General features: G+C 44.2%; 1 protein-coding gene across 1 annotated transcript; it reads right to left on the bottom strand.

The window, feature by feature from the left end:
* Positions 1 to 43,205: 43,205 nt before the first annotated feature.
* ECHS1 (enoyl-CoA hydratase, short chain 1) lies at positions 43,206 to 113,295 on the bottom strand. The gene is made up of 8 exons (XM_077454847.1): positions 113,152 to 113,295; positions 78,364 to 78,561; positions 62,880 to 63,007; positions 52,151 to 52,250; positions 46,338 to 46,442; positions 45,441 to 45,560; positions 43,665 to 43,732; positions 43,206 to 43,580 (listed from the first exon to the last, which is right to left on the bottom strand). The coding sequence occupies exons 1-8, from the start codon at positions 113,249 to 113,251 to the stop codon at positions 43,515 to 43,517; spliced, it is 885 nt and encodes a 294-aa protein (XP_077310973.1). The 5' UTR covers positions 113,252 to 113,295; the 3' UTR covers positions 43,206 to 43,514.
* Between the last annotated feature and the right edge of the window lie 30,884 nt (positions 113,296 to 144,179).

Raw genomic sequence — 144,179 nt, 5'->3', positions numbered from 1 at the left:
AGTCACGCATTGCAAATATAATAATCTCGTTTGTTCAAATAAGCAAAATTGTTTTCCTTGGTTAAGTATTGAATTGTTTTTAGTAAATGTTCTTTGCAGTGAAACTGTCAATGGGGAACTAAGCTTTCAGGACGGAAATGGGTTGATTGACAGCTTTAGCGGTTCTCAGCTCTTGTTCCAACTTTCACAGCAATCAAGAGTTTTCTGTTTTCCTCACACTAATCGCTTATTAGTCTTCACAGAAAGAGGTGACAAATGCAAATAAAACAGCCTTATAAGAGGTTATAATGGGCACCGCATGGACCCATTTGTCTCTTGAAGCTTTTAAAAGAGCTGTTAAAAGACCAGGCTTAAACACCCAGTAAAGAGAATAAGAACTTTTCAAGGCTGTTTGTGAGGGATAGGAGGTTCGCTGTGAGGGTGAAAAAAAAAAAGCCAGTACTCATTTGGTCCACAGAATCTCAATAAATAAAAGTCTTCTACGCTGAAGGAAAATACCTTAGCCTAACTAAAGGCAAAACTTTTTTTTTTTGTTTTGGATAGAGCAGAGATGGGTTACATAGTTAGTCAGGTTGAAAAAAAAAAAAAAAAGACACAAGTCCATCCAGTTCAACCTTAAACCTCTGTCTGGGTTAAAACCTCTGTCAGTTTTTATTGCTGTCTGTGCCCCTTGTTAGAGACATTCACCCTCTCTATTTGTCCTGCTTAGACTTCATGTACACTGCTGCTGGTAAACAGGCATTTAGGAGTAGCTGGGCATTTTTTTTCAGCTGCCCCTGAACTCTCTCCTCTATGTTATCGTATCAGTACATATACACAGGGTGGTTTATAGTCATTTCTAGGCAGTTGAGTTCAGAAGCATTATTTGTAATACAAAAACGCGTTCAAGACGGATGTTCACAGGCATTTGAAAAGCCAAATATAACGGCCTGTAAACGCTGCTAAACACGGTAACTGCCATTTAGCAGCGCTTCATTTACAGACGTTTTTCATTTTAACAAGAAAAAAATAAAAAATAAATGTTTAAAAGACGCTTCTGGACACAAACGCGGCAGGTAAATGCAGCTAAACTGACGTTTTTAGACATTGGTTTCTAGGTGTCAAGTTCGGGAGACGTTTAACAATGTCCCGTGTACACGAAGCCTAAGGCCGCGTACACACGCGCGGACTGTTCGCCCAACTTTGTCCGTCCAACAGTTTCGGCAAACAGTCCGCTCAAACTTAGCATGGACGGACATGGCCACACACGACGGACGAACAGTTTGCTGAAACCGTGCGCGATGACGTGAACGGCACGTACGACGGGACGAAAAATACGACGTCCTATACACTGCATTATAGCTTTCGGCGTGAAAATCCTTTCTGAGCATGCAGGCAACTTTGTTTGACGAACAAGCCTACACACGAGCGGACTGTTCGCTGAAACAAGGTTTCAGCGGACAGTTTTACGGAATTTCCTGAAAAACCTTGTCCGTCAAACTGTCCGCTGAAACTGTCCGCTGAAAGCCCACACACGAGCGGACTGTCCGCCCAAACACTGTTCAGCGGACAAAGTTGGGCGAACAGTCCGCCCGTGTGTACGCGGCCTTAGTATTATCACTGAAAGTGAAAAAAAAATATCTTAAATTTTAGGTTGTCCTCAGAAAAGTAACAGAGGAAAAATCTTACAAAGGGGACACTAGGTCTGGTGACCTGGGGGTCCCCAAGGAATTTCCTTAATTTGCAGGGATTTCCTCTCACTTACTGCAGGGATTTCCTCTCACTTGGGACAGGAAGTGAAGGGAAATCTCCCCCCTGGGTTACAGATGGTGAAAAAAGAATAGGGTTATAATCTTCCCTTACCCTATCCAACATAACACAAAATATATATTTAACAAAAGTAGATGGTCAGTAAGCACTCTCTGTTGGCTGGAAAGGGCTGAGTATTGGTGCAGAAGTAGACCTTAATTTAAACATTTGTGAAGATCCATGTCAGTCCAAGCATACCAAATCCACATTGCTGTAGTGTATGTTTAATGCTTTTCTAAACATATGCAGGTTATCAGTTCTGATATTTTTTGTCACATATTCTTGTATGTGGTCCCTTTATAACCACTAAGCATTTGAAATGTTTAGAAATATAGTAATGGGTAGGAGACTTTAAAGACTTTTTTCGTTTCATGCCTATCTATCGGCAGTCATTAAAGCTGAACTCCAGGTAAATTGAAGAAAATCAATCAGTACAGACTAGCGCTGTCACAATCAGAAGGCAAGATCACCTGGGACCGTAGCTAAAGTTATAGCAGCCAGTGTAATGACTAACCAGGTGTACCCAAGTACAGGTCCTCACAGATGCAGGAGCAGTGTGACCACAACGGTGGTGTGCCAGAGACGCAGGATCTAAGCAGCCACCCGGTCTTCTCCAGAGCCACTGGTGTTATGGCTGTTGCGCTGCGTGGCAGCCCCAAGGTTGCTATCACACCCGTGCGAGCATAAGTGCCTCAGGTGCCTTGGTAGTGGAAGTGATGGTTTAGCCCCCACAGAGCCCTGATCTCAACATAACTGGGACTACCTGGAATTACATGAAGAGACAGAAGGATTTGAGGCAGCCTACATCCACAGATTTGTGGTTAGTTCTTCAAGATGCTTGGAACAACCTACCTGCTGAGTTCCTTCAAAAATTGTGTGCATAAGCCAGAGGCATAACTAGAACCATCAGGGCCCCGGTGCAAGAAACCATGAAACCCCTGGTAGGGGCCCTTTCCTGTGAGCCCGAGGCCTTCAATCTCCATCTCTGTAGCCTCAGCTGCACAGAACGAATGGACAAGAATAGTGCTGTACACATGAAAAGGAAAAAATTGCGCTAATTCTAGTCCAAAAAAATGATGTATATAATTAATCCAGTACTTTAACAGATGGAGAAAAGTTCAAACATACAGTGGTGTGAAAAATTGTTTGCCCCCTTCCTCATTTCCTGTTCCTTTGCATGTTTGTCACACTTAAGTGTTTCGGAACATCAAACCAATTTAAACAATAGTCAAGGACAACACAAGTAAACACAAAATGCAATTTGTAAATTAAGGTGTTTATTATTAAAGGTGAAAAAAAATCCAAACCATCATGGCCCTGTGTGAAAAAGTGATTGCCCCCTAAACCCAATAACTGGTTGGGCCACCCTTAGCAGCAACAACTGCAACCAAGCGTTTGCGATAACGTGCAATGAGGCTTTTACAGCGTCCTGGAGGAATTTTGGCCCACTCATCTTTGCAGAATTGTCCTAATTCAGTTACATTAGAGGGTTTTCGAGCATGAACGGCCTTTTTAAGGTCATACCACAACATCTCAATAGGATTCAGGTCAGGACTTTGGCTAGGCCACTCCAAAGTCTTCATTTTGTTTTTCTTCAGCCATTCGGTGGTGGACTTGCTGGTGTGTTTAGGATCATTGTCTTGCTGCAGAACCCAAGTTCGTTTCAGCTTGAGTACACGAACAGATGGTCGGACATTCTCCTTCAGGATCTCTTGGTTGACAGCAGAATTCATAGTTCCTTTTATCACGACAAGTCTTCCAGGTCCTGAAGCAGCAAAACAGCCCCAGACCATCACACTACCACCACCATATTTTACTGTTGGTATAATGTTCTTTTTATGAAATGCAGTGTTTCTTCTACGCCAGATATACTTGGACACACACCTTCCAAAGAGTTCCACTTTTGTCTCATCGGTCCACAGAATGTTGTCCCAAAAGTCTTGGGGATCATCAAGATGTGTTGTGGAGAAATTGAGACGAGCTTTGATGTTCTTTTTGCTCAGCAGTGGTTTTCTCCTTGGAACTCTGCCATGCAGGCCATTTTTGCCCAGTCTTTTCCTGATGGTGGAGGCATGAACGCTGACCTTAACTGAGGCAAGTGAGGCCTGCAGTTCCTTGGACGTTGTTGTGGGGTCTTTTGTGACCTCTTGGATGAGTCGTCGCTGCGCTCTTGGGGTAATTTTGGGCGGCCGGCCACTCCTGGGAAGGTTCACCACTGTTCCATGTCTTCGCCATTTGTGGATAATGGCTCTCACTGTGGTTCGCTGGATTCCCAAAGCTTTGGAAATGGCTTTATAACCCTTTCCAGACTGATAGATATCAATTACTTTCTTTCTCAATTGTTCCTGAATTTCTTTGGGTCTCGGCATGATGTGTAGCTTTTAAGGATCTTCTGGTGGACCTTACTGTGTCAAGCAGCTCCTATTTAAGTGATGCCTTGATTGTGAACAGGTGTGGCAATAATCAGGCCTGGGTGTGGCTAGAGAAATTGAACTCAGGTGTGGACAACCACAGTTATAGTATGTTTTAACAAGGGGGGCAATCACTTTTTCACACAGGGCCATGATGGTTTGGATTTTTTTTCACCTTTAATAATAAACAGCTTCATTTACAAATTGCATTTTGTGTTTACTTGTGTTGTCCTTGACTATTGTTTAAATTGGTTTGATGTTCCGAAACACTTAAGTGTGACAAACATGCAAAGGAACAGGAAATGAGGAAGGGGGCAAACACTTTTTCACACCACTGTACACCCGGTGACTGAATCACAGGAAAGTGCACCATCACCTTGTGGAAAACCTGCTTACCAGATTGTAAGCCAAATGAGCAGATGGCTTTAACCCAGGCCAGGCCTTCTGTTTTGAAAGAAGACGCAATAATGCAATGTAATCTTTGCAAGCCTCTTAGCACAGGTTAGCGTTGATTCCACAAATCGTGATTTTATATCAACCCAAAAGGAAAAAAATATATACAGGTATACCATAGCGTAATAAAATGTACAATATATGCAATTGCATTTACAGTGTAAAAACGAGAAACACGTAGACAAAAACTACCCAGTGGATGAATCACAATCAAGTGCACTGCCACCACACAGAGAGCCTCCTTACCAAATTGTCAAGCCAAGAATGCAGATATTCCCTTAGACAGATAAATCCGCAGCTGGAAACAGGCATGGAGCTAGTGGATGGTTGGAAAGAAACTCCCAGCAGAGAATCAAGTGCTCTGTATGACCCGTGGGTATTAGTTGGTATCTTTCCTCCTGCATTCTTGGCTACTATAGTGCTGTACACAGCTTCCCATTCATTCACAAACTAAATCATAGTAAACACAGTTTACTGTGCTTCAATTATGAATAGACCATTCAGAAAAGAAAGTGGTCAGAGGGGGGGGGCACTGCGAAAGGAGGGGGGCAGTGTAACAATAAAGGGGCAGCATGATGGGGGCAGTGTAACAGGAGGGGCTAGTGTTATAAGAGGTGTGCAGTATAACCGGGGGGGGGGGGGAGAGTGACAGGGTTGGGGTGAAGGGGGCAGTGTAACAAGAGGAGAGCAGTGTGACAGTCGGAGGCAGTGTGATAGGAGGAAAAGGTATGACGGGGGTGTTGTGAAAAGAGAGGGGCAGCGTAATGGAAGTGCAGTATGACTGGGGGGGTGTGACAGGAGAGCAACAGTATAATGGGGGTATTGCGACAGGAGGGGGCAATGTGACAAATGGGGGGTAGTGTGACAGGATAAGAGTACCTGGAAAGTGTGACAAGAGGGGGGCAGTGTGGCAAATTAGATAATACTTTACTAAGGTTTTTTACCTTCCCCTATATCAACTGTGGATATAGGATTGTGCATATGGGATTGTAGGATTATTATCCTAGATTGTAAGCTCTAACGAGCAGGGCCCTCCGATTCCCCCTGTCTTGAATTTTATTGTATTGTAATGTCTACCCTAATGTTGAAAATTGCTGCGTAAACTGTCGGCGCTGTATAATAATTATGTCTTCTTTTTTTCCCTTTTATTGGTTGAACTAGATGGACTTACGTCTTTTTTCATCCTAACTATGCAACTATAAGCATGTGTTTACCTAGAAGAATTTATGCTGATTGGATATCAAAGGGTAGTTACACCAAATATTCATTTGGTTTAGATTTTTCTTCTGTTTTAATCAATTTACAAAATGCAAAGTGATCAATAAACAATTAAAATACTGTATATATTTCAGAAGGTATTCATATTTTACAGCATTTATTCACTGCCTAAAACTTTTGCACAGTACTGTATGCCGAATTTGAATTGCCCAGATCAGCGACACGCTTACTTCAGGATAACCGACTCTATGACATCTAATGTGGACCAAGAGGTACAAAATCTGTCTGACATGCCTGCATAATATAAGTATCCAGTGAGGCATTTGCTTTGCATGCCCAAAACGAATGGCTTGCTGTCTGATTGCTTTACTGCATTCTGAAAGCTTGCAGTGTAAAAAACCCTTTATCAAGTAGTAGTACCCAGTTAATATTTTTTCACTTAGGAATTCATGGTCAGAGAAATGTACAAACTATGCAAAACACCAGGCTTTTTATAATTAGATTTTTTTTTGCTTTCCATGACTTGTTAAATAGAACGCATAGAAGGAATACAATTGCAAACCTGAACGATCAGGATTCTGATTTCATTTAGAACATTCTTGTTTGAACAATTTTTTTTTCCAGCAAAAAAAATAAAAAATCTTGCTTGGTAATTATTGAAATAACAAAAATCTGGACCTACACTGTATCAGCATATTTTCTAATGTATACCAAGGGTAATTTTTGTAAATTTTAAAATAGAAAACTTTTTAGGTGCAACTTTGAAACAAATTTCTTACAAGGCAATAGTTCCCCCTGCTGGGGCCTTTTAGAAAAAAGCTGTCAAAAGACGTGTTATTTCTGTCAAGGAATCAAGAAATTTAAAATTGAACATCTAATTACTGTGATGCAATAAGATACTATAAAAATACATGTAAAAATAAAAAATTTGCATATATTGTCCAAACTAAATTCAATCATTTTTACCAGATTTTTGGGGCATATTTATTAATCGGCAAATATGACATTTACCATACAGGAGATTAATTATTTCCTGTAATTTAAAACACATGCACCAAGAAGATTCACATGTGTCAATGTTTAATAAATGTCACATTTACTGGTTTATAAATATGCCTCTATATCTTTAGCATTAGTAATCTTAATCTAAAGCTCCATACACACGATCGGACTTTGTACAAACTTTCCCTAAAGCTGGCCATACACCATACAATTTTTTTATTCAAGTTCCTTTAGATATACCTTCAACTGTGTAGTACAAGGGCCTGCCTGATTACACACAAACAAAAAGTGTTCAGATTTGATCTCATATTATATGGTTTTGGTAAATCTAAAGGAAATCTATAGAAGAAAATTGTATAATGTATGGCCAGCCTTAGACTTTTGTACAGAGGGCGTTGGCCGTAAGTTTGTATTGCATACACACGATCTGACTTTTTAGGCAACAAACACGAATGTAGTGACGTTTCAACGTACTGACGACACTTCAAAAGAGGACATTCAATTACTCCAGCGCCACCCTTGGTCAACTTCTATGTTGTTGTCTGATCTTTTGCATTGGTTCTATGAATGCGTGTTTGTACTTTGTACAAAAGTCCGATGGTTTTGTGTACACACGATCGGACTTTGCTCCATCGGACTCATGTTGTCAAAAAGTTTGTCCGTTCGCACAGCTAACAAAAGTCAGATGAAAACCGAAAAACTTGTCCAGTGGAGCGTACACACGGTCGGATGTTGCCTCAAAACAGCTAATTTGCATGTTTGTTGTCAAAAAGTCTGATCGTGTGTACAGGCATTTAGTAAGCTATTATGCTATTGTGATGGTATCAGTGCATTTCAGTGTGAGTTCGAACTGTAAGCCACCGTTCACATGCGATTTGGCATGTTAAATCGCAGCCCTTTGCCTGCGACGCCACTGTCCCAATCAGTGTGACGTCGCACAGGTTTCCAAAAGTAGTTCCTGCACTACTTTTGGCGACTTTGGGGGCAATTTGAATAGACATCTGTGCATGAACCCGCACAGATGTCTTTTTAAACCACCCCCAAACTCGCACTGAAATGCGGGTTTAAAATCATGCGAGTTCAGCTGACCTTGTACGATTTCAGCTCTACTCGCACAATTTTAAACCTGCTTTTAGTGCAAACGTACCCTCAAGTATTATTTTGATTAACAGATCTATGTAATCCTTAAAAATAAAAGAAATAAAATGCCAAAGAGCAAAATGAAGAATTAGACAATAATTGCAGATAATAAAAAAGAGGGGTGATAGGGAATAAGGTATGGAACATCCAACTGCAAAACAGGAGACATAATTAGCAGAGAAATGTTTCCAAACAAAATTGGAATATGTATCTGCATCCAAACAGGCCTATGTTTGATAAGAAGTACTGTATGTTGTCCGATTTGGGGCAAGTACAGATCATAACTGTACATGTCAGAAAGACCTAGTTCAATACCAGCCTTGTCCTTGGACCCCTTGCATGCAGAGAATTTTCAAATGGTCAGAGTACCAAGTGAACCTGTACAGTGTATGTGCACAGTGTTGATGGCCTACACCCAGTGACGGCTGGTGAAGTTTTAGGATGGGGGGGTGCAAGAAAAAAAAAGCAGATAAATCATGCCTATCTTGTGTATAAGCAAATCAGCTACCTTTTCTGCAACCTGTAAATCGCACATAACTGCATTCTGCAACCTGTAAATTGCCCACATCTGCATTCTGTAAATTGCACATCTGCATTCTGTAAATTGCACATATCTAGAACATGCAAATCGCACATATCTAGAACATGCAAATCGCACATATCTACAACATGCAAATCGCACATATCTACAACATGCAAATCATGCAAATATCTACAACATGCAAATCATGCAAATCGCACATATCTACAACCTGCAAATCGCACATATCTACAACCTGCAAATCGCACATATCTACAACCTGCAAATCGCACATATCTACAACATGCAAATCGCACATATCTACAACCTGTAAATCTTGTTGGGGGGTATGCTGCCAAACACCGATAATAAGTTATTATCGGTGGTCCTCAGCGTACCCACCCCAAACAAGATTTTTTTTAAAAAGCTTTAATATCGGTGGTCGGCAGCATTAACCCACCACCCCTGCTAAACAAGATTTTAAAAATAAGGGCTATTATCGGTGGTCGGCAGCATACCCCCCCCCCCCCCTTAGACAAGATTTTAAAAAAAAAAAGGTTATTTTTAAATAACCCCTTTTTTTTGGGGGGGGCGGGGTGTATGCTGCCGGCCACCGATAACACGTTTTCTTTAAATCTTGTTTCTTGTTTAGCAGGGGGGTGGGGGGGGGGCTGGGGTATGCTGCCGAGTGCGACCACCATAGTAACCCTGTGGATGTGGAGGGGGTACCGGCGGCTGGGCTGAATAAAGAATGAAGAATTTCTAAGCTGCCATGCGACCACCCCTTACCTGATCCTCTCAGGCAGGCAGAACAGAGCAGTGCTGTGCCAACGTCACTTCCTTGAGTGACGTCGGAAGCACCACCCACTGCTCACTCACGTGCAAGTCTATGCACTTGCTCGGCCAGTCAATCGCGCCGGAAGTTGTGGCGCGATCGGCTGCGCCACAGAGCGCTCTTTTTTTGGCCAAATGAAGCGCCTCGTCTGCAATCTTGTGATTGCATAGACGTGGCACTTCCTATATTGCACTGCGCCAGGCACCAGTGCACATAGGGAGGGAAATTTTAAAAAAAAATTCTTAAAGGGACATGTTTAAAAAAAAAAAATTTTTTTTTGTCTTTTTTTTTTGACTACATGGGAGGTGGGGCGGCACCCGGGCGCCCCCTATGGACGGGCCTCCACTGCCTACACCACTGCTGCTTCTACAGCTAATGTACGGCCACATCCACAAGCTGGGAAAGGGAGAGGAATCTTTCCCTGCATGGCTATCTTTCTCTATAAGCAAGGCCAAACATAGTTTGCTTTACCGTATACAAGAAGCCATTACTTTAACCACTTAAGCCCCGGAAGCATTTTCCCACTTCCTGGCCAGGCCATTTTTTGTGATGCAGCACTGCGTCGCTTTAACTGACAATTGCGCGGTCATGCAAAGTTGTACACAAAAAAAGTTATTTTTTTCCCACAAATAGAGCTTTCTTTTGGTGGTATATAATCACTTCTGCATTTTTTATTTTTTGCGCTATAAACAAAATAATAGCGACAATTTAAAAAAAAAAATCATATTTTTTACTTTTTGCTATAATATTCCCCCCCAAAAATTTTTTAAAAATTCTTCATCGGTTTAGGCTAATATGTATTCATCTACATATTTTTGGTAAAAAAAAAAAATCTGAATAAGCGTACCGTATATTGATTGGTTTGTGCAAAAATTATAGTGTCTACAAAATAAGGGATATACAGTTGCAAAAAAAGTATGTGAACCCTTTTGGAATGATATGGATTTCTGCACAAATTGGTCATAAAATGTGATCTGATTTTCATCTAAGTCACAATAGACATTCACAGTCTGCTTAAACTAATAACACACAAAGAATTAAATGTTACCATGTTTTTATTGAACACACCATGTAAACATTCACAGTGCAGATGGAAAAAGTATGTGAATCCTTGGATTTAATAAGTAGTTAAACCTCCTTTGGCAGCAATAACTTCAACCAAACATTTCCTGTAGTTGCTGATCAAATGTGCACAACGGTCAGGAGTAATCCTTGACCATTCCTCTTTACGCTTCAAAATTGCACCCGCTCGTGGAATGGCGTCAAACTTTTAGCCTCAAAAATCTCCATAAGCGACATTTAAAAAATTCTACAGGTTGCATTTTTTACATTATAGAGGAGGTCTAGGGCTGGAATTATTGCTCTCGCTCTCTCGATCGCGGTGATACCTCACATGTGTGGTTTGACTACTACTTTTCAGATGCGTACGCTACTCACGTATGCGCTCCCTTCTGCCCACGAGCTCGTCAGGACGGGGTGTTTTTAAAAACCTTTTTTTTATTTTTTCATATTTTAATTGATTTTATTTATTTTTACACTGTTTAAAAAAAAAAATGGATCACTTTTATTCCTATTACAAGGAATGTAAACATCTCTTGTAATAGAAAAAAGCATGACAGTGTATCTCTCCTATCTTTTAGCCCTTGTACACACGGTCGGAAATTCCGACGGAAAATGTCCGATCGGACCGTGTTGTCGGATAAACCAACCGTGTGTGGGCTTCATCAGACTTTTTCCGTCGGAATGTCCAACCAACAGTTTGAGGACTGGATATAAAATTTTCCGACAACATGATCCGATCGGACTTTGTCTGACCGTTTGTAGAGAAATCCGATTGGACAAAGTGCCGCGCATGCTCAGATCAAATTACGAGACCAAAGCTATTGGCTACTAGCCTGAACGTAGTCCCGTCGTAACCAACTAACGTCATCACGTTCCGAACAGTCGGATTTTCTGACAACTTTGTCTGGCCGTGTGTATGCCACCAGTTTCAGACAAAATTCGATGGAAAAAATCAGACGGATTTTGTTGTCGGAATGTCCGACCGTGTGTACAAGGGCTTAGAGCAGTGGTCATCAACCCTGTCCTCAGGGCCCACTAACACACCAGGTTTTATATATTACCTTGGAGAGATGCAGACTAGAATACTGCAATCACTGAGCAGCAAACGATATCACCTGTGATGCAAACCTGGCCTGTTAGTGGGCCCTAAGGAAAGGGTTGATGATCACTGTTTTAGAGCAAAGGAATGAACTTCTATCTGTAAATAAGGTCAGTTTAACCACGTAAAGCCAAACAGTTTTCTGACATTCATTGCTTACAAGCTAAAATCAGTATTTTCTGCTAGAAAATAACTTCGAACCCCAAAACATATATATATATATATATATATATATATATATATATATATATATATATACACATACACTACCGTTCAAAAGTTTGGGGTCACATTGAAATGTCCTTATTTTTGAAGGAAAAGCACTGTACTTTTCAATGAAGCTAACTTTAAACAAATATACTCTATACATTGCTAATGTGGTAAATGACTATTCTAACTGCAAATGTCTAGTTTTTGGTGCAATATCTACATAGGTGTATAGAGGCCCATTTCCAGCAACTATCACTCCAATGTTTCTATTGGTACAATGTGTTTGCTCATTGGCTCAGAAGGCTAATTGATGATTAGCAAACCCTTGTGCAATCATGTTCACACATCTAAAAACAGTCTAGCTCCTTCCAGAAGCTACAAAACTGACCTTCCTGTGAGCAGATTGAGTTTCTGGAGCATCACATTTGTGGGGTCAATTAAACGCTCAAAATGGCCAGAAAAAGAGAACTTTCATCTGAAACTCGACAGTCTATTCTTGTTCTTAGAAATGAAGGCTATTCCATGCGAGAAATTGCAAAGAAATTGAAGATTTCCTACAACGGTGTGTACTACTCCCTTCAGAGGACAGCACAAACAGGCTCTAACCAGAGTAGAAAAAGAAGTGGGAGGCCGCGTTGCACAACTAAGCAAGAAGATAAGCACATTAGAGTCTCTAGTTTGAGAAACAGACGCCTCACAGGTCCCCAACTGGCATCTTCATTAAATAGTACCCGCAAAACACCAGTGTCAACATCTACAGTGAAGAGGTGGCTGCGGGATTTTGGGCTTCAGGGCAGAGTGGCAAAGAAAAAGCCATATCTGAGACTGGCCAATAAAAGAAAAAGATTAAGATAGGCAAAAGAACACAGACATTGGACAGAGGAAGACTGGAAAAAAGTGTTGTGGACGGATGAATCCAAGTTTGAGGTGTTTGGATCACAAAGAACGTTTGTGAGACGCAGAACAAATGAAAAGATGCTCCAAGAATGCCTGACGCCATCTGTTAAGCATGGTGGAGGTAATGTGATGGTCTGGGGTTGCTTTGGTGCTGGTAAGGTGGGAGCTTTGTACAGGGTAAAAGGGATTCTGAATAAGGAAGGCTATCTCTCCATTTTGCAACGCCATGCCATACCCAGTGGACAGCGCTTGATTGGAGCCAATTTCATCCTACAACAGGACAATGACCCTAAACACACCTCCAAATTGTGCAAGAACTATTTACAGCAGAAGCAGGCAGCTGGTATTCAATCGGTAATGGAGTGGCCAGCACAGTCACCAGATCTGAACCCCATTGAGCTGTTGTGGGAGCAGCTTGACCGTATGGTACGCCAGAAGTGCCCATCCAACCAATCCAACTTGTGGGAGCTGCTTCTAGAAGCGTGGGGTGCAATTTCTCCAGCTTACCTCAATAAATTAACAGCTAGAATGCCAAAGGTGTGCAATGCTGTAATTGCTGCAAAAGGAGGATTCTTTGACGAAAGCAAAGTTTGATGTAAAAACAATGTTATTTCAAATACAAATCATTATTTCTAACCTTGTCAATGTCTTGACTCTATTTTCTATTCATTTCACAACGTATGGTGGTGAATAAGTGTGACTTTTCATGGAAAACACAAAATTGTTTGGGTGACCCCAAACTTTTGAACGGTAGTGTATATTTATTTTTAACAGAGACCCCAGAGAATAAAATGTTGGTTGTTGTAATATTTTATGTCACACTATATTTGTGCAGCAGTCTTTCAAATGCATTTTTTGAGGAAAAAAATACACGTCAATTCATTTTTATTTTTAAAAACCGTAAAATCAGCCCTTTTTTGTAGAATATGAAAGATGATGTTACGCCACGAGAATCATGATCTTTATTCCAAGAAAAAAAATTGTGATTCTCATTAGAGCCAGAATCATGCAGCTCTACTATGTAGTTTGCAAGGATTTGAGCAAGCTCTTTTTTCTGCATGAATTCTTACTTTTCCCTGTCCTGAAGGCATGCTTACATTTCTGAATGGGACAGCCAAAATTCTTTACCACTAGAGGATCAATTATAGTGTAAATTAAAAAGGTGCCATGCCTGCATCCCTCACAAAGCCTCACAAAAGTACTGCAGGAAGCATGAAACTCCTATTGCAGCAGGGAGTGCATGTAGTTTGACTAGCTGAATTTAAAGTAGAACTAAGCAAAACATCTTTTCCCATTTTGGACAGAGTAAGGGAGGGTTATCACCCTTGTCAGGTTTTACTTTGTCATCTGTGTCCTATTGGGGAAATTTCCCTTCACATCCTGTTCCACAGCCACACCAGAAAGTGAGAGGAAGAACTAGCATCCCCATTTTAGGATGTCCCCCTATTACTGTTCTGGGAATAACCCAAAATGTGGAATTTGTTTTCACTTTTGAGCAATATTGATCATACACGACATTGCAAATCTCCCTGGATGGGGCACAGGCAGCAATAAAAAGTGTTCTAATGCCTTTCCACTCTATACAAAACGAAAGCCCAAAAAAAAAAAAAAAAAAAATGCCTTCAGTTATACTTTAACCACTTAAGCCCCGGACCAATTTACAGCCAAAGGACCAGGCCCCTTTTTGCGATTCGGCACTGCGCCGTTTTAACTGACAATTGCGCGGTCATGCGACGTGGCTCCCAAACAAAATTGGCGTCCTTTTTTTCCCCACAAATAGAGCTTTATTTTGGTGGTATTTGATCACCTTTGCGGTTTTCATTTTTTGCACTATAAACAAAAATAGAGCAACAATTTTGAAAAAAATGCAATATTTTTTACTTTTTGCTATAATAAATATTCCCAAAAAATATATAAAAAATGTTTTCTTTCCTCAGTTTAGGCCGATACATATTCTTCTACATATTTTTGGCTAAAAAAATAAAAAAAATAAAAAAAAAATCACAACTAGCGATTACTGATTGGTTTGCGCAAAAGTTATAGCATTTACAAGATAGGGGATAGTTTTATAGCATTTTTATTAATATTTTTTTTTACTAGTAATGGCAGCGATCAGCAATTTTTATTGTGACTGCGACATTATGGCGGACACATCGGAAATTTTTGGGACCATTGTCATTTATGCAGCAATAATTGCTATTTAAATGCACCAATTCCTGTGTAAATGACACTGGCAGTGAAGGAGTTAACCACTAGGGGGCAGTGTAGGTGTTATGCATGACGTTATGTTTTTTTTACTGTCGAGGGGGGGCGTGGCCTGGCATGTGATGTCACTGATCGTCTTTCCTTATAAAAGGGAACAGACGATCAGTGACAGGCTCAGTAGGAAGCAGAGAGGTTTGTTTACACAGACCTCTCCTCGTTCTTCAGCTCTGTGACCCAATTGCAGGACACCAGCGGTGATCGGGTCCGCTGATCCCGCGCCAATGGTCACTGAGCTCAGGACTGGGTCAGGAGCACGCGGTACCAGTACGTGCTTGTGCCAAGCCGTGTCATTCTGCTGACGTATATATGCAGGACGCGGTCCTTAAGTGGTTAAACTCCTGTGAAAAGCAGTGATCCATTCACACATGTAGGGGGAAATCTGTACAATACAGCATACAGAACCCACAGGTTTCAATAATGCAAAAAATGCAAAAAGGGGACATTTGAGATTTTAAACAGTTCTTAGAAATGGTAAAGCAGCATGTTGATGTTAAAAAGGTACATTTTAAAAAAATATATAAATTTTTTGGCTTGTGTGGCACTTACATATATTGTTATTTTAGTGGGGTTCAGTGCAATTCAGTGCAGTGTGAATTTAGCCCATTCAATTTAATGGGCTGAAATTGCACTGGATTGGACCAAAAGTAGTGCACGCGCTACTTTTCAAAACGGAACTGCACCAGTACTGTGGTACCATGCGATCTGGTTCAGACGATCAAACTGCATTTGTGATCTTCAATCTGGTGTGTCATTAGGATTATATTGACACCCACAGCAGATCGCAACCAGTGAGTTTTGGATGCGGTGTGGGAAACACGTGGAATGTGGGTTTCCTTTACCGCGTTCTGGTGTGACGGAACTCTAATGCCCTGTACACACGGTCGGACTTTCCGACGGAAAATGTGCTATCGGATCTTGTTGTCAGAAAATCCAATTGTGTGTGGGCTCCATCAGACTTTTTCTGTCTGAATTTCAGTTAAAGTTTGAGAGCTGGATCTAAAATTTTCCAACAAAATCCGACTGTTTAAATTCCGATCGTGTGTAGACAATTCCGACAGACAAAGTGCCACGCATGCTCAGAATAAATTATGAGATGAAAGCTATTGGCTACTGGCCCGTTTACAGTCCCGCCGTACGTGTTCTAAGTCACGGCGTTCAGAACGATCAACAACTTTGTGCTACCGTGTGTATGCTAGACAAGTTTGGGAAAAAATCTCATGGATTTTGTCATCCGAAAGTCCAACCATGTGGGCATAAAGGTATATTCTAGTGTTTTCCAAAATGCTGTCTTCTAGTTTAGCATTAAACCTCTAATTTGCCAACAAATTCTCTCTTTAAACCACGCACTGTTCTTCGTATAATTTTTTCTGTTTGTATTTACAGTTCTAATTGGTTCTATTGGAATAGCTTTTCTTCTCCTGTTTAAAATATATGAACCTTGCTTTTATATGCTGCTATTACACACACCTCTCATGTATGTTCTTTTTAGGGTTGAAACAATGAATTGATTAATCAACAACTAATCGATTATGAAATGAATCGATTATTTTCATAATCGATTAATGGGCCAGTAACATAATGGGTTTAACCACTTGAGATCCGCGCTATAGTCAAATGACTGCTACAGCGCGGATCTCCTTTTCCGGGACTACATCTATTGACGTCGTCCCGTGCACGAGCGGCCTGCGCGCCCCCTGAGGGGCGCGCGCGGCGCGCTCTGTGATCGGTGAGTCTACGAGACTCGCCTGATCACCGATCCATACAAGGGGTCGATCCCGACCCCTTATCACGTGATCAGCTGTCAGCCAATGACAGCTGATCATGTGATATAACGGAGCCGGTAATCGGCTATTATTCCTCCTCGCGCTGACATCGCGAGGAGAAAAAAAAAAGCCCATCACGGCCAGCCCTGCTAGTGCCCACCTACCCCCTGCCAGTGCCCACCTGCCCCCTGCAAGTGCCACATTAAAAAAAGTAAGTGCCCCCTGTCAGTGCCACCCAGCAGTGCCCACAGTGCCACCCAGCAGTGCCCACAGTGCCACCCAGCAGTGCCCACAGTGCCACCCAGCAGTGCCCACAGTGCCACCCAGCAGTGCCCACAATCTGCCTTAACAAAGGTGCTGCACCCCAGTGCCACATATCCGTGCCCATCAGTGTCATCTACCAGTGCCCAGCAGTGCCACCTATCAGAGCCACCTATCAGTGCCCATCCGTGCCACCCATCCGTGCCACCCATATGTGCCACCCATCCGTGCCATCTTATGTGCCCATCTTTGCCCATCAGTGCCGCTTTATCTGTGCCCATCCGTGCTGCCTTATCTGTGCCTATTTGTGCCGCCTTAACTATGCCTATCAGTGCCCATCAGTGCAGCCCATCAGTGCCCACCAATGCAGCCCATCAGTGCCCACCAGTGCAGCCCATCAGTGCCCACCAGTGCAGCCTATCAGTGCCCACCAGTGCAGCCTATCAGTGCCGCCTCATCAGCGCACTTCAATGAAGGAGAAAAATGACCCGTTTGCAAAATTTTATAACAAACTATTAAACATGATTTTTATTTTTATTTTGCATCTTTTTTTGTTTGTTTAGCAAAAAATAAAACTCCCAGCTGTAATTAAATACCACCAAAAGAAAGCTCTATTTGTGGGAAAAAAATGATAAAAATTTCATTTGGGTACAGTGTTGTATGCCCGCGCAATTGTCATTCAAAGTGCATCAGCGCTGAAAGCTGAAAATTGGTCTGGGACTGAGGGGGGTTTAAGTGCCCAGTAAGCAAGTGGTTAAAAAAAAAATTAGCCCTTTATAGTACAAAAAGAGCAAATAATCGCCGCTGGAAATATTACTTTCACAGTTCTACAGTAAAAAATTGACCCCTTGCTTTTTTTTGTACTATAAAGGGCTAATTTTAGTTTTTTTTAACCCCATTATGTTACTGAGACCTGGTTCACATTTTTTTTTTGGTGCTTTTTGCAAAAACACACTAAAGTTCATTTACATGGTTTTTCTTATGGGACACATTCACATCTATGTTTTTTTTTTTTTTTTTTTTTTTTTTTTAGGAGCTGCCCATTTCAAAAGGGCCAGGGACTTTTATTTTATTTTTTTTAAGCAAAAAACTAGTTTGTTAGTTTGATATACTTCAATGGAGAAGCTGTAGAAATGCATGTAATGCGTTTTTTAATCTGCCCAACAAATTGGCCAAAAAAAATGCAAAAACGCAAATCGTAGCATAATCACGTGTGCAAAAATCAAAACGCACTGTAGAAACACATCAAAAGCAAACTGCATAGTTGTGTACTGAGCCTTATGCTGGCCACACTGATCAATTTTCAAAACGAGAATAGTCAGACTAAAAATCTTTGTACTTTCGCTGAACGAAAGAATATTGTTTGAAATTTTCACTTGTTTTTAACATGCTGTTTTTAAAATGAATGTAATTTCTGAACGAAAACCACAAAATTCCTTTGACCAAGAAGTTTTTTTTATTATTTCCAAATTTTACCATTACTGTGGTTGAAAATGAACGTCGATTTGACCCCACTAATGATTAGAAAATTGAATGAACGTTCTTAAAATTACATTTTTTTTGAAGGAAGACATTTTATTTAAAAAAACAAACAAAAATTTGACATCTGCGTCTGATGATATTTACCAGATTCACCATTTAATAGCACATACAGTATATCTCCTCTAATAGTACATACAGTATCTCTTCTGTCTGTTATTCTCAGAGTGGATTCGAGATTTTGCTCCCTAACCATATAGTTGGTTATTTATATTTACCACTGCATAGAGATATTTAAGAATAAATTGCTTTTTTTTTTTTAACTTTACATATTAACTAAATTATACACCAATTTTTTTAAGGTTATTAACAGATGAATCTGCTAACTAATCAATTATGAAAATAATCTTTAGTTGCAGCCCTTTTATGTGATATGGATAATTGTGCTATGTAACAATGAACTAGAATTTACCAATAAAAATTACCAATATATATAATAAAAATGAAATAATTCTGATCTTTAAAACAATTTAAGTTAAACCAACCTTAAGTGTTGAAGAAAAATAACTATATTCATAAACCTTTTTTTTTATTATTCACCATTAAACCCCTTATTAATCCTTAAATAAATTTAGCACCAATTAACTCATCCTTTCCCCTTACTGTAGCTATTGTTTTAATGATTTGTGATTATGATTTTTTTTATTGCAATTTTTTTTATCCATCAACACTTTTTCATCGCAATAGCACACGAGTTGCGGTGCCATTTATTTTCAATGGCACACCACCACACTGCATTGTAAAGTGTTGCCTTGCATTGCATTAAAAAAAAAAAAAGAAGGGTCGGGTGCATTTGTAAGAATGTTGGGGTTCATTGGCAGTCCATTCATTTTGAAAGAGAGAATAATGTGGTCCAAAAGCACCATAAGTAATTGACCTCCATCCCAAATTTGAACAAAAAAAAAAAAAAAGAGAAAGTTAGGTCGTTGGGACTTTGAATGAGGCCAATCACTATATAGAGTAAGCAGGTGGGATATAAAACACAGTATAGTTTTTATGGGTTCCAACAAAAAGTTTTTTTTGGGGGGGGACTTTGAATGAGAGATGTATACCAAAGAGCAGATTTTCCAACACCATCCAGCCCTTCCAGTGGCCCATGTTGTGCAGGACTTGTCTTTACCCTATGATATGCCAAGTACCATGACATCAATATTTATATGTGGTTTTTAGCATGCCCTGAATTTGATTCAAGGTATGCCTTTTTTTGTCATTCAGTATGCTGTACATGTTTTAACAAGGTATAATAAAATGTTCTTTGCCAAGACTGCTCTTTGGTATACATCTCTCATTCAAAGTCCCCCAAAAAATCCCCCCTTTTTGTTGTAACCCATAAAAGCAATACTATGTTTAATATCCCATATGCTTACTCTATACAGTATAGTGATTGGCCTCACTCAAAGTCCAACCGACCAAACTTTCGCTCTTTCATTCATTTCAAATGAGCTAAAGTGGGAACTGTACTCGCCTAGAATCCAGAATGCACCCTCCTCATAACTCATCGCCGTCCCTTGACATCTTCTGGCAGTCAGCTTCTGGGTCTCAATCGCCAGTTGTCATTAGCCGGCCTGAGATGACATCACTCCTGTGTATGCGCAAGAGATCTGTCAGATTCGGCATTGACAAATTGATGCAGTGAGCTGCGCTTGTGCAGCTTATTGTACAGGGGCGGACAGGCAGGTAGGTAACTTTAATACAGCATGTCTCTTTAGCATTAAAAAATCCTGACTGTCCGCCCATTTTCATTGTGGAGTCCAAGGTTCCACTGCTTTAGAAACGTTATTGTTTTAAAACTACTATTAATACGGAAAGGTTTCTTCACAGTAAGAGCTGTGAAAATGTGGAATAGACTCCCTGCAGAGATGGTTCTGGCCAGCTCAGTAGATTGCTTTAAGAAAGGCCTGGATTATTTCCTAAGTGTACATAATATAACTGGGTACTAACATTTATAGGCAAAGTTGAACCAGGGAAAATCCAATTGCCTCTCGGGGGATCAGGAAGGAATTTTTGGAAAATTGGATCATGCTCTGCTGGGATTTTTTGCCTTCCTCTGGATCTGTGGGTATAGAATTGGATATATGGGATTGTATGATATTTTTATTTTATTTTTTGTGGTTGAACTAGATGGACTTGTGTCTTTTTTCAACCTAACTACCGTATATACTCGAGTATAAGCCGAGATTTTCAGCCTCTTTTTTGAGGCTGAAAGTGCCCCCCTCGGCTTATACTCGAGTCATCGCTGTCTGCCCGCTCGATCAGCGTGTCGAGCAGACAGACAGCGGACATTCTACCATTCAAACGCTGCGCCTCCGCCTCCGCCTTCGCCTGTGATAGGCGGAACACTGAATTTCCCAGCAGCCTGTGTTCCGCCTATCACGGACATCGTCTCATCCTCGTACTACGGACGAGGATGAGACGATGTCCGTGATAGGCGGAACACAGGCTGCTGGGAAATTCAGTGTTCCGCCTATCACAGGCGAAGGCGGAGGCGGAGGCGCGGCGTTTGAATGGTAGAATGTCCGCCGAGGCGCCGACGAAGAGCGGCGATCCTGGCAAGGCACGGGACGGAGGCAAGGCAAGGCACGGCACGGGACGGGACGGAGGCAAGGCACGACACGGGACGGAGGCAAGGCACGGCACGGGACAGAGGCAAGGAGGCAAGGCACGGGACGGAGGCAAGGAGGCAAGGCACGGGACACAGGCTCGGGACACAGGTAGGCTGGACACACACACACACACACACACACACACACACACACACGGACACACACACACAGGGATGGATGGATACACACACACACACAGGGATGGATGGATGGATGGAGACACACACACACAGGGATGGATGGATGGAGACACACACACACACAGGGATGGATGGATGGATGGAGACACACACACACAGGGATGGATGGATGGATGGACACACACACACACAGGGATGGATGGATGGATGGACACACACACACACAGGGATGGATGGACGGACACACAGGGATGGACGGACACACACACAGGGATGGACGGACACACACACAGGGATGGACGGACACACACACAGGGATGGACGGACACACAGGGATGGACGGACACACAGGGATGGACGGACACACACACAGGGATGGACAGGCATGTCTCACCCTCGGCTTATACACGAGTCAATAAGTTTGCCAGTTTTTTTGGGGGTAAATTGGGGGCCTCGGCTTATATTCGGGTCGGCCTATACTCGAGTATATACGGTATATAACTACTGGTTGAACTAGAAAGAAAAAGAGCATTTTTGTTTCAGTTTGGTAACGTATATCAACTGCATATAAAAGAAAATATTTTTGCAAGACAATATTACTAAAACGCCTTTTTTTTTACAAAATAAAACGTGTTATTTCATTATTCTAAGTGATGACAAAATCAGTGAAAAGCTAAAATAAAATGCTTTGATCCATTAGGGGTATATAGATGTACACTGTAAAAAATCAAATACATAATTCTAGGCATTGAGAATACAGAATAACATACAAATAGACATAAAACATACATAATATGGGGTGGAGTCTAATAAACAGAGCAAATGGGGATAACACTGCCCTGGCGCCACAGGCACATTATGCCATTGACTCCTATCCCCATCACCATACAATAGATCTCCTATCATCTAACCACATGCACCGAAAGGAAATATACTCTTTTGTGAGAAATGAACACCTCTGACCAATTACAGCATTCAAATCAAGCACCAATTTGATATGAGCTCCAAGCCAGAGGGAGAATGTAGAATATGAGAGGCATTCACCAGTTACAATGTGTCTTCATGTTAAATACTTTCAGACAGAGTAACCAGAGCCCAGTAATTAATACCGATGAAAAGTGGAAAAGCACAAGAGTGAAAACAGACATTCAATAACAGGAGCTGTACAATGTGACTCAGTCATCATAGGCAGGGAGCTAACAGAGGGTTTTAGCTAATTGGGGTATGTGCTTCATAGCAGCTGAATACCGCTGTCACAAATATGTCTTGGCAGAAGTAAGCATTAGCTTCTGTGTTTCCATCCTGACTTACGATAATTCAAAGATCAGGTCTGGCTCATATTCAAGCTCTGCAGGACTTGTGCTGAAATCTGACAACAAATGCCGGTTTATGTTAAATTGTTCTCAATCTTTCTGAGTGCACATGTGGACAGATGGACCCACAGCCTCTCTGCAAATTATCGGCATTGAATAAAAATAGTGGCACCAAAAAATATCTTAGAGACCTTTCTGTATTATTTGTATAAATATGTCTAACTAGAAGTGGTGGCTGGTCACCACTATCCACCCTTTTTTTAAGCCTCGGGCTCTTATCACGTGCTTCTAAAAAATAAAAATTGGAATTCATTGCACCGTGCATGTAGATTAGGGGGTCAGGCACATGGATTAGGGGGGACGGCGCCCCTACGCCCCGTATGGACGGGCCACTGCTAGCTAGTTTATATAAAAGTGGAAGTAAATCCTCTCACTCAACATGATCTATGTTTAATCATTATGCTGCTAGCATTAGTAAACAGATAGGAACGTACTGTACGTTAAACTTTTTTTAAACTTTTTTTTTTTTACATTTCTTCAGTTGCTTCCTGGACGATGGCATTTTTTTTTTCTTTCGCCAACTGTCTGCATGCCTGAGGTAAGGGCAGGTGGATTCCTTGAAGTAATTGCTACATGAAGTATCTGCCCTTACTCAAGATGATCATGTCTAGAAATGCTAGAGGGTGTTTCTCAAAGTGATTTCTCAACAAAATAAAGCATGGAGACATTGCTTGATAAGCGAGTTTGCTTTGAATATTAAAAATGAATAAAACAGCCAGTGTTCAGTTGGCTGCAATTCAGCGGGAATTCCACCTGCCTATAAACCGCCTGATTTGTGACATGCCCGTCAACGAGTACCTGTGTGAGTATGGCACAAGGACAGGCTGGGGGCAGCTCTGCTTTTTTTTTCCCCCCCCACACCAATAGCTGCTGATAAAGAATGCATGCACTGTACTGTCCCCATTTGAGGAGGCGACAAGGATCCCTCTAGGGCTGCAACTAACGATTATTTTCAATCGATTAGTTGGTTGATGATTAATCGATTCATCGGTTAATAACCTTAAAATAAAAAAAAGTGAGTCAAATTGACGTTCATTTTCAACCACAGTGATGGGAAAATTTGGAAACAATAGAAAACTTCTTGGTCAAAGGAATTTTCAGACAGTTTATGTGGTTTTTGTTTAGAAATTAAGTGAAAATTTCAAACAAAATTCTTTCATTCAGCAAATGTACAAGGTTTTTCATCTGAATATTCTCACCTGAAAATTGATCCGTGAGGCCAGCATAAGGCTTGAACCGTTTCTGCAGTGCTTTTTGCTGTGCGTTTTGATTTTTGCGCACGTGATTTTATTGCAATTTGAGTTTTTTGCATTTTTTTGGGCAGATTAAAAAACACAAATTGCTGCAAAAACGCATTACATTCTTTTTTGCAGCTTCTCCATTGAAGTATATTGAATCAAAAAAGCACCATTTTGTGTTAAAAGTCCCTGACCCTTTCCAAATATGCAGCGGCTGGAAAAAGCACAAATATGAACGTGTCCCATAAGAAACCATGTAAATGAACTGTAGTGCGTTTCTGCAAAAATCAACAATGAACATATAGATGTGAACCAGGCCTAAGACGTTTAGTAACATAATGGGGTTAAAAATACTAAAATTAGCCCTTTATAGTACAAAAATGCAGATAATCACTACTGGAAGGGGTTAATTTTTTTTATTGTAGAACAGTGAAAGTAATATTTACAGTAGTGATTATATTGTTGTACTATAAAGGGCTCATAGTTTCTTTATTTTAATTTTTTTAACACCATTATGTTACTGGCCAATTAATCGATCATGAAAATGGTAATCGATTATGAAATTAATCGATTAGTTGTTTCAGCCCTAGATCCCTCTTGTGTTCCTGCTAAGCATACTCTGTGTGGCATTATGGACAGAGCACCCAAGGCAGACATCCTTTCCTTTCAAGGCCTGCTTTTATGCAGGCACCATTCTTGCGATGCCACATAACACACAAGAGAAGAGAGAGGAGGATTCTGGCAGTTTTGGAGGCACTGAAGCAGAGGAAAACATACGTTAAACCTTAAGAGATAGTTTTCAGTCCCTATAAACCAAGGGAGTAGTACGTGGCTGAGAGGAGGAAGTTCTAGATACTGTAATGCTGAGTGACCCTGAGTATTCATGCTTCTCATGCCTCTGAAAACTTGCGGTGCATGGGCTTATTCTTCAAAGCCTGAGAAAAGACCAAAAAATTTGTGGCATCAAGGAGAAGGCTCATTATTGATTGGCAACCCTCCTTGACCACTGTTAGACTCAGAGTCTTCTGGTCTGCCTTAAGCCGCGTACACACGGGCGGACTGTCTGGCCAACTTAGTCCGTCGAAACACATTTCAGCGGACAGTCCGCTCGTGTGTGGGCTTCAGCGGACTTTTTCAGCGTGCAGTCTGGCGGACTAAGTATTTCGGAATTTCCGTAATATTGTCCGTCATACTTTGGTTTCAGCGGACAATCCGCTCGTGAGTAGGCTAGTTCGACGGACTAAGTATGGCGCATGCTCAGAAAGGATTTACACAGCGAAAGGTTGCATTGCTGTGTATTGGACTTCCTATTTCTAGTCCCGTCGTACGTGCTGTACACGTCATCGCGCAAGCTTTCGACGGACTGTTTGTGCATCCGTGTGTGGTCAAGTCCGTTCATTCGAAAGTAGGACGGACTGTCCGTCGGATTGTCTGACGGACTAAGTTGGCCATACAGTCCGCCCGTGTGTACGCGGCTTTAGAAGAACATACAAACCTGGATACCTGTTTAAGAAACTGCACCACCAAATTGAGGACATGTGACAGGTATGGTACATGTGTCAACTTTCCCTGTCAAAGGGCAGACAGAAGGTTAGTGCCATTATCGCACACCACCACTATTCCTGGCTCAAGCTGGCATGGAGTGAACCACCTCTGGGCCTACCCCTAAAGAGCTGAATTTCTGCTCTGGTGTGGATTCTGTTCCCCTAGACAGACCAGCTAAAGCACTGCATGGCATGTTTTAGCCTTACTCGTTGACTAGCCCCTTGAACGCTTAGGGGGTACTGGTGGTTCATAAGACAATTCAGCAGAGGTGGGCATGGAGGAGGGGGTGAAGCTGACAGATCTTGCATCCTCACCACCAGCTGTATGAAGACGTGGTGGTAAAACAATAAGAAAAAAGGAGGGTAGGTGCGCTATGGACCCTAAATGTGAAATAAAATTAAATTACTATACCAAATGTGAACAACCTAAAAAAAACAAATTGGGACCCTAGTGGTAAGAAAAGGGGCTGCCACTACCATATAAATTCACCCAGAAGGTGAAAAGACGTGAATATGTGCCAGAAGTGGTAGTAACGGCGCTCACCTACTATTAATTACACCTACTGCAGGCTCACCTGCTATTAATTACATTTAGTTTTTTCAAAGATCTGTGTGAATATGTGAAAAAAATAAAAAATAAAAAAAATAAAATGCCTCATCTTGCTTTTAATGAGGAAATCTTTGGATTACCACTGGATATTAACCGGACCAGCTCTGCACAGCGACACAGGGGCTTACACTGTGGAGGCGCATTAACCCCTTAAGGCGAGAGGGAGCTGGTGAGTGCGGATTATTGTCTTTTTACACGAAAAATCGCACCGGTTGCAATCCAGGAATCCACTGAAAATTAAAGCACACAGTCACCTTTGTTATATAACTTTTATTGGAGCTGTATTGTCTTTTTTGCCGTTGGACTTTTATATCAACTAGAAAACCAAAAAACGCATGCTACAATTTAGCGACTTTATAAGCGCATAAGGACAGAAAATATATATACTATGGCACTTTAAGTAGCACGCAGCACTTTTTTACAGTAGTTATTGTCATCATTGTTAATAAGGCACTTTTTTGCATGTTTAGCACCAAAGCATATTTGCACCTTTAAAAAAAAAAATCGCAATAAGTGAATTTAACGTTTATATGTGAAGTAGGTCTTTTCACAATTTTTCTCTACGCATATGGCTAGGGATTTATATATGTAGAATATTTATTTGATTTCTTTCATACAATATTGGTTTCTTTTCATTTTTGTATATTATTTTATGAGAGACATTGTCACGTAGGCACTTTTCAGTTACACCTTTTATATTTTTTTCACATATTCACACAGATCTTTGAAAAAACTAAATGTAATTAATAGCAGGTGAGCCTGCAGTAGGTGTAATTAATAGTAGGTGAGCGCCGTTACTACCACCTCTGGCACATATTCACATGGTGGTAAAACAAGCTCCAGCACTGAGTCCTGTCCTGCATCCTTCCTAGCTGCAAGCAGAGTTACACAGTGTGCTATGAATGAAATATATAGTTCCTGACCATTCTTGCTGGACCATGTGTCAGCAGTAATGTGGTCCTTGCTGCTGACTGCCTTGCCCAATGTATTCCACACAATGGTAGAGCTGGAATGGCCTTACGTGAAAAGAAATATTGACTGGGAACCTGCCATTGTGGTGCAGCATATTTTGTAAATTCACAGAAGGGGGTGTGCTGGTGGTGTGCTGCTGGCAGACATGTTGCATGGACCTGTAAAATCCTTTCCTATACCATCATCCCTGTTAGTAGAGGCTGCTGAGGTGGTCACGACATATAGTGGGGGTAGACATTAAAAGGGGAGGAGTGAGGAGAAGAAGAAGAATTGTGTCCCTTGTGTGTAGCTTTCAGGGTCTCTTGTCAATGGGCAGAGTGGTGGGAGGTTAAATGCCTTGTCAAGCATGTGGCACCCAAATGTCTGGTGTTTTTGCTACGCTTGATCTGCTTGCAGCAGAGATTGCAAATTGCAACAGTGTGATCTGCTGCACATGTGCTAAAAACATCCCCACAGCTGTGCTGTGGGACGTGGGCCAGGAGATAACAGCTCCACAATCTGATGGAATAGGGTGACTGCTCTTTACTCTTCCATGCTGCCTGACCCTGGAGGACATCCTGCCCCGTTGGTGTTGTTTCTCCCCCTCACTTTCTTCCTCTGCTCCATCTAGCACCCAAATCACATTAATGACCTCATCATTATCATAATCCCCATCATCACTGGAGCCAACTTGGCAAAACGCTGTAGCTGGGGGAAGATGACTACCAATTAGTTGTTTATCAGTGTTCCCTCCTCTCTGTAGGCTCATATTACTCCCTTCCTCTACCTCAGCCAACAACAGAATCAAGTAATGTCTGTGCATCCCCAAGATGCAAGTGGGTGACATGTTCAAACAATTCAGCTGACTCCTCCATGCATGATGCTGGGGCTATGGCAGGAGTAGCTGTGGACAAGGAGGCAGAATAAGACACTCTGGCAGCTCCGGTGGACTGCACACTAGTGTCAGCTTGGGACATAGAAGAGGATGGTTTAGTAAGCCAGTCCACCACCACCTCTGCATGCTGTGGCTGGATAGCATGGGCAACATCACTAAACAGACAAATGTGCCCTGCCCAAGGACAAACTCTGCTGGCCCCCTCATAGTGGCATGGGAATGTCTCCCTCTCCTTGTTGGCCTCCCAGACATGAAGGGGGGGATCATTACCCAAATTTAATAGAAACTGGGAAATGTGTGATTGAATGCACTTTACTGAGTGAAAAAATAGGATTTTTGTACTCACCGACCGACACAGCTCCTCTCTGTAACAAAATGGGTTGTTAGCCCTATCACTGGAGATTACTAGGCAAAGTTGTAATACAACACTTCAGAACTTTTAGTTCCACCCAGGGGGCGTACCCTAGGCTACAATCCCCACGGTCTGCCCTAGTAGCCTCAGTACGTCAACAAGCAGTACAACTTAAAGTGAAAAAAAAAGGAGGGGCGGGTGCTGTGTCGGTCGGTGAATTACAGAGAAAAGGATTTTACGGTGAGTACAAAAATCCTATTTTCTCTTATATTCACCGATCGACAAAGCTCCTCTCTGTAACAAAATGGGACGTCCCCAAGCAGTGCCAAACGAGGGGTGGGAAAAACAGCATAAAAACTTCATCCACCATGGCAGGTGGGAACTAGTGAAACTAAACCCACAAAAAAAATAAAAAAATAAAAAATAAAACAGCAGTACGTGAAAAAACCACCACAAAACCACAGGGTATCCTTAACAGGAGTGATCCCCAAGACCGCAACCAACTGCGGAAGTAATGCAACAGCGCATTAAACATAACAGTACTGCATTTTTTCGAAAAACCAGGAAAAAATATCGGTTGCATATTCAATTGCAACTACACGGCCACCTTCAAAACTTTGCGGCCAGAACAGGCATCAGCCGATGCACTGACATCTACCTTGTAAAACTTGGTAAATGCAAGGACAGACGACCAGGTCGCCGCCTTACACACCCGACGAGCAACCGACGCTGGGTGTCGGAAGGCCCAAGACGTTCCGATTGCCCTTGGGGAGTGGGCTGTGACCTAAAAAGGGGGGCACCTGCCCCTTCAAGGTGTAGGCTTGTGCTACAATCTGTCTGATCCACCTGGAAATGGTGGCCGACGAGACCGCCGTGCCTTTCTTGGGACCAGCTACCGAAACAAACAGTGAGTCTGACTTCCGAAAGGGAGCCGTGGCAGACAAATACACCTTCAGAGCCCTAATCACATCCAAAGCGTGAAGGGCCACCTCTTTAGGGTGCTTCGGCTTAGGACATAGCGATGGTAATACAATGTCCTCATTGATATGAAAAGCCGAGACCACCTTCGGTAGAAAAGGACGGTTGCGGACGCAACACCACCTTATCCCCATGGATAACCAGATAGGGAGACTTGCAGGACAAGGCCACCAATTCCGGAACACTCCTGGCTGAGGTGATGGGCACTAGAAAGACCACTTTCTGGGAAAGTCAAAAGGGGAATCTCCCTGATATTCTCAAACTGCGTTTTTTGAAGTGGCGACAACACCAGGTTCAAATCCCATGGGGGTAACGGTGGACGTACTGGAGGGGATAACCGGGAGGACCCCCGGGCTGCAAACTCCCGAAGGCGACCTCCCACCCGAGACATGGGTGGGGGCAAACCTTCATACGGTAGCACTTTTATTCGCAGGCTTGTTAGGCTTGCGGTTCCAGGGACGTTTTTGACCGTCCGTGGCGTCCTGTCGGGCTGGGGACGTTTCGTCGAAGCTCCGAGCGGACGAAAAAGCCACTTGCGAGCGTAAAAGAGGGCCCTTGCCTATGGCATGGCTCCTTAGCCTTCCTGGCCTGTGGGAGTAGTGTACTCTTACCACCAGTGACATTTTTAATAATGTCATCCAACGAGGCTCCAAAGAGCCAATCGCCAAGGAAAGGAAGGTCCGTCAGGGCTTTTTTGGATGCCTGGTCAGCAAACCAGCATTTTAGCCAAATCAGGCGCCTCAGCACCACAGCGGATACTGAAGCCCTGGATAACAGAGGGAGAGTATCCAGGGCCGCATCACAGACGTACTTAAGGCCTTGCACTAGTTGGTCTGCTAGTTCCACGCAGACAGAGGAGGCCTGTTGCTCTCCCAATTCGCAGTGCAAAAGTTTTGCCCTCTCAGTCAGTGTCTGCCAGTACAGGCCGCACTGCTGACCCCACAACCGTAAACAAGGAACGAGCCACCGCCTCGGGCCTTCCTGTCCGTGGGATCCTTGAATGCAGGGGTCCCCTCCACCGGGATCGGGGTTACTTTATTTAACCTGGATACTGGGGGTCCACGATCGGAGGAGCCGACCATTTCTTGAGAAGGCTTTCCTCAAAGGGGTAACGCACAGCCATGTATTTGGGGACCAAAAAGGTCCGTTGTGGGCGACCCCATTCCTGGTAAATGAACTTGTCAAAAAAAAGTCAGATAAGGGAATACCTTAGGGGAACGTGCTGGCTTGCGGGACCCAAAAGGGACCGGTACATCAGCAGATGGATCCGCTGGCTCCTGAATCTTCAGAGTATCACGCACAGCTGTGATAAGTGCTCCAACAAGCACTTTGTCGCGCACGGACCCGGACGGGAACTCATCCTTACTGTCTGAACGGTCCTGGTCAGCGTCATCTGACAAGACAGAGCAGGGGTCACCAGCCTCAGCAGGACCCGAGTGTGCATCAGAGCTCTCCCCAGAGGAGGGGGGGGGCAGGGGCCGCTTTTTAGCACCTTTCTTCCCACGCACCGCCTCTATCTTGGCAACGAACAAATTGAGGGTTGCCGTCAGGGTGTCCATAGGGACCGCGCAGTCCTCAGGTGAACTGGTTGCAATTTCCTGGATTTCGGGGGAAGAAACATCAGTTTCTGAAGCCATGCTGACCTTACCCTGCCTGCCACCCGAAGGGGACTTAGGACAGTGACAGTCCCACCCTCCTTGCTGCCGCTGACTGAGTGGTTCTAACCCGCCAGACTCAGCACCCTGAGGAGTTTCGCGCTGTTTTACAGCAGTCCCTGTAGATCCCTAGCGCTCCCAGATGCAGAGGGACCAAAGCTGTGTCGTGGAAGTCCATCAGCACGATCAGTGAACGATTGCTGAGCAATCTGAAACACGACGTGTCCAGATTACACATAATGCCTCCCAGTGCTCTGTGATGACAAAACAGAAAGCTGAGGGCACAGGAGCTGCTGCTAGAGCACAAAAAACGTGGTCCGGCTTCAAGAAAATGGCTGCCAGTGTTCCGAATAGGGAATCACAGGGAAAATGGCCGCCTGAAGCCCAGAAGCATGCTGCCCCTTGCCCACACTGAAAATGGCCGCCAGCCAGCGCCATGAGAGGCAGAAAGAAAACATGTGGCAGACACAGCGCTGCACCAACACAGGACCCAGGCACCCCAGCACAGCCAGAACCCAGGTGAGAGCCCAGGGCACACACACACCGCTCAGTTCATGTACAGGTGCAGGGGACAGAGGACACTATGGGGGTACAGAGCACAATACAGTGTGAAGGGAGTGCAAGGGACAGATGACACTGCTTTGGGGGCACAGAAAACTTGCTATGAGGGCGCAGGGGACACTATGGGGTACAGAAGACACTGCAGTGGGGGGCGCAGGGGACAGAGGACACTATGGGGGTACAGAGCACAATACAGTGTGGGGGGGTACAGGGGACAGATGACACTGCTTTGGGGGCACAGGAAACTTGCTATGGGGGGAGGGGGGCACTATGGGAGTAATGTGACGGGGGACAGAGAACACTGCAATAGGGGGACCATGTCACCCCTGGGGACAGGGACCCCTTGTCCACTAGGGATGCCATCACCCCCTGGGGACAGGGACCATATCACCCCCTGGGGACAGGGACCATATCACCCCCTGGGGACAGGGAACCCATAACCCCTGGGAACAGAAACTCCACCTCCTGACCATGCTGGCTGGCAGGACTGGCGTTAGCCACCCTTGGGTGCCAGGATGGAGAATGGGGCAGTAAAAATCAAAATCCCCAGCCGCACGCTCCCTCAGGGTGAACTGGCCTTGCATTAGTGAAGCGCCTTAAAGTGATTTGATCTTCATTAGCAGCCCTCCAAGCATTCACATACATTAAATCCAGCCCTTAATTGGAAAAGGGTTGCACAGTGGAACCTCGGATTGCAAGCAACGTAGTAAATGAGCGTTTTGCAATACAAGCTATTTTTTTTTAAATCCTGACTCGGTTTGCGAGTGTTGTCTTGCAAAAAGAGCAGGATTCAAGCCTCTGCGATGTGCAGTACCGCATAAACCGTTCCTGAGCTTTTCCGTGTGCATCCAAGCGGTCCAAGTATTCGAGTCTCTCCGACGCCCCTCCCCCCCCACCTCTGGCCACATGCAGTATTGCATGCGCTTGAAGTCAATGTGGAACGAATTACCTTTGTTTCCATTGACCACAATGGGGAAATTCGCTTTGAGATGCGAGTGCTTTGGATTACAAGCATTCTCCTGGAATGGATTATGCTTGTAATCCACGGTCCCACTGTACCAACATGCTACACTCAGAGTCACAATAAGTGAACACACTAACTCACTAGTAGCAAACCAAGCCCTGCTCTATCTCCACTCCAGAAAAAAAAACCACTGCAAAAGCTTCCTGTGGGAAGGAACCTTGGGGTGGGACTTTGCCCAGTCAGGGCTCTGACAGTTCTTTGTGCCCCAATTGGCATAGCCTTGCACATGACAAGTGGTTAGGTGCATTGTTTCATCCAATTAGGGCCTAGAATACACTGTGAAGCCCACAGTGCATTGTGAGGCACTCGGCGGGTGAATATCCCACCGAGTACCCTGCAAAATTTGCCGAACGGGCAAACAGGCAATGTTTGGGACAAACGCTTTCTCGGCTTTGCCCAACTCTACTGTAGAATACATGAATCTGCTTTTGGTTATTAGAACATTGGACTTTGCCAGACCTGTGAGTGACTCCAAACCCCGCTTTCTTCCTTTTACCTTCCTCTCTCTTTCCTTCTGCTTCTTTCTCTAACTTTATCTTAGCTACTTTTGGCTAAATTTATACCCAAGGCTTGTCATCAATCACTACCAACGGAGACTTCTGGTAGATATTAAGCTGAAATTAGGGGAAACTATGCTGTTGTAATGTTTTAATGGGTTCAATGCAATTATCAAGATCTGTTGATCACCACTTGTACAAATTGTAACATTTTCATCTTGAAGCCTACGGAGTGTATTACTGTGCAATTTGTTTTGAGCTTTGTTCATGCCTGTACACCGATGTGTCGTTGTCAATAAAAAATGTTAACAGAAACAAATTGGAGAAGATGCCGCCCCTAATTAACATGAGGCCCTTGTGTTAATTAGGAGTGATCACTTCTCTTTTCTGCTGTGACTGTGATAAACACAGCACAGGAACTGGAGCTGCATGCTCCAATCTCTCTGCCTATCCCCACCCTTGCTCAGCATGAGTGGGAGGTTAACCCTATAGGCTCTGGTCATATAGTGTAGTCATTGCATTGGCAGAGAGAGGGATGTGCACTGTCTGCTGACAGTTCACATCCTACACGCAAGCTCTAAACTAGTGGGGATCTGCAGCTGTTTGATATAGAAAAATACATTCACTCTGAAATAAAAACAGGCGTGTCCCCTCTCCCCCTAATGTTGGCTACCAGGACGAAACACACAGGGCGGGGCTATTGAATGTGATGTTATCACGCACGGTGCAGTAGATAAAAAAAAAAATGGTTTGCCAAACAGATGCATGTATTGTCGCACTGCTAGATTTTAGGATACCATCTGTGAGTGCGCATTTTCTACTAAGTAAATTGGAGTTATTTTATTATATAGTACATATAAAAGGAGAATCTGAATATTTCCCAGGATTTGTTGGTGTTTCAGACTAGGAGGCTTAAATGTGCAATTTGACCATCAGTTAAATACAGCCATCACATGCCCCTCAAGTGGAGGGACCACAGTGGTTCCAGGCTTATCCCATCTACTCAGAGTAATGACATTAGGATGCTGGTATTGCTTTTAATCCCCACATCCTTGCATCTGCAGGTCAATGTCAATGCTGTTACTTTTACCCATAAAATGCATCAGTCTCATGCCCCACGGGTAAGTGGTGAGGCAATAGGCAGGTGATCACAGCAGTCCCAGGCTTGTCCCATCAGCTTAGAGTAATGATACTAGGAAGCTCAGTCTGACCGTTCTAATTAATCAACATATTAAATGCTATAAAATGATCCAACACTAGTGCCGGTGACTAATTATAGCCAGCATTAAAGTGGATGTAAACCAGAATTTTTTATTTTATTTTTTATGTCATTTTCTATCATTTGAGCCCAGTCTTGTCACAAACAGTTAATCCAGCTCCAAGCAATCCTCTTTTCTTGTTCAGTGAGATAAATCTTGACAAACAAAAGAAAAACGTTGTCAAATCCTCCCCCTTGCCGTGAGTGACAGGTGATTTCCAAATCTCGTGCACAAGAGACATGCATTATTTTTTTAATTCCTTTCTTCTGCTGCTCTGCAAGGATTGGCTGTTCTACACCTCAGCATGATTTGGCATGCTGAAGTCATGTGGGGACTTTTCTGCGTTTTGACTGGATGTTAGTGATCATAGTAGAAGTTCAGTGTAAGAAATACACAGGAGAAAATGTATGTTAAGGGGAGTGTAGAGGTAGGTGGGGAGTCTACTGACATCACGACTCCACCCACGAGCCCTGGAAAACAGACCCACCCACAAAATCTGCAGTTTTTAGGGTCTCATAGCAGACAGAGGGGAGACATTTGACAGATAAGTATACATGTAGGAGGCATGTATATCCTTCTAGATAACCAATATTGCAGTCGTTTAGAAAGGATGAGAGTGGGTTTACATCCACTTTAATGTCCGTGCCTGCAATAATAGCCCCCAGCATTGGTGTCGGTGGGCGCAATAAGAACCCTAAGAATTGATGTCAGTGGCCATAATAGCTCCCAACATTGATGGGAGTGACTGTGTCCATTACACCCACCCCCCTTCATTGGTGATCAAGGGCAGTGATGTTAACCCCCTTCTCCTTGCAATGCTAGTCAGTGGCCATGTTGTTACTTTTGTCCAACAACACCACCAGCCTCAGGCTCCAAGAAAAAGAGGTGAAGCAATGGGTAGCTGAAGTACCAGGCTTGTTCCAGCTGCTCGGTGTAATGACATTAGAAAGCCAAGTCTGACAGTTCTAGTCAATATACTAAATGTTGTATTATAAAGTAATGTGTACTTTGAATGAATACATGTTGATCCAGTGCAATGACTAGGTTAAACTCCTGCAGGTGGCGGTATAATCAAACCATGAAGAGATGCACTGAACTATTCACCTTAGATTCAGTTATTTCATCCAATGTCTGTTGATGAAGTTTCAATAGCAGAATAATTTATCATCATTACCATGCAGCTGTAGCCTCCTCCCATAAAAGACATCACATACCTCACATGGACATCATCTTCATAAAAACAACGTACATTACATAATACTTACCCCAAAAAGCCTCTAGCATTCAAAAACTATATAGACTGCAGAAAGAAACTGTTTCCCAGGCTGGTGGTATGAAAGGAAATACTCCTAAATCACCTGCCAGAGAGCAACACTGTAAACCAGGGGTCCTCAAACTTTTTAAACAGGGGGCCAGACTGTCCCTCAGACCATTAGAGGGCAGGACTGTAGTTTAACCACTTGCTTACTGGGCACTTAAACCCCCCTCAGTCCCAGACCAATTTTCAGCTTTCAGCGCTGATGCACTTTGAATGACAATTGCGCGGGCATACAACACTGTACCCAAATGAAATTTCTATCATTTTTTTCCCACAAATAGAGCTTTCTTTTGGTGGTATTTAGTTACAGCTCGGAGTTTTATTTTTTGCTAAACAAACAAAAAAAGATGCAAAAAAAAAAAAAAATCATGTTTTAATAGTTTGTTATAAAATTTTGCAAACGGGTCATTTTTCTCCTTCATTGAAGTGCGCTGATAAGGCGGCACTGATAGGCTGCATTGGTGGGCACTGATGGGCTGCATTGGTGGGCACTGATGGGCTGCATTGGTGGGCACTGATAGGCTGCACTTGTGGGCACTGATAGGCATAGTTAAGGCGGCACTAATAGGCACAGATAAGGCGGCACCGATGGGCACAGATAAGGCGGCACTGATGGGCAAAGATGGGCACAGATAAGATGGCACGGATGGGTGGCACGGATAAGTGGCACGGATGGGTGGCACGGATGGGCACTGATAGGTACCACAGATAGATGGGACTGATGGGCACTGATAGGTGGCACTGATAGGTGGCTCTGATAGGTGGCACTGCTGGGCACTGATGGGCGGCACTGCTGGGCACTGATGGGCGGCACTGCTGGGCACTGATGGGCGGCACTGGGGTGCAGCACCTTTGAGGCAGATTGGGTGGCACTGTGGGTGGCACTGTGGGTGGCACTGTGGGTGGCACTGTGGGGTGGCACTGTGGGCATTATGGGCACAGACGGGGGGCACTTACTTTTACTTTGTTATTTTTCAGGATGGCACTGCGGGAGGCAGGTGGGCACTGGCAGGTGGCATGTGGTGCCTTTCATTGCTGGCCGTGATCGGGACTGATGTCCCGATCACGGCCGCCGGTGATCGGCTTTTTTTTTTTCTCCTCGCGCTGTCAGCGCGAGGAGGAATAATAGCCGATTACCGGCTCCGTTCTATCACATGATCAGCTGTCATTGGCTGACAGCTGATCACGTGATAAGGGGTCGGGATCGACCCCTTACATGGATCGGTGATCAGGCGAGTCTCACGGACTCGCCGATCACAGAGCGCGCCGCGCGCGCCCCTCAGGGGGCGCGCAGGCCGCTCGTAACCAGGACGACGTCAATAGACGTAGTCCTGGAAATCTAGGTCCGCGCTAATGCCATCATTCGGCAATAGCGCGGTACCCAAGTGGTTAAAAAAAAAAAAAACTATGTACAAATTCATATGCACACTGCACATATCTTTTTGAAGTGAAAACAAAACAGGAACAAATACAATATTTAAAATGAAGAACAAGTAAAGTTAAATGAACAAACTTACCAGTATTTCAATGGGAACTATGGGCCTGCTTTTGGCTAATGAGATGGTCAATGTTGCAGCCCAATCAGTGCCCACCTCACCATCAGTGCAAGCCACCCTCACCATCATTGCAAGCCCCCCTCACAGCTTACTGTGCCAAACAATGTCTCACCAGTCAGTGTGTGTGTGCACATCTGGCATCTCCTGCTGCTGTGTCACGGCTCGCTGTGAAAAGTTCAGGCGCGCTGTGATAGACAGAACACTGCCTCTATCACAGGAGCTCATCTAGGAGGGACTTTAATCACAGTGCGCCTAAACTTTTAACAGTGAGCCCTTTGACACAGCAGTGAATGAATGAATGAATGAAATACTTATATAGCGCACAATGCGAACTTAATCGCCTCTAGGCGCTGTCTCCCGCTGTGTTACAATCGGCCCGCCCCGAGGCCTGGCCTGTCGGAAATCTGGCCCTGGATGGGATGGGCCAGATAAAAGGTCCTCAGCGGGCCGCATGTAGCCCATGGGCCGTAGTTTGAGGACCCCTGCTGTAAACTAAGCAATTTTCAGGATGGCATCTATCCTTCAGGATATTCATAGCTCTCTGAAGGCCCCTCCTCTTCCCCAGTTCTTCAATACCTGGTAAATACACCCCCTTAATAATCTTCTGCTGTTTTTTTCACCCTCTGACAGTAGGGTTCACATCTATGCGATGTTGCAGGCCGTGTTTGCGCAAAATAAATTCAAATGAATGGGCTGCCGTGCCAGTGTTGATGCAAAAAAGAAAAAAAAGTGCATGCACCGTTTCAAAAACACAGCCGCAGGGAAATCACATGGTCTTTTTTGACATGTACTCTGATGCCATTCAAAATGGATGGCAGCCCTGTGCGTTTTCACTGTGGGTGGTGGCAAGTATTGCTGCAATTACCACAGCCACACGCAGAAGTATGAACCTAGGCTTAAGCATTTGTGTCAAATACCATGCACATACTTTGCCACAGGGACATGTGATAAGTCAGCACACTCTCAATGGCAGCCTTATAGAAGCTAAGAAGGATTGGCTCAGAAAAGCTTGCCCGACAGAGCTTTCTCAAGAAGTATACTGTTTGATGAACTTTGCCCACCAGATGGTATATGTGCCCTGTCCATGGCAGATCCTAGCTGGTCTCCTAAACTCCTCTTTGTCTTATCCACATTTAACACTAAATTATCTTTGCACCAACCCAAAAGGTTTTCATATTTTCAGCCGATGTTCAGCCTCGTTGCCCAACTAATGTGGTGTCATCTGCAAATTTTAGAGCAGCGTTCTCCTCGAAGTGAGACACAAATCATACTGTAAGTATATAATGTAAACAAAAAAGGGGCTTAGCACACATGCCTCTGGCACCCCTGTACTAAGGGACAGCATCCACGAGTAACAATTACCAATCCTAAACCCCCATACACACTAAGTTTTTCTGCTGAGTTTTTCCTTCAGATTTACCATAACCATATAATATGAGGTCAAACCTTTAGGAGTTTCAATTTGTATGCAATCGGCAGGCCCTTGCACTAAATGGTTTTGGCAAACCCGAACGAAAAACTCAGCAGAAAAACTGATAGTGTGTATGGGGCTTACGCTATGCTGCTTATCGGCCAGAAAATCCAAAATCAAGTTCCAAAGGGTTGGGCTTTACCCCAGCCAATTTAACTTTTGCAACATACCTAAACCCAATTAAAATATTGCAGTTTACCATGCCTTACATGTGGTTGCAGCATTAGTTTTCCTTTTTATGTTAGGCTAAATAAGTTTATTAAGAGCATACTTCTATTTTATACAACTACAGAAAATATCTGATGACCTTATACAGAATTTGTGCCCTTGTATCTTCCTTGGGCCCAAACTGAAATCTCAAACAATGTAATCAGTCCTCTTAGCTATCTTTTAAAATGTAGCTAATCTGGCAGAGAAGCCTAGGGTGGCAATGTTGCACCGCTATAGTTAAAGTGAGATACATTACAATAGATGAGCTTTGTCAACCCAGGACAGGAATAAGTTAACAGCAGATTCACTAGGAGAAAATATGGGAAAAATAAAACCCAAAAAAGAGTCATCACAACTAAGGACTGGTAAGATAAAATGCATCACGTTTTTGTTTTTAATTCAGATACGTTTTACGTTTGTTATGTTAAACCGATTAAATGTTCCTGGGGGGGGGGGGGCTGTGTTAGCCCTAAAGAAAAATAAAAACAAAAAAAAACAACCCACACTGTTTCAGTAAGGCTCAACATTACACTCCAGTGCCTATTTTCATACTAACTATCCATAACAATATTAGCCGGTTTAACTATTGTCAAAATACATTTTACCAGGGCTTTTTTTTTCTCAGAAAAAAGGTGCAGGAACTCACCTTTCTCCCCTAGATCACAGCTGCCTCCGCCCCTACCTGCCCCTTAGGACCACCACTTTTCTCCACCCCTACACACCCAGCACCACCCCCTTTAGAAAACAGGGAACCAAATATAATTTGGGGGGGAGGGTGGCTATACAAGTAATTTGTATATAATTTGTTAATACAAAAGCAACGTAGTAAAAACATTGGAAATATTCAGCAATTACCAAAGTAAGCTCACAGGCACTTGCAGACAATTTCAACAGACCGATATGCAGCAAAAGACACCCCTTATCCAGCAAGAGGCATTCCTTATCCAGCAAGAGGCATTCCTTATCCAGCAATAGACAGCCCAAATGCAGCAAGAGACATTCCTTATACAGCAAAGAGACATTCATTAGCAACCATATGCAAGCAGTGTCAATAGACCGCTTCCATCCAGAAACACTGAATAATTAACTCACCAGGCTAGCACATCGTCGTACTGCAGGTCTTCCTGACAGCTGGCGCCAAAAAGGAGCAAGCAATCCAGTCTGCAGAGAGGTGGAGTGCAGGTGACATCACTCCGCCTTCCACTCTTGTAAGGACTGCAGCCGGCACTACAGAAGCTGTTTCGGCTTTTGCTGCTTTCAGCTTACTCTGTGGCTGGTGACCTAGTAAAGTAAATGAGAAAGATAAAACGTTCTCTCTCACTAACTTCGCCAGAGGTGGCGGAATGTCGTTCAGGTGCGTTCCGCCAGAAAAAAAGCCCTGCATTTTACTGCCTGGTAAGTACAGTTTTTCGACTATACACAGGTACCCGTTCTGTAATGGCTACTGCCTCAGGTTAGAAAAATAATGGAGGGGGCAATGACGGGCCTAGGGTGGAATTTTCTTTAATGTGTAAATAAAATGGGGGCAGATTTCAATCATTCATTGCAGTATTCATCAGCAATGCACTGTTCCCTTTCCATGTGACATTTACTAAAGGCAAATCCACTTTGCACTACAAGTGCACTTGGAAGTGCAGTCGCTGTAGATCCAAAGGGGACATGCAAGAAAAATAAAAAACAGCATTTTAGCTTGAAAATGATTGGATGATAAAATCAACAGACCTTCCCCTCAGATTTACAGTGATCTACAGCAACTGCACTTCCAAATGTACTTGCAGTGCAGAGTGGATTTGCCTTTAGTAAATCAACCCCATTGTTTTTATTTAATTATTGCCCATATATCATATATATATTCAAAACCAAGGACTATTATTCTAGAACAGCCCCTCTCAAGGAATGGCATTTGTCACATTTACTTGTACTTTCAACCTGTCAACCCATCAACTGAGCACATGTGCAGCATCCATGACAGTTGCAGATCAAACAGAGGCCAATATATAATGGACTGCCGGCACACTAGGAATGCACAATATAAAATGCATCTGTTTGCTGCAACCTAATATAGAAATAACACTATGTGAGTCAATCTAATTTGTATGTATATATAACGAGGGTTGCGCTAACTTTACTTTTTATATTACCGTACTTCCAAGACATATTCGGTAGAATCTAAACCCTGTGATTCAAATTATAAGCCTATAAATGTGTTAATACCACTACAAAATATTTCAATAAGACTAAAAAATATTTCAATAAAACTAAACACCGCTTTTCAAACTCTAAACCCGAAACTGTGATGGTACCACTGCAGGGTATGCCTGTCAGCCAGGTCACCAACCTCCGCACTGGTATCAAATATTTAAGAAAATATATATTATACTGCAAAATATATATAAAATGTACCCTAATCAAACAAATGGCTAAAGTGCTCAAATACGACAAATTATATACCAAATTTATATAGGATTGCTGTGAATATCTTTAAAAATGATCCACAGAAAACAACTCCAACAATGTGACAAAAAATACTTTTTGTAGACCACATACAATATAGACCAAACTATAGCATAATGTAACATTAATATCACAAATGCATTAGTTCCTCCTATAGAAAAAGTGCATAGTGTATAAAAAAAAAAAAAAAAAAAAATTATATATATATATATATAGTGCATGAATATAAGCAATCCCTTCAGTGACAGCAAATTTCTCAATGGTGCTTCTGTCTCAACTTAAAGTGCTTAATGCAAACACTGCCCCAGTGCTTCCACCACCACCGAATAGAATGGCCACTCACCAGACCTAGTCTGTGCTTTAGCCTTTGGTTCATTTAAGGATAACCATTCCTTCCCTGATCATATCAATAGTTTCTCCTCAGGGAAAGTAAAATCTTTCCTACTAGTTCACTCAAAGAGATATACAAAGGACCATCATAGTGTAACAAGTAAATGCAAATTTATTAAAAATTTGTTTAAAATCAATCAGGTGTGCACTCACATAAGCCAGTGCCCCGGCCGGAACCAAGCTTGTCCAGCAATGTACGTGGAAATGGGAAACAAATCTACCTCTCCCTCCGTTCACAGCCTTGAGTGGTGACCCGTGGCTCTCCAGGAGTATGTCCCAGCCTTTCTTCCAAATTAGATGGGGTTCAGACGGCCGCTACGCGTTTCGCAAATCGGTATTGCGTCATCAGGTGGCAGAGAAGAGGAAGAGGCCAAGATAGCAGCTTCCTTGGGTCAAAAGGATAGGAGGGTTTAGTTCTGGCTTAATTCTCTTTTTGACCCTCTGTAAGGGGGGGGGGGGGGGGGGCAGTCATTTTCTCATTGATCACAAATTTAAAGGGTATTATCCCCACTGAGCACCAATGTAAGCATTTTTCAATTCTGATAACCAGTATAAAGATGCTCTCCTCTTAATGTAAACCAATTTAACCACTTGCTTACTCCTATCCAGACCAATTTTCAGCGCTGATGCACTTTGAATGACAATTGCACGGTCATGCTACACTGTACCCAAATTACATGTTTATCTTTTCCCACAAATAGAGCTTTCTTTTGGTGGTATTTGATCGCCTCTACGGTTTTTATTTTTTGTGAAAAGAAAAATGTAAAAAAAAAAAAAAACATAGTTTTTTTTAAATTTATTTTGTTATAAGATTTTAAAACAGGTAATTTTTGTCCGTCATTGATGTACACCGATAGGCACAGACAGGTGGCAGTGATGGGCACTGATCAGTTACACTGATTGGCACCACTGGTGGGCATTGATAGGTGGCACTTGTGGGCACTGTCAGGAGGCAATGGCAGGTGGCATAGATGAGGCATAATTGCCTCTTCCTCTTCGGGACCGATGTCCCTTTCAGGTGAGCCAGTGATCAGCTTTTTTTTCTCCTCCGTTGTCAGAGAGAAAAAAAAAAAAAAAGATCACCGAGCTTTTGTTTGTTTTGATCATGTGATCAGCTGTCATTGGCTGACAGCTGATCACATGGTAAGGGGCCGAGACTGGCCCCTTACTCGGATCGGTGATCACCCGAGTTTGTGACTCGGTGATCACGGCATGTGCAGGCAGCGCGCACAGGGGAGGCCGCCATATGACGGCCTCCCGGAAATTCAGGTCCGCGCTGTGGCCGTCATTCGGCTATATCGCGGATGTCAAGAAGTTAATAAGGTCCTTCTCCCATTCACCACCAATGTAAGGGAGCACTTCTCCACTGACCACCAATGTAAAGGAACATTTTAATAGCAACCAATTAGGGGAACACTACATTGATCAATTTAAGGAGCATTTTTCCACTGACCATCTAAGTAATACCTGAAAATAATTTTAAGGGTTACTCTGTTAAAAAAGGTTGAGAAAGACTCCTTTAGATAACTGACATAAATTTTTTTCCTCAATGTATAGAACGCATTGCTAAAGGTCCTTGACTGAGACTGAAGCAATTGTTGTTGAAACTTGAATAGGAGAAACATGGATTAGAAGACCATAATGATAAATAAAGCCCATACAATTTTTTCTTCAACATTTTATTAACATAGAATGGACTGACATTAAATTCCCATTGATTTACAATATTCACCAGGGCACAGATCCTTAGAAACCACTTCTATTCCTTAGACACCAACTGGAACCACAAATCGCATAGAAGGTAATGAAAAGTCAGATGTCCTGAATACCTGTATTAGAAATGTAGTCTTCGGCTACTTTATAACCTCTCAAGGGCTTTTCATTGGTAAAATTAAGGCATGGTGTGATTGCACTTGCATTGGCTGCAAAACTACATGTTTCAGATTGGTCATGTACAGATTTACTGGATAGTTTACTGATCTGTAAAATTTGCTTTCCTTTTCTCCACGAATGCAGTCATTCCTTCTTTTCGGTCATCCTGAAAAACAATCACATTCGATGTTCAGTTCATTACTCGAGTCAATTCACACTTAGAAAATAAGAACATCGTGAAACACCTTACCGTAGCAAATGTGGAATGGAAAAGTCGCTTCTCAAGACGGTTTCCTTCGGACAATGACAATTCAAATGCTGTAGAAACAGGTACCTAATAAGTCTAGCATAGTTGTTGGAAATTATTGATATAAAGACATTTTTAACTTGGCCCTAAAGCAGAACTCTAGCCCAAAAAATTAAGAGCCCATTAAAAGATAAAAGAAAACTCACCTACAAATCCAGAGATGTTCTTAGTCTTCCAGATCATTTAACCAAGTTTCTCTGAGAGCACCATCTTGCAGCTTGGGCTCCGAGCATAACTGTCCTGTAGTAATAGCACTCTACCAGATTCTAAGTCTTTCCTCTATACCACATTTTAGGAGCACTGGGAAGAAACCTAAGGTTAGCCTTGCTCTTAGGGCTGCCGGCTTACACCAAAACACAGTGCAGGAAAGTAGCCTTCCATGCGAGAATATGTGGTGAATGTGTTGCCTTTGCAATCTGCATGTGGGTGCCAATGTACTTCTAATGGCAACTCAAAAGCAGATCGCAGATGCAGTGCGTTTGCAGGCACCAGATCACATTGTACTGCAGTACCATGCAGTTTGGTGCAGTGCAATTTGAAGTAGTAACGCTTACACTATTTTATCCATGTTTCAGTGTGATTTGCAGTCCATTCAAATGAACGAGCTGTCAAAATTGTACCGCACAGGATCACACACGTTCTGGTGTGAACCAGCTGTCACTGTAGTTTCATCCAGTGAAAGATTCTACCACATTCTGTTCAAGTCCCTAAGCAGCTGACTTATTTTTCTATGTAAATATCCTGAAGAACATCCAAAAAAAATAGACAAAGCCTCCTAACAGAAGGGCAGGGATTAAAAATACAAATTTCTTTGACCTTTGATGGAGTTGTCCTTTAAAGAGGAGCTGCACCTTTAAAAAAAAATATTAAAAGCCAGCATCTACAAACAGCAGCTGCTGACTTTTAATAAATGGACACATACCTGTCCCAGGGTCCAGCGATGTCGACAGCAGATGACCAGCAATCGCTCGTCTCTCCGCTGCCCCCGCCGCCATTCTCTGTCAGGGAATCAGGAAGTGAAGCATTGCGGCTTCACTGCCTGGTTCCCTATTGCGCATGCGCGAGTCGCGCTGCGCGTCTCCACTAGTCCCCGCTGTGTCCTGGGAACTGTGTGTTTCCCAGAACACAACGGGGGGGATCTGTGGCTAGCTTGTCCCGAAAGTAGGTGCAGATACCTGGAGTAGGTATCTGCACCCCCCCCTGAAAGGTGCCAATTGTGGCACTGGAGGGGGGAGGGATCAGATGAGCGGAACTTCCACTTCAGGGTGGAGGTCCACTTTAAGTTTTCCCTTTATTCTTTAGTAAATCTCAGATAGTAAAATGTAGCTCCCACGTTCTTTAACTTTGCCTTCTCAGAAATAATTAAAAACTGTGTCCAGCTTTACTGCATATGTACGAAGCTTTCTCCAATCCTTTCTATGGACAGTCCAAAATACTGGCAGCGCTCAAGTATCCAGAAGAGTAATGAAAGGTAAGTCCTTTGCTACCTGTGCTTCATTGATCGCGTTGGAGGGAAACCTTAAAAGGACAATTTCACGAAAAGTGAAGTTGTCCATTTAAAATTTCCTGCCTCTTTCTAAATTTAATATTAACTTTCCCACCCCAGCATGAAGAATTAGTACAGCAACAGTTAATAAAAAATGAACTTGCATCTACCTTTTTGTTAGTACAGCTAGGACAATACAGACTTGTAACAGACAATGTTTTTTTTTCCCTCACCCCCATTGACAGCCTCTTTGGCCATAGCCACAATGAGTTTAGAATGCCCAGCTATCTTTTCAGCACAGCCGATAGCCTCTTCAACAACCTTATCTGCTGGGAACACTTTGCTGACAAGTCCTGCAAGGACAAGTAGTAAACATACATTTATTTTGTTAGTTTAAATCTTTTTTTTATAGAAGAAAAAAAAAAAAACATACACAATCACCACACTACACTGCAAGTTCACCCTACAGTATATACTGATACTAAATTTTCTATCATCTAACCTACTTTACAGGGCAGGGACAACCTAAATTAAATTTGTCAGATCTGGAATCCCTCTACTGAAGTCTCCTGAAGAATAAATCAAAAATCCAATAGTGGGTGTGCGATGCCAAGCATAAAATGGATTGAAGCCATTTAACGTCTGCAATTGTAACTCCCAAAAAAGATCTTTCAGATATGTGAAAACCTAAACAGCTGGATAATCAAACCAATAGCTCCCAAACAAAATGCACATTTTTTTTTACCCACTACCACTGTTACATTCTCTAAAAAGAGCCAGGTGCTGTTTTGCCACAATTAGATGCATCGCCAGCCTGTTCATTAATACTGGGCCACCTGAGTAAAGATACTCTATTACAAGTTGTTTGTTTTCCTGTTCATAAGCTGATGCACATATCTGACACATATAAACTATTTGTACTTCCATGTACAGGCAATTATTCTACCAAATGGTATGGTTTCTTTTATAAGGGTAAAAATAATGATTCAGGACAAGTTCTTACAAATTATATTATTTCATGTTCTACCTCTGGTAATTCTCCTTCTAAAAAGTATTTTAATTTAGGTAAAAAGAAAATGATCCTTCTACAAAGTATTTAGCATAGCCAAAAATCACAAGGAAAGGAAAACCTGCTTGCTTGGCTTCATTAGCAGATATGCGATCACCAGTAAGAACCATCTCCATGGCCAGAGATTTCCCAACAGCTCTCGTCAGCCTCTGAGTACCACCTGCCCCTATGTTAAAAAAAAATAATAATAATAAAAATATTGGGAGATGACAAAATATGAATAGCAGAATTTTCCAGGAAATATTGTATTACAGGTTTGAAAACACAGGAGAAAATATATGTTTTCTCAGCAAGTCATCTTCTGTTTGATCCGGTTGCTTTTTATTTAAAATGACCTGTCTCTATTTTCTCTGCACTTCAACTACTTCACCTCCAAAAGTTTTATCACCTTCATGACCAGGCCATTTTGTGCTACTCAGCACTGCATTACTTTAGTTGGCAATTGTACGGTCATGCAACACTGTACACCAATGATTTCTCCCCCCCCCCCCACAGAGCTTTCTTTTGGTGGCATTTGATCACAATTGGGTTTTTTATTTTTAAATTATATAAAACTGAAAAAAAAAAAAATTTGAAGAAAAAAAAAAAAAATTATATATATATATATATTATATATATATATATATATATATATATATATATATATATATATATATATATATATATATATATATATATATATATATACAGTGGTGTGAAAAAGTGTTTACCCCCTTCCTCATTTCCTGTTCCTTTGCATGTTTGTCACACTTAAGTGTTTCGGAACATCAAACCAATTTAAACAATAGTCAAGGACAACACAAGTAAACACAAAATGCAATTTGTAAATGAAGGTGTTTATTATTAAAGGTGAAAAAAAATCCAAACCATCATGGCCCTGTGTGAAAAAATGATTGCCCCCTTGTTAAAACATACTATAAAGGTGGTTGTCCACACCTGAGTTCAATTTCTCTAGCCACACCCAGGCCTGATTATTGCCACACCTGTTCACAATCAAGGCATCACTTAAATAGGAGCTGCTTGACACAGTAAGGTCCACCAGAAGATCCTTAAAAGCTACACATCATGCCGAGACCCAAAGAAATTCAGGAACAATTGAGAAAGAAAGTAATTGAGATCTATCAGTCTGGAAAGGGTTATAAAGCCATTTCCAAAGCTTTGGGAATCCAGCAAACCACAGTGAGAGCCATTATCCACAAATGGCGAAGACATGGAACAGTGGTGAACCTTCCCAGGAGTGGCCGGCCGCCCAAAATTACCCCAAGAGCGCAGCGACGACTCATCCAAGAGGTCACAAAAGACCCCACAACAACATCCAAGGAACTGCAGGCCTCACTTGCCTCAGTTAAGGTCAGCGTTCATGCCTCCACCATCAGGAAAAGACTGGGCAAAAATGGCCTGCATGGCAGAGTTCCAAGGAGAAAACCACTGCTGAGCAAAAAGAACATCAAAGCTCGTCTCAATTTCTCCACAACACATCTTGATGATCCCCAAGACTTTTGGGACAACATTCTGTGGACCGATGAGACAAAAGTGGAACTCTTTGGAAGGTGTGTGTCCAAGTATATCTGGCGTAGAAGGAACACTGCATTTCATAAAAAGAACATTATACCAACCGTAAAATATGGTGGTGGTAGTGTGATGGTCTGGGGCTGTTTTGCTGCTTCAGGACCTGGAAGACTTGCCGTGATAAAAGGAACTATGAATTCTGCTGTCTACCAAGAGATCCTGAAGGAGAATGTCCGACCATCTGTTCGTGTACTCAAGCTGAAACGAACTTGGGTTCTGCAGCAGGACAATGATCCTAAACACACCAGCAAGTCCACCACCGAATGGCTGAAGAAAAACAAAATGAAGACTTTGGAGTGGCCTAACCAAAGTCCTGACCTGAATCCTATTGAGATGTTGTGGTATGACCTTAAAAAGGCCGTTCATGCTCGAAAACCCTCTAATGTAACTGAATTAGGACAATTCTGCAAAGATGAGTGGGCCAAAATTCCTCCAGGACGCTGTAAAAGCCTCATTGCACGTTATCGCAAACGCTTGGTTGCAGTTGTTGCTGCTAAGGGTGGCCCAACCAGTTATTAGGTTTAGGGGGCAATCACTTTTTCACACAGGGCCATGATGGTTTGGATTTTTTTTCACCTTTAATAATAAACACCTTCATTTACAAATTGCATTTTGTGTTTACTTGTGTTGTCCTTGACTATTGTTTAAATTGGTTTGATGTTCCGAAACACTTAAGTGTGACAAACATGCAAAGGAACAGGAAATGAGGAAGGGGGCAAACACTTTTTCACACCACTGTATATATATATATATATATATATATATATATATATATATATATATATATATATATATATATATATATATATATTTAATTTTCTACTTTTTGTTGTAAAACATATCCAAAAAAAATAATAATCAATACATCAGATTTCTTCATAAAAGTAGTTCAAAATAAATTCTGATACATGTCTGGTTAAAAGAAAAAAAAAAAAAAAAACCCAATGAGTGTATATTAAACTGGTTTGTATAAAAGTTATAGTGTCTACAAACTATGGTATAATGGTATATACACTGGAAATAAGCTGCACACAGAAGGTTTTGCCTTAATGCAGAGAATGCATGAAGGTAAAAGAACAGTCTACCTTTAGAACTTTAAAAAGGTACCTAAAATTATACAACTTTACCTTAAAAAATAAGTTCACCTTTTGTAACATGTTACATCCATATTCAGTGCAGCAAACCTGGCTATCCTGCTATTACCACAATTCCGTCCTAGGATGACAACTGTGCTGCACAGCGTTATTGCCCTAAGAACAGGAGTTAGGACTAGGCCATTGTGTTAGGACTGCACAACACCTTCTCTTCTCCACTAACACCGGGTAAGTGTTCTGTAGTCCACACAGATAGCAGGGTGCAATGCTAACTGATAACAGTTCAGAAGTAGAAAGCAATGTAAGTTATCAGCTTCCAAGGATTCTGCCTCTTTTTTTTGTTGCACTTGTCTAAAAGATAATAAAACTCTTTCCATTAGGGTAGCACTGATACTAGTATCGGTATCGGTGCCAATGCCAAGTACTTGTACTCGGGCAAATGCTCCCGATGTTTCACCCGATACCTGCATCCCGGAAGTCAGTGGGTGGGCGGAGTGGGTCGGAGAAGGCAGAGCGTGGGTCCTGGCACCGTGAGAGTTCTTGCACACTGCATAAGGTAAGCTTATGGGGCAGGGGTGTGGATTACAGCCTCAGCCATCAGAATCATTAACGGAAGTGACGGCCCAAGTCTCCAACAGAGGATGTACACTGCAACGCCCATCTTGGTACACCCTGCATTGGTATGTGGGAAAATAAAATTTGCGCGCAAGACTAAAGAAAAAGCTGCATGCACAAATGCGACCAAAAAAAAAAGCGTTGCACTTAAAAACTTAAACCGTGTACCAAAAGAATAAAAAAGTACAGACTATAGATGTATAAAATCATATATCAAATGGATATGTGAAGGGCAAACCAAGTATACTCTCAGCAAAACAATTTTGAATTTCTATATTAACAAATAGTTTCACTGCAGCCTACAGGAGGGTTGGACACTGACAACCGAAAATCATTGCATTCCAGCCCAGGATAACTCCTCCAGATCCAGATCCCAACATGTCTCACTGAGTAAAGGATTTTACAGTAAGAACAAGAATCCTTTTTCCCCTCCTTTCTCATCCATTGAGGGACACAGGAAGTCTAATACTGTTGGAATATCCAAATGCAATTCAAGGGGTGGGCAAAAAAACAAGATCAGGGACTGCAGCTCAAAGAGCCGCCTAACCTCATGCTGGAAGCTGCATCAGATGGGGCATGTACCTTCAACTGGTAAAACTTGGAGAACATTTGAAAAGAGGACCAGGTGGCAGCCATGCAGATCCAGGGCCAATTGCTGGCCCAAGCTCATCTGTAAGTAGAGGATTCATCTCACAGTAAAGTTTTTGGTGGGGAAGCCTCTCACCTCACACTAAGTGAAACATGCCTTTCACATAGAGAAGTAGAATTCCTAGTCTTAAGCACCTTGGGAATCACAGATTCATTAATGCAGCTGTCTTATAATCCAGGTTTTAGCAGCCATGGCATTAAAGCCTGAGACTGCGAAGCAGGGCAGTACCACATCCATCTGGGCTAATCCAGAGTTATGAGAATCACCAGAATGTCCTCCATCTTGATCCTTCAAAGTAGACGAGGAAGGAGTTTTAGGAAAGGGAAGGCATAGATCAGGCTGTAATGATCCCACAAGCCCACTAGAGGAGCCCTGTACCTGCAAACGAACCCTTTTAGTGTGCTATTGAACCTGGAGGCCAAGAGATGTGTACAGCATTGCATGACCACGCAATTGTCATTCAAAATATGACAGCGCTAAAAGCTGGCCTGGGCAGGAAGGGGATAAAAGTGGCCGGTATTAAAATGGTTAAAAAAAAAAAAAAAAAAAAAGGAGGACCATTCAAAATTTACAAGACTTTGTCGTTTCCTTCCTCCTACCACTCTATTACACAATTTTCATATTTTGTGACCTGTATACAATTATATTTTTACTCCACCCTCCTCCTACCTTTAGTCAACAGCCTCCAGGAATATTCTTGTCATACATTACAGAGGGCTGTAGGTCAGTAAGTGCCAAAGTAACCTGAGATTTTGTAAAAGCACATAAAATGTACGCAGACGTGCCTACATAGATTTAAACCATTATTTTTCAACTAGGGTGCCTTCTAGCTTCCTCAGGGGTGCCTTGCTTCAAAATTGCCCAAAAATTGTCTACAAGCCGGAAGGGGGATCAAGCCTGCCTTTTTTGTTACACAAAGCCACAAGCTTTAATTGTGCATCATTACAACCTTGGGCTTACTGCTGGCCTTCTAACTACCAATGACTTTATAGGTTGATCAGGCACCTGAGAGCATCCTTGTGCGTCCCTTTCCATTAGCTGACTGATGAAGAGAAACCTGGGGTGAAAAACACTGGAATACTAGTCAGTACTAGTGTAAAAAGGTGCATTTGTTTTGTAAAAATAAATGAGCTCTAATGTTGGATGTCCTATGTGTATTGAATTATGTAAAACCTATAGTTTTATTTTTTATATTTTAGAAAGTGGTGCATGTGCATAAAGGAGCATCATTTTTAAGGGTGCCTTGACTAAAACAAAGGTTGAGAAACACCGATTTAAACTATGCCTAGCAGAGAAGTGGAAGGGTAAAGAAGTAAAAAAAAAAAAAAAATAGGGCGGCACAGTGGTGTAGTGGTTAGCACTCTCAGCTAGCAGTAAAAAGGTTCATTGGCTCAAATCCCAACCACGACACTACCTGCCTGGAGTTTGCATGTTCTCCCTGTGCCTGAGTGGGTTTCCTCTGGGTACTCCAGTTTCCTCCCACACTCCAAAAACATGCAGATAGGTTAAATTGGCTTTTGTCCAAAATTGGCCCTAGTATATGAATGAGGACCTTTGATTGTGGGCTCCTTGATTGTAGGGACTGATGTGAGTGTGCAATGTACAGGGATAGGGACAATTGTAGACAATCACTCAGGTTGAACTGGATGGACTGGTGTCTTTATTCAACCTTACTATGTATATATAAATTGTTCACAAAATATGAAAATTGTTAGCAATTGTGTAACGGAGAGGTGGGAGTAAAAAAATGGCAACGTGCAGGGAATGGTAAAGGTTCTCTTTAATGTGAGAATGTTCAGATGTAGCCAACTTTTCCACATGCCTGCTTTGTTTAAAATTTGTAATCTGCACCTGCATGGTTTGATCAAAGCTTATGAGCATATATTCACAGTTTATGAACAGATTTGAATTTGCTTATTGTCAAATGATTAAATAAAATCAAGTTACCTGGAATTGTTCCGAGTAAGATTTCTGGTTGCCCAAACTGGGCCTTTTCTCCAGCATAAATAATGTCACACATCATGGCAAGCTCACAGCCTCCTCCCAGCTACAGAAATAAAGAAGAAGCTTAGTCAAGGTTGGAGCAGTGCAATATTCTCAAATGATACAGTAATATGCATTGCAACAGTACCTGCTAAATCTAAAGCTACATTGTACTTTATGGCCCGAATGGAAAAGGGTATAAAGTTTGTTTTATTTTACTCGGACAAAGCAGATAGAAGTCTGCTGCTGTATATTTTATAAATAAGATTTATAAATAAGATTTAATATGCTTACTAAATAAAGGGAGTATGGCTTCATTTAGGGATGGTTCACACTGCTGCGATGTGAGAACCCGTGTAAATCCAGTACGGGTTCCCGCATTGCATATCACGACGGTTCACATTGCCCTATGCAAACTGCTGCTGGTGTCAATAGAAGGTTAATGACACCCCCAGACCGGTTTGCATATCACAGTGCAAACTGTCAATTCGGAAAGGAATTGGAGTGTATGGATGTGAACAAATATGCAATCTGATTCTAGTGCAAAAAAAAAAAAAAAGGGTCCTGCACGATTTTGGTCCGAATGCAATTCGAATTCAGCTATACAGATTGCATCGCACAGACATCGCATGTGATTTGCACAGCATTGCTCTGGTGTGAACCGGCCCTTAGATTGCAGTTGGAGGGTGGAAAAAATGTATGTTTGAGCTACACTTTTGCCACCTAACTGCTATAGGCCACAAAGCTGTGTGCAATGCCGTGCATTTGTTGTCAAAAATGGGGTCAAAACAGGCAGTGAGGAAGTTTCCATCACTTCCTCAGCCCGTCAGTAGCCTCAGAAGCGCGATCCAAACAGAGAGCGGGGTTCAGAGGAAAGGGAGTGTTAGACTAATGTCTAAATCTACCCTGTAACAGGCTTCCTTATAAAAAAAATGCGTGCATAAACTAAGCATGAATATATAAGAGTTAAGAGTTGGCAAAAACAGCTTCCCCTGACCCTGCACCCTGCCATAATTTTTCAAACTTAAAGCAGTTGTATTGCCTGCTTGGTCATTTTTACAGGTAAGCTTATAACAAGGCTTACCTGTAGGTAAAATGCTTATCTCCTAAACCTGCACGGTTTAGGAGATATTCACCCTTCATGCAGCTGCTGACATCAGCTTGCTGAACGGAGGACTCCCACACGCATGTGCAGGAGTGAGGTCATCGTGGCTCCGGCCACTCACAGCGCCAGAGCTCGCGAACCCAAAATAAACACTGAGGGAACATGCCAGCCCCCTCGGTGGTGACCAGGTGAGCTGCGGGAGCTTCGTTCTAAGGCAAGTATTTCACAATGTGCTAGTATGCAATGCATACTAGCACATTATGCTACTGTCTTGCAGGGTTTTTTTTTTTTTCCGGGGGTGGGGGGTTCCGGCAGTTTACTACTGCTTTAAGGATAATTGATTATGGCAATTTGGGGGGGGGGGGGGGGGGAGAACCGATACAAACAACACCGAGCCTCCACCATAAACCATAAACCATTTAAATAACAGTCCAACCACTCTTGGACCTAGTATGGGGGATATACACCTGGAGATCCCCAGTTTCTAGAGATATAATTTAGTGTACCCCATACTATGTGCTTTTCTGCCGAAACCAGGGAGCAGTTTTAGAGCAAAGGGATTTTTATCATCATGTTTTATTACTTCCTTATAAATATATAGAAAAAATAAACAGACAAGCTAAAGGTTACTGTATTTGACACATTATTGCGGCTACTTATGCTGCCATATCAATTAACCCTATGTATCTGCCAACAGCCTTCATATATGAGATTTACAGTAATTATCTTTCATCCTAATAAAAGTAATATAAAAGGGCATAGTCAAACTGGACTTAGACTTACCGGTAAGTCCTTTTCCAGTAGTCTTCCAGGACAGCCCCTGAGATGGAGTCCCTCCCATCGCCACAGGAAACACATTGCCACAGTTCAAAAGGAGTTCCCTCAGGTCCCTGGTCAGTCATTTACCAAAAACCGAAGGATGGAAGTGAAAAACATAACCATAACAGGTAATATTAATTCATCAACATAATTCAAGGGTGGGATCATGCTGTCCTGGAAGACTACTGGAAAAGGAGTTACCAGTAAGTCTAACTCCGGTTTTCCCCAGTCGTCTTCCAGGACAGCCCTTGAGAGGATCCCCAAGTACTCTCTAGGTTAGGGTGGGGGGGGGGGTGAGGGGGGCATGGCTTGGAGGACTTTCCTCCCAAAAGCCTGATCCTGACTGGACATTAAGTCTAGTCAATGCCTTGCAAAAGGTGGAGAAGCTTGACCATGTGGCTGCTTTACATATTTGCTCCTGGGTGGCACCAGCTCTTTCTGCCCAGGATGTCGAGAGTGCCCTTGTTGACTGGGCTTTAACACCCCCAGTTGGATCTCCATTTATTGTTTTACAAGCTTCCTTAATAGCTAGCCTGATCCACCTAGCTATAGTGACCTTAGAAGCTTTTTGTCCTTTACGTTGACCAGAAAAAAAAGGACAGAGTGAATCTGCCATTCTAAATGGTTTGGTTGCCTCTAGGTACTCTAGGATACACCGCCTCACATCTAGTAAATGAAATTGCTTCTCTCTTTCATTTGAGGCGTTCTGACAGAATGAAAGGAGGACAATATTGTGACTTATGGAATTTAGATACCACGTTTAGCAAGAACTTAGGTTGGAGTTATGTTGACTCTGACCGGTTTGTGTCTAGTGATTGCCTTACAGAACCTAGCGATAAGGGGATCTTCCTGTAATCGTTTCTCTAGGTACAAGCTTAAGGCAGCTATCTGAACTTTTAGAACTATTAGTTCCTTCCAATTGAAAATGTTTCTCCTCTGGCGTCCACCTATCCTGTGCCCAGCAATAGTTGAGATGGGCTCCCCAACTGCAACTGCTCACATCCGTGGTCAGTGTGGTTGTGATAGGCAAGGCCCAGAGTACTCCTTTGTTTAAATTTTCTGTGTCCCTCCACCACCAGAGGGAACGTTTTACCCTTGTGGGGATCGAGACACATTCCTCCAGATCTTTGTTCTTTAATTGTTCCAACAAAAACCTCTGAAGGTCTCTTTGGTGGAACCTGGCCCATTGTACGGCCGGAATTGCAGCTGTCATAAGTCCCAATGCTGACATCACCTCCCTCACTGTACATCTGGTGCTGGTTTGAAGAAAATACATCCTCCGCTTCAGATTCAATATCTTTTCTTCCGGCAAGACTATGCTCCGATTTATGGACAGGATCTTGTAGCCCAATATAGAATGTTCTGTGTGGGGTTTGTTTTGGACTTTTCCAAACTGATTATCCACCCGAACTGACTTAGGCTGAACTGTGATAACTTTAAGTCCCGAGAAAGTTGTTTCTCCGAGTGGGCCATGAGGAGCAAGTCGTCTAGATACGGAATGATCAAGACTGACTGAAGTCTCAACGGAAGCAGAGCTTCTCCGAGAACCTTGGAAAAAATTCTCAGAGAGGACGAGTCTGAAGTGAAGAGCTCTGCACTGAAAGACATTTTTGGTATTCCTTTCTTATTGGGATATGTAGATAGGCATCCATTAAATCCAGGGTAGCCATAAACACCTCTTTTTTAGAGAAGATTACTTATTGAGTAAATGGACTCAATTCAAAATCTTTTGTATTGGATGGACAGGTTCAGGGGTCAGAGGTTCACGATTAGTCTGAACTGCCCTGACGGTTTTTTCACCACAAAGATATGCGAGTAAAAACCATCCCCCTGTTCCTGAATAGGGATTGGTGTCAATACCTCTTGATCCACCATCTCCCCTATTAGTAATGGTAAGGCCTTGGCTTTTTCTGAATGTCTTGGAAGTTTTGTCACTAGAAATTTAGAGGGTGAATCGCTGTGAAATTCCAGTGCATAACCTCTTTATATTATGTTTAAAACAAACTCATTTGAGGTGATCTTTTCCCACTGTGGGAGAAAATTCTTTAGTCTTCCTTCCACAGGGACCCTGATGTCACTGGGGTTTGAGGTTCTGACTGTGACGGTTAAAAAGTATACACCCTTTTCCTTTCTCTTTTTGCCCTGTCCAGTGCTTTTTGGGTTTTAACTTCTCTGTCTTTTGAAGGACAAAAAAAAAAACTTCCTTTGGAAGTTTTTCTTGTTAATTGGGAAAGTTTTCTTTTTATCCGCCGTTCTAAGGCGGTATCTAATTCAGGCCCGGAGACTAAGTCTCCGGTAAAGGGGACAGGGCACAGGCATGTTTTGGATGCCGTGTCTCCCCCCAGACTGACCTTCTGGCTGCAACAGAAAGTGCCGCAGTCTTAGCCACAAATTTAGTACCTGCCTCTAGGAGTTCTTGTAGTTGTGACAACCAGAACTCAAGATTTCTAGGTACACAAGAAGTGGCTACGGCTGGCTTCAGGCCCACCATAGATGCATCCCAGGCCCTTTTTAAGACTATGTCTGTTTTCCTGTCCATTGGGTCCTTAAAATGTCCCATATCCTCGAAGGCAACGTCAGACTGTTTCGGCACTTTGGACAGTGGGGCGTCTAGTTTTGGATTTTTATTCCAGACTACCTCTGGGTTCTCGTCAAAGGGAAATCTTCTTTTAAGAGAGTTTGGAAATAAAGCTTTCTTATCTGGCTCAGCGCATTCCTTATGAACAAGGTCAGAAAGTACACTATGCATTGGAAATACTTTCGCCTTTTCTCCCCAGGGCCTCATACATTTTATCACGCCTGAACAATTGAACTTCTTCCTCATCAATTTCCAGCGTTTCATAAATAGCGCTCGACAGTTCATCCACTTCCTCAAGGGACAGTTTGTAGTTTGCGACTTTGTTAGCTACAGCCTATCCTCATCCTGGTATGAGTCAGAGGATACAGGCCTAACTAATGCAGGGGCTATGCTCCGATTCTATGGGGCTCCCCGGAGCTGGATGTTGTAGGGTCTGGTGAAGAGGGAATAGCAGCTGCACTACTGGTGGAAGCAGATGTGTTTACTTATGTGATTAACTCCCTGAGAGACTGAAAAGGTTGACGCCATCTCATCTTTAAAAGAGCTAAGGAATTTAGCCAAAGGAGAGTCTGCCTCTGTTTTTAGTAAGCCTGCAATACACTGCCTGCATAAAGCTTTGTTAGAGCCTGAGGACAATTTGTTTCCAGAGTTAGGCTCCATGCACACTGAAGCTGATAAACTGCAGTTTATTGGCGTTTGGGCGTTTTTTGTAAAAGCCCATAAATTCCACTCTATGTTAGCCTATGTGTCCATGCCCACATGGACGTTTTTCAGCTTTAATGAGCAGTGGAGTTTATGGGCTTTTTTCTGAACGCCAGAAATTCGCGTTCAAAGTGCCGTTTTTCAGCGGCAAAAAACGACAAACGCTCATTAACGCTCGTTCATTAGTGTTCGGCATTCTATTTTTCAATGCATTGTGGGATTTTTGGAGTGTCCTCTGTGTATTTTTATAAAAAACGCCCATTAACGCTGATGCTGTAAAACGCTCATTAACGCTAGTATAAAACGCTGTTAAAAGCAGGTTTTTCAACCAGCGTTTTCTGCCAGCAATCTGGCGTCCAGAAATAGCTTTTTTGAGCTTCAGTGTGCATGGAGCCTTAGGGCACTTTTGTGACCTGACTTGTCTTCCCTTGGAGCTTCCTTAGCCTGTAACATAAAAATAGATGACCTTAGCATAAAACTTTGACCCTCTAAAAACACCAGTGCTGCAACCACTACTACTGCTATTCTCAGGACAGTGAGGTATCCACCACCATGGAGCATACTAGTTCCAGCCCTACAACTACCAACATGTAAAAACCACAGTACAGGGCTTTCCCAGCAGCCTACTTGGCTTTGGCTGGTGTCTGTATACGCCGGAGTGTCCTGGGGATTCGCCTCCATGGTACCCCCTTTCTGCTCTGGATCCCGCCGCTAGTCTGGTATTGCTGGACGCAGGGCAGGAATTACTAGGCCCAGCCTGGGCTTTCTCCCTGCTCCTTGTGCCCTGGAGACCCGGAACCGGGAGTCTCGGTGCACAGAGATGACACGGATCTGCCGAAAATGACGCAAACGGCGTCTCCGGCCTCCACCACGAGTGCAGTGAGGAGCTGAGGTGAACGAATCCATCTACACAGCCCCTGGGGGAACCTGCATCACCCTGCCACTGGAACACCTCAAAACTGGAAGGAGTGGGGGTAACGGGTCTGCTCCTGTTTTGCTGGATGGTACCCAAGCCAACAAAAAAGTCCCCCTGTGCAGTCTCCACTCCCTTCAGGCAGCCCCTGAGAGATGAAGTCCTTCTACTGTTTCCTCAGCAACATGTTACTCCGACAGAGGAAACACAGAATGACTGACCAGGGACCACCTTTTGAACTGAGGCAATGTGTTTTCTTGTGGTGATGGGAGGGACTCAATCTCTCAAGGGCTGTACTGGAAGACACCTGGGTAAAAATCAATAGCAACCTCAACCAAGGTGACAGCCTAAAATGTTTCACCATTACCTATTTATTATATGATGACTCAATACAATTACTTAAAGCTTTTTCAGATGCAGAAAATGTTCACATTCCAGTGATTATTATTTAAAAACCCTGTAATTCTAACAATACATGTGAACGCATACTGATTAAACTTCGCAGGCTGACTTAAAACACCCATGGCAAGGACCATGCAATCAGACATCTATTCAATTGCTAAAAATATCTTCTATACTATTACCTACACACTAATTATACAAATAGACCTAGAACCACCCGTGACAGTGCTTAGTATGGGCTGAATCGCCTACCATTAAAATACTGTTGACTCACATGCTGGCTGTACAAAAAAAAAATGGAATGACAAGTGCTCAGAGAATTAAAATATAACTAAAGGAAACACCTTTTTTAAAGATTTGTATAGAGTGGAGATGGATTACAACTATTAGGTTTTTATTGCCGTCTGTCTCCCCATTAGGGAGATTCAACCTCACCATTTGCCCATTGCACCATTATCATTGAAAGTAAAAGTAGAAGAAAATCACAAATTTTGGTTTATCCCCAGAAAAGTATCTTTTAGGGCCAGTTCACACCAGATGCAGTTCCGTGCGCTATTTTCTGCACTAAAAATGCATGCAGTGTTTTCCATGTATTCCAATGGCTCTAGTTCAAACCATGTAGTCAGTTTCTGGTGCAGAAACTGATTGCATGGTGTGAACTAGAGTCACTAGAATACATGGAAAACACTGTGCATGAATTTTGTACAGAAAGAAAAGCGCACAGAATTGCATCTGGTTTGAACTAGACATGTGCAGAGTAAAATATTTCGTTTCGGAATTTCGTTTTCGTCTGAAAACTTAATTTATTTAGTTACTCCCGAAATTCGTTTTTATTTATTTCATTTTTCGTTCAAAAATTGCATTCGTCCGAAAATCCACATGAATCACGGTCGAATCTGTCTTTGAAGGCTTATGGTGTCTGTCGAATGTATAAAGAAGATTCGACGGAGCTAGTATATAGCATACTTTAGAACCCTATTAAAGTCTATGGGACTCCAACGTTCAAAATCTAAAGTGCTCATTTTAAAGGCTAATTTGCAAGTTACTGTCCTAAAAAGTGTTTGGGGACCTGGGTCCTGCCCCAGGGGACATGGATCAATGCAAAAAAAAGTTTTAAAAACGGCCGTTTTTTCGGGAGCAGTGATTTTAATAATGATTAAAGTGAAACAATAAAAGTGTAATATTCCTTTAAATTTCGTAGGGGGGGGTTGTCTATAGTATGCCTGTGAAGGGGCGCATGTTTCCCGTGCTTAGAATTGTCCCTGCACAAAGTGTCATTTATGCAGGAAAAAAAGTCCTTTAAAATCACTCGCAGCTATAATGAATTGTCGGCTCCGTAATACAGAGAACACTCATTGAAAGTCATTGATAAAAAAATAAATAAATAAATAAATAAAAAAGCGTGGGGGTCCCCCAAATTCAATTACCAGGCCCTTCAGGTCTGGTATGGATATTAAGGGGAACCCTGCCTCAAATTTAAGAAAAAATTTGACGTGGGGTTCCCCCTAAATATCCATAACCAGACCCTTCAGGTCTGGTATGGATATTAAGGGGAACCCCGCGTCAAATTTAAAAAAAAATTGACGTGGGGTTCCCCCTAAAAATCCATACCAGACCCTTTATCCGAGCACGCAACCTGGCAGGCCGCAGGAAAAGAGGGGGGGACGAGAGAGCGGCCCCCCTCCCTCCTGAACCGTACCAGGCCACATGCCCTCAACATTGGGAGGATGCTTTGGGGGTCTGTGACCCCTCAAAGCACCTTGTCCCCATGTTGATGAGGACAAGGGCCTCATCCCCACAACCCTGGCCGGTGGTTGTGGAGGTCTGCGGGCGGGGGGCTTATCAGAATCTGGAAGCCCCCTTTAACAAGGGGACCCCCAGATCCCGGCCCCCCCCCTGTTTGAAATGGTAAGGGGGTACAAAAGTACCCCTACCATTTCACAAAGAAAGTGTAAAAAATGTTTAAATAAAACAAACACACTTTTGAAAAATTCCTTTATTAAAAATAAAAAAATAAAAAAAAGATTCCAGCGGCGGTAATCCACTCTTGCTATCCATCGACGGACGGTCATATCTCCAGCGATGTCTCATGTCATCCAGCGCAGCGCAGCATCCTTCTTCTGTCTCCGTGGAGGAGACACTACAGACATTCCGGCGGCTGACGTTTGTTATATACGGAGGGCGGGGCCACCCGTCACCTGACCCCGCCCCCCTCTGACGCAAGGGGAAACCCGGGGTTCCCCGTGACGTAGGGGTGACCCCGCCCCCCTCTGATGTAACGGAAACCTGCCTGTGTTACATCAGAGGGGTGCGGGTCACCCCTACGTCACAGGGAACCCCGGGTTTCCCCTTGCGTCAGAGGGGGGCGGGGTCAGGTGACGGGTGGCCCCGCCCTCCGTATATAACAAACGTCAGCCGCCGGAATGCCTGTAGTGTCTCCTCCACGGAGACAGAAGAAGGATGCTGCGCTGCGCTGGATGATATTAGACATCGCTGGAGAGATGACCGTCCGTCGATGGATAGCAAGAGTGGATTACCGCCGCTGGAATCTTTTTTTTATTTTTTTATTTTTAATAAAGGAATTTTTCCAAAGTGTGTTTGTTTTATTTAAACATTTTTTACACTTTCTTTGTGAAATGGTAGGGGTACTTTTGTACCCCCTTACCATTTCAAACAGGGGGGGGGCCGGGATCTGGGGGTCCCCTTATTAAAGGGGGCTTCCAGATTCTGATAAGCCCCCCGCCCGCAGACCTCCACAACCACCGGCCAGGGTTGTGGGGATGAGGCCCTTGTCCTCATCAACATGGGGACAAGGTGCTTTGAGGGGTCACAGACCCCCAAAGCATCCTCCCAATGTTGAGGGCATGTGGCCTGGTACGGTTCAGGAGGGAGGGGGGGCCGCTCTCTCGTCCCCCCCTCTTTTCCTGCGGCCTGCCAGGTTGCGTGCTCGGATAAAGGGTCTGGTATGGATTTTTAGGGGGAACCCCACGTCAATTTTTTTTTAAATTTGACGCGGGGTTCCCCTTAATATCCATACCAGACCTGAAGGGTCTGGTTATGGATATTTAGGGGGAACCCCACGTCAAATTTTTTCTTAAATTTGAGGCAGGGTTCCCCTTAATATCCATACCAGACCTGAAGGGCCTGGTAATTGAATTTGGGGGACCCCCACGCTTTTTTATTTATTTATTTATTTATTTTTTTATCAATGACTTTCAATGAGTGTTCTCTGTATTACGGAGCCGACAATTCATTATAGCTGCGAGTGATTTTAAAGGACTTTTTTTCCTGCATAAATGACACTTTGTGCAGGGACAATTCTAAGCACGGGAAACATGCGCCCCTTCACAGGCATACTATAGACAACCCCCCCCCTACGAAATTTAAAGGAATATTACACTTTTATTGTTTCACTTTAATCATTATTAAAATCACTGCTCCCGAAAAAACGGCCGTTTTTAAAACTTTTTTTTGCATTGATACATGTCCCCTGGGGCAGGACCCGGGTCCCCAAACACTTTTTAGGACAGTATCTTGCAGAATCTTTTCTCTGTCAAATCTTTTTTCTCTGTCGAATATTTTCTCTATATAATCTTGGACTAATAGAGGTAAGGTTAGGCACATTCGAACACAGGTTCTATAGACACAGATTGTTGTCAGAGTCATGTCGAATCTCCTATTCTATATCGAACTGTTGTAACAATGAAAACGAAAATAAAGCATTTATTTATGTCGGATCTTTCGTTTTTCGGATTTTGTGCTTTCGTTATCGTTTGTCAAAACGAAAACGAAAATAGCTGAAATTCGGACGAAAATGCATTCGGACGAAAACGAATGCACATGTCTAGTTTGAACTGGCCCTTAATGGGGACCCCAAGGGATTTCCTCAATTTGTAGGGATTTCCTCTCGTTTACCATTTTGACTATGGGACAGGAAGCAAAGGGAAATCCCCTCAATGATCCACAGATGGCAAAAAACCTGACAGGGGTCATAGCCCTCCCCTTACTTTATCCAAAATTAAGAAAAAGTTTGACTCCAATTACTCTACACTGCTTAGCTCTTGTTTCAAGGCGTCAAAGTCCATTTTTACATTTGTGCTGAGTTTAGGTATAGATACCAGAGTTTCAAAGAGCACTGAGTTTGTAGTAATAAACAGTGTCAGTTACAACTTACTGCATAACCATTAACTGCTGCAATGACGGGCTTCTTTGTAGTGGACACGCGATTCCAGTGTGACAGGAAGCCTCCACCATAACATTCTTGAAAGGTCCTATTTTGCATCTCTTTAATGTCTGCACCAGCTGCCAGGAATGAACAATCAATGTTAGCAAAGCAGAGAACAAAAAGCCAACATTAAAGAACTTTGCTCAAACTATAAAATCACAACTTGAGGTTGGCTGTCCATATCAATAAGACGGCCTTCTGTTTTTCCAAACTCACCCTGAAACATTTTGTAAATACCTGTTGCTCCTGCCAGTAGAACTACTTGGATAGGGTAACAACTCTTCCTTCTGCAGAAAAATCCCTGCAACGTTGTCATCTTTTCTGCTGTTGCTGCTTAAATATTGGTGCCGTTGAATGCCCTATAAGTGAATAACCACTCCATTGCCCTGATTTTGACTCTCTAGGTACAGGAGCACACTCAGGCTAGTTCAATTGCTAGTAGTTTGAAGTGTCAGTAACCCATAGGCACACAACTCAATAGAAGTATAGTATTGTGTTATCACTAAGGGCTCATTGTGATGGGCGCTGAAGCCCATCCTCCCTGCTTCACGGCACATTGGAACTGTACACAGGCAGCCTATAAAAGTGGATACAGATGTAGCAGCTGCAAGAACACAGTCGCATGTCAAGATTTGATGAAGTTCAATCAGCATGCGACGCGTCAGTGGGGGATGTCTGCTGACACCATCACATTGGGCGGGGCCATCAGGACCATTGGGTTTACTGACAGGCTGGCTGAGGGGTGGCATATGATTACCTTAAGGTGCTGTATTGACCTCCTGTGATATAGGGGTCCATCCAGAAAGGTGAGAGCACATTCAACGGCACATGGTCTTTGCTATGGAAAATGGGGGTATACACCTGGAAGATTTGTTTGATAATTTGTACAAGAGAAACTGACTTCATATTGCACTAAGCACTGAATGAGTGACAATTTCACTGTGAAAGTATTATTGGAGTTGCACACAGCAAATAGTGTTTTTGTTTTTAGGCACTTGCATATGCATTATTATTTCTGCATTCGACTACACAAAGACTAAATTGTTTTATGTATATCTTTTTTGCGTTGCATTACACAGGGTGGATTTGTCATATTTGCACATACAGTGGGTATTCAAAATAGGATTTTTATGTCATACTTACCTGTAAAATCCTTTTCTTTGAGTACACCATGGGACACAGTCAGGCTAATATTCATTACCTGCTGCATTATACTTCATTATTAGGTAAATGGACACTGGTAGACCAAAGGTCTTCACACAGGAAGTGATCCCCTATACAATCCCCCCCCCCCCCATACAGGAAGCACTTCAGTTTTGTAGCAAGCACTGAAACCTCAAAAAAGAGGGGAGGGATCTCTGTGTCCCACGATGTACGCAAAGAAAAGGATTTTACAGGTAAGTATGACGGAAAAATCCTATTTTCTTTTTCATACATCAAGGGACACAGAGTCAGACTAATATTTATTACCTGCTGGGACGTCCCAGAACAATAGCCTTGAGGGAGGGAGACACCCTGCCAAACAATAGCCATCAGAACTTATACGGTAGCCTGCAGTACACTGCGGCCGAAAGCCGAATCCTCGGCTGCTTCAACATCCACTTGATGACATTTTGTGAATGTATGCACTGAAGACCAGGAAGCAGCCTTACAAATCTGAGCCACAGATACCTGATGGCGAAAAGTCCAGGAGGTTCCTACACCCCTGGTAGAACGAGCTCTCACCCTAAAGGGGGGAGCTTTATGTTTCACGCCTGAATGCCCCAATTGACGGACCCAATTGGCAATGGAAGCTTTGGAAGTTGCCTGCCCCTTCTTGGGTCCTTTTTTTTTACCAAAAAAGTCTGATCCTCAGATCTCTGCAGATATAGACAAATAAACTTTGACTGCCCGGACAACGTAAACGAGGCTGAGAGAAAAAAGAAGGCAAAATAATGTCCTGATTTAAATGAAAGGCCAACACCACTTTTGGCAAAAAGAATGGAACAGCGATAGCTTTTCTAGCATTCACTAGAGTAGACACCACTGGTCCCGAGATGCTACAGTCCTTTAACACCCTGGCTTCAATAGCCATGCCTTCAAATTTCTAGAATGTAAATTGGGGTGGAATATAGGACCTTAAGACAGTAGATTGGGGCGATGTGGAAGCATTCATGGCCTGTCTATTGTTAGTCTCACAATCTCCAGGAACCAGGGCCTTCTGGGCCAGGCTGGTGCCACAAGAATGACTGGAATGCCCTCTATCCAAATCCTGCACAACAAATATGGAAGGAGAGGATTGGAGGGAAAGCATAAACCAGGGAGTCCAATTGCCAGAGGATCTCTTGTTGGAGACACAAACTGCTGTAGCTTGTTGTTGAACCTGGATGCCAGTAGGTCGACCTCTGGTCATCCCCAACGTTGGCAAATTTTCTGGAACACCTCAGGGTGTAGGGACCATTCCCTGGGCAGATCTGCTGGAGGCTGAGACAATCATCCTTCCAGTTCTCTACTCCCGGAATATGGACTGTCGATATTATTGGCACATGTCCCTCTGCCCAGGCAAGTATGTAGTTCACCTCTTTCAGAGCTGAACTCCTGGTACTGTCTTGGTGGTTTATATGGGCCACTGCGGTGGCATTGTTGGACGGAAGCCTGATGGGGCAGTCCTGAAGCTCCACCGTCCAGGATCATAGAGCCAGACGTACTGCCCTTACGTCCGGGACATTGATGGGCAGGGTCTGCTTTGTCCCTGATTATTTCCCCTGGCCTGTGAGCCTGTCTAGGGTCACTCCCCAGCCTGGGAGACTGGCATCTGTAGTCAGTACTCTCCAAATTATCGGGAGAAAGGATTTTCCCTTTCGCAGGTTCTGATCCTGCAACCACCAGTTTAGGCTTAAGCATGCCTAAGGAGATAAGCACATTGGATAATCCAGGGCCTTTCTTCCTCTGTTCCAAGCCAACAAGATGTCTTGTTGTAAAGGCCTGGAATGAAACTGGGCATAGGGCACTGCCTTCGAAGGAGGATACCATCCTCCCTAGAAGCCTCATACAGATCCAAATATAGGGTTGACTGGTGCCCCTTATCTGACGCACCTGATCCTTCAGGGCAGAGATCCTTACGGGTGGTAAGAATACTCTTGCTTGGACCGTGTTTAGAATCAGACCTAAATATTTTAGACTAAGCTGGTCTCAAGGCTGACTTTTCGGCATTTATGATCCAGCCTAAGCTTTTCAAATACCTCACTGTGTATATTATGCTCTGTTCTAGAGCCTGAACTGAGTGATCTCTGAGCAGGAGGTCGTCCAGATACCCGAGAACCAGGATTCCTTGGGCCCGTAAAAGACCCAGTACTGGTGCTAGGACCTTTGTGAACACCCGAATAGCTGTAGCAAGCCCCACTCCCCTCTGGAGTGAGGTTACTACTGAGCGGATGGACTCCATCTGAAAGGATTGTATCAATAGATACCTGTCCAGGGACCTTAGGTCCAAAATGGGCCTTGTGTCCCTGTTTGGTTTCTGAACTGTAAACAGGTTTAGGTAAAACTATATGCCCCTTTCGGATACCGGAACCTCTATACACACTCCTTGATGCGCTAGATGATGTAGTGCCTGAAGCAATAAGTCTCTTTGGAGGATCCAAGGAAACAATGGATCTTAGAAACCTCTGAGGGGGCAACCCCAGTAACTCCAGCTTGTAACTGCAAGATATAATTGAGGTGACCCACTCGTCCTGAACGGCTTTCCAAATATCCGCAAAGTGCAGCAGTCTTCCCCCCCACCCAATAGAGTGGGGGCGTCCCCTAAAAAGGAGGGCTCGGTGCTGGGTTTAGAAGAGTTTTGGACCCAGTGCTTTTTCTGGCCCTGGCCTTTGCAGCTTACCCCTGGTCCTAGCACACTCCTGTTGGCGGCAGAACCGCTCCGACACTGACATTTGAGAAAGCAGTCCCTGGGTTTTTAAACGAGGGACGTTTGGTGCTTTTCTTCACAGGAAGTAGAGAACTCTTCCCTCCGGAAATCTTTTGACTATATTTGTCTAAGTGATCACCGAATAAATGTTCCCCATGAATACGGGAAACCTGCCAATAACTTTTTACCAGGAAGCTCAGCTGACCAGTTCTTAAGCCATAAATTTTGCGCATATGTACAGAAAAGAGAGCCAGATGAGAAACCTGCTGTACTGAATCCTTTAAAGCATCAACACAAAACACAGCGCTCGAGGAATACCTGTCTTACTTTCAGGCAGATTATCCTCCTGGTTAGGCCTATCCGGCCGTTTGACTTGATCCTTTAACCTCCCTGGCGGTATGATTAGTTCTGATTTTAGGTGCTGAAAGCGGTACGATTATTTTGCATGCAAATTTAGCGTTGTATATTGTAGGCCTGCAATTCTTAGGAATAACTCTCTTAAATCTGTTCAAACCAGAGTCTAGCAGACATCCCGGGTATGATAAAATTTATAATATAATAAATAATAATAAAAATTATTCAATATTGTAATCAAATCCAAAAAAACACTGAAATTTGCTCATTTGCAGAATTGTCGCTGTCATTAGATTTAGTGTTTGATGACGAATTTCCCCACATATCACTATCGCTCAATTCTGCAAGTGATTGTAATTTATTATCGGTTTTCTAGTTGGTCTAAAATCACTTTTGACATGAAGGGACAGTTTTTGGTTGCTATAGGCAATCTCCAAATTCCAGGCAGAAAAAAAAAAAACTGTATTTATAATATAAAAGTGCATGCAGGGCACTGGACAGACCACTAGGGACAAAGGGGGTGTGTAATTTTTTATACAGTACTGTGTTTTTACTTTTTTGAATTTGGCGCCGATCTCCGCTCCTGTGCGCCATTACGTCGCAGGGAATGGAACTCAGCGGCACTCGGGCACTGTGTGAATCGAGCAGAGGACAGCTCGATCACACAGCGTGGAGGGCATCGCTGGATCCAGGGGACAAGGTAACTAAATCTCCCTGTATCCAGCGATGCGATCCCGAGTCTGGCTCAGGGTTACCGCTTATGGTACTGAAATCCCAACCCGAGCCAGACTCGGGATTACCGCCTGGGAGGTTAAAGACTGGCAAATATCAATTGCTGCAACAGCTGGCTGAATGGCTGAACTGGCCAAAGAAAAGGAAATCTTTAATAACTCCTCCAATTTCTTGCCAACAGGGTCTTTTTCAAGCCCTGTGCGTTATCTACCGGACAAGTTCTTGTTTAAAAGGAAGAGACTCCTGCATCTACGTCTGGCATGCTCCATTTTTGCAAACAATCTTTTCCTCCATGGGATATAAAAGGGAAAACCTTTTAGGAGGCAAAAAAGTCCTATCAGGATATTCCCAATCAGCATACACTGCCTGTTCCAACAGGGGGTGTAGCGGGAAAGTCTGTGCAACCTGAAAAAGGTCTCAGGTCCCAAAGAGGACCAGGGGGGGCTCAGTCACCTCTGCAAAAGGCAACTTAAAAGCCAGAACAAATCATTTCAGTCAGTCAGGATCAAAAACCTCTGCGACTGACAGGCAGACATCGAGTGGATATCTTCTTGTCCAGATTGCTCAGAAGTAGACTCATCTGCCGGACACTCCACTGAATCCTAAGCTTTTAGCCCTTCCCCATCCTCAACCCATTCCTACTCCAGCAAGGAGACTCCGGAAAGGGGAATCGGTCATGCTTCCTGCAACCCTGTGGGATGGAGGTAATCATGCCGGCAATCCTGTGCTCTAACCCGGCTAGAGCTGAGGACAGTTCATGCTTAGTGATAAAGAGTGAAGCAGCAGCATTGACTGTAGACACAATACCAGATAGGCGCAGCGGCTCAAATTGCCTGGGAACATCTGGTCTTTCAGGGTATACAACACTAGGGATACGACTAGGTTCATCAGGAACTACTGATGACGTAGGTGTGCCCTTCTCTGTCACGTTAGTCCCACTCATCTTTTTGGAAGACATTCAATGCCATAAACAAAGAGTACTTGGGTATAGTTAAAACACCTCAAAAGGGAGACCCTTTAATAGGGCTCACCAAGCCCCTATGCAACAATCCTGTTAAGCATCTTTAGCCTTTCAAGCAACACCCGATGACTCAAGTGACCCAGGTAAGGAGAAATTAACCACTGCAAGTGACTGTTCAGAGCCTGCTCTGTGTCCCACAGCTGCCTCCTGGAAGCACCACATGTTTGGCATACACAGCTTAAATAAGCTGGGTGTGTCGATCCCGGGTTTCGGCACCAAAAAAATAAAAAAATAAAAAAAATAAGCTGGGTGTGTGCTGGAACGTCCTATGTGCGTGCATGCATGTGCATGGTCCCGACAAGTGGGCGAGACTGTATTCACATACGACACGAATCTTCATGCGCCCAGATAAAGGTTACAGCGTGTGTGCGGCCAATCTTCATGCGCCATGGCCGCCAAACTGCTGAGCCCAGCGGCGCTCTTGCGAATGCAGGTGTGCCATGGTGAACCAAGGCGAAATGGCGCACCGTAGTGCACCTTTGTACAGGTAAAAAACAGCCAGACACAAGCAAAAAAAAAAAAAAGATACACTTTGCAAATACCTACAGCTAGCCCAGAACTCCCCCGTATGGTCACCGCACACATATGTCCAGCCTTTAGCTAGCTTGACTGATTGTTACAATCACTGGGACACCCCACAATAGTTAAAAATAAATATAGCGGTTTCGCTTACCCATCCAGGCGCAGGGCCACGTAGGAACTAAAGGCCCAATCTTCATTGTTCATGGCGGGTTCCTGTCACTTGGTCCTTCAAGGACCTTTTCATGTTTAGGGTCCACTGGGACCTGTACAACACCCTGCAGGAAATGCCTTAGCGCTGTAGTGTCCAGGATTTCCACTCCACAGGGTCCAGCGCCCAGAGGCCACATTACAGGCAAAACCTTGCAGGATCTTAACCACTTAACGACCGCCGCATGCCATTGTACGTCATCACAATGGCATGTACAGGCACAAGCACGTACATGTACATGCTTGCCTTCCAGCGGGTGGGATCGGACCCCCTCCCGCTGGATGCGGCGGTCCGGTTCGCTTCAGGAGCGATCCGGGATGAGGGGACGGCCGTTGGTTTCTGGCCATCCCCTCTCGATCGCCCCTGGCGAATGAGAAGCTTCCTCCCACTGTGTATTGTATACACAGGCAGGGAGGAAGTGATGTCATTCTCCTCTGGGCGGTCTTATTGACCGGACTGCACCAAACACTACACTGACACTAACTAACACACAGGCACACAAACCCCCCCCCCCCCCCAGTCACAGTGTCACTGATTGCAGTGATCATTTATTTACTGATCACTTACTGAACAGTTGTAAAAGTAAAAAGTGTCAGGGCAGTTAGTGTTAGGTCCAGGGTAGCCCCCTACCACCCCCCAATAAAGATTTAACCCCCTGATTGCCCCTAGAGTTAACCCTTTCACCCCCTTTTGCCAGTGTCACTAAGCGATCATTTTTGTGATCGCTGCATTAGTGTCGCTAGGTAGCTAGTTATTTTTTTAGACTCACCGCCAGGTTTTTATAGCGCTAGGTACCCCGATATACTACCCAATAATGGTTTTAACCCCCTGATTGCCCCTAATTAACCCTTTCACCCCCTTTTGCCAGTGTCACTAAGCGATCATTTTTGTGATCGCTGCATTAGTGTCGCTAGGTAGCTAGTTATTTTTTTAGGTTCACCGCCAGGTTTTTATAGCGCTAGGTACCCCGATATACTACCCAATAATGGTTTTAACCCCCTGATTGCCCCTAGTTAACCCTTTCACCCCCTTTTGCCAGTGTCACTAAGCGATAATTTTTCTGATCGCTGCATTAGTGTCACTAGTGTCGCTAGGTAGCTAGTTATTTTTTTAGGTTCACCGCCAGGTTTTTATAGCGCTAGGTACCCCGATATACTACCCAATAATGGTTTTAACCCCCTGATTGCCCCTAGTTAACCCTTTCACCCCCTTTTGCCAGTGTCACTAAGCGATAATTTTTCTGATCGCTGCATTAGTGTCACTAGTGTCGCTAGGTAGCTAGTTATTTTTTTTAGGTTTACCGCCAGGTTTTTATAGCGCTAGGTACCCCCATATACTACCCAATAATGGTTTTAACCCCCTGATTGCCCCTAGTTAACCCTTTCACCAGCAATCACCGTATAAGTGTCACTTGTGACACTGGTTAGCCAGTTAGTTATTTAGGTTCCCAGTCAGGTTTTTATATAGCGCCAGGGACCCCCATATACTACTTAATAAAAATTTGAACCCCCTGATTGCCTCTAGTTAACCCTTTCACCAGTGATCACCGTATAAGTGTTACGGGTGACTCTGGTTAGTTAGTTTGATTTTTATAGCATCAGGGCACCCACCATTTATTACCCAATAAAGGTTTAACCCCCTGATCACCCGGCGGGTGATATCAATTAGGTTTTAGGGTCAGGGTCTGCGTCGCCCCAGGCAGCGCTAGGTTAGTGCCAGTACCGCTAACACCCACGCGCAAAGCATACACCTCCCGTAGTGGTATAGAATCTGAACAGATCAATATCTGATCTGATCAATACTAGCGTCCCCAGCAGTTAAGGGTTCCAAAAAAACGCATTGTTAGCGGGATCAGCCCAGATACCTGCTAGCACCTGCGTTTTGCCCCTCCGCCCAGCCCACCCAAGTGCAGTATCGATCGATCACTGTCACTTACAAAACACTTAACACATAACTACAGCGATCGCATTTTTTGGTAGCGTTTTATATTTAAATCCGGAAGGCAGTGCTTGGTTTTCGGGGTCCAGTACGTGGCTAGGCTCCCAAAAAGTCCCCCACATGTGGTATCCCCATACTCGGGAGAAGTAGCAGAATTTATTTTGGGGTATAATTTGAATTATGCCCATAGCATGTGTGAGCAATATATATCATTTAGTGACAACTTTGTGCAAAAAAAATAAATAATAAATTTTAATATTCCTGCAACTTGTGGCAAAATATAAAATATTTCATGGACTCAACATGCCTCTCAGTAAATAGCTTGGGGTGTCTACTTTCCAAAATGGGGTCATTTGGGGGGGTTTTGTGTTATTTTGGCATTTTATGGCCTTCGAAACTGTGATAGGTAGTGAGGAGTGAAATCAAAAATTTGCACCCTTAGAAATCCTGAAGGCAGTGATTGGTTTTCGGGGTGCCGTACGTGGCTAGACTCCCAAAAAGTCCCACATATGTGATATACTCCCGTACTCAGGAGAAGCAGCAGAATATATTTTGGGGTGCAATTCCACATATAACTATGGCATGTGTGAGCAATATATCATTTAGTGACAACTTTTTGAAAAAAATTTTTTTTTTTGTGTCATTATTCAATCACTTGGGACAAAAAAAAAATATTCAATGGGCTCAACATGCCTCTCAGAAATTTCCTTGGGGTGTCTACTTTCCAAAATGGGGTCATTTGGGGGGGGGGGGGGGTTTGTACTGCCCTGCCATTTTAGCACCTCAAGAAATGAGATAGGCAATCATAAATTAAAAGCTGTGTAAATTCCAGAAAATGTACTCTAGTTTGTAGACGCTATAACTTTTGCGCAAACCAAAAAATATACGGTTATTGACTTTTTTTTTACTAAAGACATGTGGATGAATACATTTTGCCATAAATGTATGACTAAAATTGAGTTTATTCGATTTTTCTTATAACAAAAAGTAGAAAATATTTTTTTCTCTCAAAATTTTCGGTCTTTTTCCATTTATAATCGCAAAAAATAAAAATCGCAGAGGCACTCAAATACCACCAAAAGAAAGCTCTATTTGTGGGAAGAAAAGGACGCAAATTTCGTTTGGGTACAACATTGCATGACCATGCAATTACCAGTTAACCACTTGCCGACCGCCGCACGCCGATGTACGTCGGCAGAATGGCACGGGCAGGCATAAGGGCTTACATGTACGTCCTTGCCTGCCCGCCGGTCGGGGGCCCGATCGGGCCCCCGCCCGGTGCCTGCGGCGGTCGGTATTCGTTCGGGAGTGATCCCGGACGAGGGGACGGCCATTCATTCATGGCCACCCCCTCGCGATCGCTCACGGCGAATGAAAATGTCCGGTGACATCACTTCCTCTCCTGTAATGTAAACACAGGAGAGGAAGTGATGTATTCTCTCCTCCGTGTCGGTAGTTTTCGTTCCGGCACCGAGGAGAGAGGTTCGGTGAGTTGCACCAACACACCCCACATACAGTAGAACATGCCAGGCACACTCACACCCCCCCTTTACCCCCCGATCACCCCCCAATTACCCCTGCCCCCCCAGTCACAGTGACACCAATTGCTTTTTTTTTTTTTTTTTTTTTTTTTGCATTGGTGTCATTTGTGACTGTAGTAACTGTTAGGGCAGTTAGGGTTAGCCCCCTTTAGTTCTAATGTGCCCCCCCTAACCCCCCCAATAAAGGTTTAACCCCGTGATCACCCCCCGTCGCCAGTGTCACTAAGGCTGGGTTCACATTGCAGCGGTTTATGAGAACGAATGTGATTCGCACCGCACTGCAGTGCAAATCACATCCGATCTCTGTGCGATTCGAGTTCAGCCATACAGATAGTATGGCTGAATTCGTGTCGCACCCGCCGCAAATTCGCACGGGACCCTTTTTTTGGCCCGCAGCAGAATCGGATCGCATGGGTGTTCACACCATGCGATCCGAGTTTGCAGATCGCACTGCGATATGCGAACTGATCTGGGGATGTCATTAACATTTCACTGACACTCCCAGCAGTTCGCATAGGGCAGTGTGAACTGCCGCCGGGAGGCATGCGATGCGGGAACCCGCCGCGGATTCATGGCGTTCCCGCATCGCTCCAGTGTGAACCCAGCCTAATAAGCGATAGTTTTTCTGATCGCTGTATTAGTGCCACAGGTGACGCTAGTTAGGCAGGTAGGTATTTAGGTTCGCCGCAGCTTTTTATAGCGCCAGGGACCCCCATATACTACCGCATAAAGCCCCCTGATTGCCCCCTAGTTAACCCTTTCACCAGTGATCACCATATAACTGTTACAGGTGACGCTGGTTGGTTAGTTATTTTTTTATAGTTTCAGGGCACCCGCCATTTATTACCTAGTCTCACTAGTGTACCCCTAAATTTAGGGGTGTCTACTTTCCAAAATGGGGTCATTTGGGGGGGGTTTGTGCCATCTTGGCATTTTATGGCCTTCAAAACTGTAACGCCCTTAGAAAGCCTGAAGGCGGTGCTTGGTTTTCGGGGCCCCGTACGCGGCTAGGCTCCCAAAAAGTCCCACATATGTGGTATCCCCGTACATAGGAGAAGCAGCAGAATTTATTTTGGGGTGTCATTTCACATATGCCCATGGCATGCGTGAGCAATATATCATTTAGTGACAACTTTGTGAAAAAAAAAAAAAAGTTTGTAATTTTCCCGCAACTTGTGGCAAAATATAAAATATTCCATGGACTCAACATGCCTCTCAGCAAATAGCTTGGGGTGTCTACTTTCTAAAATGGGGTCATTTGTGGGGGTTTTGTGCCATCTTGGCATTTTATGGCCTTCAAAACTGTAATAGGTAGTGAGGAGTGAAGTCAAATATTTACGCCCTTAGAAAACCTGAAGGCGGTTCTTGGCTTTCGGGGCCCCGTACGCGGCTAGGCTCCCAAAAAGTCCCACATATGTGGTATCCCCGTACTCAGGAGAAGCAGCAGAATTTATTTTGGGGTGTCATTTCACATATGCCCATAGCATGTGTGAGCAATATATCATTTAGTGACAACTTTGTGTAAAAAAAAAAATAATAATTTTTTTTTTGTCATTATTCAATCGCTTGAGGCAAAAAAATAAAATATTCAATGGGCTCAACATGCCACTTATCAATTTCCTTAGGGTGTCTACTTTCCAAAATGGGGTCATTTGGGGGGCTTTTGTACTGCCCTGCCATTTTAGCACCTCAAGAAATGAGATAGGCAGTCGTAAACTAAAAGCTGCGTAAATTCCAGAAAACGTACCTTAGTTTGTAGATGTGACAACTTTTGCGCAAACCAATAAATATACAATTATTTACTTTTTTTTTTACCAAAGACATGTGGCTGAATACATTTTGGCCTAAATGTATGACTAAAATTGAGTTTATTGGATTTTTCTAATAACAAAAAGTAGAAAATATCATTTTTTTTTCAAAATTTGCGGTCTTTTTACGTTTATATCGCAAAAAATAAAAATCGCAGAGGCAATCAAATACCATCAAAAGAAAGCTCTATTTGTGGGAAGAAAAGGACGCAAATTTTGTTTGGGTACAACATTGCATGACCGCGCAATTACCAGTTAAAGCAGCGCAGTGCCAAATTGTAAAAAGACCTCTGGTCATTTACCAGCAAAATGGTCCGGTCTGAAGGTGGTTAAACAGTGCAGTGCGAAATTGTAAAAAGACCTCTGGTCCTTAGGCTGTTAATTGGTCCGGGGCTGAAGTGGTTAATGACGTCATTGCAAATGGATCCGATTGGTCAATCCCTTGATTAATTTTTGGAACCGTTTGTGGGACTAGAGACATGGAGCTCAAAGAGCTAAAAAAAAAAAAAAAAAAAAAAAAAAAAAAACTGGTTCAAAAAAAAATGGAAGTGCTTCCTGTAAGGGAGGGGTTATATAGGGGATCACTACCTGTCTGACGACCTTTGGTCTACCAGTATCCATTCACCTAATGATGAAGTATACCTCAGCAGGTAATGAATATTAGCCCGACTCTGTGTCCCATAATTTATGAAAAAGAAATTCATTTTGTGTACTGCAAAGAGTGGGATTTTACACTTATGTTATATTTGGTTTGTTTCCATCTGTTCAATGGTACCATACTCTGATATAGGTGTATGGTTTTATTAGTTATTGTGTGAATCACACAATAGTGATAGCATCTCTCAATCATAATTATCTGTAAAAAAAAAAAGAAGGGAGGAATGTTAACAGCAGCACAGGAGCATTTTGTTGTTTGTGGGAAGAAGTGGGTGCACAGATCCCAATGCAGACACTGTTCATAGTGGATGCAGACGCAGTACAAAGAGGCTCAACAGAGAGAATAGGACTCAGCACCCGTCTGAATGAGCCCTTAAAGCATTTTGTATAGGTTACCTAATTATAATGTTTCCAAATACCCTTTTTCCTTCTTTTTATAGTTGGTCGCATGATCTGTATGAAGTAAACCTATGTGAAATTTCTGGGCGAAGCATGGGATGCTACATTCACCCATCATTGCAATGTCTTTCCCTTGGTCTGCGCAGAGCAAAATTCTTAAAGGCTAAATTCACGTTTCGGGAAAAAATTATTTTTGCAGAAAAAAAAAATGTGCATTGATTTGTTTTCCCCTCAGAGGTATGCAAAGCATTGCACCTGCGATTAGTGGATTGCGGGTGCAATGTCAAGCTCCTGCAGACATGTCCTTCAGTTTTCTTGCCCATATACCTGTATGGGCTGTTAAAATGCTGGAGGTAGTGTAAATGAACTGAGGGCACTCTCGTAGTTCACTGAAAACTATAGTCCATCTGCCAGGGAGGCAGACAGGACTTGCAGTATTCATTGACAGATTGTGGCTGCAACAATTTAAAAATTTGACAGTGGGTGTCTCGCAATGATTTTAAAATGTAATGGTCTTGTAAGGTAACAAAAAAATAAAATTATAAAAAAAATAATAATAATTGTATTGGCACAAAGAGGTTTAAATCACACATATATTTATATATTTAAGTGTAGGTGTAAATTTTCACATATATCAGCATGATGGAGTTACATCAAAAGATCTTATGTGAGGGTACCTATATTTTTAGGTAAAAGTAGTTACTTCAAGATGTTTCACCATAAGGCTTTATCAGGCAGAGTAACACTACTTGGCAATACTGCACATGTGAAAAAATCACAAATAATCAATATCAATAAACAGAAACAATGACAATATGTTTATGTGCTCCCCAGGCACCCATCCAGGCAGGCCACCACCCTTCCTGCAAGTAGGGTCCCCCAGCACACAAATCTGGACCAGGAAAGGCCAAAACTGAGCCACAGGACTAGCACCAGAGGGAAAAGGTTGCGGACAATCTAGAATGTATCCAAAATAATAATAAAATAAAAAAATCATCCTTTTTTTATTGATCTGATGATACAATACATTATAGATTATATTGTCAGCAATCACTTTTTGCCTTTCCTGTTCTGGATTTGTGTGCTTGTGAACCCTACTAGCAGGATCAGTGATGCGGATTATGGCCTACCAGGGAGGGCATGGTGGGTTGACAAAGTGAGGGCGCGCACACACACAACATTATGTTTATTGGTATTCATTACTTCTATTTAAAGTGTATTTTTTACGTGCTGTATTTCCAAGTACCGTAGTGTTATTCTTTCTAATGAAGCCTTATGGTGAAACATGTTGAAGATGAAGATAATCACACATAAGATCCTTTGATGTAAATCCATTATGCTGACAAAAGTGGAAATATATGTGTGATTTTTGAACCTCTTTGTATCAATCTTATTTATTTTATGTTTGATTTGTTTTTGTGTTTTTTTCTGGCACCTTAAAAGTCCCACCATGGCATTTTTACATTTGTGTATGCTATTTAGGAATGTGGTGCCTTGTTGATACTCTCAATAGCCATTCCACTTGTATACATCATTTTCAAAACACATAGTGAGGAGAATTTTTCCTAGCATGCAGACATCAAGTATAATGTTCTCATTCATTAAAGCCGATATAACAAAATCTGTATACAGATGGAACCACTTTGGGCGGCACAGTGGTGTAGTGGTTAGCACTCTCCCCTAGCAGTAAAAAGGGTCGCTGGTTTGAATCTCAACCACGACACTACCTGCCTGGTGTTTGCATGTTCTCCCTGTGCCTGCGTGGGTTTCCTCCGGGTACTCCGGTTTCCTCCCACACTCCAAAGACATGCTGGTAGGTTAATTGGCTTCTATCTAAAATTGGCCCTAGTATATAAATGGGGACCTTGAATTGTGGGTTCCTTGAAGGTAGGGACCAATGTGAGTGAGAAATGTACAGGCATAGTAGACACTCACTCAGGTTGAACTGGATGGACTGGTGTCTTTATTCAACCTTACTAACCATGTAACTTTCAGTCTGCCTAACTGTATTTTGATGTCATTATTTTGGAGGTTGAATAACAGGCTTATGGCAGCAGCAAGCTGCCATAACCCCGGTATCTTTTCTTTCGTTAGGCGGCCGGCTTTGCAATAAAAGTGGTCCCAGCAGTGGATTCACTTTTATAGGGGACGGGAGAGGTGCCCCTCTCCGTTCCGCCTCTTCCAAGCTTACCGAGCTGTCAGTAAGCCCCAAAACTGATCCAATGCGGTCGATGGCTAGGCAGGAAGTCGAATGAGGTGAAAATAGCCCCCACTCGGCTCTATACAATACTTTCTGCATGTTGCCAATAGGCATGTATGACAATTTAAAAGTTCAAAAGTTGCTATTATAAAAACAATACTAACCAGCAAAGGCTTTCTCACTCCCTGTAATAACAATTGCTCCAATCTGAGGGTCCCCTTCAAAGGAGTCCAGAGCCTGGTTTACTTCGGTCATCAGTCCATCACACAAAGCATTCAGAGCTTTGGGGCGATTCAGCTGTATAAAACCCACATTTTCATTCTTCCCTTTACGCTCCACTAAAATATGCTGATAAGATGGCCCTGCCATAAGAAAGAAAGAAAGAAAGAAAGGCGTGATCACCAATTAAGTGGCAGTTATGCTTATTAAGCCAATAGACATATAGTATTTAAATGCTACACAACTCCAGCCCTTAAAGCAGAGTTCCGGCTGGGAAAAAAAAACGTAAAAGTCAGCAGCTATAAATACTGCAGCTGCTGACTGTTAATAGGAGGACACTTACCTGTCCATGGAGCCCGCGATGTCAGCACCTGAAGCCGACCCGCCCCTCGGCTAAGGGTGCAGACATCCTTACTAAGGAAAGCAGGAAGTGAAGCCTTGCGGCTCCACAGCCCATTTCCTACTGCGCATGCCCGAGCTGCGTTTCGCTTTCTGAATGGTCCCTGCTATTTTCTGAGACCTGTGTCTCTCCCAGAAAGAGAGGGGGGGGGGGGGTTGGGTGGAGGGGCCAGACATTGCGTAGTTCGCCTCAAAGTTGGCAGCAATCTTTCCCCGGAAGTGGGAGCAGATATCTGGATTTGACAGCGGAAGTTAAATTTCTGGGTGGAATTCCGCTTTAACCGCTTCAGCCCCAGAAGATTTGACCCCCTTCCTGACCAGAGCACTTTTTGCAATTCGCACTGCGTTTCTTTAACTGACAATTGCACGGTCATACGACGTTGCACCCAAACAAATTTGATTTCCGTTTTTTCCCACAAATTGAGCTTTCTTCTGGTGGTATTTTATCACCTCTGCGGTTTTTAATTTTTGCTCTATAAACAAAAATAAGAGCGACAATTTAGAAAAAAAATATATATATATTTTTTACTTCTTGCTATAATAAATAACCCCCAAAGATATATATAAAAAAAAAATTTTTTCCTCAGTTTAGGCTGATATGTATTCTTCTACATATTTTTGCAACAAAAAAAATAAAATAAAATAATAAGAATATCGCAATAAATGTTTATTGATTGGTTTTGCGCAAAAGTTAGTGTCTACAAAATAGTCCTAGTTTTATGGCACTTTTAATATTTTTTTTTACTAGTAATGGTGGCGATCTGCGATTTTTATCAGGAATGTGACATTATGGCAGACATGGACAATTTTGACACATTTTTGGGACCACTGGCATTAATACAGCAATCAGTGCTATAAAAATGCTTTGGATTACTGTAAAAATATCACTGGCAGTAAAGGGGTTAACTCTAGAGGGCGATCAAGGGGTGAATGTGTTCCCTAGTGTGTGTTCTAACTGAAGGGCGGAAGGGACTGTGCAGGGGAGATGACAGATCACTGTTCATACTCTGTTCATACCCGAAAGACGGCTATAGCGCGGTTGGCTTATTCTGGGAGGGCGTCCATGGACATCCTCCCAGAATCTTGCTCCCGCACTCCCCCATGGGGCGGGCACCGGGGAACATCTGTGACTGCTGGGTCCTCCGGACCTGGCGGACCATGGTAAATAGCCGTTGATAGCAACAGTTTACCATGTGATCACTCCATCAAATGACGGACCGATCACTTGTAAACAAACAGGCATCACGTCATGATGCCAGTTCCTCCCTCCCCTCTCTGTACCAATCAGTAGAGGGGAAGAGATTGCAGCAGCGCTGTGAGCTGGATGTGTAGTGCCCACAGTGCTGCAAAGTGACAATGTGCAGTACTCTGCCCATACCTTGCAACACTGTGCAATACTCTGCCAAAACATTTTAAAACAAACAAGGAATTTTTAATTAAAAAAAAATTTATTTTTTATTAATAACGCAAAAAATAAAAAATCCAGCAGTGATTAAATACCACCAAAAGAAAGCTGTATTTGTATGAAAAAAGGAACAAAAAGTTTCATGTGGGTACAGTGTTGCATGACTGAGTGATTGTCATTCAAAATGTGAGAGCACTGAAAGCTGAAAATTGGTCTGGTTAGGAAAGGGGTAGTAAGTGCCCAGTGGTCAAGCGGTAAAAAAGAGGTTGTAAGCCTCTGTACAAAAATCCCCCCCCCCCCCTTCCAAAAAAAAAAAAAAAAAAAAAACATGCAAGACAAAAAGGCATAATGAGCTAGTATTAGAGCTGCATAAAGGTCAAAATGAGAATCACAATTTGCTTAGAAGATAGATCACGATTCTTACGGCGTAACATCATCTTTCACATTATACAAAAGAAAATTGGGCTTTTTTTTTTTTTTTTTAATGAATTAAAGTGTATTTTTTTTCAACAAAAAAAAAAAGAAAAAATTGCGTTTGAAAGACCGCTGCGCAAATACGGTGCGACATAAAATATTGCAACAACCACCATTTTATTCTCTAGGGTTTCGGCTAAATAAATTTCTAGCAGAAAATAATGATTTTTTACTTCTAAAGCAATGTCAGAAAAGGTTTGGGCTTTAAATTGTAAACCTTTGTGTTTTTTCACCTTCATGAATCCTATTCATGAAGGTGAAAAAACACCTGGCAGTGACTGGCCCCCCAGCCTACCCCCCCCCCCATTTTACTTACCTGAGCCCTGGAACTTAACCCTGTGGGGACACACTGTCTCTATGCCCAGGGTTTCTCTACTCTTGATTGGAGAGATTGATAGCAGCACAGCTCCCGCTGCTGTCAATCAAATCCAATGACGCGGGCGCCGGGGGCAGGGCTGAGTCATACATTCGGCGGCTATGGACGCCAAATGCTGGACTTGGGAGCGTGCCCGCAAGGCAACTCCCTCGGGAGAGCGCTTCTCCTAGTGGGTTATCTGATGTGGGGAGGAGCCGCGAGAGCCGCCGGGGAACCCCAGAAGAGGATGTTTGGGGCCACTCTGTGCAAAACGAGCTGCACACTGGAGGCAAGTATGATATGTTTGTTATTTTTAAAAAACAAACACCCTTACAATCACTTTAAAGCTCCCTCATTTACACGCTTGAGTTCTTTCCTTCGATGAAAGAACAAAAAAATACTGTTTCTCTACTTATTAGAGTGTTGTGATAAAACTTGGCAGGCTGGATTTTTTTCTTCCAGCTGTGAGAACTCTCTGCACTTGTTAGAAAGAATCATGACATGCCGTTTTGAAGATTGGAAAGGGAAAAAAAGATTGCGATTTTGATTTTTGATTCTTAACGATTAATCGTGCAGCTCTAGCTCATTATGAAATACTTACCTTAAAATGAAAAATTGTAAAAGTCTTGTTTAAAAAAAAAAAAAGAAATAACATACATATTATACTTACCTCCTCTATGCAGTTGGTTTTGCACAGAGCAGCCTGAATCCTCCTCTTCTCGGGTCCCTCTTGTTCTGTGCCCCCACAGCCAGTAGCTTGCTATTGTGTCCATTTAGACACGGAGCCCTAACCCGGCCCTGCCCCTCTTTCCCCTGATTGGCTAACCGACTGACAGCCGTGGGAGCCAATGGCGGCCCTCCGGTGTCTCAGTCAGGAGGAGAGTCCAGGTTTTATAAGACGCTTGTGGATACCACTGTAGAGAGATGGGGCACAGGTAAGTATTAGGGGGTGCTGGGAAGGCTGCTACACACAGAAGGTTTTTTTTATCTTAATGCATAGAATGCATTAACCACCTAAAGCGGCGTTCCACCGAAAAATTTTACTTCTGCGTATCCGGTGTCATTTTTGGCACCTTTCAGGAGGGAGCAGATGCCTGTCTAATCCAGATATTTGCTCCCACTTCTGGCGAAAGATCGCCACAGGACCCGTGGTGGTCTACACCATGTCTGGCCCCTCCTCTATCCCCCGTTGTCTTCTGGGAGACACACAGTTCCCAGAAGACAGCAGGGACCAGCAAGAACACGCAGCTCGGCTGGCGCAGTAGGGGACCAGGCTGTGAAGCCGCAAGGCCACCCACGATCGCTCCTGAGAAAGACAGAAGGGGGATCTGTCAATGTAAACAGACAGATCCCCATTCTGTCAGGGGAGGATAGACAGATCTGCTGTTCCTAGTGATTAGGAACAGTGATCGGTCTCTGTATGGGTTTAGGTTTTTGATATATACATGAAATTGATATAATGGAGACTATAAAAGATCTTTATCTGTTCGCTCAAAATTTTACGTACAAGTACATGTTCAATTCAAAACGTAAATTTAAGAAAACAGAGAGATACCTGAACAAGTCAAAGGTTTTAACATGAAAGATTCGAGCTCTGAGGGATATGATGATTTTATACGATGAGGGAAAGATAGACCTTGATCCCCCACTCGAGCCACTGAATCTAATATACACAGGGTGAACAAAATTCAAGCCTAAATCACTTCACTTCCCTGAATTATCTCTATGTCCAAGTGTCTGGATGTTCCTCCAGAAGTCCATTAGGGACCTCAAGAATGCACAATGGCCATCTTTCTCTTCTCGATCTTCTAATCTTTCTGACAAACAGCTTGCATTACAACAACTTAGAACACAAACACAAATAGTAAATAAACCATCTGACAAAAGGTGGGAACATCGTACTGATGTCCCACCCACAATACCAACAAAAGTGTTATGATATTTTAAACAATAGGGTCCATAAAAATCTAACCTGTCCACGGGGAGACCCATCATCTCCCGCATTGGATCTCTCTCTATCTGAATGTGCAAGTAGATATGTGGATACATTTTTTCTTCCACATGTAGTAACTAGTCTTCCTTTATCAAGGATACACCTGATCTATCAAGACATGTGGAGGGTACTGATGTTCCTCTGGGTGCCCTGCTCATTGCTATCGATATTGAATCTTTGTATTTGAGTATCCCGCATGAGCAGGGCATCCAAATGGCTGAGTCCTTCCTCATGGCCACTTAACCGCTTTGTTTTAGAGTTACTCACTTTCATTTTCACTAAGACTTAATTCACGCCATGAACTAACTATACTTGCAGATACAGGGAGTAGCCATGGGCACGTATTGCGCTCCAACCTATGCTACCCTCTATCTAGAAGGATGGGAGAGAGGTTTTCTTCAGCGATATATGTGCCCTGGCTCCTTTGTATCCTGTGCTGGTTCAGGTACATCGATGACCTTTTGGTCATCTGGACCGGCTCGATCTCAATATTTCCATTGACCCAGAGGGCTATATACAATCTGATCTCCAACGTAAGCTGAGTGCTAGCAATACCCTACTTCACTTTTGAGACACTCCTACAACAGGGCATGAACAAAAACAAGAGGGTCCTTACTGTACAATATTCCACCAAAACGAAACCCTAAGATTGTGGGCCTAGTCACAAGGTTCTCCACTCATGAATCCCAACTGCAAAACTTAATCCCCAAAAACTGTCATTTTCAAACCGAGGACTACACCATTTCTAAATATGTAAGATCTACTCCTGAGTTAATATTTAGACAAGCCACCACCCTAAGAGAACAATTTACCTTTAGTCACTATGTGCCATACAAAGACAATAATTCTCTTCCCAGGGGAACATATCGCTGTGGTACCTGCCCACGCTGTCCTTGGATTAAGGAAGGGCAGGGTATTAGTATACCAAATGGCCAGTGGCATAGACCCAGAACTTTTGCAGACTGCTCTACAGGAGTTATATACATTATTTACTGCCAATGTTGGGTACTATACATCGGCAAGACCAAACATTAACCAAAACAGAGAATTGGTGATCATACCTACTTTTGCGGCAAAATGATCACACCCATTACCAGACACATAGGCTTATACCATAAATACTATACTGAAAGGTTATCCTTATTTGTCCTCGAGGTGATCCCAATGAACCCCAGAGGAGGGAATTGGGACAAAATTATAATCCAACGTGAGACGCTATGGATAGAACATCTCAATGCCATGACTCTGCCTGGCCTGAATGAGGCCAATTCATACAAACCATTTGTTTAATATATTTGCTTGGTGTTATTCTTTGTTCTTGCCTTTCTCTTTTTGTTTTGTTCTTTATTTCTCACCTCTATTTTTCACTCTTGCTCTTTTATATTCTCTTCTATGACATTCTGTAGGTTTAGGAATTTAAGGTCATTTTGCAGACATACGTTAAAGTATTAATTACATTTATCAACGATTGTGCATGTTAATGGTGTTTTATTTCATGGTCTACATTTTAATGATCCTCTACTGTGGATGGCCTGCCTGCCTCCTTTTTGGGTCTAACTTGATTTTCCCTATGGAGCCTCTTTCCATCTTTATCCACCAGAGGGCCACCCTGTCAATATTCTATGGACAGGGCTTTGCCCATTTCCATCATGGCTGCTTTTCATTTCTTGCCCTGGAGTGCGGGGTTGTGCGGTGTCCCTTTTTTGGCTCTCCCTGGTGGGTTTGCGGCCCTATAGGGGGGTTGCAGCACCGCAGCCTGCGATGCACCGACCCTGATGTCTTTACGGACGCGCACCCAGGGTAGAGCTGCACGATTCTGGCCAAAATGAGAATCACGATTTTTTTGCTTCTAATAAAAAGAAGATCACGATTCTCACGACGTAAAATCTTTCACATTATACAAAATAATGGGCTAACTTTACTGGAAAAACAAAACAAAAAACTCTCAAGTAATAAAAAAAAAAAAAAATTGCATTTGAAAGACTTTCACTTACAAAGTCTATTCCATTAACAAATTGTTACAAAGTTTATACTTAAGTTCAACTTATGAATGTTTTGCTTTTTGACAGACTGCCCCGTTTTTCTCTTCCTTTCTTTTGAAGGATCACGATAAGGATTCTTGGCAATTAAATGCGCAGCTCTAACCCACAGATGACACCAGTGTTGTGCAAGTTGCCGTTTTTGGACATCATGCGTACCGCGGGTCCGGAAAAGTCAGACGCCCTATCATGTTGTGGACACCGCCGGATAGGAACCCACAACCGCACAGACACATAAATAGAGAGGATGTATCATCCATCTTCTGTTGCTATTGGGACCATACCAGCACGTTGATCTGTCAAGGTAGGCACACAATATTATTATTATTACCTATAGAAACAACAGTGGACAGCCCCATATAATCTCCCAACGGGTATCAATGATTTCCCTCTTTTAACCACTTCAGCCCAGGAATAATTTAACCCCTTCCTGCCCACAGCACTTTTTGCGATTCGGCACTGCGTCGCTTTAACCGACAATTGCGCGATCGTGCAACGTGGCTCCCAAACAAAATTGACGTCCTTTTTTGTCCCCTAAATAGAGCTATCTTTTGGTGGTATTTGATCACCTCTGCGGTTTTTATTTTTTGTGCTATAAACAAAAAAACAAAAAAAATAAAAAAAATTTTAACTTTTTGCTATAAATATCCCCCAAAAATATAAAAAAAATAACATTTTTCCCCCTCAGTTTAGGCCGATACTTATTCTTCTACATATTTTTGGTAAAAAAAAAAAAAAAAAAAAAAAAATCGCAATAAGCGTTTATTGACTGGTTTGCGCAATATTATAGCGTCTACAAAATATGGGGCTAGTTTTATGACATTTTTATTGATTATTTTTTTTTCATAGTAATGGCTGCAATCAGCGATTTTTATCGTGACTGCGACATTATGGTGGACACATCGGACAATTTTGACACATTTTTGGGACCACTGACATTAATACAACAATCAATGATAAAAAAAATTGCATTGATTACTGTAAAAAGGTCACTGGCAGTGAAGGGGTTAACCATTAGGTGGCGCTGTATGGGTTAAGTGTTTGCTAGGGAGTGAGTCTAACTGTGGGGGGGAAAGGGGCTGTGTGTGACAAGTCATTGATCAGCGCTCCCGATTACAGGGAGAGCTGATCAGTGACAGTGTCACTAGGCAGAATGGGGAGATGCTCGTTTACATTAGCATCTCCCCGTTCTTCACCGTGAGACGATCCCGGGTATTCCCACGGACACGGAGCCCCCGCCCGCAAGCTGCATCTTAAAGGGCAATTTACAGGTACGTTAATCTGCCTGTACGTCCCTTCTGCTACAGTATATCTGCGGGAAGCGGTTAAGGGGAGATGGTATATCCTCATACATTGGCGCATTGTGGCGGTATATGCTAGATGTATTGAGGTATTCATGTTGTATTTTGGTCCTGTTTTCAGCACATTGTGAGGAATTTCTTTACGGAATCCCAACCTCTATCTTTATGTGGAATATACCTGTTCACTGTATTCATACATGTTGAGGTATTCTGTCTATATACACATTTCCATATCCTTCATTGAATTTACGTGGGCTTGTTTGTTAGTTTTATATAACGTTCAATCTGGGGACTTACCAGTATATTCTTCTCTCTTACAGATATACCCTTTCATCTCATAGATGTTATAGAGATCTTATATGGAATATAGAAAACCCTGTTTAACTGATTTCAAGTCCCTTTGGTATGATCAATTGATATGGTTGAACATTCATGTTATTCTGATCAAACTGGACTACCAATCTAAATACAATTTATTTTTTAACAGACATTTATTTGGTGTCCTGTCCATTGGGGAGGGGGCTCCAATGCCCTCCAGGGGTGGGCCATCCTCCCTTGGGCTTCCGGCAGATCAGCATGTTTGGGCAAGATGATTTTCTCTTGGTGGCCCCCACAGCAGATGCTCATTGTTGTACACCATATTATGGTATATGTAACATAGTTATATATCGTTTGAATATGTTCTCTTTATTTCTTAGTTATATGATAATCGCCTTATAATCCTTGTGTGTATACGCGCGCGAGCGCGTTATAGCTCCTGAAGAAGCGGTATATGTGATCTGCGAAACATGTAAATGGATACACAGATGGTGATAATGATCTAGTGGCCACACCTCGATGTGACCATAGAACGAGATCTTTGTTTGATTATCATTGTTGGTTTTAAGAATAACTTTACTGTTAAAGATGTATACTTTTGTAATAAAATTAATTTAAATATTTTACATATGGCTAATTCAGTTGTTGTACGGTACCATTGAAGTCCACCATAGCCCCCCCTCAATTTTCTCTTTCATATTGTTGGGACAAAGGTACCACAGGTAAACCTTTTCCATTATGGCAATCCTCTTCAGTTTGCATCAATAGCGAATAGGAGAAAAAAAAATAAAAAATTCCAGCACGACATCTGCAGTCTTACAGCAAACAAGGAAGATGTAGAACGTAGGTATTGTACCGACGGAGGTCAAAAGATATTTGAGAGATGTAATGTTGTCCTATCGCTTGCTCTACCAGTAATAGTAAACTTCTCTTTTTTTTTATATAAGATTAGGCTTAAGAAATGCTTAGTGTCCGAAACGTTCCAAGGGGCTCAGACAGTGAAGCCTCATACCTCACCCTGTCATAGTTCACCTAGAGGTGTTGGCACAGTATATGGCAAACATAGCACGCAAAACACTATCGGTCCTTCCCTAATTATCTGTAGTATTATTTTCAAAAGTTTCCATTTAAACCAATAAAGCCATAAAGATAAACTATTGCCAGACCATTAATTTCAAACAATCTTCCCATAAGATTATATGTAAATTATAGGTTTTAGGCCTGTTATTTACCTGTTAAAGCCCCCCTGAATAGACCTCTACAATCCCAGAGCCGAGTTTTCTTTGTAACACCAGCTCACTACTAATTTTAATTGGTTAATTCACCTGTAACCTAATGATGACACAGAGCAGTATATAGGCGATTGCCATGACTAGTTCCAATAGGTAATGACTAACACCGCGTAAACACGACAGGTTTTCCCGTCGGAATAAACTCTGAAGGTTTTTCAGACGGAGTTCTGCTGAAACTGTCTTGCGTACACATGATCACACCAAAGTCCGATCGGCAAGAACGCGGTGACGTACAACACGTATGCCGGGACTAGAAAAAAGGAAGTTCAATAGCCAATAGTCTCCATCTCGTACTCGTTTCAGAGCATGCGCCGTTTTTGGTCCGTTGGAACAGCATACAGACGAGCGGCTTTCCCGATAGGAATTGGTTCCGTCGGAAATATTTAAAACATGTTCTATGTCTAGGTCTGTCAGAATTTTCAAAAAAGGCATACACACGATCGGAATATACGATGAAAAGCTTCTGTCTGACTTGTTCTGTCGGACATTCCGCTCGTGTGTACGTAGCATAAACGCTAACATTTGTGCGAAACTCGCCTACTTCTTTGTCCTCTGCTCCAGAGCTTAAAAAAAAAAAAAAAAAGGATTTCTGGAAGTGCAACCATCCAGAATTATATAAAAAATCTCCATACGCGACATTTAAAAATTGTATGCGGGCACGACTTACGTATGCATTCGCTTCTGCGCACAAGCTCATTGGGATGGGGCGCTTTAAATTTATTTTTTCTTATTTTATTTTTACACTTTTTTTTGTTTTTTTAAAAGACAAAAGAAAAATGTGTCATTATTATATCCTATTAGGAATGTAAGCATCCCTTGTAATAGAAAAGAAAAGCATGAAAGGACATCTTAAATGTGAGATCTGGGGTCCAAAAGACCTCAGATCTCACATTTACACTAAAATGCAATTTAAAAAATCCCCCTTTAAGACCATTGGGCGGAAGTGACTTTGACGTCGCTTCCGTCATCCAATGGTGTGGAGCCGAGCACGGGGGGCATCTTTCCCTCACTCGGCATCCAGCCTGTGAGAAAAGAGGACCCCATTGTCTCTGCCGCTACCGACAGCTCCAGTAAGTAGCCGAGAAGACTGAGTCACGATGCTATCCTTATTGGCGTGCTCTTTGCCTGCTTTCGCATGACCTTGTTATTGTTGTATCCGATAAAGGGAACTGTAACCAATGCACATCTTAAGCTGTATACTAGACTTTGAAACACTGTTCTGATTGTCACTTACTTAACCACTTAAGGACCGCCGTATTGCCATTGTACATCATCACAATGGCACAGGCAGGCACAAGCACGTACATGTACGTGCCTGCCTTCCAGCGGGTGGGGGGTCCGATCGGACCCCCTCTCCCTGGATACGGCAGTCCGGTTCGCTCCAGGAGCGATCCGTGATGAGGGGATGGCCGTTGGTTTCTGGCCACCCCCTCTGGATCGCTCCTGGCCAATGACAAGCTTCCTCCCACTGTGTATTGTTTACACAGGAAGGAGGAAGTGATGTCATTCTCCTCGGGGCGGTCTTTTTGACCGGACTACGAGGAGAAGACTAAAAGTAAGTGCACCAAAACACTACACTGACACATAGGTACACAACCCCCCCCCTCCCCAGTCACAGTGTCACTGATTGCATTGATCATTTCTTTACTGATCACTGCATTCAGTGTCAGTTGTAACAGTTAAAACTGTCAGGGCAGTTAGTGTTAGGTCCAGGGTAGCCCCCTATCACCCCCCCAATAAAGATTTAACCCCCTGATTGCCCCTAGAGTTAACCCTTTCACCCCCTTTTGCCAGTGTCACTAAGCGATCATTTTTCTGATCGCTGCATTCGTGTCGCTACTGTCGCTAGGCAGCTAGATATTTTTTTAGGTTCACCGCCAGGTTTTTATAGCGCTAGGTACCCCGATATACTACCCAATAATGGTTTTAACCCCCTGATTGCCCCTAGTTAACCCTTTCACCCCCTTTTGCCACTGTCACTAAGCGATCATTTTTCTGATCGCTGCATTAGTGTCGCTAGTTATTTTTTTAGGTTCACCGCCAGGTTTTTATAGCGCTAGGTACCCTGATATACTACCCAATAATGGTAGTAACCCCCTGATTGCCCCTAGTTAACCCTTTCACCAGCGATCACAGTATAAGTGTCACTGGTGACGCTGGTTAGCCAGTTAGTTATTTAGGTTCCCAGTCAGGTTTTTATATAGCGCCAGGGACCCCCATATACTACCTAATAAAAATTTGAACCCCCTGATTGCCCCTAGTTAACCCTTTCACCACTGATCACCGTATAAGTGTTACGGGTGACTCTGGTTAGTTTGCTTTTTATAGCATCAGGGCACCCACCATTTATTACCCAATAAAGGTTTAACCCCCTGATCACCCGGCGGGTGATATCAATTAGGTTTTAGGGTCAGGGTCTGCGTCGCCCCAGGCAGCGTTAGGTTAGTGCCAGTACCGCTAACACCCACACGCAAAGCATAAACCTCCTGTAGTGATATAGAATCTGAACAGATCAATATCTGATCTGATCAGATCTATACTAGCGTCCCCAGCATTTCAGGGTTCCAAAAAAACGCATTGTTAGCGGGATCAGCCCAGATACCTGCTAGCACCTGTGTTTTGCCCCTCTGCCCAGCCCACCCAAGTGCAGTATCGATCGATCACTGTCACTTACAAAACACTAAACACATAACTGCAGCGATCGCAGAGTCAGGCCTGATCCCTGCGATCGCTAACAGTTTTTTTGGTAGCATTTTATATTTAAATCCGGAAGGCAGTGCTTGGTTTTCGGGGTCCCGTACATGGCTAGGCTCCCAAAAAGTCCCCCACATGTGGTATCCCCGAACTCGGGAGAAGCAGCAGAATTTATTTTGGGGTGTAATTTGACTTATGCCCATAGCATGTGTGAGCAATATATCATTTAGTGACAACTTTGTGCAAAAAAAAAGTTTGTAATATTCCCCCAACTTGTGGCAAAATATAAAATATTCCATGGACTCAACATGCCTCTCAGTAAATAGCTTGGGGTGTCTACTTTCCAAAATGGGGGGTTTTGTGCTATTTTGGCATTTTATGGCCTTCGAAACTGTGATAGGTAGTGAGGAGTGAAATCAAAAATTTGCACCCTTAGAAATCCTGAAGGTGGTGATTGGTTTTCGGGGTGCCGTGCGCGACTAGACTCCCAAAAAGTCCCACACATGTGGTATCCCCATACTCGGGAGAAGTAGCGGAAGACATTTTGGGGTGCAATTCCACATATAACCATGGCATGTGTGAGCAATATATCATTTAGTGACAACTTTTTGTAAAATGTATTTATTTTTAATTTTTTTTGTCATTATTCAATCCCTTAGGACAAAAAAAATAAATATTCAATGGGCTCAACATAACCATCAGCAATTTCCTTGGGGTGTCTACTTTCCAAAATGGGGTCATTTGGGGGGGTTTGTACTGCCCTGCCATTTTAGCACCTCAAGAAATGAGATAGGCAGTCATAAATTAAAAGCTGTGTAAATTCCAGAAAATGTACTCTTGTGGGAAGAAAAGGACGAAAATTTAGTTTGGGTGCAATATTGCATGACCGCGCAATTACCAGTTAAAGCAGCGCAGTGCAAAATTGGAAAAAGACCTCTGGTGTTTATTGGTCCGGGGCTGTAGTGGTTAAACAGCTGTACTTGCATTTGTCAAATAAAGCTTTGTGGAAAAAAATAAAAAAAATTACTATGGTAACATTATATATCGCTCTAGTCACAGCGTGTTAAAATATAAATAATTTACATTCCCCCCATACTGTCACCAGTCAGTGTCCATGATAATCGCCACATTATTTGATGAAAGCTGTGGTGCACTGGTGACAGTAAGTAAAAAGAAGAAAATAAAAAATTATGAAAATTGTGCAATTCACTTCCTTGTGACATAGATCTAACCTACGATATTGACCCTCAAGGAACGGCACCCCCAATTACAGGTCTACTGGCCTTCATAACCAAAATATGTTATATGCAGTTCCAGTGCCAATAGAAATGAATGTACCACCTCTGAAAAAAAACATTGTGTCCTTGCATATGTTATTGATGTATGAACGCTAATCTTCCTGGGCAAAAAAAAAAAAAAAAAACACACATGCATAGCCTGTATAGTGCATGCATTTATATGCATACAATTCTTCTAGCTCCCAAAATGCCAGCTATTCAAAATGATATCATTTATTATTCCAAGGGGAGGAGTGATGTTCGCTCATATAATACCGATCAGTAAAGCAGATCTTGGTAATTTTTTTAAGACAGACATTCTGTGACTGGCAGAAGTGACAAGTGAGCAACCCCCTGCGTTCAGTGTGCAGAGAGGAAGCCGCTCAAGCAAAAGATAAGGAAGACCACGACTATTATTATGTAGCACGGACTTAACCACTTACAGACCAGACATTTTGCTGGTCAAAGACCAGACCACTTTTTGCGATTCGGCACTGCGTCGCTTTAACTGACAATTGCACGGTCGTGCGACGTGGCTCCCAAACAAAATTGACGTCCTTTTTTTCCCACAAATAGAGCTTTCTTTTGGTGGTATTTGATCACCCCTGCGGTTTTTATTTTTTGCGCTATAAACAAAAATAGAGCGACAATTTTGAAAAAAAACACATTATTTTTTACTTTTTGTTATAATAAATATCCCCCAAAAATATATAAAAATGACCAGTTACACTTACCGGTAACGGCTTTTCTAGGAAATCTTCCAGGACGGCACACCTGAGAGATGACTGGTCCACCTGACAGGAAACACAATCAACAAGTTTAAAAGTTCCCACCCCTCCCTCAGACCCTCAGTTATGGTAAAGAAAAGCCCACACCGGTGTCAGAGGGAACATTCTGTGAGGAATGAATATAGCACACCAATAAAACAAGGGTAGGGAAGTAGGCCTGCCGTCCTGGAAGATTTCCTAGAAAAGCAGTTACAGGTAAGAAGTGTAAATGGTCATTTTCTCCAGTCATCTTCCATGACGGCACACCTGAGACGATAAGCAAGAAGTTCAGGCCTACCTTTAGGGTGGGACAACCGCTTGTAGGACCTTCCTGCCAAATGCCAAATCCTGAGGGGACAACAGCTCCACTCTGTAGTGCCTCAGAAATGTCCTATGGCTCGTCTATGTTGCTGCTCTGCAGATCTGGTCGATTGAGGCGCCTGCCATTTCTGCCCAGGAGGTCGCCAGGGATCTGGTTGAATGCGCCCCAAGGCGGGCTGGCACTGGTTTACCTGCCTGCCTATAAGCAATAGATATGGTTTGTCTGACCCATCTAGCTATCGTTGGTTTAGAGGCTTGTAGACCCTTTCTCTTCCCTGAGAAGGTGATTAATAAGTGACTGGATCTCCTAAAGTCTCTCACTCTTTCCAAATATACTAGGAGACAGCGCCTGACATCTAAGAAATGGAACCTTTCCTCTTCCTTATTCTTGGGATTCTGGCAAAAGGACGGGAGAATAATCTCCTGCGTTCTGTGAAATAGCGAAGCTACTTTTGGCAAATAAAGAGGATCCTGAGTGAGGATTACCCTATCCTCTAGGATACGCAAAAACGGCTCTTTAATTGTAAGGGCCTGTATATCACCCACCCTTCTGGCTGTAGTGATAGCCAAAAGGAAGGCCAACTTAAATGATAAAAGTCTAACAGAAATTTAAGCCACCGGCTCAAAAGGCCCCTTTGTTAGGGCATCCAATACCAGGGACAGGTCCCATGGAGGGCAACTGACCAACCTGACTGGAACTACCCTTTCTCTGGCCAACAAAAACCTTTTTATCAGTGGCTCTTGTCCTAGCTTCCTGTCAAAAAACACGGACAGGGCTGCCACTTGGACTTTGAGGGTGCTGACTGCCAAACCCTGGTCCACCCCCTCTTCAAGTCTAGGATGGTAGGTATCATCTGGAGAGCCCCCTCCTTAGACTGCAGCCAATGGGAGAAAACTTTCCAGACTTTCGCATACATTTTTCTGGTGACGCCTTTCCTACTAAGGAGAAGAGTGTCTATCACTCTCTCCGAACAGCCCCTGTCACGGAGTATTTCCCTCTCAAGAGCCATGCTGTCAGAGAGAGACGTTCCGGGTCGGGGTGAAAGACTGGACCTTGACTGAGCAGGTCTCGTTGCACCGGCAGATGCAGCGGGGGAGTTACTGAGAGACTCTGAATGGTGGAAAACCAAACCCTCTTGGGCCACCAGGGTGCTATCAGCACCAGGTCTGTCCTTGAGTAGGTTAACTTCTGTAGAACTCTGGGAATGAGTACCAGTGGGGGAAAGGCATAAGCCAGCCTGAAATCCCACACCTGTACAAGAGCGTCTATCCCTTCTGCCTCCTGATCCTTGTAAAGGGAGAAAAATCTGCGGACCTTCGCATTCCTCCGGGAAGCGAATAAATCTATTTCTGGCCTGCCAAAATGTCTGCACACCAGGGAGAAGACTTCTTTGCTCAATCCCCATTCTCCCTGAAGGATGGGTTGTCTGCTTAGGAAATCCGCCTGCAAATTGAGCAAGCCTTTTATATGAATCGCTGAAAGTGAAAGGACCTTCTTTTCTGCTTCCCCTAGGATTTGCTGTGCCAACTCCCTCAGTTTGCCTGACCTTGTCCCCCCTTGGTGGTTTAGGTAGGCGACCATGACCAGGTTGTCTGAGAGGACCTGTACCTCTCTGCCCTGCAGCTGCTATAGGAAATAGTTTAGCGCCTTGCCTACCGCCAGAAGCTCCCTGAAATTGGAGGACTTCCGGGCTTGGCCGTGGTTCCAGGACCCCTGGGCATAGCAGTCTCCCAGATGAGCCCCCCAACCCCAAGCACTGGCGTCTGTGGTTAAAGCCAAAGGGTCTATCTGGGACCAGGGGCGACCCTTCAACAAGTTGTGTGAGTCGAGCCACCCCCGCAGAGAGAGACCTCCTCTGTGAGGAACACTCTCCTCTCCAGTGTTTCTCTTTTTCCTCCCCATGAGGCAAGCAGAAAGGCCTGAAGCTGCCGAGAATGGAGTTGTGCCCAAGTTACTGCCGGTATGCAGGAGGTCATGAGACCCAGCAGTCTCATTAAAAAGACAGAGCCAGCCCAAAGGGGAGTGCTCTGAACTGCCAGTGTTGTACCCTCGGCTGTATGCAAATTGCGAAGCGTAGGTATTTCTGATGCTCGGGAGCAATGGGTATGTGTAGATATGAGTCTTTCAGGTCCAGAGTGACCATAAATAATTCTGCCTGAAGAGGTTTTCTTACTGAATAAATACTTTCCATTCTGAACCTCTTGTACAGTAAGTAACGGTTGAGTCCTCTCAAATTTATTATTAACCGAAATTTGCCCAAGGGTTTTGGAACCACAAACACGTTTGAGTAAAAGCCCTGGGCCAACTGACTGGCTGGTACTGGAGCAATAACCTCTTGCTCTGCCAGCTCTTTTATATTTCCCAGTAACCTCTCTGCCCTGGCTGGGTCCCTGGGGAGAAAAGTAATAAAGAAAATTCTGTGGTGGAAAGCTCTGAAATTCCAGTCTGTACCCCTCCTTTAGGAGGCTTAAAATATATGGACTCTGCGTAACCCTTTCCCACTGGGGAAGGAAGCCGCGGAGCCTTGCGCCTACCTTTACGGTGGCGTCATTTGGCTTCCTTCTGAGAAGCTCCGGAACCGGAGAAAAGGATTGCACTTTTTTCCTTTCCTTTCCGAGATTCCACTTCTTCCTCTGTTCACCTTTCCCCTTATGATGAGTCTTTGAGTGGGGGCCACGAAAAAATCTCCCTCTTGGGTTTCACAGGGAACTTCTTTCCCCTCTCAGTAGACCGGGACAGGACCTGATCTAGACCTGACCCAAACAACAGGGAACCCTCAAAGGGAATCCCGCATAAGCGAGACTTGGAAGTGAAATCTCCATCCCAGGTTTTTACCCATAGGGCCCTCCTTTAGTTTAGTTTAGTTTAGTTTAGAAGTGCTGCTGACTTAGCTGTGGTTCGGACAGTCTCCACCGCTGCATCTGCCACATACCTCCAGCGAGTCTACAATTCCTTTAGTTTCCTTACTACGTGAGACGTGATCCATCAATCTGCCAAGCCAGGCGTCTGCATTTCTGGCTACACAGGCAGAGGCTAGAGCAGACGCCACCGCCGCCGCATTGACCTCCCAGGCCCTCGAGTAAGGTCTCAGACTTTTTATCCATCTGGTCCTGAATGCTTCCAGAGTCTTCGAAGGACAAATCAGACCTCTTAGACAACTGTGCTAGGGCTGCATCCAAACGGGGGGTTTTAAAAAAAAAATTCCTCCTCCTCATCCTTTAAAGGGACACCTTCTCTTCCAAGCTTTTAGTCTGAGGAGTTTACGTTCAGGTTCCTTCCATTCTCTGAGGATTATATCCTTCAGGGACTGGTGGACAGGAAAGGTTCAGGCCTGTAACCTTCCTAGGCCTCTATACACCCTATCCTGAAACCTGAGCAGAGGGGACCTGTATATCTTCTGAGGCGTAAATGGCCTTTAATAGGCCTTCCATGTCCTCCGCTGAGAACAAAAGTCCCCCAGGCTATCCTGGTCCGAATCTTCCTCCCCAGTACTAAAATCTGGGACCTGACCTTCTTCCACCTCAGACAATAAGGTGACCTGGCCCTGGGAACTTTCCGTGTAGGACTGTGAATGAGGGGTCCCTCTACCAGATGGGCCTTCATCCCGACCCTTCTCTAGTGTAGTTTGGAAAGACTGGAGGGTAGCTAGCATTTCTGACTGCAAGGCCTGACACTCCTTCACAACCCGAGCGGTCTCCTTGAATGCGAGCTTAAAGATGCATCTATTGCAAAAGGGCTTGCTATGGTCTTGTGCTAATTTAGAATTACAATAACCACAACGCCTGGACTTCGAAGTAGCTTTTCCTTTAGACCTACTAGTTGACCCCTGGGCAGAGCCTTCAGTCCCTGGAAACAGGAAAAATAGACAATTAGCTACCCATATCCTAAAGGGGCAAGGGGGGTCTGCCTCAGAGTACCCTGCCCCTACAAAACACAGCTGGATCACTCACCCCCTGTGGCGACCTCAATGGCTGTTTGCTCAGACGGACCTTACACCTCCATAGCGATTCAGCTGCCCTGCAGGATCGCTGAACCAGGTGCTGTCTTGAGCGTTCCCCCTGTTTGCCTTGGAGATGCTGCAATTGCATGAAGAGTTTCACCAGCAGCGCTGCCTGGGTGCTTTCCACTGCACCCTCTGCTGTTATATGACTGCTGACTGGCGCCATTTTTTGGAGGTCCGTCGCCCGGAAATGACGTTGGGACGTTCCCGCCGGACTTCCAGTCCTGTGCAGTGCTGCTGGAACGCACGCCTGCGCCCAGACATCACTGCATCAGAGAGATCTCCACCGCCATCCGGAAACTCGATGCCCGGAAGTGACACGGCGCTCCGGCGAACTTCCGGACATGCGCATTAGTGCTGGAACGCATGCCCTCCGCGTTCAGCACTGCTGCTAGGGAAAAGATGCAGCTCACTACACTCCACCAACGAACCCGGCGTTCTAGGTAAGGCAAAGCACAAATAGGGAGCAGCAGTACTAGGACAACTCCCCTTTCCCGTGAGGCTGAAATAAGGTTTTCCTGGAAAACCCCCCCCCCCCCCACACAGGCGCCCCTGGAGGTCGTACGAGACTGTCACAGACCCTGTCTGCCTGAGTCCCAGGGAAAATAATTCTGTAAAGAAAAAAGGGCCCTCAGAAAAATATAATAAAATGGAGAAACTTGGTTTCGCTGTCATCCTGTGGGAAACGCAATCAAGAACTGAGGGTCTGAGGGAGGGGTGGGAACTTTTAAACTTGTTGTTGATTGTGTTTCCTGTCAGGTGGACCAGTCATCTCTCAGGTGTGCCGTCCTGGAATATGACTGGAGAAAAAAACGTTTTTCCCTCAGTTTAGGCCGATACGTATTCTTCTACATATTTTTGGTAAAAAAAAAAAAAAAACGCAATAAGCAATTATTGATTGGTTTGCGCAAAAGTTATAGCTTTTACAAAATAGGGGATAGTTTTATGGCATTTTTATTAATAATTTTTTTTACTAGTAATGCGGGCAATCAGCGATTTTTATTGTGACTGCGACATTATGGCGGACATATCGGACATTTTTGGAACCATTGTCATTTATACATCAATCACTATTTAAATGCAGTGATTTCTGTGTAAATGACACTGGCAGTGAAGGGGTTAACCAGTGGGTGGCAGTGTAGGGGTTAAGTGTTCCTAGGGGTGTGTTACTAACTGTGGGGGGCTGGGCTTTCATTTAGTGAACGCTGATCTCTGCTCCAATCACATGGAGCAGAGATCAGCGTCACTAGTTGCTAGGCAGAATGGAGAAATGCTGTTTACAACGGCCTCACGGGGGTCCCGACTAGGGGTGCAACGGATTAAAAAAACTCATGGATCGAATCATTCCTCAGATCAGAGTCACGGATCGGATAATTTTTCGGATCAGCAAATAATAATTTAATTTGCAAAAACCTGTGAAAATTCCACCACCATATAGTCCCCACTGTAATATCCACAATGTCCCCCACTGTAATATTGGCTGAGTATGGCTGGGTACGGCTGAGCACGGCTGGGCACGGCTGAGTACGGCTGGGCACGGCTGGGTATCGCAGAGTATGGCTGGGTATCGCAGAGTATTGGCAGGCAGGGTATCGCTGAGTATTGGCAGGCAGGGTGTTGCTGAGTATTGGGGTATTGCCAGAGTATTGCTAGAGTATTGGGGTATTGCAGAGTATTGGCAGGGTATTGCAGAGTATTGGCAGGGTATTGCTGGGTACTGCAGGGTATGGAGGGATGGCTGCTTGCATCTCAGGATATCTCCCGTCCACTGTACAGGTTAGTACAGAGAGGGGAGAGAGGAATCGGCGTCATGACATGACGCCGGTTTATTTACAAGTGATCGCTCCGTCGGAGCGATCAGTGTAAACAGCCTGGGTGTAGAAAGATGGCCGCCGCTTCGGAGCTAGGCCAAAGCGGCGGCCTTTCCTAAGGCCGAGACCGCGGCATGTGCCGATCCGAGCGGGTTGACCCGTTCGGATCACGGATCGGTGACGATCCGTTGCACTCCTAGTCCCGACCAGCACGCGACATTGAAGATTGGACGTACCTGTACGCCAATATGCCTGCCTGTGCCATTCTGCCGAAGTACATCGGCGTCGGGAACTGGTTAATACAGTAATTTTAAGCTTCCACAGGTCTTTATAACTTTCTTCTAACCTTGAAAGTTCCTTATATTTGTAAATGTACTAAAATGATAGCAGTTCTTTTTTTTTTAGATTCCTCGAGCTCACTATTATCTGCAAGCCCTTAGTATCACATACAATATATGTTTCATATGTTTTCCGTAGGGATATGTATTGTCATCCAGTTTGGTGTGTGCGGAATGAAACGTAAAAAATGATCACATATCTATTAGGCTGCATTCACACCTGAGCGTAGCGTTTTCAAGCGTTTTTTGCGGCGTTTTTTACCGCGATTTGCAGCGTTTTTTTTACCGCGATTTTGTGCAGGGCAAAAGGTCACCAATGTTAAAAGAAGAAAAACGCCCAAATCTGCTCAATTCGAGCCATAAAAAAGGGTCCGGAACTTGTTTGATCTTCAGGCGTTCGGCTTCAGACGACATATAGTGGAGATGTGAACCATCTCCATTGAGAATAATATAATTTTTCCCCTCTAGCGTTTTGTAGCTTCAGGCTTCAAGCTACAAAACGCTCAGGTGTGAATGGGGTCTAAGGGTTCTAAAAATATTACTTAGCCCTACTAATAACACATTTTTAACTACTTCCCACCCGGCCAATGTATATAAACGGTTCCCGATGCGCTTGTGTCACCCGGACATGGTGCATCTTGGATCGGCAAGAGGGCTCTGTGATTGGCCCTCCTGATCACATGACAGCCGTGTCCAATCATAGCCATCATGTGATGTAAACAAACAGCCGGTTGCTAGGCAATCGGCTCTCCTCACACAGAAGTCATCGCTGAGGAGAGGAGAGCAGATCGCTGCAGCCGGCTGGTGATCAGCGAGTATGAGCTGTTTTTACAGCTTTTTACTCACTGATCACCAGTCTAGTATAAAATACACATGTCCCCAAATAATAAAAACACATGTTTATTAGGGCGGCACAGTGGTGTCGTGGTTAGCACTCTCACCTAGCAGTAAAAAGGGTCACTGGTTCAAATCCCAACCACGACACTACCTGCCTGGAGTTTGCATGTTCTCCCTGTGCCTGCGTGGGTATTCCTCTGGGCACTCCAGTTTCCATCCCACACTCCAAAGACATGCAGGTAGGTTGATTGGCTTCTGTCCAAAAGTGGCCTTAGTATATGAATGGGGACCTTAGATTGTGGGCTCCTTGAGGGTAGGGACCAATGTGAGTTTGCAACGTACAGGGATGGGATAGACACTCACTCAGGTTGAACTGGATGGACTGGTGTCTTTATTCAACCTTACTATGAAACTATGTCCCCTACATATGTCCAACTAAAATCACATGTCCCAATGATTATTTGCGTACATATGTTCGTGATCACACAAACCAATTATTATACACTTAACGAAATTTTTTTTTTTACCAAAAACATGTAGCAGAATACATTTTGGCTTAAATTTACGACAAAATTAGATTTTATTGGATTTCTTTGAAAATAGAAAATATTGTTTTTTTCCCAAATTTCCACTCTTTTTGCGCTTATATTGCAAAAAATAAAAAACGTAGTTGTGAATAAATACCACCAAAATAAAGCTCTATTCGTGCGAACAAAATGATAAAAATTTCATTTGGGTACAGTGTAGCATGACCGCGCAATTGTCATTGAAAGTGCGAGAAGGATGAAAGCTGAAAATTGGGCCCTGTATTGTAGTGGTTAAATATGTTATGATAAGTAACACAGATGATCAGATCTACAGGCAATTATGTGTAAAAGCATATGCAGTAGAATGTGTTTTTTAAACACAGCAAGAAAGGCATATGCAAGAAAAACTAATGTAGTTCAAAAGTTTTACTCAAATTTGGAGTGTCCTTTCCATTGTCTATATCCCTTAAAGAGGTTGTTAACCCACTGGGTACAATGCACACCATCCTCCTCTGTTTATTAATGTAAAGTGCTCCAGTGTTGGTTTTATAAAAAACTAAAATACAGCTATAAACCTGTTTACACAGCCCTAATCGGCACTCATGTGACGCCTCTCTCCTCTCTCAGCCTGACAGCTGCAGCGGGTCAGTCAAGAGGGGAGGAGGAGAGAGGAAGTGGGACACGCGAGCGCCGAGCAGCGCTCTGTAAACAGGTAAATAGCTACATTTATATAATAAGAATACAGACACTGGTGCACTTTACATTAATAAACAGAGCATGGTGTAACAAAATAGTAATTTCAGCAGCAGGACGGGAGGGGGTGGGCATGGACATGGAGCTTACAGGCAGGGAGGGAAGGGGAGAGAGGAGGACAGGAGAGCCAGTGGCTGATGGAGGCACGTAAACTGACCATAGTGTCAGGGCTCAGCAGCCATGATAAACTGTGGTTAGTTTACAGGGGGTATAGGCAGGCAGGCAGGTTTTTCTTAGATGGTACAGAGAGGGCCAGATTACACAGCCCAAGCACCGTTTGTTACCCTAAAAAAAATTAAGGATTCTGTTCCTTAAAAGCATGTAATAGCATGCTTTAAAGCCATGGTGCTCAACCTGTGGCCCCCCAGCTGTTGAGGAACTACAACTCTCATGAGGCATTGCAAGGCTGACAGTTATAATCGTGATTTGCAAAGGCTGAGGCATGATGGGATGTTCAGCAACACCTGGAAGGCCACAGGTTAAGCACCCAGGAACAGGATTTTTTATTTTTTTTGGGGTAACAAACACTTTAATCGTATTTAAAAACTTTTTAATTTTTCCATGGGACTTTTCAAGGCAATATGCAAACCTATAATAAAAGGCCATATATGCCAATGTTTATTATAGTACACAATATTTTTTTATTATCTAATGTTTTGTTTTATTTTGTACTATAATAAAGATTGGTGATTGGAGAAATGTTATCATTTAGGATAAGTTTGTATATTGCCTTGAAAAGTCCCATGGGAAAAGAAAAAAAAAAATGTATTGTAATAGATTACAGCGGTGCTTTCCTGTGTTATCAAAGAGTATATAGCCACGTAAGACTGGAGCACCTCTGCATGACAATCAGCTTTCATTTTCAAAGCTTAAACCGCCTATGCAGAAAAGGGGCATCTGTGGATAAAAAAAACAAGCTGTAAAGCTAGTACCGACGCCAGGAAAAAAAGTGCAGTTAAAATAAATAAATAAAAACGCAATTTTATCAGCATTTTGCATTGGCGTCAATGCGCGTTTAGCCACAATTCTATGGGAGTCCATTGATTTGAATAGAACTGCACTAGAAGTCGGATCATGATGATCCGACTTGTGGTGCGATTTGTGTGCTGAGGATCTTGAAGGGGAAACCCCATCAAAATAAAAATAAAAAATTGGCACGGGATTCCCCCTCAGGACGACACAAGACCCTTCGGTCTGTTATGGATTTTAAGGGAAACCCGCACGCCCCCCCAAAAATAAACGCCGTGGGGTCCCCCCAAAATCCATACCAGACCCTTATTTGAGCACACAGCCCAGCAGGTCAGGAAAATGGGGGTGGGTGGGGGGCGAGCGAAAAAAAAGTATTTTATTAAGGCAGGTCCAAGGTCCAGCACCTCTTCCAATTTCTTCTCTCTCTGCTGTCTTCTAGCTCTTTTGCTGGGTCTTCTCCACTGTCTTCTCCCTGTGTTGTTCTTCCAATGTTGACTCATGTAATGACTTATATTGGCATGGACGGGGCCAAATGCTGACATCATTCGCAGGCCCCGCCTTTGTGACCTTATCGGCCAGTGCATGGTGGGGCAATGATGGAGCCTCCGAAGGACGTCAGTGCGTGGCCCCGCCCCATACCAATTTAAGTCATTGCATACAGCGGACCCAGCATTACACCGGGAGATCACGTCAACATTGGGGGAGAGAGCGAGCGAGCGAGAGCGCGAGAGAGCGCGCGCGCGAGAGAGAGAGAGAGAGCGCGAGAGAGAGAGAGCGCGAGAGCGAGAGCGAGAGAGAGAGAGAGAGAGAGAGAGAGAGAGAGAGAGAGAGAGAGAGAGAGAGAGAGAGAGAGAGAGAGAGAGAGAGAGAGAGAGAGAGAGAGAGAGAGAGAGAGAGAGAGAGAGAGAGAGAGAGCAGAGAGAGAGAGAGAGAGAGAGAGAGAGAGAGAGAGCGCGCGAGAGAGAGAGCGCGCGAGAGAGAGAGAGAGAGAGAGCGCGCGAGAGAGAGAGAGAGAGAGAGAGAGAGAGAGAGAGAGAGAGAGAGCGCGCGCGAGAGAGAGAGAGAGAGAGAGCGCGCGCGAGAGAGAGAGAGAGAGAGAGAGAGAGCGCGAGAGAGAGAGAGAGAGAGAGAGAGAGCGCGCGAGAGAGAGAGAGAGCGCGCGAGAGAGAGAGAGAGCGAGAGAGAGAGCGCGCGCGAGAGAGAGAGAGAGCGCGCGCGAGAGAGAGAGAGAGAGCGCGCGAGAGAGAGAGAGAGCGCGCGAGAGAGAGAGAGAGCGCGCGAGAGAGAGAGAGAGAGCGCGCGAGAGAGAGAGAGAGAGCGCGCGAGAGAGAGAGAGAGAGCGCGCGAGAGAGAGAGAGAGCGCGCGAGAGAGAGAGAGAGCGCGCGAGAGAGAGAGAGAGCGCGCGAGAGAGAGAGAGAGCGCGCGAGAGAGAGAGAGAGCGCGCGAGAGAGAGAGAGCGCGCGAGAGAGAGAGAGCGCGCGAGAGAGAGAGAGCGCGAGAGAGAGAGAGCGCGAGAGAGAGAGAGCGCGAGAGAGAGAGCGCGAGAGAGAGCGCGAGAGAGAGCGCGAGAGCGCGAGAGAGAGAGAGCGAGAGCGCGAGAGAGAGAGCGAGAGAGAGAGCGCGAGAGAGAGAGCGAGAGAGAGAGCGCGAGCGCGAGAGAGAGAGCGCGAGCGCGAGAGAGAGAGAGCGAGCGCGAGAGAGAGAGAGCGAGCGCGAGAGAGAGAGAGCGAGCGCGAGAGAGAGAGAGCGAGCGCACGAGAGAGAGCGCACGAGAGAGAGAGAGAGCGCGAGCGCAAAAAGAGAGAACACAGCGCAGAGAGAAAAAACAGCAGAGGGAGAAGATGAAATCAGAAGAGACGCCGGAGCTGCCCTAACAAAAATAAAAAAATACTTTAAAACCCTGTGTACTGTGTTTATTTTTTACTTTTTTTGGGGGGTGAAGGGTACAATGTACCCCATAATCATTCACATAGGGTGGGGGGGGTCGGGATCTGGGGGCCCCCCTTGTTAAAGGAGGCTTCCAGATTCCAATAAGCCCCCGCAACCAATGGCGAGGGGTTGTCGGGAAGAGGCCCTTGTTCTCATCAACAAGATGGGGGACAAGATGCTTTGGGGTGGGGGGGACAAGGTCCCCCCTGCCCCAAAGCACCCACCTTGCATTTTGAGGGCATGTGGTCTGATATTGTCCAGGAGAATGGGGGGGGGGGGGGCGCTCACTCGTCCCTCCCCCCCTTTCTTGACCTGCCGGGCTGTGTGTTCAGATAAGGCTCTGGTGTGGATTTTGGGGGGAACCCCATGCCATTTTTTTTATTCCCCTTTTATCCATACCCAGACTAAGGGTCTGGTATCGTCCCGGGGGGGGGGGGGGGGGACCCAAGCCAATTTTTTTTCATTTTGGCGGGGGTTCCCCTTCAAGATCCTCAGCACACAAGTCACACCACAAGTTGGACCATCATGATCCGAGTTCTGGCACGACTTCTTTTCAAATCAACGTGATCCCATAGGGAACGATTGATTTTTAATAGAGGCAGAGAAACACCTGACGAGGCTTAACTCTCTGTATAAAGCGTTAAGCTGCGTTTGACAGCTTGTTACCAGCATTTTTACAGCCCTAACACTGGTCCTTGTTTTTTTTTGGAGCCTAAAAACACCTATGCCACGTACAGCTCAAAAATGCCGATGTGGGTATGAGGCCATTGAATAACATGGAGAGGCATTTTTAAGCTCTAAAAAAAAATAAAAAAATAATAAAAAGCTCCTAAAACGCGGGGCATGAGGCCTTAAAGTTGAATAATGTCCTTGCTTTAGGTGTGTACCTCCCGAAGCCTTGCTAAAAAAAAAAAACTCCCAGGGATGACATTATCGCATTCTGCCTTGACACCCGCATCATTACAGGAGCACTCGCAAACCCCTGCACACGTGTCATCCACTATGTCCTCTGTCTCAGTATCCCTAAACCCAAAGCGACTGCAGGAGAGGAGAGAGAGCACACATGAGAGGGGTTTTGACTTGGCTGGGAGTGTCTTAGCAACATCCTAGCAACAAGGCAGGACAAGATAATGGTATCTCTGGGAGTTTTTCAGTCGGAATTTGAAAGATACATATATGGCTTACAGCTCTAGCAAGGGCAATATTCAACTTTAATCAAAGCTTCACAGTTTGGTTTTATCTACAGGCACCCCTTATCTGTATAAGCAGTTTTTGGTACTCAATTGGGGATCTAACTCTTTAAAGGCCAAGTTCACAGTTTAAAAGAAAAATAATAAATGCACTTTATTTTTTGCAAGTAAAATAAAGTGTATTATTTTTTTTCTTAGGTACCTGTAAAGGATTGTACCCCTGATCAGCAGCTCACGGGTACAATCGCAGGCTCCTGCATACTCAGTACACTGTCAGTTACTAAAGTCCGAGAAGATCAATGAACTACAACAGCTCTCACCAGCGTCCTCGCAATTCATTGAGAAGCTGTCTGCCAAAATGGCTAACAGTACTTGTACTCTATTCATTCACAAAACTCTCTGAATGAATGACGCAGCTGTGTGAACGGAGCCCCGCACCGACACACTGTATTTGAATTATAACAGGGGGTGTGTCACTATGGGGGATCGGGCTAGCATGCTGACAGGTGCTTTAGTAACATGTTAGCTCCAGAATATGGGTATCACATGTAACATGTCACTAAGGCCCCTTTCACAAAGGCCTTCAGTTTGTTTCAACAGTTCAGTGATGTTTTTTCAAAGAAAAAACGGATCAGTTCTTATGTCAGTTCTCCACTTAACCACTTGAGTGAAATTTTTGGTTTACATTAGAGCGGCAGGATTCTGGATAAAATGAGAATCACAATTTTTTTGCTTAGAATAAAGATCACGATTCATGCGGCGTAACATCATGTTTCACATTATATTAAAAAAGTGTGTTAACTTTACTGTTTCTTTTGTTTTGTTTTTTTGTTCATTTTTTTATTAATTGAAGTGTATTTTTGCCTCAAAAAATGTGTTTGAAAGACCGCTGCACAAATAGTGTGATGTAAAATACTGCAATGATCGCCATTTTACTCTCTAGGGTCTCCAATTGGGGTTTCTAAGTAATTTTCTAGCAAAAAAAATAGGATTTTTGTACTCACCATAAAATCCTTCTCTGAAGTTAATTGACGGACACAGCACCTTTAATCTTGACCTTAGGGTTATATCGCCACCTTCAGGAGAGGACTAGGCAGAACATGTAAAAACAGCAAAACTGCACAGTACCCAGGGGGGGCGATCCTACTGGCTATAACCCCTCACTCTGCTTCCAGCAGCTCCGTTTGTCAAAAAGCAGTACAAACATAAATAGGAGGGGTGGGTGCTGTGTCCATCAAGGAGCTTCAGAGAAAAGGATTTTACAGAGAGTGCAAAAAATCTATTTTCTCTTTCGTTCATTGACAGACACAGCACCTTTAATCTTGACCTTAGGGACGTCCCACAAGCAGTGTAAAAAATTAAATAAAAAATAAAAACACACGAGGGGTGGGAACCACAAGAAAATAAACTCCACCCATAACAAAAAAGGAACCCCTCAACAGAGGAGTTGCAACCTTAAACGGCCGCCTGCAAAACCTTGCGGCCGAAGCATGCATCCGAAGATGCGCTCACATCAACCTTGTAAAAATTTAGTGAAGGTATGAGCCGACGACTAGATCGCCACCTTACACACCTGGGAAACGGACGCTCGGTATCGGAAAGCCCAGGTGGCACAAATTGCCCTGGTCGAATGTGCCGTGCCAGGAAAGGGGGGCGTCCACCACCTTATGGCATAAGCCTGAACCACGATCTGTCTGATCCATGCCAGGAAAGGGGGGCGTCCACCACCTTATGGCATAAGCCTGAACCACGATCTGTCTGATCCATTAAGAAATTGTGGCAGACGAAACCACCAGGCCCTTCTTCGGACCAGCCACCGATACAAACAACGAGTCCAACCTCCGGGAAAGGTGCTGTAGGAGACAGATACACCCACAGAGCCTGGACCACATCTAGAGAATGCAAAGCAACCTCTTTGGGATGAGACGGTCGAGAACATAAGGACGGAAGCACAATGTCCTCATTTAGATGAAAACCCAAAACAACCTTTGGAAGAAACGAAGGCTGCGGAAGCAGCACCACCTTATGCTTGTGGAGGATCAAGTAGGGAGACTTGCAAGACAAGGCCACCAACTCAGAAACCCTCCTGACAGATGTAATAGCCACTAGAAAGACTACTTTCTGAGAGAGTGTCAATAAGGGAACCTCCCTAATGTTCTCAAATGGCGGTTTCTGAAGTATCGAGAGTACCAGACTCAAATCCCACAGAGGCAGAGGTGGTCGAACCGGAGGGGCCACATGTCGAACCCGCCGAACAAACGTACACACCAATGAATGAGTCGCCAAAAGGTTGCTGAAAAAAAAAAAAAAAAAAGACAGTCAAAGCTGATACCTGCCCCTTGACTGTACTTAATGCAAGTTTCTGATCCACTCCTTGCTGCAAAAACTGCAGGATCCTGGAAACTGAATATGTATGCAGACGTCACGCCATCTCCTCACACATGGAGATGTAGGCCTTCCTTGTACGATGATAAATCTTCCAAGAAGAGGACTTCCGTGCCCTCAGCATAGGGGAGATCACCGAATCTGACAGTCCTTGGTCCCTTAGCACCTGGCTTTCAACAGCCATGCCGTTAAAACCAGCGACGATAAAGCAGGGTGAAGTATTGGAACTTGAAACAGGTCCTCCCACATTGACAGCTGCCACGGAACATCCCCCACCATTCTGATTATGTTGGCGTACCAAGGCCGTCAAGGCCAATCTGGGGCAATCAGAATTACTGCAATCCCCTCAGCCTCCACTATGAGTAGCAGACGGGCTAGAAGTTTGAGCAGGGGGCATAAATCAGCCAATAATGCCCACATGGAGCCACCAACCTGTCTGATGCGTCTGCCCAGGGGTCTCTTGACCTGGCCGCAAACCTCTGTACCTTCCGTTTGAGCCGAGAGGCCAGTGCTGCAGCTGAGCTCCTTTTTCCACCTTGATGGTGGCGTTGTCCGACTGGATCTTGGCCGGTCACCCCTGCAGCCTCTGTGACCATGTGGAGAGGCACCGCCTGATTCTTCCTGCTTCCAGCAACCCTGGGCCGACTGTACGCCCCAAACCCCCCCCCCCCCCCCCCCCCACCCAGCCAGTCAGGCTGGCATCCGTTGTGATCACTGTCCAATGGAGAGGAAGGAACAACTTCCTGGACCATTTGGACAGGATCTCTTTGCAAGACTCCAGTGTGGAATTGAGCATAGGGTACCGCCAAGAAAGTGGCTACCATGAGGCCCAGAACTCGCATGCAAAAATGCAGCAGCGACCACCTGTGGGACACCAACTTCACCACAGATTAAAGAGTCTGCAGCTTGTCTAAGGGGAGAAAGACTCTCGCCTCCCGGAGAGTCTGAATGGTGATTGCCACATCCTCCCTTAATTCTGGAAGCGGAAGCTGTTCTCAGGAGGAGGTCGTCCAGGTAACCCACGATTGCAATCCCTTGTTGTCTTAGCAATGCCAGAATTGGGGCTAGCACCTTGGTGAAGACCCTTGGCGCCGTCACTAGGCCAAAAGGCAGAGCTACAAACTGACAGTGCTCGTGCCGACGCAAAATGTAGAAACCTCTGATGCCTGACGCATATGGGGACATGCTTCTTTGGAACTACAAACAGATTGGAGTAAAATCCCTGAAACCTTTCCTGTGTCGGTATAGGTACTGTCACCCCCAGCCCAGCAGCAGGTCCTGTACTGCCCCAAACAGGGACTCTCGACGAGCTGGAAGAAGATGAAGGTTGGGAGGGGAAAAAATCTGTTTGGCGGACAAGAAAGAAACTCTCATCTTGTAGCCTGATGGAACCAGTTCGCAGACCCAATGGTCGGAAAGAAGGGAGATCCAAAGAGCTGAAAACTCCCAAAAGCGTCCCCCTACCCGAGTGTCGGACGGTGGGGAAACTTCATGCGGCAACAGATTTGCTTGTAGGCTTGAGAAACCAGGGGCACTTTTGTCCCTCAGCGGGCACCTTGTCCAGCTGGGAACGCTTACCTGCGGTGGCTTCTGAGCAGAAAAGGAGGGCCCATGCCTACGGCGTGGCGCCTTACCCTTTCTTGATTGTGGGAGCAAAGTACTCTTCTCCCCAGTAACATTCTTAATAATGTCATCGAGCGAGGCTCCAAATAGCCTCTTCCCCAGAGCTTTCTTAGAAGTCTGGTCCGCAGACCAGCATTTAAGCCAAATCAGGCAACGTAGCACCACAGCTGATACAGAGGCTCTTGAAAGCAAAGGGGCCGTATATAGGGCCGCATCACAGACATATTTTAGGCCCTGCACCAACTGGTCTGCCAGTTCCACACAGACCGGAGAAACCTGTTGCTTCTCCAACTCGGTGCAATAACTTAGCCAGTCAGTAAGCGTCTGACACCAGGGCCGTGGCTAACACTGGCCACAACCGTAAACATGGACCGGGCAACCACCTCTGCCCTTCTGTCGGCTGGGTCCTTGAAGGCAGGAGTCCCTTCCACCGGAATCGTGGTTACCTTATTTAACCTGGATACGGGGGGGGGGGGGCTGGCGGGGGGGAATCAATGACCGGAGATGTCCATTTTTCAAGAAATTCTCCTCAAAGGGATAACGCACCACCATCAGTCTTGGGACTGAAAAGGCCCATTGCGGGCTTCCCCACTCCTTGAAAAATAAACGTATCAAAATAAGTTAGGTAGGGAAACACCTTAGCAGTGCCGGCCGGCTTATGGGATCCAAAAGGGACCGATGCTTCTGCAAATGTTCCCACCGTATCCTCTATCTTTAGGGTATCCCGCACCGCTGTGATAAGTGCTCCTACTAGCACTTTTTCCTGTGCTGACCCGGACATGGAGTCATCCTCGCTGTCCGAACGGTCCTGGTCCGCATCCTCTGACATGTCAGAACAGGAGCCACCTGTCACAGCAGGGCCGAGTCTGAATCAGAGCTTTCCCCAGAAGATGGTGGGGGGAGGGGCATTTTTACCCCCCTTGCGCCAGCACACCGCTTCCACCCTGGCAACAAAGGACTCCAGGACCGCCGACAAAGCATCCATAGGCACCGTAGGTGCAGGTGAGCTGGTTGCAATAACAGGGATGTCCAAGGAAGAAGCGCCAGCGTCTGACGCCATGCTGACCCACTCTCGCCTGTCACTGCTTAGAAACCTAAGGCAAGCCACAACAAAATTCCACCTTCCTAACTGCCACAGACTGAGGGGCCCCCCGCAGGACTCACCACCCTGACCCAGGTACCGTGCTGTGCTGCCGCCGTCCGCTCTCCCCTGTGCCAGCCAAGAGGTGTTCTGTGTCAGTTTTGCGCTGTTCCAGACTGAAAAAGCCACCCAGCGCTAGAGTGAAACAAAGCTGGGACTACTAGAAAATGGCTACCTGCCGCCTCAGCAAAAAAACGTCTGAGAGCACTGGGAAAATGGCCACCGGACTTCAAGAAAATGGCCGCGGTTAAGAAAACGGGCTGTGGCTACAAAGAATGGACACGGCCGGCACGGCGGCCAGACCCAACATGGCAAACACACAGACATGTAAAAAACGGCCCAAAAACAGGGCGAAAAACGTGCAGACCACCAACCGCCCAGCGTAGCCCCCTGTTAGGACTCAGAGACCCCCCCCCAGATGACCCCCGGCCAGGTACGTGCAGCGCACCACCTATGCCCAGTCACACAGCAGCAGATAGCATGAGGAGGAGGGAAAAGGACAGGAAGAAGGGAGAGTGAGAGACCCCCTAGTGGACCTCCCAGGGAATGCCCAGTTGCTTCATCCTGCCGAGACAGGTGGGACCATACTTACTCCTCCTGCAGGGACTACTGGATGCATTCCACGGACAGATCCATCAACCGAGCAGTACAGGGTGGCTGTCGGCCACGGCACACTGACTCGGACAGCAGTAGCCAGTCATATGTGTGCCCTGGAGTATATAGCTCACCAACCACCCTTGGACCAGAAGGGGCATGTCGTGGCCGACCCAGCCCGTTGCTAGGGTCTGGTCACACTTGATGGCCAGGCTGGAGAGACGACCAGGATCTATATTATCCAGCCAGTCACCCAGCCCGGCTGTTGACTGTAGATCACAGGAATCAAAAGCATCCCCTGGGTGGTACTGTGCAGTTTTGCTGTTTTTACATGTTCTGCCTAGTCCTCTCCTGAAGGTGGAGATATAACCCTAAGGTCAAGATTAAAGGTGCCATGTCCATCAATGAACAAAAGAAAAATACTGATGTTAAACTTGTAAGCAACAAGTGACAGAAAACGACTGAATATTTAAGTGGTTAAACTGCCCTCATTTACAGACCGAAGTTTATCCTTTTGATACTCTTTGATCTCTTCTTTATCTCTCTGCACTGATGAATGTGTTTTTTGTTTTTTTGACAGCTCTGACTCTGCACTGTTTACATAGAATCGGGGAAATGCCAGTTCGGATCGAGAGGGGGATTGAATCGAGATTTTACTTTTGATTGTTTTTTTGTTTTTTTAATCGTCCCCTATGTGAAAGCAGATACGCGACAGGTCCTCTTTGGGGGGGTCAATGTGTGCAAGGCAGGAGAAGAGCAGTATACTCAGTGAGGGGGCAGTCTGTACAGAGAGGCTCCTTCACTTGCCGATGCTGTCACTTTTTAACACAGAAGGCTTTTTATCTTTATCTGCATTAAAGGGGTTATAAAGGCAGAAGGTTTTTTCTATGCATTAAGATAAGTGTGCAGCAGCTCCCCCCCATACTTGCCTGAGCACCATCTAGGTCCAGCAATGTCCATCCAGAGAGAACGGCAGACTGTGTCAATTCAGACACGGAGCTGAAGCTCGGCTGCCCCCATAGCAAGCTGCTTGCTGTAGGGGGGGGGGCACTCGACAGGAGGGAGGGGCCAGGAGCACAGAAGAGGGACCCGAGAACAGGAGGATCCGGCTGCTTTGCGCAAATCCACTGCACAGATGAGGTAAATAGGACTTTGAGAGATATATATATATATATATATATATATATATACACACACACACATACATATATCTGAGGGACTTTACAATCACTTTAAGATTAAAAAAAAAAAAAACCTTATGCGTTTACAATCACATTTACTGTTGACTGTCTTACTACCTCTGCTGGTAATTTATTCCAAGCATCAACTACTCTTTCAGTAAAATACTTTCTACAATTAGTTTTGAACTTTCCTCCAGTTAGTTTGAGGTCATGCACCCCCTGTGCTGGTAAATAAGGATGAGCTCAGGTGTGTTCGCAATTGGCACGTGCAGAGCCCGCCAGGACATCGACACTGCACAGCGCTAATCACAGGCGGTGAGACATTCCCCGATCTCTGCAGCCGCGCTTCGGGGGAATGTCTCACTGCCTGTGATTAGCGCTGTGCGGTGTCGACGTACTGGCAGTCTCTGCATGTGCTAGTTGTGAACACGCCTGAGCTCATCCTTACTGGTAAACACATGGTCATGGCGCGCAGATTAAGACAATTGAAATCAAGTCAGAAAGAAACTTATGGCTATACGATTGTTTGCAAATTCAATCACACATCAATCAGATTAAAGAAAACCTCTAACACACAAGAGTGTGTGTCCACTACTGGTAACCTCTGTGTGTTGTGCTATATTCAGCTGTGTGTTGTCATATACCTCTGATGGCTACACTACATGGACATACAGTACAGGGGGCTTCTTAGGGACACACTGCTGTCTGTAATCACCTGATCCTCCATGTGGAGAACACACTATATTATATCCTGCCTACTGTCACAGCTGTCCGCATACAAACACAAAACAGATCTCTCTCCCACCCCCGCAATATACCAGCGCTGTAGCCCCGAGAAAGCCCATGGCGGATCGGAAATACAGATGACAGCCGAATGATTCCCCTGCACAGCGTAGCCATGTTGTCCTCGTCACGCATGCGCACAGCAAGCGCCCTTGTAATTCTCGGGACTCGCTCCTCCAAGCAAGGACGGAGCCAATAGCGCATGCGCATATTGTACTGGGCTTTGTAGATATTTAACCTGGCTTCTACGGTAGTATTCACATTATAAATGTTATTTATGTTTCTGGGGTTAGACAATGAGAGAAAAAGCTTGGAAAACAAAAAAAACAAAAAACAAAGCTCCAAATACAGAAACTGGTGGGATAATGTGAGGCGATACTAATTAATATGGATGAGCTCTGGCGTGTTCGCATGCTCCACGTGCTGAGCCCGCCAGAAAGTCGGTGCAGCGCTGCGCTAATCACGGGCAGTGAGACATTGCCTGATCTCTGCAGCCGCGCATCGGGGCAATGTCTCAATGCCTGTGATTAGCGTTGCGCCGACTTCCTGGCGGGCTCTGCACGTGGAGTATGCGAACATGCCGGAGCTCATCCTTACTAATTAACCACTTCAACCCCGGAAGAATTTACCCCCTTAAAGTGGAGTTCCACTCTAAAGTGGAACTTCTGCTCATCGGATGGCACTTTTTGGAAATAGTTAGCCGCAGTTGTTTTTTTTGTTTTTTTTACTTTTTGCTATAATATATATCCAATAAAAAACAAAATGTATTAATCAGTTAAGGCCAATATGTATTCTATATATTTTTTATAAAAAACAAAATCACAGTAAGCGTATATTGATTGGTTTGCACAAAAGTTATAGCGTCTACAAAATAGGGGATAGATTTATGGCATTTTTTTTTTTTTTTTTTTTACTGGTAATGGTGGTGGTCAGTGATTTTTAGTGGGAATGAAACATTTCAGTGGACAGATTGGACACTTGACACTTTTTTTGGGACCAGTGTCATTATTACAGTGATCAAAGCTAAAAATATGCACTCATTACTGTAAAAATGACACTGGCAGGAGTTAAGTGTGTCCTAAGGAGGTGCTTTGTAACTGGGGGGGAGTGGACTGACTGGGAGTACAGAGAGTGATCGCTGTTCCTGATCACTAGGAACAGATGATCTCTGTACTCCCCTGTCAGAATAGGGATCTGCTTTGTTTACATAGGCCAATCCCCGTTCTGCCTTTCTGAGGAGTGATCATGGGTGGCTGGCAGACATCGCGGCTGCTGAACCCAAGCATCAGCTCCCCCGTTGTGCAGCAGGCGCGCTCGTCTGCAGTGTCTCCTTTTTCGCAATAGGGCCGCCCTGCCACAGTATATATGAGGTGGGTGGTCCTTAAGTGGTTAACAGAAATTTGTTGCTAAGGCCCCTTTCACACTTGTACAGACATCCCAATTCTCCCGCGGGGTGTGGGAGCCTTCCACATTTCGGGGACAGCTCCAGCACACCCGCAAGTGCTGCCTGATATCCCAGCTGCAGGGCCCATCCTGGATGGTCCCCTGGTTAACAGCCAGGGATGACCGGTGCAGCAGGAGGGACAGCTGTTAACACCAATCTCCGTGTATAGCTGACAGCGGCTTCTCCTTCTCTCCCTCCCGCAGCTGTCGGGTAAAAAGCTATACAGGGAGAATGGTTATCACAGATGTCCCTCCCACCGATCATCCCCAACTGTTCCCTGTATCCTCCTCCTCCAGCCCCCTTCCGTGTCCTTTCCCCCCGTTCTTCTACAGCTCCCCTCTGTGTCCTTCACCCCCCCTTCTTCTCCAGCTCCCTGTCCTCCCCCCCCTCCGCCCTCGTCCCCCACAATCAGCTTCCCTCCTCTCTTCTCCCGCCAACTGTGGGGATCTGTCAGGATGGCGAGCAGCGGAAGGGATCGGTCATTTACTGGCCCCTGCCTTTTCTGAATTAGACACAGTGAGCGAGACCGCTCCTTTGTCCTGTGAAAACTGAGCAGAGTAAACTGTGTGTTACTCTGCTCAGTTTGGAATGGACAGAAGCCGCTGGCCCATTGCGTCACTCTTCTGGCAGCTGGGAAGGATGCAGGACAAGATGCAGTAGTGTTGGAGGTTGTTCCGCCACCACGCCTCCAAAATGCTACTACTGGTTGTGACAAACCTCTCTCCTCCACCCCCTCCTCTTCTTCTTCCTCCATGGCCTCTGCCAGTGTTCTGTCCTCGGAACCAGCGGTGCTCCGTAGGCGTTCAAGGGGCTACGCAAGTATGCAGGCAAAACAATGCCATGCCGTGCTTGCGCTGGTTTGTTTGGGGGACAGGAGCCACACTGGGGGCAGATATTTTGTCAGCTCTGCAGGGGCAGGCCAAGAGGTGGTTGACGCCACACCAGCTTAAGCCAGGATTGGTGGTTTGCGACAATGGCACCAAACTCCTCTCCGCCCTCCGACAGGGACAACTGACCCATGTGCCCTGTGTGGCTCACGTCCTTAACCTGGTGGTGCAGCTGTTCTTGGGCAGGTACCCGGGCTTACAGGATGTCCTGAAGCAGGCCAGGAAAGTCTGTATGCATTTCCGCCGATCATTTAATGCCTGTGCTCGGCTGGCTGAGCTCCAAAAGGAGTTAAACCTGCCCAAGAACCACCTTATATGTGACATGCCCACCAGGTGGAACTCAACGTTGGCAATGCTGCAGCGGCTGCACACGCAGCAGAGGGCCATCAATGAGTACCTGTGCGACTACGGCACCAGGACAGGCTCAGGGGAGCTCGGTTTTTTCTCAAGCTGAAGCTGATGTAACCAAATTTTTTTTTTTAAATGTCACATCCCTTCAAGACTGCCTATGCTGATGCTGAGGGACTATCCTTTTATGTTGACTTACTATCCTCTTCCTCCTCAATGATCCTGCTGATAGCGTGGAAGAACATTTTTGGTTCTGGGCGCCGCCACCAGTGGCTAAGGTCCAATTTTTCAGCCCCTGTTTAACAGGGGCATGTAATACAATTTTTGATGCAATGCTTTACAGCAGGGCTCATTCCTGCACTCCAACTAGAGTATCTGTGAGGGGTTGCAGTGTTGTGACACCAGCGCCTAAGGCCCAATTTTTCAGCCCCTGTTTAACAGGGGCGTTTAATTAAAATATTTGATGCAATGCTTTGCAGCAGGGCTCATTCCTGCACTACAACTAGAGTATATGGGAGAGGTTGCAGTGTCGTGGCACCAGCACCAGTGCCTAAGGCCCAATTTTTCAGCCTCTGTTTAACAGGGGCATGTAATTACAATTTTTGATGCAATGCTTTGTAGCAGGGCTCATTCCTGCACTACAACTAGAGTATATGGGAGAGGTTGCAGTGTCGTGGCACCAGCACCAGTGCCTAAGGCCCAATTTTTCAGCCCCTGTTTAACAGGGGCATGTAATTACAATTCTTGATATAATATTTCACAGCAGGGCCCATTCCTGTGCCCACCGAGAGTAACTGTGAGGACTTATAGTGTTTTGGCACCAGCACCACAACCACCAAAGGCCCAATTTTTCTACCACTGTTCAGCAATGGCATGTAATTACAATTCTTGATATAATCGTTCACAGCAGGGCGCTCCAGTGCCCACCAAGAGTCACTTTGAGGGCTTACAATGTTGTGGCAACACCAACACCTTGTTCCGCCATTTCTGCAGAGCATATAGGGCAGACCCCTACTTTCAAGCATCCAACTTACAAACGTCTCCTACTTGCAAACGGATGGAGACAAGAGGAAGTGAGATGAAAAAAGACGGACGGCAAAACAAATTATACAGGGGTGATAACCCTTCCCTATGTTTTCCAAAAAGCTTAAAAATAGATTTTTTGACTGGAGCTACACTTTAAAAATGTACCAGTTGAAAATTACAAACAAATTCTACTTAACACAACAAACCTACACAGTCTCTGTCTTGTTTGCACCGCCTGTATACTGCTGTTCTGAGTATATAGGGCCTGGGGGCACCACACCTTTCCTTTTTTTAATATGGGTAAGGGGTTCCCCTTAATATTTGTACAAGACCCAAAGGGGCTGGTAATGGGCAGGGGGGGCTACCCATGGCATTTTCTCAATGATTTTCATCCATATTGCCGGAACCAGATATTACATTAAAACCGCAAGCAGTTTTAAATGACTTTTTTTCCGTTAGATGTCATTTTGTGCAGGGACTGTTCTAAACATGGAAACACGTGGCACTTCACAGGCATACTAGAGACACCCCCAGGCACAATATTTAAAGGAATATTTCACTTTTTTTTTTCACTTTCATCGTCATTAAAATCAGTGCTCCCAAAAAACAGCCATTTTTAAAAACATTTTAGGCATTGACCCATGTCCCATGGGGCAGGAGCCAGGTCCCCAAACCCTTTTTAGGACAACATCTTGCATATTAGCCATTAAAATTAGCACTTTTTATTTCAAACATTCGAGTCCCATAGACTTCAATGGGGTTCTAAAGTTCCCATGAATTTGCGGTCCGTACGAAAGTTCTGGTGCGAACCGAACCGGGGGGTGTTCGGCTCATCCCTAGTCTCCACAAATCAGAGTATTTGTCATGTTTGTTTTGTGCTGAAAGTGTGAGATCTTCCAATTTGTTGATCTCCTCCACTTTTAGTAGCCAGCAGCCTACTGTTGGTGGTGAAGCGTTTTTTTCATTTAAGAGGGATACATGCCTTAGCAGAGTTTATTAAATGTCGTAGAATTGATTTCTTATATTTTTTAGCTGGAATGGTCAAAATGTGCAGTAGGAATCGGGTATCTTGTAGTCAGTGAATTTTTGAGTAATGTTCCGTACTTCCGGCCAATATGGTGTTAACTTTGGGCAAGACCAAAAAATGTGCCTTCCTCCTCCTGGCATCTCCAGCAGCGGTCAGGCACCTCAGGGTAAAATTTATGTAGCATCTGCGGGGTGTAGTACCATCTTGTCAGTATTTTGTTATTTGTTTCTTGAATTTTGGTGCAGATAGATGACTTCAAGGAAATCCTAATCATATTTTGTCTTTGATTTGTCGTAAACTTATGGTTCATCTCTTTCTCCCATTTCTCCATCCAAGGTAGGTGCAATTGATCCGGGGGGCTATCAGTAGCTACTCAGTTTTCAAGAGTACTTGCATCAGAGGTCCAGTGTCTGAGCAGTACTCTTCAAATGTGGAGAGTTGCCGACCATATCTTCCTGGGGTCTTTAGAGAATGGAGGAAGTGATGAAGCTGCAGGGCATTCCAAAATGGCAATCAAAAGGAGCCCAAGGGCTCCATTAACGCCGAGATGGAAGGCCAGTTTTCTGCCTGTAGAAAGTATGATGCTCTAAAACAGTTATTTTGTTACATGGTGGAGAATTGACTGTCTCTCAGCCCTTGTACACACGGTCGGAGAATCCGTCGGAATGTGTCCTATCGGACCATGTCGTCGGATAATCCGTTGGAATATCCGTCGGACCCAATTTTCCAACTTGTTGGAAATATTTTCCGACCAACTGGTCCAATCGGACATACTCCGATCATGTGTAGAGAATTTTGATCGGACCAAGTGCCACGCATGCTCAGATCAAATTCCTACATCAAAGCTATTGGCTACTAGCCTGAATGTAGTCCCATCGTAACGAAATTACGTCATCACGTTCTGAAAGATCGGATTTTTCGACAACTTTGTCCGACCGCGTGTATGCAACAGGTTCGGACAAAATCCGACGGATTTGGTTGTCGATATCTCCGACCGTGTGTACAGGGGCTTAGGGCTGGGAGGAATTGCGGGTTTCCAAGAATGGGCATCAGGGGAGAGTCCGTGGTCGAAAGAGAGGTGTTTCTAACTACTAGTGTGCAGTATTTTCAATACAGATTCCTCCTGTAAGAGTGCTGTTCCGTGACACTACACACCTTTTTCATTGCATCTACGGAAAGGTTTCTTCACAGTAAAACTGCATTCACACCTCTGCGTTTTGAATCGTGGGCAGATTTGCTGTGATTCTACCCACAATTTCAAAGTGCCGAGGGGTGAATGGCAAATCGCAGAACGCACATTTGAGATGCCATTTATTTAACTGCACCTAAAATCGTAGTGCGGTTCTGCCACAATTGTTGCATGGTAGAGCACATTGCAATAGCAGCAACCCACATCACTTGAAGCTTGTCGCCCCCAAAAAGTTAATCTACAATGTGGCAGAGCCGCACCGCAAATTGTAAAATTGTAAACACAAAATGTGTGTCCTGCGATTTGTCATTCACGCCTCAGGGCTTTGAAATCGTGGGCAGACTCGTGGCAAACAAAACGCTAAGGTGTGAATGCAGTCTTATGCAACGTACACACGACCGGACTTTGACGGACTATGTCCGACGGAATGAATCCGTCGGATATTATGATCGTGTATGGGCTCCAGCGGGCTTTTTTATCCCAAAAGTCAGACATACCTAAAAATAAAACATGTTTCAAATTTTTCCGACGGACTCGACTCCAGACGAAAAATCAGTTTGTCTGTATGCTAGACCGACGGACGAAAACCGACGCTAGGGCAGCTATTGGCTATGAACTTCCTTATTCTAGTCCAGTCGTACGTCATCAAGTTCAAATCCATCGTACTTTGGTGGGCTTGTGTGTAGCCAAGTGCATTCGTTCGGAAAGTCAGTCGGGAAGACCGTCGTACCTAGTCCGTCAAAAAGTCTGGTCGTGTTTACGTGGCATGAGAGCTGTGAATAGACTTCCTTTAAGAGCTGGTTCTGTGCAGCTCAATATGTTGCTTTAATGAAGGCCTGAATTCTTTCCTAAAAGTACATAATATAACTGGATAATAACATATATAGGTAAAGTTGACCCAGGGAATATCTTTATATATATATATATATATATATATATATATATATATATAAATTCCTAAAGCCACAGTTGGGTTTTAGGGTTAATTATATCAAATTATGGTTTCAGTGCTAGTCTAGCAGGATTGCACTGGGTTCTGCTTGTCCACAGGTGTCACTGTCACCACTGGCAAGTGTGAGAAAGCAGTTTAGCTAGGCGTATTGAGTGCCATTCTTTCTCGGAACAAGCCCAGTGGGAGTGTTATCTTGCTGTGCATTCTGGGAGAGGGTACGTAATGTACTGACATTAATACAGAGTTTGAGGGGGACCCCACATAAAAAAAAATGTAATGGGGTCACATTTTAAAAAAATATTTTCTTGATAGTGGTTTGGTATAGTTATGTGTTTTGAGGAGGATCGCAGGCAAAAAAAACTCCTTTTGAGCCCCCCTTTGATAGCCATACCAAACCGTTATCCCTAAAAAAAGGTTCTGAAAACGATTCTATGGATAACCATAAGTATCCGGGGGAAAAAAATGGCTTGGGGCCCCGATCAAAATCCATGCTAGACCCTTATTTTTCACAGTGCCCATTGTTGCTCATTCACAAAAAAGGTAAATAGCCATGAAGAAAAAGTCCTTTATTTAAAAAAATATATATATATATATATATATATATATATATATATATATATATATATATATATATTGTGAGGGGTTAGCTTGGCAGCGGGTGTGTGTGACCCCCTGGATGGGTTCACAACACAAAATCAGGCACAGCAGACAGCGTTGTAGGTGCAAAAAAACAAAAGATGCGGTTTATTTATGCTATATGCAGTGAAACATATAACAGCCAAACAAAAATAAAACATGAAAATAAATCCTTGGTCAGCTTGACCTCTAATTACACACTTAGATTCCCTATCTAACAACTGAGTGCAGCCTTGTGCAGCACCAGTCCCTGTCTCTGTTGTAGAGGTTTGCCACACAGGCGTTAACTCACCGCACAGAACAAGTGTCACACTCCCCAGTCTATACAACACAAAACTGGTTCCAGGATGGAGCATCTCCCTAAGCATGCTGGGGTTTTTTGTAGAGGTCTTAATGAGCCCACTTACTTCAGCTGGGCTCATTAACTCTTCCCCTCTAATTGTACAAGTCTGCGTAAAACCTGAATCTAGGGCACACATATTTCCCATCCTGGATACAACCAGGTGATTTTACCTGCGTGCTGCCACATACCCTCCCCTCTTGTTTCAACCTTGGGGTTGTAACACCAGCAGTCAGACACGCATGTATCCGAGACAAAGCATCCACATTCCCCATTTTAACACCAGGGCGATGCTTAACTGTAAAGTTAAATTCCTGTAGGGCCAGGAACCACCTATTTACCCTTCTATTGGTCTCCTTGTTTTGAGCCATCCACTTTAAAGGAGCGTGATCAGTCACCAGGTCAAAGTGCCTACCTAGCAGATAGTACCGAAGGGAATCTAGAGCCCACTTCACTGCTAAACATTCCTTCTCAATCGTGGCGTAATTTACCTCATGGGACTTCAACTTCCTGCTGAGGTAAATGACTGGGTGCTCTTCCCCGTTCCAGACCTGGGATAACACTGCTCCTAACCCAACGTCTGATGCATCAGTTTGTACCAAAAAGTCCTTAGAGAAGTCTGGTGAGTACAACACTGGCTGGCTACATAAGGCTGTTTTTAAGGACTGAAATGCTTCTTCAGCCTCTGGGGACCATTTAACCATAACAGACTCTTTCCATTTTGTCAGGTTGGTGAGGGGCACAGCCTGAGAAGCAAAATGGGGAATGAATCGTCGATAATTGCCAGCGATTCCCAGAAAGGCTCGTACCTGTTTCTTGCTGTTGGGACGTGGCCAACTCTGTATGGCCTCGACTTTATTGACTTGGGGTTTTATCACCCCCCTCCCAATAGTGTACCCAAGATATTTGGCCTCCTCCTGTCCAATGGTACACTTCTTTGGATTGGCCGTAAACCCAGCTTCCTGGATAGAGTCTAGGACTGCTTGTACTTTTGGCAAATGTGAGACCCAGTCTGTGCTATTGATAATCACATCATCCAGGTAAGCTGCAGCATATTTCTGATGGGGCCTCAGAATCTTATCCATTTTCCGCTGGAATGTTGCCGGTGCATTCTGTAACCCAAACGGCATTCTCTTATATTGGAATTCCCCATCTGGGGTTACAAACGCAGTTTTCTCCTTGGCCGACTCGGCCAGGGGAATTTGCCAATACCCTTTGGTGAGATCAAGAGTTGTCATATATCGGGCTGTTCCCAGCCGGTCAATCAACTCATCTATACGCGGCATGGGGTAGGTGTCAAATTTTGTAACTTTATTCAATTGTCGAAAATCGTTACAAAACCGCCAGCTCCCATCAGGTTTGGGCACTAGTACGATAGGACTGGACCAGTCACTCTGGGACTCCTCTATCACACCCAATTCCAGCATCCTTTGAACTTCCCCACGTATTGCCTCCCGTCGGGCCTCTGGTATTCTATAAGGTTTTAGTTTTACCCTTTCTCCTGGCGGGGTGATAATGTCATGCTCTACGCCAGATGTTTGTCCCAGCAGCTCAGAGAAAATCTCTTTGTTACGAAGTACAAACTCTTTAACCTCCTGTTGTTGGGCTTTCGATAAGGTGTCTGCTATTCCAACCTCAGGAACTAAGCAATCAGGCTGTGCTTGTGACAAAGTCTCTGCGACTAGGGATTCCCTATCCCTCCAGGCTTTCAGCAGATTGACGTGATAGATCTGCTCCGGCTTTCGCCTTCCTGGCTGTCTAACCCTGTAGTTCACCTCACTAATTTTTTCAATTACTTCGTATGGACCTTGCCATTTGGCCAGAAATTTGCTTTCAACCGTAGGGACTAGCACCAAGACCCTATCCCCCGGGGAAAAAGTACGGGTCTTGGCCCCACGGTTGTACACTCTCTGCTGTGCTAACTGCGCTTGGGTCAAATGTTCCTTTACGATTGGCATTACCTGTGCAATTCTATCTTGCATCAGGGCGACATGCTCAATCACGCTCCTGTGAGGAGAACTCTCATTTTCCCAAGTTTCCTTGGCGATATCCAGCAGCCCTCTTGGGTGTCTCCCATAGAGCAACTCGAAGGGTGAAAAACCCGTAGAGGATTGGGGTACCTCCCTAATGGCAAACATCAGATAGGGTATTAGACAGTCCCAATTCTTTCCATCTCTATCCACCACCTTCTTTAACATTTGTTTTAGGGTTTTGTTGAATCTTTCAACCAACCCATCTGTTTGGGGGTGATACACAGATGTACGCAATTGTGTCACTTTGTACAACTTGCATAGTTCTTTCATAACCCTGGACATAAAGGGTGTACCTTGGTCCGTAAGCAGTTACTTACAAATACCCACACGGCTAAAAACAAGAGATAGCTCTTTGGCTATGGTTTTGGCCGAGGTATTTCGAAGAGGAATTGCTTCCGGATAACGGGTAGCATAGTCCGATATAACCAAAATGTACTGATGCCCCCTAGCAGACTTCATTATCGGACCTACCAAATCCATTGCGATCCTCTCAAAGGGGACCTCAATGATAGGAAGAGGTACCAGCGGGTTACGGAAATGTGGCATAGGTGCCGACTTCTGACACACAGGGCAGGAGGAACAATCATTTTCTGTTTCCTTCATGAGCCCAGGCCAATAGAATCTCTGCAGTACCCTCTCTCTGGTTTTTTCGGTCCCTAGATGACCTCCCAGAATGTGCCCATGCGCCAATTCTAACACCAACTTCCTGTAAGGTTTGGGCACCACAAGTTGCTCAATGGTTTCTTCTGCCCTTTGAGCCACTCGATACAGCAGGTCCCTTTCCATAGTGAAGTACGGATAAGTGCAAGTCTTATCTGGGTTCACTAACTCGCCATCTATTTTCACCACATTTTCCCGTGCCTTTATTAGGGTGGGATCTTTTAACTGTTCTGTGGCAAAATTTTCCCTGTGAACCTCAAGATCTGAAAACTCCACAGACGGCATGTTTTCATCTGAGGATGTTGGCTCCTCCCCAGTTTGTCGAGTTTCCCCCGCCAATACCGACAAGGGAAATTCAGGAGAGTCCTCACCACTCCCAGAGGAATTCTGGTCATCTTCCTGGTCTATAGGGGCACCAGTGGGGGGCTCAGGACAATCCCAGAGTTCCCAGAATTTTGGAAAATCCCTTCCCACAATAGCATCATGTGGTAAGTGAGACACTAACCCCACCTGATGAGAGAGGTTACCTTTGGGGGTCTCAAAAAACACTGAAGTTACAGGATACTCTCGGGTGTCCCCATGCACACAAATAACAGCCACCTTGTTCTTCCCAGAGACCTCTGTAGTAACTAATTCAGCTTTTATCAATGTTACCAGGCTACCTGAATCCAGCAACACATCAACATTTCTACCATTAATACACATTTTACATAAATGTTTCTCAGGTCCCCGAATGGCAGTGCATGCAACTGTCGCAAACAGCGACTGACGTCTCTCCCTTATAAAGTCACATTGCATAGGCTCATCCACAACTGGGCAATTGGCTGCAATATGTCCCTCTTGCCGGCAGCGGTAGCAAATAATCTTTTTCGCTGCCTCTTGCAGCCTGGGCTTCCCGGGCTGCTCCCGCCAGACCTTAGGTAGAACTCCCATCCTCTCACTCTCTCCACCCTCACCCCTTGGAGTCATCTTACCCGCCACTGGGGATGATCTGGTCTTAGGATGGAAAGTCCGTGAGTCCCTGGAAGAGGTGGTCAAGTTCTCTGTAGCCAAGTACCTCTCAACCAGATCCACAAGTTTATCTGCATTTTTTTGGTCTCCATGGCTTACCCATTTTTGGATGGCAGTAGGAAGAGCTCTCAGGAAACGATCCATAACCACACGTTCCACAATGTTTGGTGCGGTCAAAATCTCTGGCTGCAGCCACTTCCTGCTCAGGTGAATGAGATCATACATTTGAGATCTGGGGGGTTTTCCAACCTGAAAAGTCCAATTATGCACACGCTGAGCCCGGACGGCCAGGGTGACACCCAGCCGTGCCAATATTTCTGTTTTCAGTACCACATAGTCTTTTGCGTGGTCAGGCTCTAGGTCATAATAAGCTTTCTGCGATTCCCCAGTTAACAGAGGGGCCACCAGTCCAGCCCATTGCTCCTTAGGCCACTTTTCCCTTTCAGCAGTCCTTTCAAATGTGGTCAAAAACACCTCCGGGTCATCCTCTCCAGTCATTTTTGTCAGTAAACGGCTCACACCAAAGGATGCGGTATTATTGTAACCACTTGCTTCATTGGTCTGCGGACGTTGCTGTATCAATGTCTCTATTTGCTGTTGAAAACTCTGCTCTTGCTTCTGCAACAGGTCTATGAAGCGGGCTTCAGATCGCTGCTGGGCTTATTGCTGAGCTTCCAGACTCTGCTGCAAAGTTGCATTTGTCTGCTGCTGATTTGCATTTGTCTGCTGCTGGGCTTGTTGCTGAGCTTCCAAACTCTGCAGGTGAGCTTTCTGCTGTTGAGCTGCAAGGCTTCTTTGTAAACCCGCATTTGTTAGAGCCAGCTGTCTCAGTATCTCCTCCATGCTGGCCTTAAAAAAAAATAAAAAAAAAAACTGCCAAAATTCTCCACCAACTGTGAGGGGTTAGCTCGGCAGCGGGTGTGTGTGACCCCCTGGATGGGTTCACAACACAAAATCAGGCACAGCAGACAGCGTTGTAGGTGCAAAAAAACAAAAGATGCGGTTTATTTATGCTACATGCAGTGAAACATATAACAGCCAAACAAAAATAAAACATGAAAATAAATCCTTGGTCAGCTTGACCTCTAATTACACACTTAGATTCCCTATCTAACAACTGAGTGCAGCCTTGTGCAGCACCAGTCCCTGTCTCTGTTGTAGAGGTTTGCCACACAGGCGTTAACTCACCGCACAGAACAAGTGTCACACTCCCCAGTCTATACAACACAAAAACTGGTTCCAGGATGGAGCATCTCCCTAAGCATGCTGGGGTTTTTTGTAGAGGTCTTAATGAGCCCACTTACTTCAGCTGGGCTCATTAACTCTTCCCCTCTAATTGTACAAGTCTGCGTAAAGCCTGAATCTAGGGCACACATATTTCCCATCCTGGATACAACCAGGTGATTTTACCTGCGTGCTGCCACAATATATATATATATATATATATATATATATATATATATATATATATATATATATATATATATATATATATATATATAATTTATATATATTGTAGCAGAGCGTCCCAGAGAGAGCCAGGAAAAGTCCTGTTCGAGGTTTATACCTCTCCCAGGCTCCTCTCATACACATTTAGAAATCTGTGATCCATGATCCAGTTCGGGTCTTGGTCCTCTTCCCCAGGCTATTTTAAGCTCACCTGAGCAGACAGCCTTTGCTCTCTGCCTGGGATGTACACACAAAGTTGGTCTGTGAAGAGAGTAAGGTTGGTAAAACCTGTTAAGCAGTTTTTGTAGAGACTGACAAGCGTTAGGCTTGTTCAGCCTGGTAGTGAGGGCCTTCAGATTGTATAGTTAGAGCCGTGACACGGCTAGGATTTGTGTTTTACTATTTTGCCCTTTATTTTTTTTTCTGGAACACTGTACAGCACCTGTATTTGGAATTGTATATAACACAAATAAACACAGCACTGTTTGACACTTCATCTCTGGATTTGGTATCTGTGCCTGAGAAATTGCTCATCCCAGGGAGCTTTATACCTGCTACCTGTCCCCCAGGTTACAATATATATATAAATTAGCCATTGTCCCCAGATATGTTGTAAATCCAACATCAATTACATCGTCCAGTGATGTAAATTTAACATCACTGACAACCCATGCTATGACAATCTTCTCCCGTCACACTACCCTTGCAAATGACATCTCCCCTGCCAGCTGCTGATTGTACACCCTCTGGGTATGCTGGTTGACATAACTGACCCTCTAGCATGCTACTAGTGTTTAGTGTAAGTAAATTTTAGGTTTATGGCTCATGGTAAGTTATGCGAGTCTGTGATTAGGTCAGGTTACTTTTGGTCAGGCTGGATGGCTCTACCGATGCAGGTCTTTGGTAACTCTCCCTGGATCTAGAAGCTTCTGGAAGTTAGTGGGTGGAGGCCAGGAGGTTCATATCTGCATACTTGAGGGGAGGTGCCTTGCCTCCAGGTTGGGCTCGGGGTGGCTGAAAATAATCCTTTCAGTGTTTGGTTTGAGAAGGAATTTTGCCTTAGAGCAGCAGGGAGCAAGGCGGACAGAGTGAGTACATCAGCACACCCTTGGATTCACTAGGAGAGAGACTGCCACATGCTTTCAAAGGACATCGCTGTGTTTAAACCTTTTATCCCTTGTCCTGGGAGATTTTCAGAGCAGCCAGGTGGGCTGGTAGACAAGCAGCTAAGAGGGCTGGTAGTACCGGCATGTAGTGGAGCTGGGAGCAGTTCTGCAGAGGAGAGCAGATACTCCTGCATGCAGTTTTGCAATATTTTGTGCTATTTTCAAAAGGGGATGAAGAGCTCCAAGCCCACAAGGGATTTTTGCTACTAATGGTTAAAGACTGATTGTGTCCAGGAAGGTAAACAGGCCACAATCTTTTCTCTTTACAGAGGAAGGAAGTTGTGCATCCCATAACCCCTCTACCCCATCCAAGTTGTTATCCCTCATAAAAACAACAAAAACAAGCCCAGGAACTGATTTCTTGTGTCCAGTGGAAAATGCGTGTTGCCTGGCTGTGCAGGAATAGGGGAGCCAGTCACCAGCAGTCCCTGTATGTGTAGGGCTACAACCGAATATGATCACAATGGCTATGTTTTGTTAGTATGTTGCTGTTGATATCCGCAAGCAGGAGTAGGTAATCTTTTGAGCACAGTGTGTCGATAAAATGTTTTCAAAGAAACTGAGCATGCCAATTTTATAACCAAAAAATGTCAACTTCACACTCTCTATCACGAAAAGGATTTTTTATAAAGTACATGCTGTAAACTACTTGAGTAATGGTGAGAAATTAACATCCTGCACTCTCATGCCTCAGATCAGCCCCCATTCCTGCAACTCCACAATTCAGATGAGCCCCAATTCATGCACCTTCACACCTCAGATCACTGTAACCTGCACATTTGCCCCACCACTGAAACCCCCCCACTCATGTGTTCCACTGATGTACCTCTTTTCTCCTCTGCATATCTGCCCCACCGCTGTAACCCCTGCTCATCTGTCCCACCAATGCACCTCCTTTCACATCTGCCCCACCGCGTTACCCCCCCCCCCCCCCCACTGCTTTTCTGTCCCACCAACAAACCCCTTTCTCATCCGCCCCAACATTGAACCCCCCCCCCTCGCTCATCTTTCCCACCACTGTAAGCCCCTTCTCATCTGGCCCATCACTGTACCCCCCCCCCTGCTTTTCTGTACCACCTCTGAACTCCCTTCTCATGCCTCCTACCACTGTACCTCCTGTACATCTGCCCCACCACTGTAACCCCCCTGCTCATCTGCCCTATCGATGTACCCCTTTTCTCATTTGCCACACCACTGCTCTTCTATTTCTCTACTAAATTGGCTTCTCACCTGTCCTAACACTGAACTCATCTGCTCACCACTGTAACCCGCTTTCTCATCTGCCCCACCAATGTACCTCCTGCACATCCGTCTCACCTTTGTACCCCCCTGCTCTTCTGCCCCACCTCTGTTCCCCCTGCTCTCCTGCCCCACCACTGTAATCCCCTGCTCATCTGTCCCACCAATACGCCTCCTTTTCACATCTGCCCCACTGCTCTACCCCTCTGCTTTTCAGTCCCATCAATGAACCCCCTTCTCTCATTTGTCTCACCACTGTAACCTGCTCATCTGCCCCATCACTATACCTCCCTGCTTTTCTGTCCCTCTGCTGAACCCCCTTCTCATCTCTTCCACCACTGTACCTCCCTGCACATCTTGCCCCACCTCTAAACCCCTCCTGCTCATATGCTCCACTGCTGGTACCTTCTTCTCATCTATTATTTGCGTGATATGCAGAGTGGTGAAAGGAAGCAGAAATGAGACATATTCCTGTCCTGGCACACTAATCCTGCTGATCCACATCTGGAATGGATGCGCAATGATGAGCTAAGGTCAGGGGCATTTTCTGAAAGCAATGGGCCTGTGTGCAGGATTATAAGTTGGGTCCCCACAGCTAAGAAAAGGTGTGGTGCAGCAAAAGTTGGGTGTGATTTTAATTGCACTGAATACTGACTGTGGCTCAAAGGGACACAGAGTGCAAGGGTTCAGTAGTGATTCAAAGGTTCAGGAATATTGTCAACAAAGTTCCCAGAAGCTCAACGGTAATTCCACAAACTGTTTTCTCAATCACAGTGAAATTCCTTCTTTCTGAGATTGGTGGTAACAAACAAGCGAGTCATTTTCCTCCAGATGGTGGGTGGGGCTAGCAGGACTGTGATTGGCTTTAGCAGTGACCAATGTCAGTCCTCCTCCCTCCTGCTCCTCCCCCCTGTGCTGCTTTGCTGATGGGGAGGGAGTCGAGTGCCAGCAAAAGAGGCTTTGTGCGCCACATGCGGCACCAGTGCCGGGGGTTGCCAACCCCTGTGCTAAAGCTTTCTGAATTGAGCATAAGGTGTCGTTAAAGTGGGACTAAAGTCTTTTTTGTTTTAAAACTGAGCAGGCAGGTATGGGCACCCACATGGGAGGGCTAGTGCCCCCCCCCCCCCACTGGAGCAAGGTGGAGGGGGCCGGGGCGCAACATTTATGGGGGTGCGAAATCCTGCAACAGTGTCACTCCCAGCACTATCCTCCTGAACTTTATTTCTTTAGTCTCCTGCACTGGAACATGGCGGCCGGCGCCCTGTGATTGGGGAAATGGGGTCATGTGCGGCAGCGGGGCTGGCCTATCCACGATTGCGGCTGCTCCTTGAGTCCTGACTCCACCTCGCTGTGAGCCGCCGCTGTCTTCACCTCCTCCTCTCCTCATGGACCGATGGAAGACTAAAAAAACAAGTGAAACTCCAGTTCCTCTGAGAGTCGAGTGGTGTTACTGGCCCTGGGGAGAGTGGACACAGTCTGGAGTGAGGGAGCAGCCAGAGAGAGTCGCGCTGTGTAGTGGTCAGTATAGGAATACTGTAGGTAGGGCAGTGTAATGTGCAGTGGTCAGTGTTGGAATTAGGTAGGTCTGTGTATTGGACAGTGTAGGAATCAGGTAGTGTAGTGGACAGGTAGGTCAGTGTAGTAGCCAGTATAGGAATCGGGTAGGTTAGTGTATTGGTCAGTGTAGGAATCAGGCTGGTCAGTACTATTGTAGGAAGGGAAGGCACTCAGGGAGTGATAAAAGTCGGCAGGTTAGGGGGGCCCAAATTATTAGCCTTGCCCTGGGCACTGACAACCCACGCTACACCACTGCAGCTACAGCTACCAGAAAGTGGGGGGCACCAAAGCTGTGGCAGTTACTTACTGTTACATTCAGCAGCAGCGGTGCAGCCTCAACTCTCTAGACTCTCTTATTGCACCTTTTGCTGGCCTCTCTGCTGCCCACTGCACTGGCTGCTAGACTCACCTGGCGTCTAGCAATCAGTATTGTCACATCATGAGGCGAGGCCCCAGCACTCCGTAGTGGAACTCTGTAGTGGAAACTTCTGTAAACGTACAAACAGATTAGAAATTGCTATTCGGACAATGGCAGCTTGATCCTTCTATTAAGCTTTTGCATCAGGTTTCTCAGACCTTTCCATGCCTGCGCTGTCCATGTGCAGCTCAGTATACATTCTGGCACTGTGCCTGTGTGCCAGGATGACTGTACTCCTGTGCATGCACAGGAGTGACATCATCCCAAACCAGCCAATCAAGAAGGCCACCCAGAAGAGGTCAGGAGAAGATGGTGGCAAGGGACCTCGCAGGCGTCGAAACGTTGGAGAATGGGTGAGTATCCCTGACTTTAGTTTTTGCTTCAAGTAGTATTAAAGGGTCTTCTCTCCATGTTGGTGGACAAGGAAAGGAGAAGCAACACACTAATGAGCTCACCTCATTGTCACTTTGCCTTCTTTGTCTCCTATTTGCCAAGTCTTAATTCTGCTGTGGAGCGGACTACAAGATACCAAATCAAATTCTTATATACAGCCTTAATTTAGAAAATACATTTAATGACATTCATTAATTGATTTACTTCAAATAAGATAGAGCAGTGCAAGTGTGTGTTCTTTATATCAGATTAGAGCCCAACTTAAAAAAAAAAAAAGTTCTACACTGTTCAGGAATGCAAAAATAATCCCAAAATACCAAACTCGGGGATGGCTGTTCTGTTAAGCCAGAGCTATTTGTTCTCTGATGCGTAATTTGGCTGGTTCTCACAAATGAATCCCTGATCGTATCCTGACATAGGAGGCTCTGAAAAAGCCAAAAAGGCCTTATGCATTCCAATGGCTAATCTTTCCAAAGCATAAAGCCTTATGTGTCAATTTATTCTTACTAAAAACTGGAGATACCCACAGACTTACTGGAAACCAGGAAACGCCTACATGACTTGCTACACAATAAATCCAAACGTCTGTTATTTTTCAAAAATAAAGATATATTATGAAGGGGGCAACAAATCTGGCCGACTGCTTGCTAGGGCCCTTCTGGAACACCACTCCGGACAGATCATTAATGGGATTCGGATGGTTCCTTAGAGGTCAATAACGAAACTATTGCTGCCCACTTTCATAAATATTATATGGGGTTATGCAACCTACCCCCACAACATAAACCACCTGACATGGACGGAAATAGATCTCAAATTATCACAGAATTTTTACTAAAGAGCGGACTCCCAGCCTTTGAGGAACATGACTTGGTCTCCCTTGACGAACAGATTTCTGACGAAGAAATTAAGAGGGCTATTACTGAACTGAAGACCTCGGAAGAGCCCCGGGCCAGATGGCTATACGGCCATTTATTACAAAACATTTCTAGACATCCTTTCAGTCCCCCTAAAAAAAGCCCTGAATTCCCTGTCCACACCCAGACAGGTCACCCCTGACTTTCTATCAGCCCATATAGCGGTGTTGCCCAAACCCAATAAAGACCCTTCTTTATGCTCTAGCTACAGGCCGATATCACTACTAAATTTAGATCTAAAAATATTGACAAAAATCCTAGCCAGCAGATTGAGCCCCTTGTTATCGGACCTGATTGGGCCGGAACAGTTTGGCTTTATGCAGGGGAGGGAGGCCAAAGACAACATTATTAAAACACTCTTGCTGACACAGGCCGCCCGCGCGGGGAAGATCGGAGGCCTTCTCCTGTCCACGGATGCGGAGAAGGCCTTCGATCGAGTGGCATGGGACTATATGATGGCTACATGCAGACGGGTGGGAATGAGAACGCGGATGATGTCTTGGCTTTCGGCGATCTACCAAAATCCCTCGGCTAGAGTTAGGATTAATGGTTCCTTGTCGGACCCGGTGACTATTGCAAACGGAACCAGACAGGGATGTCCCCTGTCACCACTTTTGTTTATACTTTCCCTTGAGCCATTTATTAGAATGATTAAAGGGGAGGATTCGATTAGAGGGTTCAGGGTTCGAGACAGGGAGTTCAAGATAGCGGCTTACGCCGACGACCTGATGTTTTATCTAATTGACCCACATACGACGATCCCTAATCTACTTAAAGCTTTTACGAACTTCGGGTATATATCAAATTTGAAAATTAACTATTCTAAATCCGAAGCTTTAAATGTTAACTTACGCCCTGAGGAGCTAAATAGAATCAAAGGGAACTGCCCGTTCCGCTGGGAGAAGGTGGCGCTTAAATACTTGGGGGTGTGGGTGACCCCGGACACTGGCAAAGTTTTTGACCTTAACTTCCCCCCGTTGCTGAAAATAATAGAAGAAGACCTGCGCTCATGGGGCGCGAAGTGGTTTTCCTGGTTTGGTCGGGCGGCTATTCTGAAGATGTCAATATTACCTAGACTGATTTACCTATTCAGAGCACTGCCAGTCTGAATACCGAGAAGCTTCTTCCATAAATTAAATTCACTGGTGCTGAATTTCTTGTGGAACAATAAGAGGGCGAGGATTAGATTTGTTTTACTGACGAAACCCAAGGACAAGGGAGGGATGGGGTTACCGGACTTCAAGAAATACCATTTAGCAGCACACCTGACCAGGATAGTTGATTGGCATTGCCACAGGAATGGCAGAAAAAGGGAGAGGGCAGTTTCTTGCCCCCCCTTTTCCTCATGGGAGAGCGACTGGATCAGCTGTTTCAAGTTCCCCTGCAGAGCCTGTGGCCAGCGGGGAAACAGCTGTTAGTCACATGTTTTTGAGGAGGGGTACAGGTGACCTCTCTTCATGACATGTGAAAAGCCCAGGAAGAACTGGTTTAAACCAGTTTTCTTGGGGTTATAAAAAGAGGGTTCCACGGAGGGGGCTCATTCGCCTCAGAAGAAAAGCTGTGGTGTTCTCTCTGGGATTTTTCCCTGAACAAACAGCCTCTTCTGTGGCCGGAAGATGAGTCTTCGGCGACTGACAGAGCGGGCTGGAGAGGACGGCGGAGAAGCCTGGAATCGCCAGTGCTTAGATTTACCCCGCGCGGCGTGTCAAGAGGCTCCGGTGGGAGCTACACCGCCTGTCAGCTGTCCTGGTCCGGAGGAGAGAGGAAGAGAGCGGCCAGCGGTGGAAGCCCGGGAGCTGTCCCTGCAGGATGAAGAGGATGCCGAAGCTGTGGAGGAGGAGCCAGCGCGTCAGCAAGGAAGCATAGCCCCAGGTCGGTCGAATGGGGCGGCGAAGAGGAAGCAAAACCCCCGCCGGAGCTATTCTCCTACCCCGACGCGCCCTGCTGTTCGCAAAAGAGCTGGTCCTTCTCAGGACCATAGCAGAGGGCAGGCAGGCGGGGGACAGGTTTGGAGCTGGTAGGCGGAGCGGCCAGCTGAGCGCAAGAGCTCCATCGCGGAGCAACTTCTCTGAGGGAGTGGTCTCCCTCTCCACAGCGTCAGGCATCTCCTAGGCAACCGTCAATGCTGAATATCAGTGAAGCAGGGCCTGATAGTGAGCCTGCTTTACAACAAGGTAGTACAGGTATGAATGATCCTTCTGTTAATGATATATTGAATAGTGTTGTGGAGTTATTAGCAAAAGTGTTTAAGGAATTAGCCATTCAGAAATTAATTTGTCAGCCAGCTGTAAATAATGTTTTAGCTTCTGATGTTTCAGCTATAGGAGTTTGGTCGCCATCTAGTGACGTTGCTGCTAATGGCGCTCAAGCTTTGCCAATTCGTTTACAGCAAATTAGTAATAGGTCTTATAGCAGTGCTAGGTCACAAAACTTGCCAGAAACTTGTTTAAAGGAACCATGCCCTAAGGATAGACGTAGACCTGTATCAAAAAAAAAAAAAAAAATGTAATAATTGGTTACAAGCATTTTGTATTTTTTGGCAGGTGTGTTTTGTGAGTAATCACCTGAAAACAGTGCAGGTTATAATTGAGGCATACAAAATAAAAAAAATTATAAATAATTTTTTGGTGGAGTGGCGTGGTTTAATTAAGATGAAGCATTTCGTCAGAAATTTTCCATTCATCCCAGATTGCACTGGGGAGCTAAGGATGTGAGCCTTTGGCTGAATCTTTTTCTGCCCCAGAGGCAAACGGTGGCAAGGCCATTTTCAGCACCACCAGTTCAAAATGCTTCAGGTCACAAAAGAGAAATTTGTTTCAACTTCAACGATAGTCAATGTAAATGGCCCAATTCATGTAAATACAGGCATGAATGTGCCTTTTGTGCTGGAGCGCACTCAGTTTAAAAAAAATAAATAAATAAATAAAATGTCAGCAACAAATTTGCAATCCAGAAATTTTTAAAAAAAGCACACACACCAGTGATTTTTAGCAAGAATGCTCCCGTGATTTCAGGCATATCCAGACAAGTTGAAGGCACATTCTTCTAATTGAAGGTTTTAGGTATGGTTTTTTTTATTGCCTTTATTTCAAGGTCAGGGTTGTACCATAGTTGAGAATTTGAAATCGGTATCTGACTTTCCTCAAGTAGTATGGGATACGGTTAATGTTGAAATCTCAGAAGGAAGGGTGGCGGGCCCCTTTTCTTTCCCTCCGTTTTAAAATTTCAGGATTTTCCTTTAGGTGTAGTTCCAATAAAGGAAAATAATTTTTTTTAGATTAATTCATCACTTATTTTTTCCTAAAGGAAATTCCCTTAATGACCAAATTGATGAGAGTATGCCATCAGTTTCACATGCTTCTTTTGAAGATGCTTTAGTAAAATTGAGAATTTTGGGGAAGGGAGCTATTGTAGCAGAGGCGGATGTCAAGTCAGCTTTTCGCTTACTTCCCATTAATGCTTCATCTTTTAATTCCCTTGTTTTTTCTTTAACGGTAACTTTTATTTTGATAAATGTTTACCTATGGTTGTTCTTTGTCCTGCTTTTATTTTTTTTTCTCTCTTCATTTTTAGAGTGGGTAGTTTCTGCCGTTTCCAGGTCAAAATTTTTAATTCATTAGATGATTTTTTATTTTAGGCCCTCAGGATTCTTTTAATTGTGCTAACTTATTACAGACAATTTTTGAGGTTTGCAACCATTTTTTGGTATCCCATTGGCTCATGAGAAGACTATTTGGCCTTCCACTTGTCTGGAATTTTTAGGTATCATTATTGATACGGAGTTAATGGAGTTCAGGTTACCGGAAGAAATAATTGAGAAGATCAGTTCTTTATTGTTAAAGCTAATCAGGATAAAAAAAATTAAATAAAAAAAAAAAACTGCTTGAAGGAGATGCAGTCTCTTTTGGGCCTTCTGGCTTTGTTTCAAGGGTCATGCCAGTGGGCAGGGTATTTTCCAGGAGATTTCACCTCGCTATATCTGGTTTAGGATCCCCCTTTTCTCATGTGCGATTGTCCAGTGATATGAGAGAGGATTTGCTAGTCTGGTTGCGGTTTCTCTCATTTCAATGGCAGGGGGATTTCATTCTAGATTCTGATTTCCTCCTCTTTACTGATGCCGCAGGGTCGCATGGCTTTGCCGCACTTTGGCAGAAGAATTGGTGCGCTGAACATTGGCATGTCTCTTGGGTAGTGAAGGGTTACATTAAAAACATAGTTTTTATTTATTTATTTATTTTTGAACTATTTCATATCATTGTTGCACTTGAACTTTGGGTTGCTTTCTTCCATAATAAAATAGTTTTAATACGTACAGATAATAAAGGAGTAATGCATGCTATTAATTGTTTAACATCTAAGTACGCGTACACACGGGCGGATTGTCTGCCCAACTAAGTTCGGCAGACAATCCGACAGACAGTCCGTTCAAAATTAGCATGAACGGACTTGACCACACACGATGAGCAGACAGTCCGCTGAAAGCGTGCGTGATGACGTGTACAGCACGTACGACGGGACTAGAAAAACGACGTCCTATACACTGCAATGCAACCTTCGGTCGTGTAAACCCTTTCTGAGCATGCGCCATACTTAGTCCGTCCAACTTGCCTACACATGAGCGGACTGTCCGCTGAAACCAAGTTTGGATGGAAAAAACCAAGTTTGAACGGACTGTCTTACGGAAATTCCGTAAGACTTTGTTCGTCAGACTGTCCACTGAAAAAGTCCGCTGAAGCCCACACACGAGCGGATTGTCCGCTGAAACACTGTTCAGCGGACTAAGTTGGGCAGACAGTCCGCCCGTGTGTACGCGGCCTTAGTCTCCGCCAGTCATTGTCCTTATGAGATACCTGATTTTTAAATGCTTAAGTTTGAACATATGGTTGAAGGCTGTACTCGTGCCAAGTAAGAACAATGATTTGGCGGATGAGTTGTCTCGTTCACAGGTGGAGCGTTTTTCAAGCTACTTCCGGAGGCGGATCGTGTGGGACACTCCTGTCCAATCAGTTTATTGGACCTGGTTTAAGGCCTATTTCTATTTATTTTATCAATTTTTGGCATCCTTTTACTGGGGCAGGATATCAGTTTGCCTGGTTTCTGTAAAAAAAAATTTTTTTTTTTTGAATATGATAGGTGAACCGTTGGGTTCCTTGTCTGAGTTATTGTTGCTGCCTGAGCCGTGGTGGCTGGGCTAGCTTTAAGTTTATTTTGTTGTTGCTGCCTGAGCCGTGGTGGCTGGGCTAGCTTTAAGTTTATTACTGTTATTAAAGTTTCTTGGTTCTCTGTTTGAGCAAAATTATTCTTGGTGCATACATACATAAAACTCTGTCGGGAATTTATTTTTCTTGAAATTAAATAACATGCCATCTTGCATGCAGTATTTTTCTATAAAGCAAGCTTTAATAGGTTACAAAAGGAATAATTTGAGGCCTGATTCAAGGAAGGCCATCACTCCTCTAGTACTGGGTGAGTTTTGCTCCGTGACGGATTCTTCTCATTTTGAATCGGTTCTTTTTTCGGGCGGTTTTTTCAGTTATGTTTTTTGCGGCGCTTAGGGTATCTGAGCTGGTTCAACTACACATGTCTGAAGTTATTTTGAAAGTTTCATTAAAAAATTTTAATTAGCAGATCCAAAACGGATCAGGTAGGTAAAGGTAATTGGTTAACATTAGATATGTGTATGAGTACTAGCATTTGCCCGGTGGCTCTGATACGTCAATATTTCTAATATGTCAATATTCATCAATTAGGCCTTTGGGGTTTTCTACGTTTTTTTTATTCATGAGGTTACCCCTTACTAAATACCAGTTCTTATGTGTTTTCAAGAGATGTTTAAAGACCTTAAATTTAGACCAGGAACATTTATCGTCACATTTTTTTTCAGATTTGAGCAGCAACAGAGGCTGCTAGACTGGGTTTTGATGTTAGATCTAATAAGCAGATTGGTAGATGGAAGTCGGATAGGTACTTGCTTTATATTCATCCTAACTTAATACTATGATTTATTTCAGGTAACACTCGCATTGTGTGGATGATTGGACACTCCATCTATTGGGCGAATTTGAGAGCGCAGCAACGAGTTTATACTAGCAATTTAGGATTGGATGCTTCTAAATTTAAGATTTTTTGGTGTGGAAAGAGGGGATTGTTATGGTCAGACCTAAATTCTTTTATTTCTCAGCTTCTTCTTCATTTTTCCTCTCCGGATATCTTAATTATTCATCTGGGTGGTAATGTTATTGGTTACTATAAAACTTTAGACCTTATTTTTCGGATTAGGGATGATTTACAGAAGATACAGTTGTCATTTCCCAATTCAGTAGTGTTTTTTTTTTTCAGTAATTGTGCAGAGGATAGGTTGGCTTTCCTATCCTTCTGTACGTCCTTTTGAAAAAATCAGGAAGAGAGTGAATAGGGCAGTATCCAGGTTGCTATCAAGATTGGGAATGCTATCCTTTAGGCACACGGAGCTGGAAGGGGGTATCCCTGGCCTTTTTAGGCAGGATGGCATCCATTTGTCTGATATTGGCTTGGATATTTTTAATGCAGATTTAAGTTACTGTGTTGAGATGGCCGCGGGTTGGGGTTCTGTGGGCAGTTGGCCCTAGGTCCTCCTGCCCTTTTGGGTATTTTGTGTTGCTGCCTGAGCCGTAGTGACTGGGCTAGCTTTAAGTTTATTGGATGAGTTTTGATGAGTTATGTACAACATTTTGAAACCAATAATAAACAACCGCGGCCATTATTATCCAAACACTTGTCTTCTTGTCTTATTTCAAAAGTTATTGAAAAAAAATTCCAGTCTGCTATCCCATGACAGGAAAAAGGAGAGGGCAGTTTCTTGCCCCCCCCTTTTCCTCATGGGAGAGCGGCTGGATCAGCTGTTTCAAGTTCCCCTGCAGAGCCTGTGGCCAGCGGGGAAACAGCTGTTAGTCACATGTTTTTGAGGAGGGGTACAGGTGACCTCTCTTCATGAAATGTGAAAAGCCCGGGAAGAACTGGTTTAAACCAGTTTTCTTGGGGTTATAAAAAGAGGGTTCCACTGAGGGGGCTCATTCGCCTCAGAAGAAAAGCTGTGGTGTTCTCTCCCCTCCCTCCCTATAAAATAAATTTGTATTTAAATGTATTTTAATTCTGTATGGTTATGTTAATTTATTTTTGTCGCAGTTGTTGTTGTGTGGTAAGTCACCTTTGCAAAAAAAAAAAAAAAAAAAAAAAATATATATATATATATATATATATATATATATATATATATATATATATACTGAATTGTAACAGCAAAGGGGGACAAGTTATTAAAGCTTTTTAATTATAGTGTTCTAGTATGTGCTACCTGAGCCGTAGTGACTGGGCTAGCTTTAAGTATATTGGATGAGTTTTGTTAAGATATGTACTACATGCCCTTTTGGCTATTTTGTGTTGCTGCCTGAGCCGTAGTGACTGGGCTAGCTTTAAGTTTATTGGATGAGTTTGATGAGTTATGTACAACATTTTGAAACCAATAATAAACAACCGCGGCCATTATTATCCAAACACTTGTCTTCTTGTCTTATTTCAATATCCCATGATAAGGACTGGGTGAGATTGGAAGACATGCTGATCGAGAACAGATTACGATATTCTCCATGGATTCCCCTGAACAGATTTAAAGAAGGGATTAGCCTAAACCCCCTGACTGAGACTACACTGACATTACTACACACGACGACCCCCTATGGCCCCCTGACTCCGCTTCGAGACAATCCTGACTTTATTCCGGGGATGGGAAACACTATCTTCTATAATGCGACTTCTGATGCCCCGAGACTGGTAAAGGACTGCTTTTCCCATGGCAGACTGAAAGACTTGGAAGCACTTAGGAGAGATTGGGAAGTTCCCAAAATCCTCCTTTGGACATACTTTCAAGTTAGGAGCTTTGTTAATTCCCCGAGACATAAGGAATCATTTAATAAACCTTTGACGGGTTTTGAATTGGTCTGTGCGTCTGGCAAGCGACAGATTAAGGCTACCTCGGTGGCATATTCCTGGCTGCAGAACCTAACTAGGCACTCTGAGGACAATTTTAAGAGTAAGTGGTCTCTTGAACTCCAAAGAAATATTACGGACTCGCAGTGAGGGGACGCTTGTGCATTGGCCCATAGGTGTTCAATTAGCACTAACACTCAAGAGTTATGCTACAAATTACTGACAAAATGGTATCACACTCCAGACAAGCTTCACAGATGGTTCCCACAGGTGTCGGAGATGTGCTGGAGGTGCCAAGGTGATGTGGGGACACTTACACATATCTGGTGGAGTTGTCCCAAGCTGACTCCCTATTGGGATGAGGTGAGATCATTAATCACTCAAATGACACATACCTCTATTGCATTAGATGTGGCTTGTTGTCTCCTGCACATTACTGACACTCCTCGGAAGAGGTATAAAAATTTGTTGCTCAAACATCTTCTGAATGCTGCTAAAGCACGGTTGCCGCTGCATTGGCGTTCACCCAGAGTCCCTACAGTGATAGAATGGTTGAATAAGGTAGCAGATACCTATGCAATGGAAGAAACGGTGGCTCAGGCCCATGAGGCGGTGGATCAGTTTCATGACACCTGGACACCTTGGATAGTGTTCAGATATTCCAAAAGATATGCCGATATCCATCAGGTTACTTAAGACGTTATATACTCGTATGGACTACTCACCTCTGTTCTCTGTTTTCTTTCCTCTCTGCTTTCTTCAACCCTGTTTGATTTCCCTTTCTTTTAAAATCACAGATTTCATCTGGATGTTTAGTTTGTCTTGCTGTATGGTACAGGCGGTTTAGGCACTTACGAGGTTATTCACATTCTTAACTTGCTGGCTAAGAATGCTAGACGAAGGGTGTTTACTCTAGAAAACCGAGTAACTTGCATTGTACAATTTGTAGCTTCTGACGGATAGATGTGACAAGAGGGCAAGACCTCGCTGAATCCTACAGTAATTTTTTGTACCACCAAATTCAATTGTACTGCTATAATACCTGTTACTGTTCTCTACTTTTTTCAATAAATGCTATTGATGTGAAAAAAAAAAAAAACTGGAGATATTTTAACTTCAGAAACATCAGAAAGTTAGCCTAAAATGTTGTGGAAAAATAATTCAGTTCATAAAAAATATGTGAAGCAGTAGGGAATGGTCATTTTCATTTGCCGTTGATGGCCAATTGAGATTTCACTTTCTGTCCCATAGAATAAAGTCAAAAGAAATCTCCCAAAATTGAGCAAAATCCCCTCTTGTACAGTTGTCACCAGAAGAGATGTCCCAGCAGGAAGAAATCTCCTCTATTCCCGATCTGGAGAAATTCAATGATTTTCTCTCACTTTCAGTTTGATGTCCATGATCACCAGGAAAAACAGAACAACAATAAAAGCCTGACAGGGGTTCTCTGATTGCCTAATGCCCTGTACACACGATCGGACATTTCCAAGGACAAAATCCATCAGATTTTGTCCCAAACTTGTCTTGCATACACACGGCCACACAAAGTTGTCAGAAAAATCTGATCGCTCAGAACGAGCTGACGTAAAACACGTACGACCGGACTATAAAGAAGCCAGTAGCCAATAGCTTTCGTCTCGTAATTTATTCTGAGCATGCATGGCACTTTGTCTGTCGGAATTGTCTACACGCGATCTGAATTTAAAGGATCGGATTTTGTTGATGGAAAATTTTAGATCCAGCTCTCAAACTTTGTGTCGGAAATTTCCGACAGAAAAAGTCCAATGGAGCCCAGACATTTTCTGACAACACGATCCGATCGCAAATTTTTCCGTCGGAAATTCCGATCGTGTGTACTATATAAAAAACAAAAGTTATGACTTCACATACACGTTTATATGTAGGGTCTACAACATGATCCTGGCTTTAAAAGGCTAAAGCTAAACTTTATTTGGCATAATTTAGTTCAGGTTAAGTATCTCATAGTCCAAATACTATTTTTCTCTGCTTTAGGGAACCAAGAAAAACAAATTTTAATTTATCTGAGAACAGTGGCGGCTCCTATTTTTTATTTAAGGTGCCGCGGGGTTGTTTGCTGCCCCCCCCAAATATCCCCACCCCCGCTCACTGACTGTCTGTCCACCTACCCTATCTAGGCAGCAGGCATAGGTGGACATCATGACATCAAAGAGCGGCGGATCGGGGCACTGGTGAATATAAGGCTGCAATGGGCATCGGCTAGCGGCTCCTGTGTCTTCTCCTCCTCGCTTCCACCATGCGTCTCCTCCCCTCCTCCTAGGCATCCAATAGGATAACCTCTTCTTTCAGCCAATCGGGTGACGGGTATTAGACCTGCCGATTGGCCAGGAGGAGGATCAGTGTTACAACAGTGAATATTCACTCACTGTTGTAAAACCTGGGTGGCCTCCTGGTGCAATGCTCTGTGAAGCCTATAGGCTTAACCCATTTTGAAGCCTATTAGAGTCTCTGGCTCTAATCCAGTGCTTAAAAAAAAAAATCACCACTGTAATTCAGATGCCCAGCATCCTGAAAGGGGCCAAACACATGAATAGAGGGTGGGGGCAGTGATAGAGCATTGCATCGCTAGAAGGTGGCGGTGGTGATGGCCTTGTATATAGGGGGTGGCACTTGGGCACCCCTAATGGATGGGCCGCCACTGTCTGAGAATGCCAATTGTGGTCTACGTACATAAATCCTTTCCTACATTATATATTTTAGAATTTCTAAGCTCTACTTTCGCTTTGACACTGTTCAAATCAGTTTCTCTCTGGTCCTTCCCCAGTGACATAACACCTCCAGCACACAAATTGGTCTTTGCCCAATGAGATCCAACCTCCAGTACACACACATATTGCTCTTTCAACTGTATCCTATTTCCATTACTGTGTCCTTCCTCTACTGCTCCTTTTCTTGTTTAACTACTTCCCACCTGGCCAATGTATATATACCGCCGGGTGGGAGCTCTCTACTTCTGACTGGACGTTCCTGAACGTCCTTCAGAAGTAGGGGGATCGTGCGCGCGTGCCCACGCAGCGGCGCAATCCCAATGCGCTCACCCAGACATGGCGCATCTCGGATCGGCAGGAGGGCTCTGTGATTGGCCCTTTCTGATCACATGACGGCCATGTCCAATCACGGCCGTCATGTGATGTAAACAATCAGCCGGTTGCTAGGCAATCGGCTCTCCTCTCCTCACACGGAAGTCGTCGCTGAGGAGAGCGGATCGCTGCAGCCGGCTGGTGATAGTGCCGCAGGCGCTTCGACATCGCTGCCTATTCATTTCAATGGGCAGGGGCAGTGGAGGAGTAGTGTATACTGCTCCTCCACCGCCCCAAAGACGCTGCTTGCAGGACTTTTTCTAACGTACTGCAAGCGCACTGCCCCAGCTCACGCTGGGGCTGAAGAGGAGGTGTTTTTCAGGTGCTTTAGAGGTGCTATTTTTTTTAGCCCAAAAGCACCTAAAAAAAATGCATCGGCGTGAAAGAGGTCTAATTGTAACTTGTAGTTTACTAAACAGGTGCAAAGTTAAAAGCAATAATGGAAAACAGGTTTAGTATGGCAAAAAGAATGCATACATTTTAGAATATAAAACATTTTAAGAAAGCTACACAAATGTGGGCTCGTTTTGGTAATGTTTCTGTGGCTTAACATCCCTGGCGATATGATTATTTCAGATCTGCTGAAAGCGGTACAATTATTTTGCATTAAAATTTGACGTTTTATATTGTAGTTCTGTAATTCTTAGGAATAACTCACTTAAATCTGTCCAAACCAGAGTCTAGCAAACATCCCGGGTATGATAAAGTTTGAAAAATGAAATCATAAATTATAATATAATAAATAACTATAAATAATTATACCAAATAATAATATAACAATAATAAAAAATATTCAATAATGTAATCAAATCAAAAACACTGAAATTTGCTCAGTTGCAGAATTGTCACTGTCATTACTTTTCAGTGTTTGATGACGGATTTCCCCACAATTTGCTATCACTCAATTCTGTGAGTGATTCTAATTTATTATCGCTGTTTTCTAGCTGGTCTAAAACCATTTTTGAGGTAAAGGGACAGTTTTGGTTGCTATGGACAATCTCCAGTTTCCAGGCATAAAGAGCAGTTTTTATATTATAAAACTGCATGCAGGACACTGGACAGAACACTAGGGACAAAGGGGATGTGAAATAATTACATACAGCAATGTAATCTGTAAGATTACATTATACTGCATGTATACTATGTGTTTTACTTCTTGAATTTGGCGCCGTTTGATTTGTATCGCAACGCTCCCAGAGAACGGAGCCCGGCGATGTGATAGATTGAGTGGAGGATGGCTCGCTCGTACGGGGGGGGGGGGACATTGCTGAATCAAGGGTACAAGGT

This window comes from Lithobates pipiens, unplaced genomic scaffold (assembly GCF_037356315.1).
Source record: "Lithobates pipiens isolate NorthernLeopardFrog02 unplaced genomic scaffold, aLitPip1_a1.2 Scaffold_25, whole genome shotgun sequence".
NCBI classification, from domain to species: Eukaryota; Metazoa; Chordata; class Amphibia; order Anura; family Ranidae; genus Lithobates; species Lithobates pipiens.
The sequence above is the reverse complement of the archived record's forward strand: the minus strand, read 5'-3'. Positions and strand labels throughout refer to the sequence as shown.

Coding starts and splice junctions, on each gene's coding strand:
- ECHS1 (XM_077454847.1), bottom strand. CDS start 113,251: ATGCGTGACGAGGACAACATGGCTACGCTGTGCAGGGGAATCATTCGG. Junction 43,733..45,440: donor CAAAGAGGCTGTCAATGGGG/GTGAGGGAAAAA, acceptor CTGTTTCTACAG/CATTTGAATTGTCATTGTCC. Junction 43,581..43,664: donor TCCATTCCACATTTGCTACG/GTAAGGTGTTTC, acceptor ATTGTTTTTCAG/GATGACCGAAAAGAAGGAAT.